Genomic DNA, 143,459 nt, shown 5'->3' on the forward strand with positions numbered 1-143,459 from the left:
GAATAGTCACACATGTGTATCAGTAAATTTGAAGCAACAGACAAAAGTCGCAAACTTGTAGATTTTGTTTTCTCTCCCACAAACACAACACAATAATTAAACCTTCTCGAATCCTTCATTGCAGAGACACAAATCCTATTCTACGAATCACAAATCACGAAACTCCTACTCTCACATGTTTTGCTACTATTGCTGCAGTGAATATGGTGCAAAACACATTCACACACCTGCATCACAAATGTGAAGTCACGGACGAATTTTGTACATCCACAGATCAGTATGTGAATTCTTGCAATTAGATTTGCACACTTTTACAATGTTTTCTTATATATATATTTTTTTCCTCAGATGCTTTTTCGAGCACAAACACAAGTACATAACTGTTACAGGGCTGACGAGACGTGAGACGTGCGGATCCATGTGCAAAGCTTTATTATGAAACATGGTCAAGACAGGCAGGGTCGAATAACCAGCAAACAGGTATGTTGAGGGCAAGACAGAAGAGTGGTCAGTAAACAGGTGTGGTCGACGATCGGCGTACAATATCCAAACAGGGCAAGGCAGAGAGAATAATCCAGGAACACGGGCAGGAATCAAAACACAGGAAAACAATGAGGAAAACTATGAACAGAGAACGCTTTGTAGTGCAGACAGGCTAACAATACTCGGCGGTGAGCAAGAGCAAGTCCCAGGCTTAAGTAGTGAGTGGTGGTGATTGTGAAATGGTGATCAGGTGTGGGTGTGATAATTGAGAACAGCTGTGCGTGATTAGGGAGTGCAATGGATGGTGGGAAATGGAGTCCAATGTGCTTGTGAGTGAAAATAGTCACTGTGGTGAACGGGTGACCTCTAGTGGTGGTTGACCGGGAGAGCATGGATCAGATTCGTGACAATAACGACAGTGGCTTGAATTTGCTGCTACGAGTCATAATGCTGTTTTTCACCTGCAAAGTTTCTCCCTTCTGCACCACATATCTGTGACAAATGGAGCAAAAGTGATTTGTGCTAGGGGGTGGACGTATCGATTCTTGTATCGATACCAACGTTGGTATTGGTATCGGATCGATACTAGCCTGATAAGATCGATACTTAGGTAAATGTTTTTCTCCTATACACTTAATAACATTGCTTAATACATACAACAAAGCGTAGACATGTCTGTTAGTGTATAGTCTTTGGTTTGGTTGTCATGCCATCATGTGACTCTGCGGCTCTGAGCACGAGTGGATACAGTGACGGATGGAGATGGAACGTAACTCCGAGCCACAAAAGAAATGAAAACGTAAGGAAGGAAATCCTTCACATAGTGCATATTATACCTGTATACCGAATTTGTCCTTTTTATACAGTATCACTGTAAAGTGTGTACTGAGTTTAGCTTTTTAAAATGATTTCTTAAATGTATTAAGACACTTTATTTTTCATTATAACGGTTTTCAATGGGAGTAAAATGCTTAACGTTTAGCATGTTTGCATATATATTCTGGACTCAGCTGCTTGCAACATATTATATTTGCTGTATACCGAATTTAGTCTTTATTTATTTGGTCTTTATCACTGTCTTCCTCCATTCATAAATTGCACCATATTAAATGTTTTTATATTGCAATTAGAGAAAATGAAATTCAGCGTGTTGCATTCATGTTCTGGGTTCATCTTCTTACCTGTACATACCGAATTTGGCCTTTTCATATCACAGTTTTTTAGTTTTTTTTTATTGCGATAATAACAAACAAATATTACAGTATGTATAAAACAACCAGAAAATACAGTACGTACATAACATACTAAAATCCTTTCAATAATAAACAAGTTATGGTTTAATAGTTCTTTTTCATATCAATGTCTTCATTCAATAAGCCCTTAAACTTTTTTTTAATAATGGTTTTCTATGGGAGGAAAATGCATAATGTGAAAACTTTGAGCGTTGCTTTCATATTCTGGGCACATCTGCTTACTTGTATATCTAGTTTGAAACATTAATAAGGTGTATACTGAGTTTTGTATACTTAATTTATTAAGCCACGTTAATTATATTTATAACTCTTCTATGGGAGGAAAATGCTTAATATGAAACTGTTCATTGCTTTCATGTTCTGGGCTCCTCTGCCTGCAAAGTCCTTTTAGAAAGGTAAATAATATCCACGTAGCTTTAAGGTGAATATAATATTATTCATATCAACATTAGTATTGTTAGTTTTTTTTTAATTGTTGTTGGTCATTTAAATTTATGTTTTTTTTAAATGACAAGTATCGGAATCGGTAACGAATCGATACCAAAATTTGCAGTATCGCACACCCCTAATTTGTGTATCTGTAGAGGCAACGGCGAGCACTCTTCAGAGAGGAGAGGATTTCGGCCAATCAGAAGAGCTAGTTTGGGCGCCTATCAGCAGTGAGGAAAAAAAAAAACTTCTGGAGCGGAGAGCGGAAAAACTTTTTTTTTTTCTTTCTTTTTCTGAAACCACTCACCGTTATACTGTACAGTATATTTGTTTACAGTTTAAATATCAAATGAGTTTAGCTCCAACCCTGATAAAACTCACCTACCTGTAGCCTTCTAGTAGTCCTAATTACTGTTAGGAACTAACTAGTTACTAGCAACTTAGTTACTGTAATATTACTTTTTGCAGTAACTAGTAGTGTAACTAATTACTAATAAGATTTCAGTGATATTACAGTTACTATCCATAAAACAGCTTAGTTACTTTTGATGCCTCAACCCCGCTGATTTAAAATCTAACAATCAAATAATTCCTAGATTTATTTTCATAATTTTCACGACTCGATGTGATGTCCCCAGTGCAGCAGGCAAGCTTGGAATATGGAAAAAGTTTACATTCAGCCGATGGAAATGTTGCATTATATTGATTTTGTCAGGAAAAAAGATGATCTGAACACTGCTGTGTAAGTTGTGGCTGTACTTTACTCTGGCATTCAATCCCACCCACATCCCTCTGATCAACATGTGCTACATTATATTACTATAATTAAAAATCTTTTTGAAAAATCAAACACTTTCTTACAAACTTATGTGATTTGATAAAATACATAATGAAATGTATATGTAATGGAGAACTTACAATTAGCTTAAAGCTGCACATGACAATTAATGAGATTGATAGTGACATTCAATTAGAAGTGTTGTGTTAATCACTATTGAGTATTTGTAATAACTTCTGACTGCGATCCAATGGGGATTTTGGTCAAATGATGAGGCAGAAATATGTTATTAGTAACATTCTAGAAGAATTACTTTTGAAAGGAGTAACTAATAATGAGTAATATATTCCATTCTTTGAGTAACGAGCCCAACACTGGTCCTAATTAAGTTCACTGGTAGAGGTGTGTTTGATTAGGGTTAAAGCTAAACTGCACAACAGTGCCCTCCAGTACAAAGTTTGCCCACCCCTGCTTCAACTCACAAAGAGACTTCATAAAAGATAAACCTGTTAATTACATAGATAATTATGAGAGTGTCATTTACAAGATGATTAAATATATTTGTTAATATATTTTAAAAAATTATAAACAAATGTACAGTACAACAGTGAGTGATTTCAGGAAAAGAAAGAAAATGTACCTTTATTGGTATTTGCTGCTGTCCGCTCCAGAAGATGCTCGCAGCTTTTATTATTATTTTATTATTACCCCCTGATCGTTCGGGTGCCAACGGATAGGCATCTAAACTACACTCTAAAGAGATTTGCTGTATTTTTACAGTAACTGGATATATTATTACTGTATTCTCATTTCAAATATTATTCCTGTATTGTCAATATTAGTACTGTTCAGTTTTTCATTTTTTACCTGTATACAACAATCTAATTGCAGAACAACACTATATACCGTATTATTTTACAACCCCATAAAGAGCACAATAACTCATTAGCATTTGTCTTTATAATATTCTTTTTAATTGTTGAACATGTTCTTTTTAAAAAAAAAAAAAAAAAAAAAGACAAATCTTCATCTCTAGCATGTGCTAGCTGAAAAAGAGCATCACCACAGTCCCCTGGGGACTGTATCTGCAGCATGGCAAAACAGACTTCACAGAAATAAAATACAGTAAAAATTTGTTTGTGTTGTTAAATTTCAGTAATTTCAGTAATATATATATGCTTAAAGTTTGTTATATATCTGCTTACAGATGCTGATTTTTTGCCTGCATCTTTGCTGTAATGCATTACAAAATGGTAATTTCATTTTACTGTCATAAATAAAAATAAACAAGACAAGATTTGTTTCACTGCAGCTTACCAGAACCAGCTAGAGTGCGCTAAAGCCTTATACTGTAGCTTACATTTTCTGATTCTTTAATGAAGTATCTGTATGTTTTTCCACTTGAAAGCCATCTCTGCATTACATTGTTTAATTTTATATCTGATGTCTAATGTCTGATCTGAACAGAGTGCATTGTAATAATAAGCTATACATAAAATTGAGGGTTTTATGATGGTGTGACTCTCGTACAAGTTACATTTTGAAAACATTTTGCTGTTAAATTGCATTAGCAACTCTCAAATTCTGTTTTATTTTTGTAGGAACGTGCAAGTTCAGAGTGCAATTTATAGAGACTGGAGAAAACGTGTCTTGCTTTAAGACAATGGATGGACATGTCCCAATTTGTAGGTCTCACAATTCAACCCAGTTATGTCAGATTGACACTAGAGATGGCAAGACGTGCATAAAGTGGCCAGTAGAAACCGACCTCAAATGTGTGAAATTTTCTGATGAGCTTCCTAAAGATCTAATAAATGGTAATGTGTCAAAACAAATTCAGCACTGGCAATAAATACTTTCAATTTTTGATGTATATATCAGAATATCTGTTTCTCCTACAGATGAAATCAGCTGTGCCAATGACCAAGAATGTGAGCGAAAAGCTGTCATTTTAAATTTAGTTGTAATTAGTGCTGTCAAACGATTATTCGCGATTAATCACATACAAAATAAGAGTTTTTGTTTGCATAATATGTGTGTTTTCTGTGTATAATTATGTATATATAAATACACACACATACAGTATATATATTTTGAAAATATTTACATGTATTTACAGGTCTATATTTATATTCATATAATTTATATTATAAATAAATATATTTAATATATAAACAACATATTTTTCTGAAATGTATGCATGCATGTGTGTGAATTTATATATAGATAATAAATATACACAGCACACATACATATATTATGTAAACAAAATATATTTTATTTTGGATGCAATTAATCACGATTAATCGTTTGACAGCACTAGTTATAATGTACTTCATCATGAAGTAGCCTAGGTTATTTATTGAATATTTATTAAATCACTTTTTTCATTTCTTTTTTTTAAGCTATCAGTTGCGATGGAGAATACAAATCTGGTAAATTTATTTAATCAAAGTGTTTTGTTTGTTTGTTTGTTTGTGTTTTGTTATATGAAAACAAATTAATGACTGCTCCCTAAAGTCAAATGATTGTTTTTTTTATCCCAGACTCAGAGCCCAGAGATTCTGCATCAACCCTATCATTGAGTAAGAATGCAAAACTAGACAATTAGCTGCTACATGTTTGAATCCATCATAAAATAATTCTACATGTTCATATATCTAAATTATTGATCCTTTTGTTTTTTGCAGGCATTCTTCTAATTGCTGCTATTACCGTTGTTCACTGGGTGTCACTATGGCACTACTAATAGTTTATGATAGTGCTGTATATGGTCAGGGGTGCACATACGTTTTTCAGCCTGGTTCTCATAAGAGCACCTGGAGATTTGGTTTGGTCCCCACACTGCACATAGTGTAACCAATTAAATATAACTATTAAAAAATAATTAATTATAGCGATAATAATATTATTGCCCTTTATTTGTTAAAGCTGCAGTCAGTAACTTTTTTTGGTTGAAAATTATCCGAAATCAATATTTGAGAAATTACATTACCAACCAGTGTTCAAATGTTTTCTAATTTGAGGGGTAGGGGTAGGTTTCCGCGGGAAATTCGAGCATGACACTGCGTCAGTACTCGCGTCTGTAAACATGAAGTTTTCCCGGCTTGTAGGCTATCGCACGTGAGGATCCTGCAGGTGGCGGCTCATTTATAGCCTTATCTCACAACATCTTGAATAATTAAATTTATCATTTTGATGGCGGATTGTAATCCAGAAAGGATTGTGTTTATGAAACACATGTGAATGAAATGAAATTATATTCCAGTTTTAAATGTGCTTCTGATTACAGCCAACGTGGGATTACACAAGTTTTTGTATTTTAAATAGAACCAGTTTGAAGGAAGATTAATTTGCTTTTTGGATTAAAAGAATTTCTTAATATGAAATTTGAATGGTATGACAATTAGATATTAGACTGTACAAAAAATGAAATCTACACGTTAATAGGCTACTATACTCCTAGTCAGCAATGCTGATGTTGTTAACATTAATAATTTGAGAACAAAGTATAACATTGATAATACACAGTTAGATGTGATATGAGCTAACTGATCTTTAGATTTAATCACCATTGGTAGCGTGATTTATTGTAATGCTGTTTTTCTCAGTTGGGCAGAATAAACTTGGCAGACTTGTTACTTGTTCAGATGGCAATGTAGGCTACGGTGAAAATTCTGATTTGGTGTCATATATTCCAAGACAGAGGCTAGAATATGTGATTGCGAAGTACAGTAAATATCCACACCGGTGAAGTGACCGCTACACATTCACCTCAAAACATTAGATTCATCTGCGCTGGAGCCGTGCCGGAACACCGGATCACAACTCTGCTCACGAAAGATAATTCCGCGAGAAACTGCAATTCCAGGTTTTCAAACATAGATGGCGACAAAGAGGAAAAAGTTACGGACTGCAGCTTTAAATAAAATAATAAAGTGTGATAATACTATTAATGTTTTAAAATAAAAAGTGAGTATTATATAAAAAATAAAATTTATTTTATACTAAACATCAAATAAAATGTGAATATTTACTTTTTTAAATATGAATTTTCACCATTTTCAATCTTAACTTAAACGACTTGGCGCTGCGCTGCCGGTCGAAGCGCGTCAGTGAATGAAATGTCACAGTTTTGCATTGTGCTTTGAAAATGACAGCAGATACCCAAAAATAGATTATGATTTCAGTTCGAATAGAATTTCTGTTTTAACTTTTCTGGATTCCGTTTTAATGGTTAAATTAAATTTTATTAATCAAAAAGAATGTCTAATTGATTAAAATTATGAAACTTAAACAATTTAACATCAATTTATTAAATGTTTAACACAAATTACATGTTTAGGGTACTATGAAATGTTTTATTTTTTCCAACCTTATGTTTTATTGTTACCAAAATCTGTTTTAGCATATGTAATTATTTGAAAGCCTAAAAACAGGTTTCATTTATTCTTACAATAGCCTAAGAAATTCTGTGTTGTGTATTTGCATTTTTAAGGCATAAAACAGGTTTTCTACAGATATGAACAAGTGAAATTTAAGACTTAAGACCTTTTTAATACCACCTTGTGAAATTAAATATGAAATTTAAGACGTAAACCTGTAATGGAAATACACATTATATTACATATATGTAATATTTTGTGTTTAATGTAAAAAGAAAAATAAATTAATCACTGTCATAAATGATATTTATTACTATGATATACAGTGAACTTTTCATATCAGCAGACAATATTCCACACAAATATCCCCACAAAACTACCACATCACCGAGATTTTTGGTGGTGTAAACAATTATTTTGAAGCAATATTTTAATCAGTGTTCTTTCAGCTTTTACATAGGGCCTACTTAAATCTGAATATTTTTATTTACCTTCATAAAGGCCTATTTATTAAAACTTTTTTTTTTAATTAAAAAGAATAAATATACACAGAACACACACATATTATGCAAACAAAATTTTTTATTTTGTATACGATAAACGTTTTTGTTTGCATATATAGTGCTGTCAAACGATTAATCGTATACAAAATAAAAGTTTTTGTTTGCATAATATGTGTGTGTGTTCTGTCTATATTTATTATGTGCAGAGTTAACAGTTACTGTAATCTAATTACTGTTCCTGGTAACGCAGTATAGTAATGTTACATACATTTTACATTTATGTAATTTGATTACAGTTACTTATGTCAATAAAATTACGTTACTTAAGTTACAAATGCAGTGTTAAAAAAAAATTTAAAATCATGTTTTGATTGTCAGTATGCCCTTTAATAAATCACCGGAGAGTGCGAGCTAAAATGAGAGTCCTACAACATTTAGATGCCTATCATATTTCAAAATGTTGCACTCGACATATTTTAGTCTGGCATTATAATTTGGGAAAATTTCAACAAGTGAATGTGTACAAGTTTATGTCATAGTACCGCTAATGAAGTAAAAAATAAATGACTCATCAGGATGAGATCAACCGCTGGATTAAACCGCGTTGACATCACAATTCAAGGCTTATTCCTCACAGCGCGTCTTCTTCCAAAAACGAAAAGTAGGCGAGATGAACTTGAACTATAGAGGTGACATATGAGCTTTTACATGTTCGCATGTCTCAACTGAGTTTCTCTTTGTAGTGTATTTTTTAGTTTTGATACCTTGAAAAGTAAAGTAAACTTGAAAGTAACTTGAAAGTAATTAGTAATCTGATTACTTTTTAAATGTAGTAATCATTAATGTAATCAAATTACAATTTTAAAGAAGTAATTAGTAATTTGTATGTATGTGTGTGTGTGTGTATATATATATATATATATATATATATATATATATATATATATATATATATATATATATATATACACACATATATACACACATATATATATATATATATATACACACATATAATAAATATACACAGCATACATGTTTTTGTTTACATAATATATGTATGCATGTATGTATGCTGTGTATATTTATTATTATGTATTAAGCCAAATGGCTAGTCTGGCAAAAGTAATAGGAGTGAGTACTAGTGACAAATACTTGGGCAGTTGAGTAAACATCCTTCTTGTTTGGTCGATGCGATAGGTGTTACATTTCCATCGGTGGTGCTATTGAGAATGAAGATAAATTCAATAACAAAGCAACAACTGCCCCACTCACATGCAGGTTGTAATGAGTGTGACTGACAGCAGCTTCTGGGGTTTATAGTAGAGGTGACTGGGGGAGAGGGCCTCAGGGGGCCAGTTCCACAACCCTCATTTCAAACCTTTGGTCCCCCGTGGTCTTTTTTCCCAGAATGCTCTGTAGAATCTCTAACCTCTCGGGCTCCAAGTGTGTTTGCTTTGAGTTAATGAATGAGCTAGTGTTGGAGTGAAAGTGGGTGAATAAATGCTAATCACATCTCTTTCCCCCAAAATAAAGCCTTTATTTCACCCCTTTCCTGTTTGCTTTTATTCCACTTTAGTTAAATTACCAGTAATCATGATTTTAAAAGCTAGTCAGAGACAAACCACAGGTCAGGAATGAAATGCTCAACTAGCACTGTCAGAAAAACACGAGAGGGGGAGGTTTATTGTGCAAGGAGTGTAAAGTCAAAGTTGAGGTGTCATATGTGATGTCAAACTCTCACTTCTCCAACAATGCCAATTGAGTAAACACACACAAATGGTACGAGGAGAGGGAGTGAGAGAGAGAGAAAGAAGGGGCCGTCCTTACTTGCTCTTCTAAGCGGGAATGAGAGGAGGTCCAGAGGGAGGAGGCAAACAGGGAGAGCAGGATCGAGAAAGAGAGTGAGGGAAAAGAAGTGGGGCTCTGTTTGCAGAGCAGTCTGGGACCATGCTGTCAGGCAGCTCTTTGATCTGGATTGGTGCGCTGCTTCTGGGGCTCGAGGCTTCGTTGACCAAGGCGTCTGACTTCCAGCACCATGGTTATGAGGAGATGGTGAGGGCACTTTTTGCTGTCCAAAGCGAATGCCCCTACATCACTCGCATCTACAGCATCGGTCGGAGCGTAGAGGGACGGCACCTATATGTCCTGGAGTTCAGTGATAATCCTGGCATCCATGAAGCATGTGAGTCTTTTCTTTACTCTTGTACCAAGGCAGTAAATTCCTCACCCATATAGCTCAAGCAAACTCTAGTATGTTCCTATTGAAGCTGTAGGGCTGCCAGAGCTGATTGGTGAAGTAATAATTTGGGTTTGATTGCATAATTTGGGCTGTTTTCTGAGAAGAGTACTTAACAGAATTGTTGATGTTTAGCCAGTTATTCACTGGGTTTTCTGGCCAGCCAATGTTGACCGTCAACTTGATTTATCTTGTTGCTCCTCAAACACTCATACAACATACGATAAATTGCATCCAGGAATGGACAGTAATGGGTTTAAAGGGGGAATACGTGCCTGGAGATGTGGTAAAAGTTATATGTAACTGTTGCAGGCAGGAGCAAACATCAGTCTTATCATTGATCTAAAACGAGAACATTCCCACAGGATAGACTCTTTGACTCTTTAATAGCTCAAATGTTTCTTCTAGAAATGGAGAAGAAATGGACACTTCTGCTTCTCAGATGATTCTATGGAGAACAAGACCTCATTAATCTTGCATATGTCTCTTCTAGAGTTCCAGATGAGAACAATCTCTCAAATTGTTCTCAGATTGACCAAAGATTGGAATCAAAAGTCTTTACATAACATTTAGACATTTCTCTTCAAACACTATTTTTTGAGAGCTTTTTCACAAAATTTTCGTCTGATATTTCAATAAACGTTATCTCAGAACTCCAATATATCTTACGAGATATGAAAAAGCAACTGCTGCAGTAAAATTTTGTTCTTGTCTATAGACCTTGTTCCTTTGTTCACTCAAATTCAAAACACATTCCGCTCTCAGCTACTGGAAGCAGTTAAGATCCATCAACAAAAGGAATTAATAAATCAGCTTACGAAAGCAAATGAATCTTTGCCATCAGATGTAAAGATCTGCTTCTCTTGGCAATATGAGTACAAAGGTAAAACCTCTGAGAGAATTGCAGGATGTATACATGTTCCTCATGGAGTACAAAAACAGGAACCAGTACAGCAGAGTGGACAAAGTCGTTCTGATCTGACCCTTTAGATCCCAAACAATGTTTACGCTTAATGTCGAGGTCACTCATTTAGTGACTCTTTGAGCAGAGGCACTGCACTGTTAATTTAATTATTTGATGATTAATGGGAAGTCCGTGATGAGTCTGCCTGCATACAGTGGTTAATTAGATTTGCGATCTCGCCGTCACTCACTTCCGCATCAAAAAAGAACAAACGGAAATCTGCTGGTACTTGTTAGAAGAGATAATTGTGAATAATGAGCTGACAACTGGCTGTGAGACAGGAATTTCGATGAGAGTGGCCTGCTGTGCTGTTAAACACTCGGAAAGCTTTTGTAGAGGGCAAAATAATGCATTTGAATTAATTCATATTTGATACTAGCATTTATGGTGTCATCTTACTCAAACACATGCACATTGTAGAATGATCTCATTTGTTTTCAAGGGGTAGATCACCTAAAAATGTAAATTCTGTCATAATTTACTCACTCTATAATCATTTTCTGTGAATAAATAAGGTATGTTCCTCATATAAAAGTCATATGTCTTAAAAAGACAAAAGAATGTAATGTTTAAGTTGTATTAACTACTTCTATGGTGCTCTCTGGAGACCATATCTCCATTTGCTTTCATTGTATTAAAAAAAGTACATTTCTCGTGTTGCGTTCCACAAAAGGAAGGCATACAGGTTTGGAACATAACTGAAAAATTATAATAAAATCTCTTTAAATATTTAGTAAGCATCCCTTTAGAGCTTCATATTGCATATTCGCTCTCAATTTATGCGGTTGTTGATTCTGAACTGCTTCATATGCATGCATAGAACTTGTTTGCTTGCATGCTATTCACGGATGTGACCCTATGACCGCATGACTTCCTGACTGGTGGTCACCTGACCTGTGTTTTTCAGTGGAGCCCGAGTTCAAGTATGTAGGGAACATGCATGGGAACGAGGTGCTCGGCAGGGAGCTGCTCATCTACTTAGCCCAGTTCCTGTGCGAGGAATATCGGGCAGGAAACGAGCGAATCACGCACCTCATCCATGACACACGGATCCACATCCTTCCTTCGATGAACCCGGATGGATATGAGGTTGCAGCCAGGCAGGTATACAGCCCTTAGTAGCTAATCTACATTGTAAAACAAGTTTACTAAAACGGCACATTTCTAAATGCATGACCCAACAGCTCATGGTGTGAAAGCGACCATGCATATGTATACACTTATTTATTCAGTATGGCAGCTGTGGCGTGGGAGTGTTGTAAGTCTCTGGAGGCCCCCAGTTTGTTATGAAGGAATCAGCCATATCCCAGAGTGCATTGCTGACTTTCTTCTGAGACTAATTACACCAGAAGATCTCACAAAAATAACATCCAAATATAAAACAATGCACACAAAAATACACACCACGTTTTTTTCTTGAAAAAAGCATCCATACACCTACTGTACAACATTCACACATCTAGAATGCAAAATTACAGTAATACAGACTCCTTCTTGATCTAAGATCTAGAGACTAATTATATGTCCAGCAGTAAATGGTGGTTGAATGTGGCCACACACACCCAGTTATCAAGCGTCTCACTGGACCAGACATGAACTAGCAGAGAAAAACCACCTCCGCATCAGACAGAAGTTTTTTTTAATATTGTCTAGCTCGCTTACGCAATACACTAAAGCACAATAAACCAATTGAGGTATTAGTTTCACACCTGACATAGTGAGAATGTTAAAAGGTGATATAGCTCCCCAAAGGTTACTTAAAGGATAGGAAATGATTTGCTCTTTTCTCTGATTTACAGGGTCCAGAGTTCAACGGCTACTTAGTGGGACGTGGAAACGCAAAGGAGGTGGACCTGAACCGCAACTTCCCAGACCTGAATGCTCTTATGTATTACTACGAGAAGCACAATGGCCAAAACCACCACCTGCCACTGCCTGACAACTGGGAACTACAGGTGGGCATCAATCAGTGTCACATACACTGCTACTGCTGTCTGTTCAGAATGAGATGAGTCAAGCAATTAGTTATGGAGCTTGTGTAGCGATTTGAAAGTGCGGAAAGATGTTTAGATAATTTAAGATACACTTTGCAAGGTTTAAAGGTCATATGCTAACCATTTATGTACACTACTGGCCAAAAGTTTGGGGTCAGTGCGATTTTATTTTTTTTTATTTTATTTTTTTTTTTTTTTAAATACTAAATAATACTTTTTAAAAAAAAATAAATATAGAAATTAATACTTTTATTCAGCAAGGATGTGTCTATTTCAAAGAAATGCTGTTCTTTTGAATGCTGTTCTATTGATCAAAGAATCCTGAAAAAATAGTTTTTTTTTTTTTACAAAAATAGCAGCACAACTGTTTTCAGCGTAATACTAAAACCAAATTATTCTTTTTAGTGAGTAAAGAAACATACAGCACAACCAGTGTAGTCTGATTCCTCAGTCGCATGACTTTTATAAGCCAGTTTTTTTTTTTTGTTTTTTTTTAGGGAATCAAAAATACAAAGCACGAACAGTTTAGTCTGATTCCAGAATCAATAAAGGTTCTTTTGAAACAATTGCATTTTTTATAAATATTAATGCTTTCTGAATTATGTCTATATCTGTACTGTTTATTGAAAATATAGGCAAAAAAAGAAAAAAAAAGAATCATTATTGGAGCTAAAAATCTTTAAGAGGAAGCGGAATTTATATTGTTTAATTATTTCCTTGGGAAATCAAGCATATTATCAGAAAAAATCTGTGGAATGACACTAAGAAAAAATTATAAAACTCTCAAAATAACCAAAACATTTAATAATTAAATAAACATGTAATGAGTAATGTGTAGAACTTTGTGAAAGACTGGGAATGAATCCCAGATTCAGTTATCTGTGGGTCGTTCTGCTCATGACATTGGTGTTGCTAACATCACGTTCTACCAGTGGAGCTACAAGAACTTTCTGTATATGTTTTCATGGGGTGACTTTTTTTATTGCCATAACAATATACAGTACATACACTCAGATAAATCACTGTTCCAATCTGAAGTAAAATACAGCATAAAGCCAGTATCCTGCATTGACAAGAAAAACGTTTTTGTTTTTACAGTTGGACAGCTAAAATGAAGCTCTCCATTAGTCTGTCAGTAACCCACCCAGCTCTCGTTCTGCTATCTATCAACCGCCAACAATCCCACCTTTCACAAAATAGAGAGCCTTGGCCTGTCTAAAAGGCTTTTTGTTTAGCCTGTACTGCTGTTAGTCTTCATGAGCTCTGGATATTTTGGTTAGCCTTTCACATCTTGCTGAGTAATATAAAGTCAATCTCATCTGCGACGATCCATGCTATCCATCACGACTTAAGAATGTTACAAAGAAAATAAAATCTTGTGGTTCAGTGGAAGCAGAAACATTTGACCTTTAGTACAGATTAGTTCACAAATATGCTTATTTGAAATATAGTACAGGATTTGATTTTATGTAATAAAATGAAAGAATTGCCAGACTTTTGGATCCCATCAGAATAATACAAACCATTTAAACAGCTCTTTCCAGGAACAACTCTTTATTTTCCTCAGTCTAAAATGAGAACTCCAGCTTTGGAGAAGTAAGTATGTTCACTGGCAGCCACACATCCCTCAGGACAACAACAGAAGAAGTGCAGTTGGAGGAGTATGACACGTTCCAGTCATTTCTCTACGAGTCAAGAGCTGTCACTCTCATATCAAACCCCGCTCGTGACCCTCTGACCCCAGCGTGGGCTTCGCACTTTACCGAGCTAAGCAGGGAGAAAAACATCTGTGTGAGTTCACAGTACGAAACCCGACTCTTCAATGACAGCTGAGGCCAAAGGGACCCTTGGATGTTTATATATACAGATCCATGCATAATAAATACACCGTCTCCTCAAAACAGAGCAAGAACAGGATCCATACCCAGTAGCCATCTCCAAGGAGCCAGCCAGAGTGATCTTACTTAATACAACACGGCCAGGTGGAGGTTTATTACCCTTCACCTCTTGTGGGATACATTACCACATGTCAGATTTCTCAGATAACAGACCTGAAGAAATATTCTAGAACACTGTCTGAGTGTCATGGCACAAAAACGTAAAAGAAAGCCTGAAATAATGCACACAGCATGCAAGTTTTCTAATCGGAAAGTTTTTTTTCTCTATTCCTGGTTCTTGCAGGTTGAGCCGGAGACTTTAGCTGTGATAAAATGGATGCAGAATTACAATTTTATTCTGTCGGCTAACCTCCACGGTGGTGCTGTAGTCGCTAACTACCCCTTTGATAAGTCTCGCGAACCCCGGATAAGAGGCAAAACATCATACTCGGTAACCCCTGATGATAAAATATTCAGAAAGGTATGTTGGTTTTTTATTTAAATGTCGTGTATAATTTTCTACTTTCTAAAAAGTTTAATGTCCATAAACAATTAGCAAAAGCAGGCTATTCATAAGTTTATTTTCTTGAAAAAGTGTATTCACTGTACTTCTGTGGCACTATCAAACCATTACAGAGGCAACACAGACTCAAGCAATGGTGTGTTTATGGGGGCGGGGCTATCTGTTAGCTTGACCAATGGCAGACAGGGGGAGTGTTTGTTAAATGTTTTATCAGCTGAAAAGTGGCCAAAATCCCAGTAATATCAGCCAAATTAGACCAATTTAGACAAGCAGCCCAGTTTAGACTGATTCAAAATGGGTTTTTTTTGGGGGGGGGTGTGTAGCAGATTAACTGAACAGAAATCATACATTTTAACTAATAAAGACTTGAGTAAGACTGTTGTTTTTCCCAAATTCTCTGCTGAATATTTACAGATTTTTGTGTTTATGCACTATGTGTGTTTAGTTGGCAAAGACGTACTCCTATGCCCACAGCTGGATGCATAAGGGCTGGAACTGCGGCGATTACTTTGATGAAGGAATCACAAATGGAGCCAGCTGGTACTCTCTGTCTAAGGGTGGGTTATATTTTACATACCACAGTTCTCATTCAATTACTTCAACAAGGCATGTGGTTTTGTCTCATCTAGAAGCCTTGTAATTTAGCTTAAATTTGGCAATTACAAGCACTTTTATCTTAAAAGAAACTAAAGTGTTTTCTAGTTTAGAGCTATTTCACTAGTAAGTGTGCCAGTCAGAAAGTAATTTCTTCTTGGGACAAAACATTTTTTGACTCCAACACTAGTTCATTTCTGACCCTGGCCAACACTGAAGTATGTAATATATATTTAATGTATAATTTAAGAAGAATTATCGCTCAATGTCTCTGAAGGGATGCAGGACTTCAACTACCTCCACACAAACTGCTTTGAGATTACTCTGGAACTCAGCTGTGATAAGTTTCCTCCAGCGATGGCTCTCACCAGTGAGTGGCTGGCCAACAGAGAGGCTCTGGTGTCCTACATGGAGCAGGTGAGGAACTTCTCGTCTCACATTTGACTGTTTCACTGCTTTAGTCTCAGCTCTGTAATGAAACAAGTAGAAGTTCAAACTCCATTTCTGCATTCAAAACATGTAGCAAATTGAGAGAGAGCTTTGTATTCAAAAGCAAACAAGAAAAAGGAGGCCAGTATTCTAGCAAATACAGGTAAGAAGGACAAATTGGTTCTCCATGGCACTAACAGGTAATGAACCTGTCCCTAGATACTTATAATGTGAAATTGATATGGTGCTTCAGGGGTCTTGTTGTGAGTTCAAGTAACACTACACTGCTCGGCAGCACATTTAAAGTAAGGCAGCGGCTATTTGCACTAAGTGCAAATAGCATATTTTCTTAGCAATGGATTCTATTTACACCAAGTGAAAATAGCAGTATTTTTTAACGATATGCTATTTACACCAAGTGCAAATAGCTATAGATTCTATTTACAATGTTAAAATAGCAATATTTTCTGCTATTTATACTACTTATTGCAAATAGTGGCAATTATCTGCACCTGAGTATTGTAGTACATTATAAAACAGTGCACAATAATATCATATTGAGTGTAAATTATCATTTTACTTCAAATTATTAAATGGATACCATTTTATTGGGACAATAAAGCCCTCCCTGCACCTACCCTTACCCTGCCCGATATTTTTATTTTCAACTTTTTCCTCCATTTTTATTGTAAATAAATGCCTTTCCGATGCGATATGAGATTTGAAAAGGAAGAAAAAAAGTTCTGCAAAAGGCGGGCTCGAACTCGGTTCAATCGCATCAAAAAGCACGCGTCTTACCATCTCCTCCGCTGAAACTGATTCAAAATGAGTGTCTTTTTTAGTGACGACTAACCCAATCATGCGATGGTGGGTGGAGTTAGTGTAAATAGCATTTGCTAACAAGGTGGGCTATTTGCACTTAGTGTAAATAGACACTCCGTTAAAGTAATGGATGGAATCGGTTTACCACTTTGAGTGCAGTGCCTGACCGCAACCGAAAGCTTAATTGACATATATCTGGACTGTCTCCTGTCCTCCAGGTGCACCATGGGATTAAAGGCATGGTCTATGATGAGAACAACAATCCGGTTAGCAATGCCGTGGTCTCTGTGGCAGGCATAAGCCATGATATCACCAGCGGTGAGAGTTGTTCTACATTTAAAAGCTGATTTTGTAGAAAGCTTTAATACTTAATTTAATGTATCTGATGCTGTTTCAGGAATGAATGGAGACTATTTCCGTCTGCTCTTGCCGGGTACCTACACAGTGACGGCTTCTGCACTAGGTTACCAATCTTATACCAAAACAGTAACAGTGGGACCGGCTGAAGCTGTACAGGTAATAAACAAAATACACTATTCATTACTGACTTTTTTCAAGAATAGACTAACATTTTTTGTTCTTTCCAGTTGGATTTCTATTTGAAAGTTCAACCAAAAGGGACAAACTTGAACATTAAAACTTATCCCAACAAGAAAGGTTCATCAACGGCTAAAATTCCTCCTACCAACCTTGGCCCAAGATAAAGAGCAAGAACTACACAGACAAAACAAGTCGTTGCTTTTTAAACTGAAGAACAACAAAGGGAAACATGGACTCTCACTGTGACGAACCTCACTTTACTAAGTCATGTAGATTCTCTGTTGTTTGTATAAAAGTGTGTTTTCATTGTGAAATCCATATATTGCTCTCATGTTCTTGTGGAGCTTAAATATATATGTATGTCTTATAATGGCTTGGATTATAAAGGAACCGAGAAAAAGTAGGTAATATACTGTAAACAAAAGATATTTCTCTTTCTATGAGAAATTAATCAAAGATTAATGGAGACATTTAGACTGTTACTGGAAATTATGTCTGAATATGGTAAGAGGTCGATCAGTATAAAATTTATTATCTCATGTGGATAATAATAATAAAATAAACATAAGGTTGGTCTTTTATCTACTTTCAACAATTTGTATTTAGGAATATGAACATGTTAATGTAATGAGCATGTGTGGATATTTATAAAAATGTATTTAAATTTTCATTAAGCTACTGAATATGCACTTACTGTGATTTAAAAAAAATCACATGCATATACATTTTCTTCATATGATCTTTAAATGTGAATATGTGATGTTTCATTAAACGAGGCATATTTTAGTTCACCATTTGCATGCAAAGTACAGATTTATTGAAATAATCCATGTACTTCCTAAACTCTAATTTGAAGTGAATACTATTAAGCAGTTCAGGTGAAGTTCTTTTCTTAAATTAGAACAGCAGTATATAAGGTTGTACAGATAGTCATCTGCTAACTTGAGTACATCCCTGTGTAAAAATCACATAAAAGACACTATGCTTTTTCTACAACCACGCAAAGTACTGATTGGCAGACTCATTCATAGGCTAGGCAACTATCCTATGAATAATATGTAAGCATATACTTAGATAGATAGATGCAGACACTTGCATAGTACATAGACAGACACCGTATTCAAAGACCCCATAAAAGAATGAAGGTCCTCATTTTTGCTTCTAGTTGCCCAGATATGTTGGAATTCCTTATTTTATATTATTTTAATATTGCCCCCCTAGTGCAATATTTTGCTATCTGGAAATCATTTTCTCAATGCACTGAAATTTTGGTGTGATTATTCAAAAAACATCAAGCTGCAAGTCTACATTCCTCTCGATTATGCAAGCTCTTTTTTTTTTCGATTATGCAAGCTTGCAAAGTGTTTTTAAATCAGCTATTATTTGTGTTTTCCAATTAATATACTGTATTCAATGCATATTTAAGAAATAATCTCATTCTTAATAAATCCTCAACTGTAAGCATACTCATGTTTACTGAAGCTACAGGAACACTAGGTGTCAGTGCTGTAGCGGTACGGTCAAGCCAATGCTATTACTCCACTTAAAAGTGTTTAATATACCAGAAAACATAGTAACAAAAGATGTGGAGCTAAAATTCCCTTTAATATTTCCTACTCTAATTTCCAGGTTCAACAGGAAAAACATTAAAACAAAGAAACTGCGCTCGCCAAACAATTTCTTTTAAAACCTGCAGCTTAAAAAACTATAATACTGGACCAGTTTCACAGACAGGGCTTAGACTAAACCAGGATTAGACCGTAGTTCAATTAGGCCATTTTAAGTCATTTTTATAAATTTCAGTGAGAAAAAACATCACTGGTGTGCTTTTTGAGACAAAACAAAGGCACTGATATATTTTAAGTCAGTGCAAATTTCTTTCAGTTGAAACAGCTCAGACTTACATTTTAGTCTGGGACTAGGTTTAAGCTTTGTCTGTGAAACCGGGGGTTAGTATTTTAATACCAGAAAATGTACTTTTTAGGATTCAGTATGATCTTCTTGAATAGTGCAAGAACATTCAGTTCAAGAACATCAAGACAGACAGACTGAATATGTACAATACACTTAAAAATAAAGGTGCTTCAAAAGGTTCAAGCGATGCCATGGAAGAACCATTTTTGGCCATCTCTTCCTTACTTTTTTGTAATATGAAGAACCTTCTTTCACCACAAAGAAACTTTGCCCCCTCTGAATAACAGGAAAAAGGAAAATGTACTCCAGGAATGTTGCACACAAGGATTAGAAGTCTCTGCACCTGGAAAATGTGAGCAATACTTAATCTCTCATAACCAAGAATAGTGATGTTTGGAGAGCTGCGGCGTCAATGAGACTGAAAATGAAGGACATTTTGTGTAAAAAGTGTGCCAAGAAAAAAATTATGATTCATACCATCTATTAGTGATCTGCTTCCAATCAGATGATCAAAAATCTGTCATTTACAGTCCATGAACAAACTCTCCAAACAGTTGCAAAATGAAGTGACAGGATTGCATTGTAAATGAGAATGCTTCAGTGACACAAAGTTCATGAATACATCAACAAGAATGAATGGCAACAAAAAGTTCAAGCTCACATGGTCTTTCTCAATGAAAATGTCAGAGGAGGACAACAGAAGCTTTTCATGCTTCCAGGATATGACAGATCTGGCATTTTCTCATAGATGCCGTGGGCATGTTGTGTCAGAGCAGCTTACAACACAAAGCTGAATGCGACAATGAAACCCACACAGCATCTGTTATTATTTGCCCTCACTCTAGTCTAGAGGATACCCACTTGGCTTGAGTTTTGTAACTGAATTTAAAAGGGAATCTAAGTCAAGTGACAGTTATTGGTCATGACTGGATTGTGCACAGAATGATCAGATTAAAATCTGACGTAACCATTCTGCACTACCTTACAATCAAGGGCCTCAAGGCAGCTTCCTTGTTTCTATATATAAGGAAGTCATGGTTAATGCAGACACAGCAAAAATAAGCTTACTTCTGGCCGTGTCTTAAAACATTATGTTCCCTTGTTGCAATAATATTGACAATGATGAGTCTACACAATAAATCTGTCATTTCCACCAAATTTCCTCAAATGCAGAAAATCTCAGAGAGCCTTGAAACCATAATCAGACGGCATTAGCCTCTGTATCTGAACATTAGACAATATAATGGTGTTTCTTCAACTCTGGGTACTTTTACGTTCCAAGGACTGATTTTGTTAAAACTGGTCAAATATTTTTCTTTTTGTTATATCAGGGTCATATGAAACGTTTTATCTCTACTTCTTACATGCCTTTTGTCCCCAGAGATTTAATAGATTAAATCACAAAAATATGAATGTGTGAAATTACATAGAATAGAATATACATATTTATTTTGAGAAAATAATTTTGACAAAAGTCATTTACAATGCAACAAGCAATTTTGGCCTATTAAAGCTTTTCAAGTTTCATGCTTATTTTTTTTTTTATCAAATAACTTCCTTAAAAATGACAAAAATTCTCACGTGGTGCATGCATGCTAACCAATTCACAATTCATAGACAAATAGTTAGTTTTGTTAGTATAAAAAGTGTGTTTTTTTAGTTTTTCTTTTTTCAAAAAGTCTACATGCCATGAGTGCCCAGAGATGAACAAACACTTATAATCTTTTGTTCTTTTGTTTAAACGTTTTTGCAACCTACGTCATTTTTTTAAATCTATAAAAATCATATAGGCCTACGGGAACATAATATAACGGACACGTAATACTTTGTGTTATTAGGAATTTCCTTCAGGCATGATGAAGGCAACCCTGCGCTCGGGGTTGGTGTCACCAGAGGGTGGTGTGTTGATGTCAGAATGGAGGAGTCGAGGATCAGCCTGCTGGGATTTTCATTGGGATGACAGCTGATCCCTCCGTGGCGTAGATGACCAACTGCAACGTGTGAGCCAAGTAATGACAGGCGGGAGAAACGCCTGTTGCCTTCATCTGATGTTTGACTTCTAAGCAACATTGAATGATACAAAGTTAATGGCAGAAGGGAAACGAGCACGAGCGTCCACTGGATAGTAAACGTTCCCTTGCTGTCGTTTTTTTAGTTGAGCCTTTTCAGCAACGCAGTCTAATCGCATTTGTGTTCACACAGGTAAGTGAAATCTTGTATTTAATCCTGTATGAATCTCGTAGTCTTGTAGGGGTTTTAATGGTAGCCTCGATTACATCCTGAACTGGAGATAAACCGCGAGTGGTGTAGTTATAACATCGTGTCTACTGTTTGAAACGCTTATACTGCTGTATTTTGCATATGTAGCGGTGCTGAGGGAATTTCGTGGCATATATTTGTCCAGCATCGACTAACATGTACATCTGTTTACCTTTTTCCTTTATAAAACACGATTATCCGCTAGTGCTGTGGATTTCGATTCTTTTTAGTGATTCGAATCTTCTGAATCGATTCGTTCTGTTGTTCTTTCAACAGGTCACACTGTTACAGTCAATGAGGCTCCTTTGTGAGTCACTGATTGAATCTTCGCTAAATTAATTCGTTAAATGTCATTATTGATTAAAAAGCTGAGGGTGATACGCAAAACTTTGAGTAGTTCAGTGAAGGGGGCGTGTTAATTCAGTGAAATGCTTCAGTGAGGTAAATAATATATGAAGGTAAACTGGTTTTATGAGTCTTAGTTGGTTGACAACAACCCAGTTTCCTGACCAGCTGAAATAGCTTAAATCAGGCAAATTGGATCAGGCTTGGAGGCCAGCAAACCAGCTTAAACAAGGATGTGTTTTTAAGCAAGGTTAGGTGTGCTTACATTTGCAGGACAGCATGAATCATTCATTCAAATATGGTGACTCTGTGGCAACTATGGTAAACCATAAATATCCATATCAATCAAATTGAACAGTCAAAGTATAGGTTTTAAAGGACCACAAGCGAACTGAAACAGCATGTAGGTTTGATGATCTTGTCACCTGTCAAATAGCAACTGGTCAGTCACTTGTCTCTCTTGCTGTGAGAGCAGTAGTGTGTCAGGCTTTGGGACACCATTCACTCACCTAAATCAAACTATGTGTGCTATTCATCAGCCCAGAATACACTTGTATAGGTGTTGGCCAGCGTAACGGTGCTTTATTTACCCAATGATTAACGGAACGCTCTTATTTGTCTGTTTTGAAATCTGATTTACTCAAACATTGTTGTGTTGTTTGTCATTCAGACCTCACTCATACAGTTAGTACCTGTGAAACCAGTTTAGACCTTTTTCTTTAGAGGTTTCAGTAGACAATGATGTTAAAAATATGCACAAACAAGACAAGCAGGATACAAAACTGATGTAATTTATTTTAAATTGTTCTAAATGTTCTGCCTCAAATTTTTTTTTTTTTCAAATTTCTCACCAATGACTCGCTATGGGCCAACATCATCAGATACAAAAATAATGTTTCAATTATTTACTATTGTATTGAAAAATAAGTATTGGTAAACAATGAATAAATTAAGACTACAGGGTGGTTTCAAACTGATATTAAGCTAAATTTATTGAATTATTATCATTACAATACATAAACATAAAATAAAACGTAAAGGCCCGGTTTCACAGACATGGCTTAGACTAAGCCAGGATTAGGCCATTGTTCAATTTGGACATCCAAGTAATTTTTATAAAAGTGCCTTAGAAAAAAAAAACATTACTGGTGTGCATCTAAAGACAAAACAACGGCACTGATATGTTTTAAGATCAGTCAGTGCAAGTTTATTTCAGTTGAAACAGCTCAGACTTACATTTTAGTATAGGACTAGGCTTAAGCCTTGTTTGTGAAACCGGGGGAAAGTCTTATATTGCTGACAAAATAACCATATTTTTTATATCACACAGAAATTAAATGCTGTACCCATTTTTCTGGCATTGTAAGCTATTAATTGGACCTAGAATGAAATGCAAAAAATATATGATTATAATGAATATTATATCTACAAGTTTATATACATAAAATTAAAATGATAAAGAAAAATAAAATAAAATTATAAATGGAGAAAGAGAGATCAGTGTATAAATAAGCTGTTTTGTTGTCGTTTCTGTTAGTGCTCCTTCTGAATATATTTGAATATAGTATATTTAAAATGCTCCGTAAGTGTGTAGGTGTTGTTGTAGAAAACTACATGTAGAGACTATGTTCCTTGTTGCACGTGGAGGGTTTGAATTATTAATATTGACAGCAGTAGTATTCCCTGTCTATGCTTGTTATTTGAGCCTGGTTATGTTGATATTATAAGAAGTAGCTTGTACATGACAGCAGCTAATGCATTGATGCACTACAGCTGTCCTGCAAAACATCACCTGCCTCTCAAAATTGTATTTGTGATTTTACAGAGGCCTCTGATGACCTGCCTCCATTACCAGATGTCATTTTGATTAGATTCGCTGTAGAGTACAGGTTATATTCATAACATGTACAGACTTCACTCCACTCCACTGTAGCCCAGAGAAAAGAAAGTTGGGAACATTCCTGGCATTCCTTTCCAGCCACAACTGACGTTGCAAAAATGACATCGTAAATCATCAAGGAATTGAGATTTGGCATTGAGAGAGCATTATTGTCCCTTTAGACTCATTGACTCAACAGTAAGCTTACATTGCATCTCTCAGCTGGCATACTGTAATTGGTATCAGTTTGTTTTTATGTCATGTGCACCATTCAGATTCAGTGGATACTACTATTCACCCAACAACTGATGTCTGCCATTTGTCTAGAGCACCAGCTGTGTTCTTGGGACCTTGTGTTGCTCGTATTGCACATTAACTCCTGTCTTTGACTCCAAGAAGAATTAAACTTGTCAGATTAGGGTATAGGATAGAGGTCAAGTGGAGCCAAGTCATGTGACTCTGCTAGTTACGGTACATGCTACTTGCAACTCCACACCAGAGGTGATACAAGGCAAGCACAGTTAAAGGAACACTCCACTTTTTTGAAAATAGGCTCATTTTACAACTCCCCTAGAGTTAAACAGTTGAGTTTTACCGTTTTTGAATCCATTCAGCCGATCTCCGGGTCTGGCGGTACTAGCACTTTTAGCTTAGCTTAACATAGATCATTGAATCGGATCTGACCATTAGCATCTCACTCAAAAATGACCAAAGAGTTTCGATAATTTTCCTATTTAAAGCTTGACTCTTCTGTAGTTACATCACGTACTAAGATCGACGGAAAATGAAAAGTTGCGATTTTCTAGGCCAATATGGCTAGGAACTATACTCTCATTCCGGCGTAATAATCAAGGAATTTTGCTGTCGTACCATGGGTGCAGCAGGCGCAATGATATTACGCAGCGCCTGAAAGTAGTCCCTAGCTAGGTAACTACAGAGGAGTCAAATTAGGAAAATTATAAAAACTCTTTGGTCATTTTTGAGAGAGATGCTAATGGTCTGATCCGATTCAATGATCTATGCTAATCTAAGATGAAAGTGCTACCGCCAGACCTGGAGATCGGCTGAATGGATTAAAAAACGGTAAAACTCAACTGTTTCACTCTAGGGGAGTTGTAAAATGAGCCTATTTTCAAAAAAAGTGGAGTGTTCCTTTAAAATGAATCTGAGATGGATGTGGCATTTGGACGGCCTATGTCTATTGTGTTTTAGTCCTTGCTTTTTGGTTTTTGAGAAGTTGTGGCCCTTGGTGGATGATTTTCTTTTGTGTTTGTAAGAGCCAGATAGTAGTTTATATCATTGTTCTATAGCCAGCTTCACATGGATCTAAAGACACCTCTCTCAATGAGTCAGTTCTAACATATATGACTTTATAAGTAATAAGTCAGAATAGTATTATATGTGGTACATTGTAGTTCTGTATTTTGGTCTCTATGGAGTTGTTTCAGTTTGCTAAATTAAATTTCATAAGTTTCCAGTTACAAATTCTGTTGATTCATATGCATCATGCTGGAAACAGTTTTTGGAATTGTAAATCATTTGGTTTAAGCATTAATGGGTTTAAAATGCCATCATGATTAGATAATGTTTCATTCGTTATTTAAAAACATAACATAAATTATTTATTATCATTAAAGTAGTTACAGTATATTCGCAAATGAATGGAAACAGTGCAGCATGTTTGTGTCCTCACAGTTCTCAAAAATACTAGGCTATTATGGTATATGGAATACTTTTTATATGTATAAAGAGTTAAATCAAATAATTCTGAATTTGCTAAATCATTCTTGAATCCAATCGAAAACCTACAGTATGACTCATTAATAAAAAGGAATCAAAATAAATTCCATTGTTGAATCAAATTTATTTTGAATCAAAAACCGGTAAATTTGAATTTGAATTAAATCCAATCTAATTGAGAAATAGAAATAATAATGAATAAATCATCTCAAGATGGCATGGCAGCCATTGTGCTTGGCTCTCCAGTTGTTTTAATGTTTTTGTTAGTTTTTCCTGTTTTTTGTTTGTCAAACACGATCAGTTTCACCAAGGAAGAACTGCTGAAAATTCGGCAGAACACACCACAAAATCTCCAACCGGTTTTCGATTATTCGGATGTTTTGCTGAACATAGTAGTTGGCGGAGCTGCAGCGCTGTTTAGATGCTTCAGGACATGCAGACGGGGGAAGCGAGCCGGTGCGCTCGTGAAGCTCAGACAGCACGGATTTCGATTGCCGTTGCCAAGCATCCATCTGGCTAATCTCTGCCTTTGTAACTGTTAACCTTTCTACTCGCCGCAGGAGTTCTGCTCGTTCATTCTCGTGAGTGTCTACATTCCACTGCAAGCGCACGTGAGCTTTACAGAAACTTGCTGATCAGATCACAGACACAGAACAACAACACCCGGACTCTGTTTTAATCATTCTAGGGGACTTTAATAAAGCAAATCTCTCCTGTGAACAGCAATAAACATGAAACAGGTGGGGGGAGTGAATCCAGCGCTCTCTCCACCCTCAATACCACGACTGAGGTGCCCTTGAGCAAGGCACCGAACCCCCAACTGCTCCCCGGGCGCCGCAGCATAAATGGCTGCCCACTGCTCCGTCAAATTATGGCCCTAGTCACCATGTAAAGTAATACCAACTTGTTTCAGATCCTTATTTCACTAATACAAATTGCTCTGATCTTCATAAACGATAACGGGAACCATCACTATCCAAAAAGGGGCTTCCTTGTGGTATTTTAAGTGTTTCACGTTCTCGTAGATAATTGTTTGATAGTTTTTCTTGAATGTTCTGTGGAAAAACATTGTTCTTTGCAAATCATTTGAGCTTCTTTAAGCCTCAGCGCGGTGGGCTGTAGTCCAGTAGCCTCATTAGATGCTCTGTAGGAGCTTGTTTTCTACATGGCCTGTAAATAAAGAACAGCCTCTCAAGGATGCGTTTGTGGGGGGAGGTGTGTCTGGGAGAATGTGACATTTCAGAAAGTCCTCTCACACAGGCTTGCAAACCTTTTGGTCTCCACAGTAACCGTGGCCATCTGGGTTGTGCTTCTCAAGACAGTGTTTGTACAGGGAAAGTTCCCCATGCATGGTCTCTTGTGAATCTTGGATTTCCCCATAAAACTCCACTTGGACCTGCCAAAGATACACCTCCCATCCTCGTTTTTGAGAAGTCTGCCTAGAAACATTGCACCCAGAGAAAGCAATGGAATGAGGAAGTTTGCAAGCTTTGAGAAGGGAAGTAAGAGCTGTGCGAGAGTGTTTAGAGAAAGAGATAACTTTAGCTCTGTTGTCTTAAATTACTTAGATGCAAAGCAGAAGCATTGAGAAACACAGAAGTTAGAAAATGTGTAAATGACATATGAAAACTGCTTTAAAGGGGCAGTAGTTACAAAAATGAATCTTCTGACATTATTTCTTCACCTTCATGTAATTTTCAACGTGTATGACTTGCGTTCTTCAGTAGAACACAAAAGAAGAAATTCTAAAGACCATGCTAGTTGCTCTTTACCATGCAGTTACATTGAATATAACTGAAGCATTCAGATTTCAAAAATTGACTATAAATGTATCAAAAAAATTGACCATGTTTGTGTGATAAACAGACAGAGATTTAAGTTGTTTTTCAGTTATAATCTTCTCCTTTGTGAGCTATTAACCACTGTGAAAAAATAGATTAGCCAGTGTGTTCAACTCAAGGGGAACCATATCAGATTGAAAACAAAATCATTCTGACTGATTTTGTAAACCATATCACCCGTTTCATTGAAAAAAATCTGACAAAAAATGTTTTGTTCAATAATAGGACAGTGCTACTTCGATTGTCAAGTTTTCATAAAGCGTTTGTATGACGTCAGAAGAATGTACAGTACAGTTGTCTTATGGATACATTTTATGATATTTTCATAGTGCTTTGTGTCCTTTTTGATGCTTGAAAGCTTCATTCTCGTTCATTGTAATTGTATGGAAAAGAGCAGTCCTAATTAATGTCATTTTTGGACTATTACTTTAATTTAGAGAATAGAATCATTGTAGAATTGAGGATTTGAAAATGTCTTTACCTCGAAACAGTTTGTTTTCTTACATTGTGTCTCATAATTATGTGAGGATGAGTTTGTGTCAAGCTGAACAAATTGATTTAATTTTGTGTAGGTTCTACTGAAAAAAACATTGTTTGATTGATTAAATATATGCATGGTTGTCTTTAATGCTCACTTGAATTGGTTCTTGATCATTAGATGTGATGTTATAGTGTTTCAAAAGCGACTTTTAGTAGGCACCGTTATACAAAACCTCTTTCTGTTAAGTAAGTGACTGACAGGAAGTTTCGGACACAGACCAAACATCCTGTAATATATATCCTCTTTCATTGGATTTGTATTAGCCTTATTGCTTCTTGCTGTTATTGCATGACATTATTACTTCCCACAACCCTGATCCTTTCAAAATCTACTGCATTTTCTCCCATGCTGAGACAGTTTGAGCTCATCTAGAATGATCCTCATTTAGGGCTGTTTTGAAATGAATGCATTTAAATGGATGCGACACTCACGTGCCTGACTGCGGGCACACACAATGCCAGTGCCGTAAACACCCAACACTAATATAAAAAGCAGCAGACCTGTGCCACAATATGGAAGCTTCCAGCCCTGAATGTGTGTTGCAATAGCAGAGAGAGGCAGAGAGCAACCCACCTCCCTGCATATCTCCCCCCTATTGTTGGCATGAAATCGGACCTGTTCAATAAATAAAAGCAGGCAGTCAGCAGATCGGGTTCCAGAGAGGGAACACTGCAGGAGAATCAGAAAAAGAGGAAGGGGATGTTTAGAGTTTTTTAGGGATCCATCTTCTTGGATCAGGAGAGGGATGAGGAAGACGGTTGACGTGTAGCCAGGGAAGGATGTTTTTTTTTTAAGACTCCCTCTCTGGGGGAAGTCGTAGCCTAATGGTTAGAGAGTCGGACTCGTAATCCAAAGGTTGCGGGTTCGGGTCTCGGGCCGGCAGGGATTGTAGGTTGGGGGAGTGAGTGTCCAGCGCTCCCTCAATACCACGACTGAGGTGCCCTTCAGCAAGGCACCGAACCCCCAACTGCTCCCCGGGTGCCGCAGCATAAATGGCTGCCCACTGCTCCGGGTGTGTGTTCACGGTGTGTGTGTGTGTGTTCACTGCTGTGTGTGTGCACGTTGGATGGGTTAAATGCAGAACACGAATTCCGAGTATGGGTCACCATACTTGGCAGTATGTCACTTCACTTCAACCGGAGTTGGATCACAGCTCATGAGTCATGACAGTGAATCATACAGAAAGAGAAAGGACAGAGACGTGCATGCTTTATCAGAGTTTGGAAAGGGATGATGGATATGTACACTTAAAATGTTTGTTCCTGTACGCCAGGACAGAGACAGATGCATGGGTGGGCTTTAGCTGGAGTTTTAAACTGTGCCCTGACTTGACGTCACGAAACAGGTTTCCAGCATGTAATTTGTCCACAAAGAAATTGAAAATGCTGTGACAAATCAGTCAGTCAAATCAGTCACCTACAATCCCTGCCGGCCCGAGACCCGAACCCGCAACCTTTGGATTACGAGTCCGACTCTCTAACCATTAGGCTAAGACTTCCCCCACTAAAACCAAGATGGCGCCGCTGTGTTCGGACGCCGTTAGGTTCGCTCCACTGAGAATTTGCTTCTACTTTCTTTTTTACTTGGTTTTACTTTCTCTTTTTACACATCTCACGTCGGCACTGATCACCTACAACATAAAAACACTTTTGGACATTGGAAACCGCTACACCAACCTGTTTCAGGACACTTTATCCACGAATCCTGCGTGGCCTCTGGAGATTCTTCGGAACGCGGAGATAAACAACACCCCCCCGAGGCGACGGATCAAGAAACACCGCGGGAAGCGCGCTGGAATTCGAGTCAGACTCAGGAAAAGGGCTCACAGTCCTCCTGTCCCAAGCATTCTCCTCGCTAATGTCCAATCCTTGGAGAATAAGATGGACGATCTTAGAGCCAGGATTAGTTTCCAACGGGACATTAGGGACTGTAACATCCTTTGTTTGTCAGAAACGTGGCTTTCGTCCTCGGTCCCGGACACTGCTGTAATGCCGAGTGATAACTTCTCTGTCTTTCGGACGGACAGAACAGCAGAAGCCGGTAAATCCAGGGGTGGAGGAGTATGTTTCATGATCAACAAGAAATGGTGTGACCCCAGGAATATCTCCATTCTGTCGCGTTCCTGCTCGCCTCATCTGGAACATCTTTCCATTATCTGCCGCCCATTTTATCTGCCCCGGGAGTTTTCATCGGTCATTGTTACTGCTGTGTACATTCCACCACAGGCGGACACTGGCTTGGCTTTGTCTAAGCTTCACGATGTGCTCAGCGGCTACATTAACAAACATCCTGACGCTGCCTTTATCATCGCGGGGGACTTTAACAAAGCCAACCTCAAGCAGGTCATGCCGAACTTTTATCAACATGTATCCTGTCCAACTAGAGGACCAAACACACTGGATCATTGCTACACTCAGTTCAAGGATGCCTACAAAGCCCGCTCACTACCGGCTTTTGGCAAATCGGACCATGCCGCCATCTTTCTAACACCGAGATACAAACAAAGGCTCGTTCAGGAACCTCCGGTGCAGAGAGTAGTGACGCGCTGGTCCTCCCACTCAGAGACTATGCTGCAGGCGGCGCTTGATGACGTCGACTGGGACATGTTCCGGGCGAGTTCTTCTGACGTCAGCGAGTTCACGGATGTAGCATTAAGCTTCGTAAACACGCTAACCGAGCAAGCTACAGAAACAATAACGATAAGGACATTCTCCAATCAGAAACCGTGGGTGGACAGAACAATCCGTGCCGCGGTTAACACACGCACCGCCGCTTACAATGAGGCTCTTCTGTCTGGGAATACGAGCGAGTACAAAGCATCGTGCTATGCTCTCCGACGCGCAGTAAGAGCCGCCAAACACAGATACAGAGAGAGAATTGAGTCTCATTTCCAGCTCAATGACTCTCGACGGATGTGGCAGGGACTGAGGACCATCTGTGACTTCGGAAACAAATCCTCCGCGGAGGTGAGAGCAGATCCGTTGCTGGCCGACGAGTTAAACATCTTCTACAGCCGCTTCGATGGCAACGGCGGCGGCGCGTTTCTGCCGACCAGCGCGTCTGGAAGCAACAGGCAGAGCAGCGATGATCCTGTAATCACCGTGTCGGAGGATGAGGTTCGGAGGGCGCTAAAGAAAGTGAACGTCAGGAAAGCAGCCGGACCTGATGGGATAACCGGCCGTGTTCTGAGGTCCTGCGCCGATCAGCTCGCTGGTTTGCTCACTTCTATCTTTAATGAGTCCCTTGCTACCTCCGTGGTTCCCACCTCATTCAAAAAATCCATCATTATCCCTGTGCCAAAGAACAATAAACCCTCTTGCCTGAATGACTATCGCCCAGTTGCCCTCACATCTATAGTCATGAAGGTTTTTGAGAGACTTGTAAAGAGCCACATCTGCTCCTCCATACCTGATAGTCTGGACCCTCTTCAGTTTGCCTATCGCCCAAACAGATCCACGGACGATGCCATTTCTCACGTTCTCCACTCTTCCCTCACACACTTGGATAGCAACAATGGAAATTATGTAAGGCTGCTATTCATTGACTATAGCTCAGCTTTCAACACTATAGTCCCCATCAAGCTGGCATCTAAACTCACAGACCTCGGCCTAAACTCCTCACTCTGTGACTGGATTCAAGACTTCCTCACCGGCAGACCTCAAGTGGTGAAAGTTGGCCAGTTCACCTCAAACTCCATCACTCTGAACATAGCAGCCCCACAGGGCTGTGTCCTGAGTCCCCTGCTCTACTCTCTCTTCGCTGATGATACTGTGGTTCTGGGCCTCATCTCCAACAACGATGAGACCGCATACTTGGACGAGGTAGAGAGACTCACATCATGGTGCCAGGACAACTGTCTCTCTCTGAATGTGAGCAAAACTAAAGAGCTGATCATGGACTTTAGGAAGAGACAGCAGCAGCCCTACACTCCTCTTACGATCAGTGGGACCCCTGTGGAGAGGGTGAGCAGCTTCAAGTACCTCGGTGTAAACATCTCCGAGAACCTGACTTGGACTACACACATCCAAACACAGGTAAAGAAAGCCAGGCAAAGACTGTACCATCTGCGACAGCTGAGGAAATTCAGGGTCTCACCAGCAATCCTGAAAACTTTCTATTCAGGGACCATAGAAAGTGTATTGACTCAGTGCATCTCAGTGTGGTATGGAAACAGCTCCAATCAGGACTGCAAAGCACTACAGAGAGTTGTGCGCTTAGCTGAGCGCATCTCAGGGTCTGCTCTCCCCTCTCTGCAGGACATCTACCTCAAACGCTGCAAAAATAGAGCTGTCAAAATAATCAAGGACTCAAATCACCCTGGTAACCAGCTATTCACTTTGCTTCCATCTGGTAAGCGCTTCCGTAGCCTGATGGCAAAAACTGAGAGACTTAGGAGGAGCTTCTTCCCCCAGGCCATCAGGCTCCTAAACTCTAACTCTGTGTCATAACATCACTTGACTCCATGTAAATATCACCATATCAATAAGCTATTCATAATTTTTCTCTACCTCATATTGTTATTATATACCCTGTACAACTTTTTTGCACATTATTTTGCACATTCCTCTTAGTACTATTTAAGTCAACAACATACTGACCTGCACATTTATATTTATATTTTTTATCTATCTTTTTATTTTATTCTTTTATTTTATTTTATTTTTTTTCTACTTTTCTTCTCTTAATATTTGTATACTTTATAATTGCATTGTCCTTGGAGCGGACCTGACCTACATTTCACTGCTGGTTATACTCTGTATAATTGTGTATGTGACAAATAAAACTATCTTGAATCTCAGAATATATTGGAAGTTTAACATGAAAGGAAAATTGACACTGTTTTCATGTGACAATTCATCATTCCATGTTATCATGTGGTAGGGTTTCCCAAACTGGAGTTTGGGATTTTGGAACAGTGAGACTTAACTCTGATGTCTTGTCTTGTTGGGGTCACAGCTGGTTGGGAGAAAAACCTTATCATGGAAAAAGAGGTTTTCTGCCAACAGTTGATACTGAAGTCAGTTTATTCAGAGATGAGCAACAAAGAGAAATGCATTGTATTAGTAGTTGTGATCTAGTGTGAGGGCGGCATGTGACCTGCACAAACACAGATAAACAACAGCAATGTTACGTCACATTAATTCTCAATACTGAATCTTTCGTCTGATGCACAGTTGTGTCTTTGTCTTAATGGCAGCTGTTTGCGTGTGTGTGAAAGAGAGTGTGTGACCCCTTTGAAAGACTGCAGAGTGAGTGTTTACAAAGCTGTCTGTCGTTATACCACCACTGTCACTCCAGTGCCAAGTGTCTCATTCACACACAAATAAAGAGACCCTCTCTTTCTTTCACTAGTTTGCTTTGTTCATTCATCTTTATTTATCAGCCTGACATTTGCTCATCATTTCTGTTTCATGTTTTCGATGACCTTCAAATTCAAATGAACTTTTCCTAGCATTGTGTCATTAAAACAATTTCAGCATTGATTCAACAGGGCATGGTTTCTTAATATTCATGGTTTTAGAATTAGAATGAGCTTTTATTGGCAGATGGACTGAATGGATTGCTGTAGGAAAGTAGAGATTTTGTTTCTTTGTTTATCATATCAGTCAGTATTGTTTATTTAATTTTAAATTTTTACATTTAGATTAACTTTGCAAAAATAAAAATTTAATAACAATGTTAAACATAATCTTGAACAAATCTCAGAATGAGCATCCAATTTTATACAGTTGTGTTCCCTAAATTCACTTGTAGCATTTAAAACAATTTAAATGTTTAATGTTTTAATTAATTTGACAAAATAATATATAATTTATTTGTGATAAATCAGGCCTGATCGATCTAATCTGGCCAAGGCAGAAAAAGGGTGAGTCTCATAAGAGAATATTTGTGTCTTGACTCAAATATTATAGTTGTGTTTTAAAACAGAATGCATTTAAGTGTTCAGCTTGTAGCCAAGATAAGCATGCAATGATTAAGCATTATTGGATTCAGCTGAATTCTGTTGAACAGATTTTCTTTGGAATTGTTGGATAACAAATGAATTTATGAGAAAATATTTAACTTTATTGAACCATTAAAATTTTTGTGAACAGACTTGTTCTCTTGTAAGCCAGTGCAAGCTTTTGTTTTGTTGTTTACACCTGTGTTTGAGGTGTGTGCCAGCAGAAACCTTCCTTCCTTCCTTCTCCTGTCTGGTCAACGAGTGATCTTTACTGGAGTACTAATCTGGTTTAGTGACCTCCTCACCATATGTCTGCTTGTTTCCGTATTACTGAATGCTCTGTGCGACAGTGGCACCTGAAGGAGAGTGTCCTTCAGAGTCTTAACTTCTGATCACGGGAAAATGGAGTCCATGTGTTGTTTAACAAAACCACAGATACATCTGAAATAAAAAGCTTGTTTTCCTGAGATCAAGAAACTGTGAGTAAAAATATTTCATATTTAACCAAACCTGAAATTATAAATGTTAATGCAAGATAGAGATGTTCTCATCTTCATTAAATGATCTGTAAGCATAATGGCAATTTCTTTGTATGCATTATTCGCAATTTGAGCTTCAGATACACTTGATCATGTCCTGTTTCTGCACTAATTCCTAAATATGGGTGGGGTGATTTAAGTATGAAGTTCTGCTTCAACCTGCCTGGATTATCACTAGTTAGCACCACCTCCTAGAATGTAGAAGTTAGTTTAAAAAAATAAATTTGGGAGCATTCTGGATTACCTGTTAGTTGAAAGTGTTGAGCAAGGAATAACTTGTGACATTTGCTAAATGTGGTGAGTAAAAGGCACCCACTGCTTCTATCACCACATCACCCATCTGTCTCGGAGGAACTGATCCAGACTAACTGGGAGAAATCAAGAAGCAACACATTGCTTCTGGATTCAGAAAGCCTTTCCAGCAATTTTTTTTTTCATAATATACTGTAACTAATGCATAAATATAAATACACAAATATTTGTATAAATGCACACTTTTATTATAATTCTAAAATTAATTTAAAATGTAAATTTGAAAATGTAATTGACATATATTTTAGTACTTAATTTTAATACATATTTACTATTAATATTATTAAAAATATACAGTAAAAATAGTTTACTAGTAAATGTTTTGAATAAACTGGAAATTCAAGGCATGATTATTTTTGCATATTGTATATGTGAAACAGCTGTGTCATAAAATCTCACAATAATCTTTGAGGATTGTTAAATGTCTAGCTGCAGGACACGTAGACTGCAAGGACATGCCAGTTCTCTGTCTGATGTTCAGACTCGCATTAACTGATTCATCAGCAGGAAATATCCAGCACTCATTGGAATCTTGCTCTGGGATCTCTTTTTTTCCCCCCTCAAAAAATAAAGGAAAGACATACTGTTACTCATTCACTCTTACACACACATCCACAGTTTCTGTGGCTTTGCCCTCATGTCTAAACATGTTCATGTTGGTTCTTCCTTCATTGACAGCAACTCTGCTTATTGAAGTGGTGTGCAGAGAGTGTGCTGATGACTGGAATCCATTTCTGAGTCGAGAAGTCTCTAATTTTCCATTATTTCAGAGGGTGTTGATCAGAACAGCTGATCAGGACATAGGGAAGAATGCAAAACGCCTGAAATCATTTTATCCAGTTAGTGTTCTGGTTTCACTTATTTCCCCTTGTCAAAGCAAGAAATATTCTGAATCTTTTAGAGAAACAATGTATGCATGTGTGTTTGACCCAACAGTTTTTAGCTGATTATAATGGTTATTTAAACACCCTCAGTAATGTTAAGGGTATATTTAAAGTTCACCCTCTCTCGTGAGGCTTAAAGCTTTGATACTCCCTCATATTCTTAAGTTACGTCAGTGCATTCTTTCTGTAACTGACACACATTGGCTGTTTTCAAAATCAAAAGCAGCTGCCTGTCTTCCTAGTCTGTCAGTCACTTTATAGGCAGTACCACGATCAATACCACGACTGAGGTGCCCTTGAGCAAGGCACCAAACCCCCAACTGCTCCCCGGGCGCCGCAGCATAAATGGCCACTGCTCACTGCTCCGGGTGTGTGTTCACGGTGTGTGTGTGTTCACTGCTGTGTGTTTTTTTTATTTTATGTAATGTTGTTTTATTTATATTTAAATGTGTCCTGTATTTTAAACCTTTAACAACATCTAACGCCCAAGTTAATAAGCCAAGTAATAATTTAATGATTAAATTCAATGTAGTTTTTAGCAAGTCTTAAAATGATTATCCATTTTTCATACTGTGCATTAGAATTTCATAATTCATATTCAGTTACAGCAATTGAATTAACACTGCTGTTTAAAAGTTTGGAGTCAAAAAGATTTTTGTTTTGAAAGAAATTAGCAAGCTTGATTTAAATTTATCAGTTTAAGTGACCGGAAGATATTTATAATGTTACACTAAATATCTATTATAAATAAAAAAAAAAATTTTTATAATTTTTTTCATGCATTAAATAATAATTTCTGAAGGATCATGTGACACTGAAGACTAGAGGAATCACAGAAATGAATTACATTTTAAAATATATTAAATGGGAAAACATTCATTTAAAATTGTAATATTATTTCAAAATATTACTGTTTTACGCCTTGGTGAGGATAATGTTTCACAAACATTTAAAAGACTTACCGACCCCAAACCTTTGAACAACAGTGTACATTTACAGAGATCAAATTCATTTTTAATTTTTTTACTTAATACAGGTGCATCTAAAAAAAAAAATATTGTGAAAAACTTAATTTTTTTAAACTTATTTCAAAAAGTGAAACTTTCAGATATTTTACATTCATAACATGTAAAGTAAGACATTTCAAAAGATTTTTTTGTTTTAATTTTGATGATTTTTTTGTTTTAATTTAGATGATTAGATTAGAACATGAATTTATATTTGAGTTTCATTAAACGACTCTTTAATGTATCTCTACAGGATAAATTCAGGGTATCTCTTGTTCTTTGAAACCACAATAATGGAGAAGATTGCTGACTTGGCAATGGTCCAGAAGACAATCATTGACACCCTCCACAAAGAGAGTAAGTCACAGAGGGTCATTACTGAAAGGAGTGGCTGTTCACAGAGTGCTGTATCAAAGCATATTAAATGCAAAGTTGACTGGAAGGAAGAAATTGGGTAGGAAAAGGTGCACAAGCAACAGGGATGACAGCAAGCTTGAGAATACTGTCAAGCAAAGCTGATTCAAACACTTGGGAGAGTTTCACAAGGAGTAGATTGAAGCTGGAGTCAGTGCATCAAGAGTCACCACGCTCAGACATCTTCAGGAAAAGGGCTACCAAGCCACTTCTGAAACAGAAACAACGTCGGAAGCATCTTACCTGGGCTATGGAGAAAAAGAACTGGACTGTTGCTCAGTGGTCCAAAAGTCCTCTTTTCAAATAAATTGAAATTTAGCATTTCATTTGGAAATCAAGGTCTGGAGTCTGGAGGAAGAGTGGAGAGGCACAGAACCCAAGCTGCTTGAAGTCCAGTTTGAAGTTTCCACAGTCAGTGATGATTTGGAGTGCCGTGTCAATGCAGTCAATGCAGCCGTCTACCAGGAGATTTTGGAGCACTTTATGCTTCCATCTGCTGACAAGCTTTATGAAGATGCTGATTTGCTTTTCCAGCAGGACTTTAGCACCTGCCCACAGTAAGTGCCAAAACCACTTCTAAGTGGTTTGCTGACCAAGATATTACTGTGCTTAATAGTGCCTCAGCAGAGCCACAGCTTCCATGCCATTCCTCACTGATGCTGGAGTTTGTGCTAAAGGAGCCCTGACAAAGTATTGAGTGCATAAATGAACATACTTTAAAGAACTTGAACTTTTCTGCTTTGCAAATCCTTTTTTTGATTGATCTTAGGAAATATTCTAATATTTTGAGATACTGGATTTTGACTTTAATGAGCTGTAAGCTCTAATCATCAAAATGAAAACAAACTTTAGAAATGTCTTACTTGTAATGAATCTAAAATATATATGAAAGTTTTACTTTTTGAAATGTTACAAAAAAATGCAGTTGTCACAATATTCAAGGTTTTTGAGATGCACCTGTAATAAAAACTATAGAAAGCTATAGCTATTGACACATTACTGTGGACCTGACAGAGTGCAGGAGAAAAAGGTGCCTGTGTTGCTGCCTGACTAAAAAGTTTTGGATTTTTTTCACCCCCAAATTCTTTGCAGATGTACATGAGTGGATTTCACTTCTTTGACTCAAAACATCATGAATACTCTGTGCCACAGGGGAAGAGCAGTGGTGTGGGTTAACACTAGGCTTTTGTATCCAGTTTTTCCTGCATCATAACAGAAAGATGCTTTACATTTCTGGTCTCTGGTGTTTCTAGTCAAATTAATGCACCGCTTAACAGTTTGCACTTTTTATATTTAGTTATATTTAATTAACTGAGTCAGTGTTTTTTTTATTGAATCAAAGTTAGAATCTATCATGGCGGTGCTTAACGGTTTCTCAGGAAAAAAATGGATTGGATTTTGAGTTTCTTTTAAGGCTGCAGTATTTTGTATTTTACCTTCTACTTTTATCATGCACTGACTCAAACTCAGTCATCTGTGTGCAACATAAAGACAAAATGTCACTTTTAGACACAGTCGTTCACCTGGCAACAACACAAGTCCTGCTGTAACCCCTGTCACCTTTCAGTCGGGTCACCTGTTACCCCGACACTTGAGAGGTCCCGAGAGAGAGTCTCTCTCTCTCTCTCTTTCTTTCTGTCTCTCTGTGTCTCTCTCTCTCTCTCTCTCTCTCTCTCTCTCTCTCTCTCTCTCTCTCTCTCTTCTCTCTCTCCTCTCTCTCTCTCTCTCTCTCTCTCTCTCTCTCTCTCTCTCTCTCTCTCTCTCTCTCTCTCTCTCTCTCACAGCAGACAGAGAGTTCTTTGAGCTTCTGAAACGTGCATTTCAGCTCTCATTTCCTCTCTTTATATTTCTTTGACTCTCGTATTCACTCTCACAGTGGTACTTAATTCTCCATTCAGTTGGGATTGGCTTCATTAGTGTGCTAGATCAATCTCCATTTGTTTATCATGGAGGAGGACTGAGACAAATTCTGGCAGAAACATGCTTGCTTATAAATATTTTCATATGAATTCACATTGTTTCAGGCTCACAAACTTGTATACTTCATGCACGCAGAACTTTATGACTCATCATTGTCTATTAACTTTGGACCGCACAGTCTCCCGCTCAAGGCCTCCACCCCAGTATTGCTCTCATGTGAATGACTTAATGTGTTTTAGAGGGAGTATATAAACACATTTGAGCTTGTTGAAGAAATGTTGTCCAAAAGAGAGGTGAAATCGGTCGCCCTGTTTCTAAGTTATACACATTTATTTAGCCAGTCTCATTAACAATGAGAATCACTATGTACCAGAGCCATGTAACCGAACTATAATTTGTGTTGTATTTATGCTGTCAGTTCTGTTCGCATACACATGGAGATGCTTTTGAATGATTTGTCTCTTATGCTCATCAAAGCTTAATGTTTTGTAGGATCAAAATAAAAAAACAGTAATATTGTGAAATATGCAATTAATCCAGTCTTCAGTGTCAGATGATCCTTCAGATCTTCCAAACAGCTGCATAATACTGTGATTTTAATTTTATTTTTTTCAGGATTCTTTGATGTTATAAATGTTTATACAAATTCAGTTTTTATGTAACATTATAAATATTTTTACTGTTACTTTTGAACACATTGTTGCTAAATAATATATAATATTTATATATATAAATATATATATATATATATATATATATATTTAAATTGACCACAAACTTTTGAACAGTAATCTATGAATGTTCCTTTAAAAACAAAAAACAATAAATGTGTATAATTGAATGTTGACATACAAACAACTAACTTGTTGTTCAGTACTCAAGTAAAAAGTTAATTCAGTTTAGGATTTCATGCCGTTATTTTTCTGTACCGTGTCTGTTTCTCATTCAATTCAAACTTTAAATGCACATTGAGAATGCGATTTCTTTCACCTTGTTGCTGAAGATTCAGCAGCAGTTGTGATGAAAACATGGGGACAACCCTTTAAAGCCAACATGAAATGCCTGCCAACATGATATCTGTTAAGAGAAAAATGCATTTGTAACTCATATGTATCTTAAAACTAATCTTAACGTTTAATAAAAATATATATACTTTGCTTCTGATCCTTTTTCTAAAAAATATATATTGCTAAAATAGTAAATAAATTACTCTTCACAGCCATTTGACTGGGTCAGCAAAAAAACTAAAAAAAAAAAAAAATAGATTGCATGGTATTCCCTGGATACTAATAAATGCGATTTCTTGTTTTCCAAACAGCTGTTCTGACGTCATCAGCTTTCGAGCTCATCACTTCAGAATGTGTAATGAGAAAACATGAAATACAGATCTTTAACAGGAAAGGGCATCCCACAGACAAATACTCTGGGGAACTATAATGACAATATGTTTGTTGTATAGGCCTAGGTGTCATGTTTAATCCATCTCTTTTTTTGCTTGTAATGGTCAGGTGATGAGTGAACATGGAGGCTGGATCGGTGGTGCGTGCCGTGTTTGAGTTCCTTCCCAGTGTCTCTGAAGAACTCCCACTGTTCACTGGAGATGTCATTGAAGTGCTCAGTGTAGTTGATGAATTTTGGCTGCTCGGAATTAAAGATGGAGTCACAGGTAAAGTCCTGCAAGCATTCACATTACATTGTCTGTCTGTGATATTAGTGTTGATATCTTTTCTTTCTTTCTGCCTACAGGCCAGTTTCCCAGCACTTTTGTGGAACCTGTTACAATCCCAAGCACCAAGACAGGAGAGAATCTGTATGTGTGCGTCAATGACTTTAACTCTGTGGATGCTGGAAACTTACCACTAAAGAGAGGTACATAAATTATGCTCTTAGTTATTAAACATGCATGACTTTTATCCAGGTTCATTAAGGCTAATAATACTGCAACAAAGGGAAAAAAATTTAAATTATGAATTATGCTGATGCATAATACACTTTTCATATTATTCCAAACCTGTATGACTTTCTTTATTCATGTAACAATTCAAAGACATAATGGAATAATGATAATGAGACTTTGGGCATTCAGCATTTTTGGAGATTGTGAAGTAAAAAGCAGTATAAAAACAAAGCAGAAAAGTCTTTGCATCTCAAAAAGCTATGGTTTCCAGAAGACATTTGTGTTTCACATAAGATCATGCAGGTTTGGAATATGAGGGTGATTTTTGTTTCATAAATTATGACAGAATTTTTATTTTTGAACCAGATGTTGCTTTAACATGAAGATGTTTCATCTATACATAATGTTAAAATTTTAGATAGGTGATGAGTTAAATCTCTTTGTACTGTCATTTTCTCTTTCCATCAGCATAAATTCTGCTTGCTCAGAGTGACGTAATGTCATATATGAGAGGTATATTTCATTTTATATAGTAGATAGTAGAGCCCTAGATCGTAGATCACCTTTACTGTAGCCACAGAAACAGAGAAAACACTTTAAAAGAGGATTCAGAGGTAGTTTTTGTAGATCAAAATGTTAATCAAAAATGAAAGCTCTGGGTCATCAATCATATTTATTCCTGATGTATCCAGTTTATTGTCTATTTTTGGTCCACATTAGTCTATATCCGGGTTCCTCAAATCTTTCCCTGGAGGTCCAATCTGCTGCAGAGTTTAGCTCCAACCCTGATCAAACTCACCTACCTGCTATTTTCTAATGATCCTGAAGACTCTGATTAAACTGCAGGAATGGTCCAGATTTGAGGATCCCTGGTCTAAATCATCAGAGCTTTCAGAAGCGCTGATCCCAAGTCACCACTAGAGGTCACTAGTTGTGTTTATATTGTGTAGAATAAATGATAGTCATAATCCCAAAAGGTAATACAAAAAATTATATTTTTGTATTACTTATCTGTTATTTCCTATCTGTTCTGTAATGTTTTTTCTTCTTTTCGTTGCTTACTTGGAACATGTTTCTTTGTGTTGATGTTTTGTATGTTACATGTCTGTTTATGTTTTATATTGCTTTAGATGTTTGTAGTAGCCAGTACTGATCTAATGCGGAAACTGTTATTTGTCCAGCACACACTTCCTTTATTTTTATGTGAAAAACACAACTGGATGAATTTAGTTTCCCCTATCATGTCAGTGGGGATCATATACGCTGTTCAAGTTTATGAGTTGAACACAATGGGAGGCGGAGCACGTCTGTGTGGAATGTGGCCCTTGTGACCCTAATGGACATTCTGGCTCCTGTTGATGTGTATATGTGTGTGTGTGTGTGTGTTTGCTAAGTGAAACTGACCACACCAGTGACTTTACTGCAATGCAAACTGACTTGAGGTCAGAGCAGAGGTGAACGTCACACGGGTCTAACGCTATTTACAAGGACAGCATAAAGAAATACATTTTGTCTTTTGCCCTGGCTGTGAATGTTACTCTCCTGCTAGTTAAAAAATTCATTTACAATTAATGCATTTAGCAAATGCTTTAGCTTGGATGCAATTTGGAACAAATATGCTAGTTATGCAAATAAAGTATTATCTCATACAAATAAAACTAATACAGTTAATACAAAACATAATCCACCTAAATCCTTTTTATAAAGTCAACAGATTTTCTCAATGATCATTTTAAGCTTGACAGAAGTCCTTATGTCCTCATATGGAGAGGAAGTTGTTTACACTGTTTGGGTGTGAGGAAAGTAAAATGCGTAATTCAGCTGGAGACACTATTAGTTGAGGGTGACGAAGGCCACTGTGGTTGTCAGTCAAAGGAGACAGCTCAACTGTTGGTCTGTGAACACATGCAGATGGTCTTCTTTTGCAACTTGCTCTTTTTTTAGAGTCTAGTGTCAATAACATTTAAATATATGAATAGAGTATTCAGACTTATTTTCCGAGAATGTGGCTTTTAAAGAAATAGTTCACCCAAAAATTATTGTGTCATTCCAAACCTGTATGAGTTTCTTTTTTTCCTTATGTTGAACACAAAAGATATTTTGAAGAATACTGGTAATCAAACAGTTGATGGTCTCCATTGACTTCCATAGTATTTTTATACCTACTATGGATGTCAATGGGGACCAGCAACTGTTTGGTTCTTCAAAATTCTTCAAAATATCTTCTTTTGTGTTCAACATAAGAAAGAAACATGCAGCATTTTGAATGACATGAGGGTGAGTAAATGATGACAAAATGTAAATTTTTGGGTGAAATACTCCTTTAATTACTGTACTGGAGGTGCTATAAGAAAAAATACACTTATTTTAATACTTATTATATTGATACTAATTACCTTGATTATCTAGTCATTATCTCTTTTTAAATGCTTATTAATTTACTTATTTTGATTTAGTCAACTGAACTGACATGAAATGGCCTAGATGCTGCCTTTGCATAAAACAACAATAAAACATAAATTAATTTAAGAAACACTCTATATAGACTAAGTAAATGTATCTTGTTTTTAGGATTTTTATATATTTTTTTATAATAGAAAAAAACTATCAAACTCAGTAAGAAGGCAGCAAGAAGTTTTGCAGTGTTTCTCTAGATATTAGCAGGGATAAGCTGCAGAGGTTTCATTAACATATGCTGGAAGTCAGCCAGAACAGTTTTGCAGTAGTTTCAGCAATTTATTTTTATTACCAGTATTTTTGTTGAAGATATTTCAGTCTTTGTTATCCTGATGCTTATTTTCTACTCTTCTCTCCTGCTGTAGGTGATGTAGTTGCTGCTGAAAGCAGTGTGGATGCTGTGGGGATGAGAGGGCATAATGCATGGGGCTCACGTGGGGTCTTCCCCATCTCTTGCGTTAAAGTGCTGGAGCTTTCCGGGCGATCCAGGCAGCTGTCAGAGCGCAGCGCGGCTGCCCAGGCCTCCGAGCTTCCCCCACATGCACTGGGCCAGGCCCGTGCCCTCATGAGCCTTCATGCCCAGCTGGACGAGGAGCTGGACTTTCGCGAGGGGGATGTCATCACCATCATAGGCCTGCCAGAACCTGGATGGTTCCAGGGAGAGCTGGACGGCAGGACGGGAGTTTTTCCTGAGGGCTTTGTGGAGCTGCTTTGTCCTCTGCGCTCACCTCTGGAGGAACCTGAACCTCAGACCCTACAACAGTATCTGGTTTACAGTATGGAGGAAGAAGAGAGGAGGGAGAAGGAAGAGAGGGATGAGGAAAATCCAGAAATGGAGATTCAACCACAGCAAGAGGAAGAAGAGGAGGAGGAGGAGGAAGAGGGAGCTATATATGGTATTGCGCTTTATGAATTCCGGGCACTTGAACCTGGTGAGCTGGACTTTGATGTTGGTGATAGGATCCGTATCCTCACCACGTTGGAGGACGGATGGTTGGAGGGGCAAATACATGACAGAAGAGGAGTTTTCCCTCATCGATTTGTCAAGATGGAAGGGCAGCTACAGGTTGTCCCACAAAGCGAGACTTTAATTTGTGAACCTGAGAGAGAAGAAGAGCGTTACACTCCTGATTATACCTCAACTCAGCAAGATTGCACAGTGCCAGAATATGGGCAGGAGTGGGCTACTCAGGAAGACCACACAGTTTGGGACCTAGATTACTTTGAGCGTCGGGAGGAGGAAAGAAAAGATGAGCATGTGCACTACATGCAATCCGATCAAAGTTCTCAAGGGAGAGGAACGACTCAAAATCAATCACAGGTTCATCTGCAAGAAGTAAGGCGAGAAAGACCCCCACCCCCTCACACGCAACCCCACAGGGCGGGTAGCTCAGTCCAAAGTACCAGAACGGGCAGCCCCAATCTGGGTAGACCCGAGCTGCCCCCTAGGCCGAGTCTACATGCCCTCAGCAACCGAAAATACAGCACCAGTTCTCACACCAGTTTACGAGAACCTCCCCCAGCACCCATCTCAAGAAAACAAAGTCTAAATCCACCCACCAGAACCTCACCTAATTCCACCTGGACAAGAAACAGTGGTAACTATGCATCTCATGACAGCAGAAACCCCTTCAACAGTAAAATTTCTGCTGAGACGAGCAGGCAGAGAAAGTTAACTCGACACGCAAGCGTCAATGATGCGGACCTAATGTCCGGTGGCCTCAGCAACCACTGGCCATGGCCTCAGGAACAGGGTTCAAATGGGTTACCGACGTCTCGGACACTGGAGACTTTGGCTGTGTCAGCTGGGGATCTTGAAGCCAAGCTTTCTCAGCAGCTGATAGAGTTTGAATGCAGCTTGCCAGGTCGTGGCAATGGAGCCACAGAACAGAGCCGATGGGAGGAGGTTAGTGGTGGAAGGGGCAGTAAAGTTTCTCGTTACTTCTCCATTTTGGACCACAACAATGAGAACGACATAATCCGTGGCTTCTCCCATTCCCCGATGGAACGTTTGTTGCCCACCTCTTCCTCTCCCTCTGGCTCCGCCTCCTCCTCTCTGGAAAGGCGGAAAACGCTACGCCCACCTCCTCCTAGACCGCGGGTCCTTAGGCCACCAGCACCTACAAACTCACATTGTCCTCAAACCAATGGACGCATTGCTCCTCAGCCTTACAAACCCGCACGTCCAGCGCCGCGCCCCCCTCCTCCATGCCCACGTACCAACGCTGTGATGCCAGGCCCCCCTCCACCCACCTCCAACCCATTCTATAACTCACCGGAAGAGAAAGAGATTGTTGAAGAGGTGGAAGATGCAGAGGATGCTCTAGAGATGGAGAAAGAAATGGAGAGAGAAAGAGAGAGGGAACAGGAGCAATACAGGTTACTCTTGAGGTTGGAGGAGGTGGAAAGAGACATTGATATGTATTCTCACACAGCCCAGGAGCTGCAGGCCATGCTGGAAGAAGAGCAGGATGAGACTTCGAGACAACAGGCTCTTGAGAATCTGGAATTCTGCACCTACACCATGGAGACGCTGACCCTGGAACAGCAGCAGCTACAAGGTAGTCACAAATTTCTCCTTTTATTCTCTGTATATGTGTTGTGTTTTTACCACTGTTACAGATACAGATTACATTCAGTATCTGATATCTAATATTTATTATTTATTTGTTCGTTTGTTCATTCTAAATTAGGAAACATGCAGCGTTTAACATTATTATTATTATTATTATTATTATTATTATTATTATAAGTGATGCATGTTTCCCACTTGTTTCTCTCTAGGTAATAATTGGTTTATGTCTGTTTCTTGACAATAATAATAAGGCAGCGGCTATTTGCACTGTGTAAATAGCGATAGATGCTATTTACACTAAGTGAAAATAGCAGTATTTTTTTAACGATATGCTATTTACACTAAGTGGAAATAACTATAGATTCTATTTACACTATGTTAAAATAACAAGCTTTTCTGCTATTTATACTACTTATTGCAAATATATTGCAATCATCTACACCTCAGTATTGTAGTACATTATAAAACAGTATGCAATAATAATGTATTGAGTATAAATTATAGGTTTAATTCAAATTATTAAATGGATGCCACCTTATTGGGACAATAAAGCCCTCCCTGCACCTACCCTAACTCAACCCGATACTTTTATTTTAAACTTTTTGATTATTTCCTTAATTTCTATTGAAAATAAATGCCTTTCTGATGCAATATGAGATTTGAAAAGGGAGAAAAAAAAAGTTTGGCAGAAGGCGGACTCAAACTTGGGTCGATTGCGTCACAAAGTATGCGCCTAACCATCTACGCCACTGAAACTGATGCTGAATTAGCATCTTTTTTTTTTGTGTTGTTTAACCCAATCACGCGTTAGTGGGCGGAGTTAGCGTAAATAGCTTTTGCCAACAAGGCGGGCTATTTGCACTTAGTGTAAATAGACACTCCGTAATTATAATGCCAAGAAGAAGAAATTATTAGATAGTGACGACACAAGTGACAAAAATGCGTAATAATAATATAAATAATAGTTATAATAATAAAAAATATGACAAATATTTTATTATTAATAAACATAATAATAATTATTATTATTAATAATAATAATAATAACAGTAACAATGATAATAAAATATTGTTGTTGTTGTAGTTAATAATAATAAGGAAATGGGCAGCAAGTAGAGTCAGTGGATTCTTTAACCTTCCTGAGAATTAGTATTTCCACATAAGCCACTTCTATTTGTTTTATGCTGGTCACACTCTCTGACAAAACAGAACAGGAGCTCATATCAATTCTAGAAAACAACTTGTCAGCTGCTGGTTGTGTTTTGATTTGAACAACTGGATATGTAGATTTGCATATCAGCATTCTTGCTTGTGCAATATCCACAAAAATCAGCCACTATCCACTTTTGAGGTCAAATTATATCTTGAACGTTAGAGGTGTTCCCGATGAGTGCTTTCGATATGCCACTGAAACGTCACCCGAGACAAAGTTCACTGTACTGGGCGTGTCGATACTTTTATATATGTTGAAATTCTCCATACTGTGTCTGTCAACATAACTTATTTACTAGGAAGTCTGTCATCTATATCAATATGAATTGGCTGTTTTGCTCACATCTTCTCAAAGATGTTGTCAATTATATTACGGTACAATCGAAATTAGGAATTATAACCCTCCATTCTTCTAATGCTTTCTTAGCAATGTTATGTAATATTCAGCAGTTTCTCATAAATGGTCTCTGCTTGACCTTCACACCCTAACCAGGGAATAGAACACACCCAGGCATAGGCCTGAACACATGATAGGCGGACCTTTTTCATAAAGGGTAGAAACCACTTTGATTCTCAAAGTGGAAAGAATCAGTAGACAGTGGCACTGGGAGTATCATGTCTTTGCACAACATTTGTCTGACGTGAGTTATTGTGGCCATGATTCACTGTACAGTAGAACATCATGTATTCCCTCTGTGCCAGATCTCAGCACTAAAATTTCCACCCTAAGATTGAGAGGCTGTGTTTGCACAAACTTTATCCACAAGTAACAGTTTCGCCCCTAATAGATTGTCTGATTTATATGTAGTTATAATTTAAAAGGTATTACTTTATAAATGTTTTAGCATGGGTATATTACCTATGTGTGGAATGCTGGTCTTGTTGGCAACACTTTTCCCATGTACATATGAAATACATGGCCTCTTTGCACCCGTGTTCTTGCTCTCTTTCTCTTGCTATCTATCCCTACATTCTCTCTGCATGTCCCTTACTCACAGAATCACTGTCTCGGTTCTCCTCCTGTTTTTTGGTATAATAGTGGACATTACCATAGTAATCAAGCCTTTTTTGGAATTCATGGACCGCAGTAGTTTTAGAGCCAGACTCTGGAGCTCTCTGGTTCAGCCTGTGGTGCGTCTCACAGCCCTTTTTGGCCATGTTCTTAGAACCAGAACCACACATGCACCAGGTAAGACTTAAGCTGAGATGGAGATGGGTTGTGTGTGTATTTCTTAGTATGTGGTATTACAGAGTTTTAAAATAACTTTTTTTCCCTTTTCATATCAGATTGCTTTTGTAGTTAGACACTATTTCATAGCCAATACAGTGAATTATGTTTTTTATTAAATTTTTGGCTTTGTGTTTTTGTGGTCCCAGCACGTGACACTATTATGTATCACATACACTGTTTGCACACAGCTGTGTACACATCTTGCTTGATAAGTGTAACCTGCTTGCTAGTCACAGCCATCTGTTTTCAAGTATAAGGGACAAGGAATTTGGTTTGAAACTTGGATCGGTTTTAGATTTGATAACAAGTCAATTTTAAAGCAAGGAGCTGCATCAGTGGCTCGCCAGGAGTGATTATCAGGCATAGTGATGCATGCCTTTGGTTTGGAGCACTGCCCAAGTCCAACTGAGCATAAGTTTTCTGACGCCTGTATGTCTTGGACTAACTGAAGTGGATTGGCGCAACACTGTTTGTGTATGTAGTTGAATCAACTTTAATTCAAAATTCTTTATTCCTATTAATGATTCTTGCTTCTTTGTTTTTGCTTTTTACACTTACTCTACACAACTACATTTTCAAATCAAAATAATTTTTATGGATTTTAATCATTTATTTACACTGCGCAGTAAATTTTTTTAGGTTTTCAATTAGGGCTGGACGATATGATCTGAATACAAAATTTCAATTAATTGAACATTTTACCTCAATTAATGAATGTTTATTTATTTATTTTTGTCCTCATAGTTCACTAAAGGTGGGAGATATTTTTTTCTAATCAAAAGTGCATTTCTTTGTGATAAAAATAATTTTTAAAATAATTGAAGGAAACAAACTATTTATGGTTATTAATTGAATATTTCAAACAATTGGAATCAAAGCACACATTTCTTGAAATGAAAAAAGTCACATTTCAGGTTTAATGTAAAAACGATAATTTCACATTAAAAATATGTAAAAAGCATATTTTTATACTGCTTCTGTTGCTCAGATGACTGTGTTTGAGCTCTCCTCTATGCTGCTTACATGCCACTAGCTGGACAGAAATCACGTCATGTGACCACATGCAGTAGCATGTTTTTAAGGGGAAAGTCAAGGTTGCGAATTCAGGTTGCTGCTGTGGGTTGTTGTTTTTTTTGTCGGTTTTTTAAACAAAGTGATCAAATTGAAATAAATTTAATTTAATTTCTGTTACTTACTTAATTGTCCAGTCTTATTTTCAGTGCTTGTTAGAATAGCAATGTGTGTCATATTGAGTCATTGGGTGTCATTAGCATCATTTCCTTGAGTGTTTCTCTTTATTCATTTACCAGAGTGTGTGTGTGTGTGTTGTTTCCACATTTATCATAACAGGGTGTGTTTCTCAACAGGGAGGGTAGAAACAATGGTTATTTATTGTTACAGTGCAGGGAGTCAGTCAAGAGCCTATCAGCTATGGAGTTGTACTCGCTGAACAGCGGTTTTCTGTTGGAGGGAGGAGACGAGCTCCTTATTTCATCATCTCTTCTAGAATGGAACAAAAAACAAAACTGAATTTTGGAGTAAGATAGGATTAGAAGTTATTTGAAACTGTATTGGATAAGAAAGAGAGAAAGAAAGGGAGAGAGAAAAAAGAGAGAAAGAGAGAGAGAGAAAAAAGAAAGCAGTTTTGGGGCTTATCAGACCCACAGGCTCTTATATTTTTCATGTATCATTTTCTTTCTGGGAGCTGTTCTTTCCATACTCCTGTTGTTGGAGGAAAGACACAGTTGTGATTTTAGTTTTGACAGGCTCATTTATGAGTGTATTTATGATTGAGTGTCCCGTTCTAGCCTTCTGTTGCCCCTTCCACAGCCCTTGTTCTAATTGGGATCTGTTTGGGTGCTCGTAAAAAGCATCAAGAGCTCATTTGTGTCCTGGATCTAATCTCCTGCTCCCTGCTTTTCTGTGCCTGTCTCATGCACGAAAGCCTATTCAGGTTAACAGAAGGCTCTTTTAAAGAGCTGTATGATCCCATCGCCTGCTGGAAAGGCTGTGAGTGATTGGATGGAATGCTATTCTAAAAACAAAGATGAGAAGAGTGGCATGCGAGACCTGTGTCCTCACCTCTGTCACGAGCATGCATCTGAATGCTTTGTTGCGGTAATTACTTTTTGAGTCCTGTTGTATTCTCTGATAGATTCCAAGTAATCAAAATGTATGAAACAGACACTCATTGAGGGACAGTGGCTGTCTTGAATGCTTTTGATCCACAGGTTTGTCTGTGTCCAAAATGAGATTCATAAGTTTGTCTCCCCAATGCCAGGACATTAAGAGCCATTAACTACAGACCAATGTTTAAAACTCCTTAAGGACCTTCTTCATAAGGATCTTCTACATACCTCTCTGTGAACCTAAAAGCAGATTTTAGAAATAAATGTATGAAACGTGTTTTTGACGCAAGGCACCAGGTGCATCTTTGAATGTGAGTTCAGTGCCATTTCAAAGGGTTGTACTTCTGTAAACAAAGTAAAACTCCATTACACAAGAGGAATGTTGCTCCTGATGTCTGTGAAGTGAAAAACAACATGCACAGAGTTTCGGTCTGCCCCATGTGAAGAAATGTGAGATCTTAAACACTGATTATCAAAATAGCAAAGTTTATAAAGAATAGACAACAAGCCATCAGACCCACAAAATCTCTTATTCTCACTTTCTTTTCAGCCTTAACTGGAGCAATATTTTGTATTTTAATATCTTAAGAAGCTGTAGCAAAAAAACTTTCTTGTTCTCTTTTACTACATTTTCAATTTACTAGTATTTGTTTTCATTGACACATTCTCATAGTATCAGAATCATAGTACTGTGTACTGTTTTGTCTTTTTGTAGAGGGGAGTGATCTACTATACTGAAGCACATGAATAGCATTTTTTTTCTTTGCATGAAAAGATGCCCTGGCCTGTGAAACCAGGGGCGGCCCTTAACAATGGTTCATTGTGCAGTTTGCAGGCACTCGACAGTGCACGGCCCTCTTTGGAATAATCGGCCTGTGTCCAACTTTCCCAGGTCAGCTTGTTGAAACATGAAAGTAGAAGATTGTGGCATTCATGGGAACATTGCTACTCTGAAACGTATGATAGCAAGTTAGAACAGATACAGCATTGATTCTGCTTTTGACAGAACATTCAGTGTGTAAGCATATACACCTGCTAAAAACACAAGCAGAAACTGTGAAATAGTACAGCTTCAAGATCCCTGTTCTAGTTACACAACAGCCTAAAAAGAGCCTTCAAGGAGCATATACAGCTTTGCTCATGAGTAAGTTTAAAAACACCACAGAGAAGTCTGTGGAATGAAAGAGGATAATGCCCCTCCTCTTTTGTGATATCCAGCCTGTGTTTTCATGCAAACAGAGACTTCAGCCAATCACAGCCTCCCTGTAATCCATTCATGTGACTACGTTCAATGATTAACCCTAAATGCCCCCCCTTTGCCTCCTCTCCGTTGTTGCTTCTTCCCTCCCCCACCTCCTTCCCTCTTTTCCTCCTATTGGCTGGGTAGGCGGAGAGAGAGAGAGAGAGAGATTGAGTTTCTCAGGTCTGAACCAGACAGTCCTGTTCAGTCAGCCGTCGTTGAAAGAGAGTTATAGTGAGACCGAGAGTTTGAGCATGCCTGACAGGAGGAGTCATCTACATCTAGACCTGGAATGTGAAATCTGGGAAGCTAACACAGCTTGCCCTGTTTGTGGACTCTCACGGCCATTATGAAGGGACAGGTGGTCTTAGGACACCCTATGCCATTTGCCCCAGTGCTCTGGGACTTCAACAGGCCTCCTCCCAAGAGAGGTAAGAGTGTCGAGGAATTGGTGAGTGAGGGCTGGGAGAAGGAGAGATGCATACAAATGCTGCATTTTCAACAACAGCAAGGACTTCAGCAGCAGTCAGTCATGTGCCCTCAGGACTTCAGACCCGCGCCGGGACACTGGGAGCACCAGGCCTACCTCGGAGAAGCCAATGGGTACCGTCAACAATGCTGGGAATATGAGGACTGGGACAAGGTTCCATACCGAGAGGTCCCTCCACAACAGTTCTTCTATCAATCCCCAGAAGCAGTGTACCAGGAGCCGAGGAAGCCACAGGAGTGGACAGGCAATCACGGTTTCTATCAGCATCCGGAAGAACTGGATTACTCTGACCACAGAGATTTTGCACAGAGCCCAAGGGGTAAGGAACGTCCTGACTATGTGACCCAGTACAATTCTTGGGAATCCGATGAGTACTGTGAGAGACGAGAACCTTACAGTCGCAGAGATCGGTATGCGTATAGTTTTGACCGCGATAACCAGGACTACAGTGATAAAGAGCTTGATAATTACAGAGATGGGGACCGCAGGGGCCGGGATTACTATGACCATAAAGAGCTGGATAAGTATGACCGTTATGGCCGCAGAGACAAGCGCTATGACAGTAAACATCAAGAACATTACGACTCCAGGAAAAAGGACCGGTACAGATATAGAGAAACAGACCACTATGACTCCAGAGAAAATTACCAGTATGAGCGCTTTGATCGTAGAGAGAAAGACCAGAGTGATGACAGAACTAGGGACCGCTATGACCGTAGTTACTGTGAGGAGGGCCGCAGGAGGGGTGACCGCTACCAGTATAGAGACAGGGATTCAATCAACCGAAGAGACTACGACCGGTATGCAGAAAGGAAGGGAGATTACTATGACTACAAAGAAAAGGTGAAGATCCACAGTGACTTTAGGAAAGATGACTACTTTGACTGTAGAGAAAGAACAGGAGAAAGGGACTTCTCTAAACTAGATGAACAGGAATGGTACGAACGTAAGAAAGGTAACCACTATGACCTCAAACCAAGAGACCGGTATGATTACAGAGAAAATGGCCAGTCTGAACAGAGGGACCGTTTTGAACCTAAAGAAAAAGACCCTTATCAGTACAGAGAGGGTGATCAACGTGATTACAGAGAAAAAGATGATCGAAACTCCTGGAAAGATGAACGTTATGATAGCGGTGTTAAAGACTGCTATGAAGACAAGGGTTGTGAGAGTGATGACCAGAAAAGCAGGGAGCGTTGCAGAGATGTAAGGTCAAATTCCTTAGAACAGAGACAAGAGTCTGACCACAACAGTGGAAGACACTACAAGGAATGGGAAAAGGATGTTTATCAAAAGCAGACACTGAAGGAGAGACGGTTGTGTGAGCATCCTGTTAAACTCAGTTATGACCACAAGGACCAATTCAGTGATCGGCCAGGTTCAGGAAAAATGGATTTGGAAGGTCAAGGCCGGATAAGGAAGCCTGTTTACGTGGGTTCACTTGACAGGAACAGCTTCTATAGGAAGACAGCACCTAGCTCTCTCAGGAAGTCAGAGTTTGCCACCAACAGGAAAAAGAAACAAGGTAAAGCACATTAGTACCAGCAGAACATCCAGTACTATGGCAATAAATCTGAGGGTCAAAACACACCTTGAGGTGGCTGTGGGTGTGTTTTAACATAACAGAACAAGTCAGCTAACAATAGATAGTAATAATGTCCATATGGATATCACTTGAGGTTAAAGCTCTCTTTTGACCTTGTCCTAGAGCTCTGCTTTAGGACATCTCCCAATCAATTCAGGAAATACCAAAGGTGCTGATTGTGCTGTCACCATCTTAATGCATAGGTATGCATGTCTGTGAGACTGCCTATTGAAGCTGTCAGTGTGGAGCAGTGTGGTGTTTCACTTTTTTTTTTTTTTATTCTTAGAGGTGAACTTGGAAACTTAAAGGGAGGGGGGAACTGGTCCAACAGGTTTTGTTGTCAGGTTTTGTTGTCCCCCTCGTTTTCTGTCTTCCCTCCCTCCACTTTTCAAACATTTTTCTTTTGTTTGACAACCACTGAATATTCTATGATGCCACAACTTCAGACAAAGAACAAAAACAACAATACAAAAAATAATGCACCAAAACGTTCAAAGCCTAGAAGTACTATTTTGCATCAGGATTTCAAAATCCCTTTTGCCATGAGCTTTAAATTGGCCTCATTTAGACATTTAAGCTACATTTGTTTGAAAGTGCAATACATAACAATTTTTAATATAATATTTATTTTATATTTTTCATGTTTTCAAGGAAAACATTTGCAAAAATATTTTTTGTATTTAGATGTTTTCGTCATATTATATTTTCATATAGTTTAGCATGTCAATAGTTAAATGAACTGTTTACTCTGCCTCCATACCTGTATCTAACATAATGTTGATACTAACACTTCTACTAAATTAATAAATGTTTAAAGAAAAGTTAGTTGACAACAAAGTTAATAGTTGAAAAAAGTTACCACTTGGTTTGTGTTTTTGTTTTTTAATGCAATGACACTACATACATCTTAAGTATGCCAATTACTGTCCAGATTTTTTGGGGTCACTCTATAGACTTCATGCCTCAGAGAAACAAGTGCGTGGTCATTTTTAGAATTTTGTCTTAGAACTTCTGTATATTCCTATAGCATTGCTATTAGCTGGTGAAGTGGATTTACTTATTGTTTAGTTAACGAAAGTTATAATGTGCATTGTAATCGTCGAAGCGGACGTCAGTAGACTGATGATTTTAAAATGAGTGGTTCATTTTATAAATTGTTACGGCCTTACATACTGGTTCTAGGTCTATATTTGTACCATCTACTCTACTACTTCAGGTTTCACTGACAGTCAAGAATGAATGGCCTTCAGTTATAGCAGCTTCACCAGTGCTTTTACGCATGAGGTGGCACTGTTATTGTTGTCAGTGATTGGTGATGGGTTCTTGCCATAGGTGTCTCAGTGGGACATACGTCTGGCTTGTGTCATGTCTGACACAGAGCAGGTGGTCAGTTCAGCCCAGGGTAATCCTCTATAGCCTAGTGCTCCAGTCAGCACCTCGGTGTGGAGGAGGAGGAAGAGAGACTCCAGGGGAAATCTCTGGGACTAGGATGTGCCTGGTACCAGAACCCCCCCCCCAATCCATATAGCCTTCATAGACCTCTTTCTATTGAGATTAGGGCCCCATGAAGAGGAGGCCCAGCCTCACTCATAGTCTGAGGTTATCTGTTTCAAACTTCACAGAACTGTACCTCTGTTTTGGCTCGCATTCACTTTTTTTCTTATTTTGTAAATGTTGCTGTCCAATAGCAATTTCTGGAGCGCTACATTCTTATTAATAGAGTTTAAGAAGATATATATTGTTCGTTTTAATATGAATAATTATAATTAGTAATGAAAAAACCATATACATGGAGCTTTGACTCTAGTGGGTCTCTAATCAGCAATCAAGTTTACTAGGAATTTTAGAGGTGATTTGATACGAAAATCACAAGCCTAATGATCTTACACTGTTGATTAATATACAAATAAGTGTGTGTATGTGTTGGTGTGCCTTTTATTTATTTAGTCGCCTGTTGCTGGTTTTTGTAATCCCTGTGCAGCTGCCCATGCCAGTCGGCTGGAAGGGGATTAGGTGGAAACCTTCAACCAACCCTCACACAACATTTGTATAACATTAAGTCAATGGCCAGCTTGGCAGACAAAAGCCTCAAGTCACAGGCTGTGGAGGGAATTATCTAGTTAATATAGGTCGGGAGCTCTTACACATACCCTGAAAAACAAATGCTACATTAATCAGTTAATCAGTGCCACACACCATTGGTTTTGCCCTTCCTTGACTTATTGCATTTTGAACTTGAGACTGAATTTTTACCCACATGTTGAGAGTAATTTTTCTTCCAAGTACTCAAAGTGCTAGTTTATCAGCACTCAGACACAGACCCTTCATGACTGGAACATCTCAGTGGGCATGAGTAGCTATGGTAGTAGTAAAGCTGCTCTTTGTGTAAATGTAGAGGGAGGACTCTCGGTGGAGCCATATATTACGTCTTCCTATTTGTGCTTTTTGTTTTGTCCCAGTGGGGCCCCCTGATGAAAGACAATGAGTGTTGGGATGCTTTAAATTACGACATATCTCTGTTATGCTAATCTCAGCCTGTTAAGGGGATTATATACGACTAAATGACTTGGACTACACCCGTATGCACATTGAGTCATGAGCGTGATTTTATCAGATTCTGTGAATCAAGAGTTCTGTGGGAAAGAAGTGGTTTTGTGAACCTGATATTCAAGCATAACACCAAGATTAGCCAGAATAATGGTGAGATTTTGATGATGTTATATGTGACGAGTCTAGACTGGTTGTACAAAGTACATGCAGGTGTTCTTGATTGTGTTGTGAAAGAGAAAACAACTGAAATGTCACAGTAGCTGAATAAACTGTATTTTGTTCTTTTGAGAGTAAAAGTTCTATTTTTTAAGGATCTACACACCCAGAGTTAGAAGAAGAGTGCAGTGATTTCACTTTTTTGTTCACAGTACTGGTAAAACATGTACTATAATATAGTTAATTATATTATTTTATTTTCACAGAATATGTTGCTACTTTAAATGTTTTCAATGGAAAAGGGTTGTTTTATCAGATTTGAGTATAAATTTCATTTTAGTAATGAATTGCCTGAGAAAAAGTCAAAATCTCTTCAATAGAGTTCCACTTGAAATGATGTGGTCTCACAAGGCTACAAAATTTAATTTGTTCTCAGTCTTAGTTGCAAACAATGTCCTTTATTAAAATTTTCAAGTAAGGTTAGGATGTTTTGAAACAAGCATGCGTCTGAGAGGATGTGTAGTGGTTAATGGAATGGTTGCATTTATTACGGGTGTGTCACATCCCACACAAATCCAACATTTGACTACAACAGAGCACTGGAATGTGAACCTGCAGCCTTTTGAACAACAAAACAAAAAACGCAGATTTCCATGACGCAGGTTTCTGCACCAGAATGAGACTGAAATGTCTGAAATGTGTGGTGTAACTTATAATTTGTAAAGACGTTTTAGCCCTGTTTCTGTTCTTGTATTTGAAATTACTTTTTCATTAATTCTATGTATATGCGGGACTTCAGCAGTACTTGTATGCCTTGTAAGATTTGAATGCGACAAACTGTCATTTTCCAAGTCGTGTTTACTTCGTTCTTAATTCTGACTAGTGTTGTAAATCCTTCTGAAGGACTGGATTTTTGTGGCTTGCAATAACTTGCAGCTTTCACTCGCTCCCACACTTACTGTCATGACAGTTGTGAAGGGTATCCATGGTAAATGGGCGGTCTTATGTGAACTCGGTCTTGAACACACATGCCTGATAATTCATGTGACCTTAGACTAGAAAGGGACAAAAACAGCTCAGCACAGTCAGACCATAAAACAGTTTCACATGAATAATGTTATCGTTTCATTTTCAGTCAGAAAATGGTTGGCTTTCTCTGTAGCACATTTGTTCTTTCAAAATGACTTAATTGTTTGACCTTTTGTAGTTTATTGAAAGGCTAACATATTGGGCAGGTCATTTTATATCCCTGTTTGGTTATTTGGCTTGATCACTAAACATCTATGTTTATTGTTTTTGCTCTCCCTTTTGGAAGTTTCTAAATCTGCAGCAGAAATTGTGAATATAATGTAATATGAATATAAAATGCATAAATCTTCTACATATAGATGTATGGCAAATGCTTCTATAGTATAATTATCTATATAATATTGTTCATTATAGAAAATAATAATGCATAATATTCTAAAATATTATTTATATTAAAATTATAAATATATTTGTAATGCTATGAAATAATAATAGTAAATATAATAACAATATATATTTATTAAACAATTAGTTATTAATTATATAAATAATTCTATCAAATTATTTTGTGTGTGTGTGTGTAGAAATTGTATGTCATTTTAGTTTAAAATATTCATAGTTATTTGCTTGTGATTTCATTTTAATAATTCAGTTTATAAAAATTAGTATTATTTATTAGCATCATGTATGTATTACATTGTATATGGACCATCTTAGATAAGTCAATAAATAAATTAAGTATCACTAATGATGTTGGAAATTCACTGGAGCTTGATGCACATCAAATAAAATGGGCGCCCACCTGCTCCCCTGGTACACCTGAACAAAGACTCCCACTTTAAACAGAAACAGATTAAGACTGCTGAAAGGCAAAGAAGCCTTGGCATTGAGAGATCCTCAAGATCTTGATGGAATTCAGGCTCAATGAGGTGGGGCTAAGCCCCAAGTCACTCCAAAAACATGGAGTAGTGCTCCCAAAATGAGAGTGTCAGTGCAGTGTGTAACAGCATCAAAACTCCAGCTCCAGGCTTTAGTGCATGAGTAACTGTCTCTGTGCTTGCTCAGTTGTCTGTAATGGTGCAGGTTCCCATGCATTCAGGTGGTAATGCAGGGACAGAATGGAGTTTGTGTCTTCTAGAGAGAGCCTTCCCTGTTGATACAGTGGGACAGAGCGATTCTACTCTGCCTAAGAGGAATGCACTGCCTGTGACCTTTGGTGTGTGTGGTAGTGAAGATGAGGAGTTTGGGGGGTAACAGGTGAGTGACGTCTTAGAGGCCCTGTTCTTCTTTTAGCGCTGCTGAGTCGCCGACACAAACAAGCCTGAAGAGTCTTTTCTGCATAGATGAATTGAAATGTTCTGTATGAAATGCAAATCAGTGTCAGGTTCATGGATTAGGGTGTTTTTGAGAGGAAGTGTTGTTTGGCTGTGTACACTTGTGTGTGAGCATCATCTTGTTTAATTGTCCATGGTTGTACTAAGGTCTTTTCAGATTCAAGAGTAGTAGTTTATGGAGCAAGAACATTGGTAGATTTATGATTATTTTTTATTTGTTCCTGAGCCTTATTTTAACCATAAAATAATTTATTGAAGCTTCATATACAGTAATATATACAGTGGTGACCAAATTTATTAGAACACTAGTATTTTCACCAGCTAAAAAAATGGTTTAAATGCAAAGGATGGACACACCAAATGCTGATTTAATTTAGTTAATAGAAGTTAATTGAAAAAGAAAAACTAGTTATGGCATTATTTTTGACAGCATCCTCATTTTACAGCAAGTGCCTAAAACTTTTAACAGTACTGCAGTTTTGCAGGTATGTTTCTTGAAGCATCTTGGAGATGTTGCCTGAGTTTTTCTGGATTTAGTCTGTCTCAGTTTGTTCTGTTTCTTCATGTCATTCCAGACAGACTGGATGATGATCAGATCTCTGGCTGTTTTCAGACTCTTTGTGCAAACAAAAATCTTACTGGATTATTACAATTAATGGTTAAATGAATGTTTGGACATGTAAACAGATATTTCCTACTGACACACTACAGCAAAAGATAGAAATAACTGACTTAAAACCATTTTTTAGCTGCTGAAAATACTAGTGTTCTAATAATTTTGGCAACCACTGTATTATTTGCTGTATCATATAAAATTAGGTAATATTGTGAATGTCAAAATAATTTTAACAGTTTAAAGCTATGACAGCTGATAGTTGCTGCTTTCAAATGGAAAATGGAAAAAATATTGACACAAACATCAAATGTCATAAAACATTTGGAAAAGTATTTTTTAACTATATTGCTATTGAATTAAAAGTCTTGTACAAGCACTATACAATAATCTTTATTGATCAATTTAATGCATTCTTGCTGAATATAATGATTAATTTCTTTAAAAAATTAGTGACTCAACTTTTTAACAAGATTTTTATATATTTAAAATTCAAGCTTTAAATTAAAATTAAAAGTTTTGATTTGCTTCTATTGTCCTCATTTGTAAGTCGCTTTGGATAAAAGCGTCTGCTAAATGACTAAATGTAAATGTATTGTCACCATTTTGTGCACTATTTTTTATGTGTTTAAAAAGTAATTTAATTTGGAATTTATGTTGGGAAGCTAGTTCAAAATTGTTTAGGGTACAGTGTTTTCATGACTTAAAAAAAAAAAAAAATTTTGGCCATCCTTGGGTTTGCTATTGTGGGAACTATGTGAGCAACACACAGAACACATTGGCTGGAGCACGACCCTGGACGCAGACATAATGTCACAATCAATTCAATTATGTCCACAGAGACAGAAAGAGAAGCCATTGTGTATGCGTGTGTGCCTAGTCGAGATTACCCTCTCTGCCATTCATCAGACCATGGCACATGTACAGATGAGCGCAGGAACACAGAGTTTAAACAGTTGAAATTAAACAGTTCTAGCGCAGCACAGCTTCAGATCTGTGCAACACTCAATCTTTTTTCAGCTCTCTGTTTCGGTTTCTCTCCAACTCCCTGTTTCACACATTGACACATATTTTCACCTCCGCACTTTTAATCTTTCCTTGTAAATCACCAAACACCCACAGACCTGATTCATCTTGAGTTTTGGTTTCATTTATATGAAACCATGAACTACAAACATTAAAGGTGTCTGAGTAAATTAAAGAGTTTAAATCCATAGAGGTCATTTTTCAGTATGACAAAGAATCAAATCAGAAACTTCCCCGGATCAAATTTTGGAATAAAGAATATTTATGACACTCAAACAGGTATATCCTTTACAATTGTTTTGATAGAGGGAAACAAGGTATTTTCTATTTTAAGCATTATTTCTGCTTCAGATATTGTTCCTTAAATGAAATAAGTATTGGCTGTGGGGTCATTACCACCATTTTTCTATGCCTGATTCTTAGATTCAGTTTTGAAAATAAAGTCTTTTATTGAAACGCTTTCGTTTTAGACTGAGCTCACTGTTAAGTTTCATGGATGAGCTGAAACTCTTGAGACCATGTGAATGAATGAATGTATTGTGAGAGAACTGCTCTTTGAAGATTATTTTGTTCAGGACAATGAATACGCTGGGCCTGTTATTAGATGTGGGTCACAACAGATTGTGTTATAATGGTAATGTGTGTCTATGTACCATGTACTGTATGTGAAGTAGAACAATTAGTACATGGATGAATGATGCTGCAGAGATCAAACTTTTTCCTCTCTCATCAGTATGGACCACACATGTTAGTTTGAGGGTAGCTATAAATGACCTCCGGTTTTGCTTATTTACTTGTTGCCAACAGGTTTGACCATACAGAAGCCTAGAGCTATAGAGTGGATGCCAAAAGTAACATTATTAGTAGTTATTAATTATTTTTAGGTAGTTAATTAATAATAATGGTTTAAAGTTTGTATTGTGCATTATCCATTGCATGATTGCTTTCAGTATTATCATTGTTGCTTATTAAGTATTAATACACAGTTGCCCTGTCTCAGAACAGAGGCTCTGAAGATCTCATTTATGAACAGCTTCTGTTTTGCTGTAACATTTCAGAGGTCAAATGTGCAATGGAATTACAAGGCTTTATGAATTATCAGTCTTTACCGAATCAGCAACATTAAAGATTTATTATAGTGTGATGTCAGTGTGTGAGTCACCACATCAGATGGCTAAGACGTCTTAAGCCAGAAACAAGCTAAATTAATCTCTTGGTCCCATTTTGACTATAAACCAAAACTGAAACTCTGAAACCCCCCACACACAGAGACATGCATCACGATTATAAACCCTTACATATGCACCAATATCTTTGCGTCTTTCCCTTATTTTGAAACTTGTTGGCGTTTTCTATTATAGCCATCACGGATTTAGCCAAATCCCAGCCCCACCTCAGATGCTCCCCCCTGCCTCCTGAGAGGGTCCATGTCTCACTGCATGCTTTGACAGTCTTTTGTACGTTCATGAAGCACCATTTCAGGCAGCATTGTGGAGAGGCATCCATGCGTGAGAGCAGATCTCCCTCCCTCCCACACTCTCCTCCTCGAGTGCCAGTTCTGACCGAAGAGATCAAAGAGTAGTCAAACTAAACTCCAAACCATGACATCCTCTGGACAGCCAATGGCAACACGCAGGGAAAACTCCCTTCTCTTTCCCATCCTACTGGCAGCTTAATTCATGTTTCCCATGTTGTTCCTCATGTTTTATAAATGAGCGTAATCCGTTTAGACTGGTGTGAAATCTTTTATTATGTCTGTACTGGCAGGATCAAAGTCAAATGGTGGGATGGATCTATCTATCTATCGTTCTATCTATCATTCCATCTATCTATCGTTCGTTCTATCATTTTTCACTTCTTCACTGAATGTCACTTCACATTTGTTCTATCTATCCATCTATCGTTCTATTGTTCTGTTGTTCTTTCTTTTGTTCTATCGATCGCTCGTTCTATCATTCTATCTGTCTGTATTTGTATTTTGTTCGTTCGTTGGTTCTATTGTTCATTAGTTTGTTCATTTTATCTGTCATTTGTTCATTCATTCTGTCTTTCGTTTATTTGGTTGTTTTGTCATATGTTCTGTCAGTTTGTCTGTTTATGTATCGATCTATCTATTTGCCTGTCTGTCTTATGTTTGTTTGTTTGTTCTTTCCATCCATCCATCCATCGTTTTTTAGTTCTTTCATTCATTCTTTTAGTCTGTCATTTTCTCTTGCTCTGTATATTGTTCTTTCTGTCTATATATTTAATTCTTTGTCTATCTCTGTATCATTCTATCTGTCTGTATATATCTTGCACTTGCATATCTATCATTCTGTCCATCATTCTACCTAACTATGTATATTCTATATATCTATCATTATATCTAATTTTGTTGTTTTATCTAGAGGTAAAGGAATGATCTGAAAAGTGTGATGGACACATTTTAAAACTGCCAGGCTTATGAATAACTATTTGCCAGTTTTTGCCCAGTAATAACTGATTTGCTGAATTTTGAAGACTGCAGCAGCCACAAAGTTGTTTTATATAGCAATAAACAACTTTTTGTATATGCTAATGTTTTTTCTCACCGTGTTTTAGCAAAAACAATAGTGATAGTGTCGGAGAAAGTTGTAAGTTGTTTTGTGGTTGACAAGCACACTTTTTCATTCTTTCTCATTAGAGATGACCCTGCTTGCGTCCCAGCCTAAGTCTCTAGAATCATCCCCGGCGTCAGCGACCACCACTGAAGACCCTGAACAAAGGATGCTGGAGAAAAGGTCAAAGGTCATCGAGGAGCTTCTGCAGACAGAACATGACTACATCAAGGATCTTCAGATGTGTGTGCAGGAGGTCATTCAACCTCTGCAGATGAAACAGGCAAGAAACCTTCAACAAGCCTGAATTATGTATTTATGTTATGAGATCCATTCAAACCCTCATCTTAAATATCCACATGTTCTGTAGGTCCAGAGTATTGATTTTGATGGTCTCTTTGGAAACATCAGCTCTGTAATTGACCTTTCCCGTCGACTCTACAAGACCCTTCAGGATACTGACTCAATAGGTTGGAGCAAAAATATCCCTGAACTCACATTATAGATTCAGATAAGTATCCATATTGCTGTTTTACCATTTTCATTTTGATTCGTCCAGGGCAAGTGTTCCTGGACTACAAAGGTGAATTGGAGGAGGTTTACAAGATCTATTGCCAAAATCATGACGACGCCATCTCTTTACTGGAGACCTATGAAAAGGATGAGAACATCCAGAAGCACGTATTGGAATGTCTTGAGAAGCTCAGGTAATTTTCACTGCTGTTTTTCATGAATCAGACACCTTCAGCTCATTGCATGGTGTGGTTACCACTACCAACGCATGTCCAGATCCAGTTAAGCATGCCAGTCATGATATGTAACCATGTGTAACTGTATGAGAAGAAGTTGAGTAAGACACTAATTGTGTGTTATTTAACGTTACACATGATCTTCTACTTTGACTCATCTGATTGGACATACTGTAGAATGACTAAAGACATGTGTGGCATTCCAAAACAGGAAACATCTTTGCCCTTCTCATTGTCTGGTTCTGAAGGTTTACTTATGATATTATACTATAGCCTGATTAATATGCCAGATGCCACAAAGAGCACTTGGTGTAAGAGAAATGGGATGTTCCCTGTTTTATATAAAAGTACACTATTGTTCAAAATTTAGGGTCTGTGATCTTTTTTTTTTTTTTTTTGCTTTTACAAAAAAAGAAAGAACTGTTTCAAAGAAATGCTATTCTTTTGAACGTTCTGCTGATTAAAGGATCCTGAAAAAAAATGATTATGGTGTCCACAAATATACTAACCAGCTTTTTTCAACATTAATAGTATTAATAAATATTATTGAGCACTAAATCAGCATATGAGAATTATTTCTGAAGGTTCATGTGACACTGAAGACTGGAATAATAGCTACTGAAAATTCAGCTTTGCCATCACAGGAATCAGTTTTTAAAATATAATTAAAACAATTGTTTTCAATTGTAATATTTCACAATATTACTGTTTTTACGGTATTTATAATCAAATAAATACAGCCTTGCTGAGCATAACAGACTTCTTTTAAAAACATTGAAAAATTTGACCGACCCCAAACTTTTCAATGGTAGTCTATTTACATAACAATGAAGCTTTGTCTTTCAGTTTTCAGATCATTGTTATTGTGGATTAGTAATACATGGCGGGATATGAATGCGCCTCACCTAGTTTCACCACTTTGTTGGTTTCACTGTTTCATCAATCATTTCCGTGTTATATCTTAGGCTTTATTTGAACTTAAACACAGTTTGCCTGTGGCAACCACATTTCTTGACTAGTTTCTTATTGCAAACATTTATACTGCCATCTATGTCTTTTAAGCTAAGTCACTTCCTGTTAGTACAGACTTTAGTTTGTTCTTGATATTTGCTTTAGTACTTTACCAGATCAAGCAAAGAATACAAGGAAATATTTAGCAAATTTTCCCAGAAGTTCCAGAAATGTTTTTAGTAGGGAGTGGGAACATGGAGCTGTTTGTCCCGAGTATCGAGACATTTGCGAAATGAAAGTGCACTTTGCCAAGTCTACGGCTTAGCTTTATACCAAATGACTCTGACTGGCATTTCATTTTGGGTCTCAGTGGGAGATCAGAGAGGGGCCAGTGGAGGCCTCACAGAGGCTTACTACTCGCCTAAAGCGGGTCACCCATGGCATGAGTTGCCCCAGCAATGGTCAGCTTAATAAACAAGTGCACAAATAGTTTTGCGTTTGTCATCTTGCCCTTTTACCTGCTGCATTCATGTTCATTGCAGCATAATGGCAAGACATGACTTTTATTTTTAAAAATAAGCTATGTGAAACAAGGACATTATATGTGATAAGCTCATTAGCTTCTTTCTAATAAGAGACAGAGGTGGTTTAACCTGACACTGTGTATTTTGTTCCCTTTCTTTCCTCTCTCTTCTTCTTCCTCTCCCCTGACAGAGGGATATACCGTGAGTGGTAAGTTTAACGCAACTCTACAGCAACTGCATGTGAAGTGCCTGACAGCATGCTGAACGTTTTATTAACCTGCGCAAGCCTTTTCTCCTTCTGTTCATGTGTGACCAGGGGGCCTTGTTTGCTCTGTGTGTGTGCTGTGTGTTTTGTGATCATTTTTTGTCAATTCTGAGTCATATTCTGACTTAAATTTGCACAAATCAGTAGGGATAGGTATTGAACGAGATTTCCTATGATTTATTTGCGTATTAAAGGGCGGTCGTGGCCTAATGGATAGAGAGTTGGACTTGTAACCCGAAGGTTGTGGGTTCGAGTCTCTGGTCTGGCAGGGATTGTAGGTGGGGGAGTGAATAACCAACACTCTCTCCACCCTCAATACCACGACTGAGGTGAGACCCTTGAGCAAGGCACCGAACCCCAAACTGCTCGCCGGGCGCCGCTGCATTGGCTGCCCACTGCTCCGGGTGTATGTTCACTACTGATTGTTGTTTTGAATTATTTATTAAAAGAACCAGTTCACAAGTAATTTGATGTCTGAAACTTTGTATTTTAAGAATTCGTTTATTTGCCTCTTTATGATGAATCCTTTGTTTTATTATTGCTTTTTAAGTCACTTTGGATAAAAGCATCTGCTAAATTAATAAATGTAAATTAAAAAAAAATAAAAAATCTGTAAATTTGACCACATTGGTAGTAGTGTATGTTTTTGATTCACTTAAAAGAACCAGTTCATGAGAGTCATTTGTTTGTGAATCAGACTATGCTAGTCGGTTGTATGTATAAATAAAACAAATCGTTCAAATGAAGGTCGCGATTAAGATATTTTATAATTTAAATTTTTTTACCCAGCCCTACAGATTGCAAGTTGTGCAAAACAATTTTTAATCAGAATATGATCCCAGTGGGAAAATTGGCTCATATTTTAAACTGTTGTGTTTTTTTTGTTTTTCTGGCAGCTGATTTAATGCTTTGTGGTGGCATGTGAAACCGTTATTAACACAATCTCTGAGCTCATGATGTGGTACTTAAAGCAACATAACAGCAGTGTTATTTGTCCAAGGGCAAAAAAAAAAAGAAAAAAGTCATTTAAGCATACTCTAATTGCTACATGATGTTTAATCCAGATTCATTAGTTTTGAAATATCCTATTCTGCAACATCCAAATCATGCTTTTGCTCTGGATTTGAATGTCATCTGTTTTCATCCCATCAGTCAGAAAGTGTGCACTCTCTGTTAGAATGTCTTAGTAGCCTACTGTGTCTAATGTAAACCTTTTTAAAGTGGTTGACAGAGACCAGTGGATAACTGATGGATGAAAGCAATGTGTGTTCAGTGACCCCAGTCTGCTGTCAGAGGAGGGTGAAGAATGTTACCTTGATGAGCGTCTAAATCTCTTTTTCACTTTCTCCCTCTCACCCTTTTGTTCTGTCACAGGGGAAAGACAAACTACATTAATCTGGGTTCCTTCTTGATAAAGCCGGTGCAGAGAGTGATGCGTTACCCCTTGCTCCTGATGGAGCTGCTTAACACTACTCCTGAGTCACACCACGACAGGAAGAAGCTTGCCGAGGCAGTGAAAGCCATTAAAGAGATCAACGTCAATATCAACGAATATAAACGGAGAAAGGATCTTGGTATGTGACAGTGTTTATCATCTATCTGTCTATTTTTCTATCTGTCTGTGGGATGCTGTCTGGCTGTGAGTGTGATCCATAACTCAACAGCACCATCTTTTGTCTACAGTGGTGAAGTACCGCAAAGGCGATGAAGACAGACTCATCGACAAGATCTCAAAGCTGAGTATGCACTCCATCATCAAGAAGTCTAACAGAGTGAGCAGCCAGTTAAAGCACCTGACTGGGATCTCACTTCAGGTACATTGGCACTGCTGTTAATGACACCATAATTTCTTGACTGAGAAATTCAGTTGAATTGGTGTTAACCAAACTGCTCTTCATTCCTCCTTAGATCAAAGATGGAGCTTTTGATGAAGCAGAGAAAAGATTCAGACTCCAAGAGCGACTAATCAAATCCTTCATCAGGGACATCTCCCTTTATCTGCAGCATATAAGGGTACTGAAATGATTTCAGCCTAAGTTCTTTACAAATCTTTCCATATGCTTCCATTCATGTTGTTAGTTTTTTTTACAATGGCCCAGTAGTGCACAACACAAAAAAATCTCCACAATACAATGGAAACAAGCTGCAACACAACAAAATCTTCTCAACACAACAGAAACAAGCCACAGCACAACGGAAACAAGCCGCAACACAACAAAATTAGCACAACACAAAAGAAATAAGTCACAAAACAACTAAATTAGCACAATATATATAACGGAAACAAGCCGCAGCAACAAAATTAGTCCTATGTGTTGTGTTGTGGAGATTTAATTGTATTGTGTACTACTGATGATCAAATTAACTTTTTGATTCAGTACATGAAGTAATTTTGCCTGACCTATTTTGTATCCGATAGGAGTCAGCCTCAGTAAAGGTGCTGGCCGCCATCAGTTTCTGTGACATATACACAGAACGGCAACAGCATATGGACCCTGAACGTTTTCAAAGAGCGCATCGATGCATCAGTGACAAACAGTTCACAGAGTTTGTGAGTACCAAAATTACCTCACATTACCGTTCAGAGTGAAAAACTTATTAAAAGGACCCAAAAATGGAAATTGTGTCATTAATTACTCACCCTCAAGCCGTTCCAAACCTGTAAGATCTTCGTTCATCTTCAGAACGCAAATTAAGATATTTTCAATGAAATCTGAGAGTTTTCTGACACTGCATAGACAGCAATGGACCTACCACTTTCAAGGCCCAGAAACGTAGTAAAAACATCATTAAAATAGTCCATGTGACATCTGTGGTTCAACCATACATACATTTTGATTGGTTTTTCTAGTAGTTATTTCACTTATTGTATTTTTTAACCATTCAGTATTAATTTGAATTAAGCACATGATATTGACATGAACTATGACTCAAATTTTTCTAAATGCATGTCTTCATGTCTTTCTTCGAGCAGAAGGAGAGGACAGAAGCCCTAGTCATCACTCCTCTCACCCAGATGCTCAATATGTTTGCCGGTCCCCACAAACTGATCCAGAAACGTAGAGACAAGCTGCTGGACTATGACAACTGTAAGGAGCGTGCAGAGAGGCTGAAGGACAAACGCGTGCAGGAGGAGCTGCAGACGGCGAGAAATAACTACGAAGCTCTGAACGCCCAGCTGCTGGATGAGCTGCCCAAGTTCCACCAGGTAGCCGAAGATCTGTTCACCAGCTGCGTGAGGGGCTTCACCCAGGCCCAGAGAGATTTCATTGCACTCACGCTTGTAGAGCTCACTCCACTGCTGCAGGTGAAGACATAGCTTTATCGTGCTCTGTAATATTCCTGTGAGGTCTTCGGCCTTCTTAATTCTTTTAATCTTAATGTTATGTACATCTCTATAATCTTATTTACATCTCTCTAGCTGTCTGGTTTGGGTGGTACAGAAGGAAATCTGGTGTCCTTGTTCCAAGAGGAGCACACTCGTGTGTTGGATTTACTTCAGAGCTTCAGTTTCTTTCCTGATAATCTTCCTACAACAACTGTACGCAAGCCTTTTGACAAGAAGACTCTGGAGAAACAGAACTCAAAGAAACAACAAGGCCCTGTGAGTTTTCCTAATGCAGCCTGATCCAAAACAAACAGATCTTCTTAACAGTCTTATCTAAAACTGTAAAAAATCGTTTTCATTAATTGAAGTAAAGCTAAAAAAATAAAATTGAAGTATTAGATGAAAACTAGAACGAAGATTAGAAATATTGCCTTGGCAACTAACTGGAATAAAATAAGTTTAAGCTGAAGTACTAAAATGACTAAAACTGAAATAAAAAATAAATTATAAAAACAAAGCTAAATAAAATATTTAAAAAATGACAACTAATTTAAATAATGCTAAAATAAAATATAAATATTAGATGAAAAACCTAAGCTTATAAAAACTTAAACATAAAATAGAAATATCGCCTTGGCAACTAATTGAAATAAAATAAGTTTACGCTTAAGTACTAAAATGACAATACATGTTAGATGAAAAACACAAGCTTAAAAAATGTAAATGAAAATTAGAAATATTTCCTTGGCAGCTAATTGAAATAATATAAGTTTAGCTTAAAGTACTAAATTACTAAAATGGAAATAAAAATAAATTAATATAATATATAAATATAAAACAAAACACACTAAAAACTATAAAAGCACATAAAATTGTTAAAACGAAAACAAGTTAAAATGAAAACTGAAAATATAAAAATAAAAGGTAATTCAAAATATTTCTTTGCAATAACGTTAATTAGTTTTAAATCTCCTTAATCTTAAACAGTCAAGATTAAAAACCGCTTAAACCAAGGTGGATAGCTGATCAGGCCAGTTTTTAAGCTGTTTTGGACTCTTTGCAACTAGTCAGTCAGAAACCCAGACTATCAAGTCACTGTAGGCTGATTTAAACTGATGTTTTTCAGCAGCACAGTCAACTATGGTGATTAAAGACAGATTTCTGTCCATTATTCATTTCCCTCTTTTTCTGTTTCTCCTTTCTGTCTGATTTTGCAGCTAAACTGTGTGCTACAGACGGATGAGCACCGAGCGGGGCTTCTGGCAAAATACGGCCCAGAGAAACTCTTCCAAGCTGAAAGAAATTTTAACGCAGCACAGGACTTGGACGTGTCCGTACTGGAGGGAGACATAGTGGGTGTCATCAAGCAGCAAGACCCCATGGGCAGCCAGAACCGCTGGCTAATAGACAATGGAGGTTTGTATCGCATTATCTGTGTGTGATACATGTGTCAGCATTTCCTAAAATACATTTGGCTTAAACACCCTCTTTTTTTGTATTTTCTTTAGTTACAAAGGGCTTTGTGTATAGCTCCTTCTTAAAGCCCTACAATCCACGCAGGAGTCAATCGGATGTTTCCATTGAGAGCCAATCATCAAATGAGTCCGGCTACGGTGGCTCCTCTCCCATGTTCTCACGGCAGAATAGTAACAGCACTCTGACTTTCAACCAGGAGACATCGACTGTCAGCTTCTCAACGGCGATGCCTCCACACACTCGCACAAGTCAAGAGACCGCTCCGAGAAAAAACAGAGAGGCTTCTTCAGCCAACTACTCTTCCACCAGTCAGAGGGATTCCCTCGACCCCACCTGCAGAAACTCTCCCAATAATAAAGAACTGCCTGAGACAGCCAGTCGAAATGACAGGGAACACTCAGAACCCTCCTACCCTAATTCCACCAATCACAGAGACTCTTTAGACCCCGATATAATCACTCCTACCAATCACAGAGACCCTTCAGACTTCTCTGAGACAGATTCTTGTCCCTCCAGTAAGAACTCCAGTTATGACTTGAAGTACCACGACTCACGTTACAGCTCACAGCAGAGACCAAATGGAGACCATTCGGTACAGCAGAGAAGACCACAGTACAGTCCTGAGGAGTATATAGATCCAGAACCTGAACCTGAACCTGAGATAGATGGACACCAGGTATGTGGTGAATTAAATCAGAATTCAGTGATTGCATACTTTAAACACTAAATGGTATTCACAACCCATTTTACTTCTAAAATGTGACAAATTTTTTTGTGAAACAAATGAGAGTATGACATGTTAATTAACAATTTTGTATACACGTGTAAAAAAAATTATTTAAATAATTAAAATGCAATTACAAAATGAAATATAATTTGTATTAAATAATGTATAATAAAACAATTAAACTGTATCACTCAACATCTTTGATTTACTCATATTAATAGGTTCGGTTTTGTCTTGTCATGTTGAAAATCTTCTCCTTATTAGTTATTATTTGTTAGAAGTTATTACACCATTTGATCTTAAAAAAATGACAAATTAATTCAACTGTATAGTAATTTGGAAATTAAATGATTTTAAATCATTTAATATAATTGTAAAAATAAATATGATTTGTAATGAGTATAATTTGTGTATAACAAAATAATTAAACCACATTATTTGATATATTTGTAGCAAATTAGCCAACAATACATTGTTTGGGTGAAAATGATTGATTTTTCTTTTATGCCAAAAATCATTAGGATATTATGTAAAGATCATGTTCCATGATATTTTGAAAATTTCCTACAGTAAACATATAAAAACTTAATTTTTGATTAGTAATATGCCTTTCTAAGAACTTAATTTGGACAACTTTAAAGGCGATTTTCTCAATATTTTGATTTGTTTGCAAATATTGTCCGCTCCTAACAAAAACCGTACATCAATGAAAGGCTTATTTATTCAGCTTTCAGGTGATCTAAATTTCAAAAATTGACCCTTATGGCTGGTTTAGTGGACCAGGGTCACATATATTATTAGGTTCAGTTTTGATTTCATGTTGACTTTGAAATATCAGGGAGCTGCCCTGATATTGATACACCCACCATGTTCATCAACAATAGTGTATATAATTTAATAATATTAATTATCATCATCGTAATATTAATATATAATAACTGAAGACGTTTTACTTGTCAATATTCATATTAATTTTTCTTCTTTATATGTTCTTTCAGATATATTACGCTCTTTACTCCTTCAGTGCACGGTGTGCAAATGAGCTCAGCATTTCAGCCAATCAGCAAGTCCGAATCCTTGAGTTCCAGGACTTGAATGGCAACCAGGAGTGGTGGCTGGGAGAGGCAGGAGGAAGAAGGGGTTACGTCCCATCCAACTACATCCGCAAATCTGAGTACACATGAGCTGCACATTTAAACAAGAACAATCCCCAACTACCCCAGACCACTACAGGCAAACTCATTACGGAGAGAACACTACAAAAGGACATTATTGTGCCTTAACTATAGAGGAGATGCACTGATGTGGTTAATCGGTCATTGCTACTGATGGAAAAAATAATACCCTCCATATTGACTACAGTCAATGAATGTAACTCCTGACTCCTAGTGGTCATAGAGGATGGTGCAGGTGGAATTTGAAAAAAAACAACTAGTTTGGACTGAGAGGCGCTTTGGTGTTGGATTCAATGATCTGACATGTTCTGCTGCTCTTGGATACTCCATTTATAGTGTTAGCGTTTAATTGCTCCGTAGAGAGCCTAGATTTCTTTTGATGTGTAAGAGTGAAGTGGAGGACTTGTATTGGGCATGTGCGATTCACACTGACGGGGTTGATATTCCAGGACTGTTCCATAAATTAGAGTGCAAGAGAGTGAATGAGTGTTTGTTTGTGTGGAGTGTTTTGAGATGTTGCCTCCTCCCTTCATCTGACAATCATAGTGTACCTAGAGAGAGAAAATAAAAGATTCCGCTGGGTTTCAGTGAATGCGAACAAAATATATATGAAGTGTTTGGATTTATTCCCCATTATGGTTCTCAGATGATAACATAGTTACCACTGGTGACCATATCATATTCCTAAAAATATGAATGAAATGCAAGACACTTTTTTTTTTTTTTTAAGGTACAGTGTTTTTTACCTTTTTACTTTTTGATAGCATTGTTTGCCACTTGCACTTGAATGCATTTACAAGTTAATACTGATGCTTTGAGCAGTTGTGAGTGAGTTCAAGGCACCTGTGAGATCATTTGATGTGATGCACCAACAGATGAACTCTGAATATTTATCTCTCATGCTGTATATACCGAGAATGAACTTCTGCACTCCAGTGTCAACTGATCCATTTCTCCTCTTTTAAATAAAAAAAAAAAAAAAGAAATCTGTTTGAGTGTTACGTCTAATAAGGTATGGCTGCACCAATTTGCAATTGTTTGGCAATACTGATTTTAACACAATGTCGACTTGTTCACTTATTTCAAATTTTGTTGTTTTGCTCTTGAATTATGCTTTTGAGAATACAGATCAGTTACACCCTTATAAGTACAAAATATATTTTTATCGTTGTAATAATATTTCAACATTTCCATTCAACATTATTGGATTTAAACTTTTTGAAAAAAAATTTAATGTATGACAGATGAAAGAAACATAAATACATAACTAAAACCTTAATATTACACATTACATAAGTTGAAGTATCCAATGTACTCTACAATTTTTCAGAATTAATTTGGGTATTTTTTTAAGTTTACGCACAAAAATAAAAGCTAATTATAGACCCCATGTATTTTGATAATACAATAAATGTAAAAAAAAAAAATTTCACTGTAGACAGTTGTTGTCCAAAACAGTAGAAAAGACATTTTTACATCAGTCTTATCAAGAGTAAACTCTGCTGGGTAATGATATATATATATATATATACACACACACACATTGGTCCACATTAACATTAAACCAGACTGTTAAACCTGTTTGTTTTAATGCACATCTGTAGTGTGGCTTACTGGCCAAAACACATAAAATCAATGCTGTTAGGTAATGATTGCAAGATAAGCTGGGAAAAGGGTCCAGGGGTTGTCCACACACAGGTAAACATATCTACTGCCAACACTATAGAGCCACCACTTTTGTGGTGTTGGATTGTGCATTTTTTTATTCCTGAAATCATGTCTCCAGTGATTCTGCTTCTGATGGGCCTCTCTGGCCTCACTGTGCCAGTCCAAGCAGCACCGGTATGTAACCATGTAAAATTTGTCGTTAATAATTCAACTTGTCTGTTTAATTGGCAGATATTACACTATCAGATTGAAACTGTGTTAACTGTTCCAGGGTTTATTGGATGACATTTTCAGTGTAGTTGATGGTGAGAATCTTATATTATCTAGTTTCCATTTACTGTATGTGTATGCAAGATTGTTGCATGCTCATATTATTATTTCTCTCTTGCACCCTTGACAGAAATGTATGACTATGTTGTTAGCGACACCACAGAGGAAATATCTTCAGCTGAAATGAATGAAACACTTGATTGGATTTTTTCCTTCTTTGATGAACCAGGCAAGAACATGCTTAAGTAGACAGTGCATGTATTATAGGCATTCAGTTTGGTGCTCATAAACATATGTATGCTGATCATGTTTAATACTTCTGTAGAAGTGTGTGATCCAAATCCATGCCTGAACAACGGAGTATGCAAAGTTATTGAGAGTGGGGGCTTCAAATGCATCTGTAAAGAGCCTTACATTGGCAAAAAGTGTCAGGATGGTGAGATCTTATTAAGCTGTATTATTATTATTATTATCTGTAAGAATGAGTGTTATTCTTGAGTTTTCATGTTGGGATCTTCCAGAGAGGAACGTGTGCAAGAAAGTGAAGTGTGGTCATGGTGATTGTGTCAGAACTGAAGAGGCCCCGTTTTATGAATGCCAATGCCACCCCCCCTATAGGGCCCCTAAGTGCAAGAAAGGTAAGCGTCTGTCTCCAATTTCTGAAATAAAATAAAAAAAAACGTTTCAAAATTAAAATGTTTCTTTCAGTACTAAACAGTTTAGGGATTTTTATGACTGAGTTCATTAAAAGTTTTTATGGTGTCAGATTGTAGAGAATTGCTATTTATTTTCTGTCTTGAAATGTAATTCAGTTTGTCTTTTTACATGCTCTTATACTTGTGTTTGCAATATTAGCCTTTGCTTGTGACCCGAGTCCATGCCTGAATGGAGGAAAGTGTGTTAAAGGTCGAACCAGAGCCACATTCACATGCGAATGTTCTGGAAATTACAGTGGGAGGTTCTGCCAAGTTGGTAATACACCGTTTGTATTTTATTTTTATTTTATTGAATGTATATCATTTTGTTTTTTTCATTTATTTTATACCAAACCAAATCCAGATAGCAATTTTTTGTGGGCTTATCTGGTTGAATTCAGGCTGTTGTTGTGGCCCACATACCACCACGGCCCTCGGCCCTCAAATGGCCCTTAAGGTGCTTGCATAAAGAATACCAGAACCATGCCTGAAGCAGACCAAAACTCATCCACAACTCCAGTGTCCCCAGAAAGCCGCCATAAATGGCCCACAGCAGTGCCGGAAGCTCCAGATGTCAACCGGACAAAAGTCAAACTTTTGCAGTCTGCTCCTGATCCGCGGCCATTTACCACAAACACAACATTTATCCATTATTTTGATTTCAAATCCAAACGTTGTTAGCCTATACTGAAAGTGCTTTTTCAGCATTGCGATCCTCGTTTATTACAGTACAGTTATACCATCTTGCATATTCGTGTTTAAACTCAATTAATATAAACAACGTAGCCTATTGAATGCATTGCTTCTAGATTTGTATATTAAGTTGCCCAAGCAAGTGGAAACACATTTAAACACATACAGCATAAAGTCTAGCCTACTTTTCTTGCATTAGGCTATCACAAATATTTTAAATTAAAACTTACCACTGACAGAAACAGTCGGCTCGTGCTTTTTACATTTAAATCTTTATTACAAGCAGTCCTGTGAGTCTTAAAGAACTTTGTTTTTCTACCTCCACAAGACACAAGTGCATATGTTGCCTTGTTTATCTAAAAGTGCAGTTTTCTTTGTTTTAAACCTATAGCCAAAAAGCACTGAGCAGCACTGGGGAGTTAACGTCACATAAACGTTTCTTTAATTAATTATAATATCCAAAAGTCTGTTTTACTCTAAATCACATTCATGCCAGAGATCTTTTATTTACTCTTTGGCTAACCAAAATTAACCCACCCAGATCTCAGCCGAATAGGATATTTTATTTTTTCTGGCGGACCAAAATCCAGCCACGGCTCAGCCAAATAGACACAATTTGCTTAGTTTCTTTTGGTGGGCCAGACTCCAGCCAAATGCTGTTTCACACCAGACCGTGGGGGAAAAACACTGCCAGAATTAAGCCAGATTTGGCCCACACTCTGCTGCTGTCTGGGAATGGTAGGCTACTTTAAAGCTACACTTTGTAACTTTTTCCAAATTAACTAAATTTAAATAAGCCAGTAAGTCACAAAACTATCTTCCAAACCATGTTTTTGCCTTATACCCTCAAATTAAATCATTAAGGTAAACTCATATATAAAGGTCCTTCTCAAAAAATTAGCATATTGTTAGCATATCATGAAAAGGTTCTCTAAACGAGCTATTAACCTAATCATCTGAATCAACTAATTAACTCTAAACACCTGCAAAAGATTCCTGAGGCTTTTAAAAACTCCCAGACTGGTTCATTACTCAAAACCGCAATCATGGGTAAGACTGCCGACCTGACTGCTGTCCAGAAGGCCATCATTGACACCCTCAAGCAAGAGGGTAAGACACAGAAAGAAATTTCTGAACGAATAGGCCAATCCCAGAGTGCTGTATCAAGGCACCTCAGTGGGAAGTCTGTGGGAAGGAAAAAGTGTGGCAGAAAACGCAGCACAACGAGAAGAGGTGACCGGACCCTGAGGAAGATTGTGGAGAAGGACCGATTCCAGACCTTGGGGGACCTGCGGAAGCAGTGGACTGAGTCTGGAGTAGAAACATCCAGAGCCACCGTGTACAGGCGTGTGCAGGAAATGGGCTACAGGTGCCGCATTCCCCAGGTCAAGCCACTTTTGAACCAGAAGCGCCTGACCTGGGCTACAGAGAAGCAGCACTGGACTGTTGCTCAGTGGTCCAAAGTACTTTTTTCAGATGAAAGCAAATTTTGCATGTCATTCGGAAATCAAGGTGCCAGAGTCTGGAGGAAGACTGGGGAGAGGGAAATGCCAAAATGCCTGAAGTCCAGTGTCAAGTACCCACAGTCAGTGATGCTGGTGTTGGTCCACTGTGTTTTATCAAGGGCAGGGTCAATGCAGCTAGCTATCAGGAGATTTTGGAGCACTTCATGCTTCCATCTGCTGAAAAGCTTTATGGAGATGATTTCATTTTTCAGCACGACCTGGCTCCTGCTCACAGTGCCAAAACCACTGGTAAATGGTTTACTGACCATGGTATTACTGTGCTCAATTGGCCTGTCAACTCTCCTGACCTGAACCCCATAGAGAATCTGTGGGATATTGTGAAGAGAAAGTTGAGAGACGCAAGACCCAACACTCTGGATGAGCTTAAGGCCGCTATCGAAGCATCCTGGGCCTCCATAACACCTCAGCAGTGCCACAGGCTGATTGCCTCCATGCCACGCCGCATTGAAGCAGTCATTTCTGCAAAAGGATTCCCGACCAAGTATTGAGTGCATAACTGAACATAATTATTTGAAGGTTGACTTTTTTTGTATTAAAAACACTTTTCTTTTATTGGTCGGATGAAATATGCTAATTTTTTGAGATAGGAATTTTGGGTTTTCATGAGCTGTATGCCAAAATCATCAATATTAAAACAATAAAAGGCTTGAACTACTTCAGTTGTGTTGTAATGAATCTAAAATATATGAAAGTCTAATGTTTATCAGTACATTACAGAAAATAATGAACTTTATCACAATATGCTAATTGTTTGAAAAGGACCTGTATAATATATATATAGCTATATATATATTACCGTAATGATTTAATTTAATAGCTATATAGATAGGTGTGTGTGTGTGTGTTTTTAAAGATATTTTAAAGTTGATATTTTAAAGCGGCTGGGAAACTGCACACTTTCACTCAGCCATGTGTGTTGGCGTCATATCCGTTAGGAAAGAAGGTCATGCTCCTACTATTTGCAGTGAAAGTAGCTTGAAGCCAGACGAGAACTGAACATTGAACCGAAAATAGTTTTCAAGCAAAAGGGGAATTCGTCAGTATGAAGTAGACGAAGAAAACAGAATCAAATAGTTTGCATAGTATCACATTTGCTTTACATTGCGGTTCACAAAACAATGTTGGTAACAGTGCCAGTCTTTAAACTACTACTTTGGTCTATTTGCCTATAAATAGACCTTTCCACTTTTATTTGATGGGGAAATCAATTTTATGTCCAATATCAGCGTTACTTTATTAAAAAAAGAAAAGAAAACTGATTTAAACAAGTCACAAAGTACCTGCTCATAGGGCATAGCCTATTTTTCAGATACCAGTCTTTCGTTATTTGGAGAGTTTTGATGTTGATCAAAACAACGTTCCTCCGCAAGTTCTGTAGTTCTATTAATCAAGCACTAGAATTACATTGCGTCGCAATATGTAAACTAAATGTAAAAATAATGTTGTATGAACGTTATGTCATTTTGTATTCAGATCCAAATGACTGCTATGAGGGGAATGGGGAATCATACATAGGTTTTGTCAGTGAGACAGTGGAAGAAATTGAATGTTTACCGTGGAACTACTATCGTATTCCTTTCAAAGAGTTTGAAGGGAATGAGAGCATTGGAGCCCACAATTACTGCAGGTAGGAATTCAGTTTTAGTCAATCTCACAATGAATTGTAGTATAACATGCAGCCTTAAGAATGATCTCTGTCCCTCTAGAAATCCGGATGGAGACCGGGAACCCTGGTGCTTTGTGAAAGACAAGGGCAATCTCCGGTGGGACTACTGTAACGTCAAGCCATGCTCTGAACCAGGCACAGATTTTCCTCTTTCTGATCTAAATGCAAAAACATATACACATAAGTTCTTTTGCCTACTCCAGCAGTCTGTGTTAACTGTACCATATACATATTTACCAAATTCTCACAGAACCAGTAAAACCCCCAACGACCCCTGCAAAACTGCAGTTTTCTGACTGTGGAAAGACTCAGGCTAGTATGATATCCCCAAGGATATTTGGTGGGAGGAAGTCTCTGCCTGAAGCCCATCCCTGGCAGATCTCATTTCAGGTCCGTCCCATGGGGTCTAATGCATCCTTCAGCCACAGCTGTGGAGGAACCCTTATTGACTCCTGCTGGGTCCTTACTGCCGCCCACTGCATGTAAGTTGGGCTTCTCAGGGTGGTGGTGTTGCATTAGATCTATGTAATGTTTAATCACAAAACTCTCTTTGATTTTATGGTGTCTTTAAGTTACTAATTCTATTAAATTATGTTCCTTGAATATTATACTGATGATTTTGTACTTGAGAATTGCTTTTTACGCTAGTTTTGCCGGTGAAAATTCAGATGCAACAAATATTAGTTTGATGAACTATGTTTGCATGATTATGGCAGTGATGAGAATGAGGAGGTAAGATTGGAGATGGGTGGTGTGAACCTGGAGAAAGATTATCCAGCAAAACAGTTTCTTGAGGTGGAGAAAATCATTGTTCATGAGAACTATACAGAGACATCTGAAGCCCTGTATAATGATATAGGTCAGTGGTTCATTTTCATTTCATGCAGACTTCAAATTTGTGTTTATCCTGGGTAAAAAAAAAAGATGACAACCTGGGGTGAAGTGCATTGTGAACAGTCTACAGTAGTATGGACATTTTTGAAAACCAGTTATGTCAACCTCACAGTGCTTTTGTTCCTCATCTATGCCAGCCCTGTTGAAACTAAAGGCAATAAATGGACGGTGTGCCAATGAGACCAGGTTCGTTAGGGCAGCATGTCTCCCCACTGATTCATTCCCTGATGAAACGCTGTGCACCATATCAGGCTATGGAGCCACTGAGAAAGGTGTGGCCTCTGGATTCAATTGTCACTGGAGAAATTCACCATACCTCTGAGAATATGTAATCTATGACTCTTTCTTTCAGAGTATGCTGTCTCTCCTCAGCTGCTGGATGCTAAAGTTCTCTTAATCTCTCAGAAGCGTTGTATGTCTCGTAATGTTTATGGGAACAGACTGGACGATTCCATGATGTGTGCTGGATATATGCAGGGAAAGACTGACACTTGTCAGGTGTGTTTCAGTCTCAAATTAGTTTGCAGGCTTTCTTTAGTCTTTCAGTGAAATTTCTATTAATATTCATCAAACATCTTATTTAAAATGATTGTGCAAACTCAATGAACACAATGTGTAGCTACTCATTTCCCCCACTCTTTATAGGGTGACTCTGGTGGACCCCTGGTTTGTCAGAAGGATGAGACTCATTACATCTATGGTGTGGTGAGTTGGGGTGACAGCTGTGGAAAAAAGAACAGGCCAGGAATCTATGCCCGTGTCACCAAGTTCACTGACTGGATCAATGAAAAGATGCATGCAGTTTAGAATGGCTACTTCCAAGGTTTGAGTTCAATGATCTAATAGCTGAAAGAGGTTTTACCAGAAAATAATTCACAATTAATGTAAAAATAAATGTATAAATGGTCTACAGCGAGTTGTGTGGAAAAAGCACAATTAGTAACCAAAGGCATAACATCAGTGGGTTCAATGTTAGTTTCTAATCTGACCTTTATACATTGAAGGCCAATTAAAAAGCCAATTAAAAATCTTGAATGAACCATTTGATAAAATGTACATATTGAGATATCGAAGTCATCATGGAAGTTGTGACCGATCTTCATTGTGACATGTGTAATGGATTATTAAAAAAGGGGGAAAAAGTATGATGGGGACTGGATTGAATTTCAAAATGTGAAACTGGAGGAAAATTAACTTGAAGGGGTGGGTTTGAGTAGACTAAAATGATCGGAGAAGTCTTGCATGTAACACCAGGAAAGCCTCTCAGTTCGGACATTTTGAAAAGTTAAATTAAACCGCATGGATGAAATGTTTACAACATCTATATGCATTTAGAAAAAATATTTTAATTCCAAACTGACTTCACTTGTCTTTTATAACATTTAAGTCAATAAGTTGTTGATGTTTGTACACATCCAAGTAAAAATGTTTGGCTGTCTTGACAAATTTACTTTAGAATAAAACTTCAGATTTCACCAAAAGCCATTGAGGGTGAATCTATTAATGAGATCTCATGTAACCAATGCTTTACATCAACACACAATTTATTTCCAGTGAAGGAAGGTTTAATTTGCTTCAACACACCAAACATAAGAGAGACTGACAAACTAGTAAAAAATTAGGTATACATCAAATCAGCCATGCTCAGAGAAAAAAAACCTTTATTATCATTCACATGGAAATTACGACCAAGTGAGCATGTCACAAATTATAGAACTTCTGGAGATGTGAAATAAGCTCAGATATCTGCCTTATAGGTTTTCACATAAAAGCAGTTGCACAGGATCTTTCTGCAAAAAGAAATGCTGTAGCCAAAATTAAGAAAATCAAATCAAGGCGTTACACAGGAGCAATCAGGAGAATACTGGAAACAGCCAAGCACTCTGCACCGCAACACGCCACCTTAACAGCTAACCAGCAAAACTCAACTGCTACGCAACTGCGCCTAGTGCATAGAAAATACACAAGAGAGAATATTAGAATCATGTTGTGAAATTTTCCACTTAAACCATAACACCTGCTCGGTTAGCAATCTTTATGATGTCATGGTTTTACATGGTATGATTTTTTTTTTTTAAGTGGCCAAATTACAGTCTCTACCCAGTCCTTTAAGGTCAAAGAAATATTCACAACATCCAAAATTGTCCATTAATAAATGTTTATTAAGAACAAAAAAACTGATTCGATTAAAGTGAACTTACTTTAGTCTGGGAGAAAGAAAAATAAAAATGCAAACTACCAAAAATGAAGCGAAGTGATTTCACCTAGTAGCCCAATTTAGGCATAAAGATCATTTAATAAATCACATGGAATTCAACTATGATACAAAAACAATTGTGGGCAACAAAAAGAGAGAGAGAGAAATTATCATTTAAAAGATTTAGACCAAATTACAATAACCTTTCGGTCTGATATATGGATAATTTGGGTATCCTCAGACGAACATCTGTTCGATGCAATCTTCGAAGATTCAACCAGCTGACATCATCTAGAAGAAAAGAGGAATTAAGTTAGTTTCAAAGAGCAAAACAGAGGAGGTTCTACAGTAATCGTCATAAAGCGAGGCATTGCATTTTACGCAACGCTCGATAGCTGGTCCTCAGTTATACAGAACAAACAGGCACTTTCCACACATAACGAGAAACTAACCATATTTAAAATTTATCTATGGACCTCATTTTTTTTCTGCAAGAAACCTCATGTACCTGATGTTTGTTCTGCAAGAAACCTCATGGGTAGGGAGCCAACAAACCTGAGGGTGAAATTAATTTCTCATAGCCACTTTAAGTGTCGGCAAGCTGAGGTATCATTTATTGGCAGTTAGAACAAGCTAACTAAATAAATTACTTAAAATTACAGGCCTGATTAAAATCAGACACCCAGCAGCCTGACAGCTTAAACTAGCTCTGGGAACACACCCCATATCCATGCCGCTTTTGCCTATGCCACGATAGACATGAGTTTGTGACAAGGATGATGAAAAGGTCTCAGTCCATTGTCCTGCAGACGTACCTCAACACCACCTCAACACTCAATGAGACCGACCTGCTCCATAGCAACCGCCAATCAGCAGCAGGCAGCCAATGGTCGGATCACACACTAACTGCTCTCAAACTGCCCCAAACTCCTTTTGCAAACAGGAATCAGCAGCTTGGAGGAAAGAATTCCACATTTAGATGAAATCAATGGATTTTGGCTGGTACACGTTTCAAAACAATATACTTACGGTATCATACCCACGACAGCTCCAAATCAATTATCCATTGAGAGGTTTAGGATGTGAATTAAAAATAAACCCTTAAAAGTCATGCAGAAACGGCGATACCAGACAAATGCTGTGAATAACAGCTCCATCAAACTAATTTTGGGTAAAACCTGAAACCTCCTTTAAGATGATGCATCTACCGATCTACTACATCTGCAGATGTCTTGAAGGGCTTTGAGAAAAAGTAGAGGGGCGAAACAAAATATAAAAAGAAGCCATTTTAAGTGATCAGTGAGCTATACATGCCTTCGCTTTACCCCACTTTGAGCATGAGTAATATTGGGGTCATTAGCTAATCTGCTTAAAATCAAAAGTTCAGGACTACTGAGGAGTTTTAACTATTTGAAAAAAAGTAAAAGATGCCCTTGTTACAATTCCTGGATGACAAAAATTCCTCCAGTTACAAGAAAATTACCAAAAAAAAAAAAAAAAAAACTTTAATACAAAGCTTTAGGCTCACCTACATTTCAGGATTCAGCAGTGGCTCCAGTATCCCCAGGAGATTTGGGTCTGCTCCTCGATCTGGATCGTGATTTGGATCCTTTGATGGATCTGGGAGTACGGCTCCTGGAGCGAGACTTGGACTTGGACTTAGACCTTGAACGGGACCTGGAAGCCGTTTTGGACTTGCTTCTGCGTGGTGTGCGGGTTTTGGAGCGGGAACGGGACCTAGATCGGGAACGGGAGTAGGACCTGGATCTGGATCGGCTGTAGCGGGATCTGCTACGGGAACGGGACCGGCTCCTGCTCTTGGACCTAGACCTGCTGTGCCTCCTGCGCCGAGGACTACGGCTAAAAACACCAATCAACACGTTAGCATGAGAATTGTTTGCACAGTGAAAAAAACAGCAGCTGGTGTTACAGTATTACAAAACACCATTAAAGCAATTTTTTTATAATCAAATATAATGACCATACATTGGAGCATCCAAACCACAAATAATCGTAGCACACACTGACGAAATGTTTGATTCAATTCCAAGAATCGTTTTTTTTTTTTTTTTTTTAGATTCAAGGAGCTTAAACTACTTTAAAAGTCAAGTTATCACGAGGCCTCAGATTATTAAAAATCTCAATTTTATTAAAGAGCAAATGTGCTGTACTAAAACCGCTTGGGAATGAGTTTGGTTTTCAAACGGCTACAACCGATTCAAGTGAACCGATTCAAATGAACCGACTCAAAAGAACCAACTGAACACGAATCACAAAATTGAGCAATTGTTTGGTACTGCGCCACAAAAACGACGGAATGTTACAAATACTCTAAAAACGGAAACAATAAAAAAAACTCAATTCAGTTGCATATGTTGATAATATAAATTACACTTATAAGCAAAATAAGAATTAACATAACACATGGTGTTTTAGTACCTTGAGGCCTAAGGCCTCATTTAAGGGCCGCAGATGCATCTTCGAACGTAGACGGTAACTTACAGCAGTTTAAAACGAAAATATTAAAACAAAAGATTGCGTATGTGGGCCTTACCTTCGGCTTCTCCGTCCATGTCCCCCCCCGTACCTCCTCGGCGGGGCTCCGCGGCGGCTGTAATGCGAATCCGGCGGGCGCCCGTATCGCGCCATCTGCACGCGCAGCTCGCGCCCGTCCAGCAGCGCGCCGTCCATGGCGTCCATCGCATCCTCCGCGTCCCGCTTATCATGAAAACGGACGAAGGCGAACCCGCGGCTCTCTTTTGTGTACCGGTCTCTCGGGATGTAGACGTCCCCGACCCTGCCGTACTTTTCGAAAACCCGCCGCAGCGTTTCAGGGGACGTGCGGTACGTCAGATTGTCGACTTTTAAAGATGTCATGCCCTCGACGTCAGGCGGAGGTCTGCCGTAACTCATCTCGAATCACTAACCCTGCTGCAGCACGTTACGCGAAAAATAAAAGAGATATTAGCGAAATTTTCAGGAAAAATAGCGAACCATTCAGGAGAGTCCAAAGAACCACGCCGCGAGCAGATAACTCTCTAAAATGGCGGTAACCGGAAGTCCGCGGTTGGTGGAGGCTGGCTTTTATTTTCTTTCCAAGATGAGCTAATACTGCCACTTCTGGTCTTAAAGCGACACTACAGGTTACCTCTTGTCTGGGAACAAAGACCTGAGAATTTACCACGAGTTTGAACAAAATATAATAAACAAATAATTTATTTGAAAAGAACAAATATCACAGGAAATCCCACAATCATAAGATTAAGAGCACAGAACATAAGTTATAAACAAATAAATATATATAAACTATCAAATGATAAATTATTATGACAAAACGAAGAAACTAAAGAAAATCAAATAGCACAGTTATACACCTGAACTAGCTGCTGCTGTTACTTGTCTGTAATAATATGAATAATAATAGATTTCAATTTCAATCCAAACTGACACAAGGGCCACTAAATAAGGTTCCCTTACTGCACTGCAGTGAATCACTTCCAAAACATTCGGGAAGGTCAGGTTTGTGTTTGTACTGCGCAAAACCTCAAGCCTGACATCAGGGGTGGCCAATAGCGCTTCTGAGGACAATAATAATCCAGCTCTGATCATCGAGCAGCAAATCTCGCTGTTTTCTGTACATGATGCTGTCTTCCAGCAGGGGGCGCCTGGAGGCTCAGAGACTCCATTGAGCCACATTCAGATCTCACAATGTTTTACTGAAATCTTTTGTGGTGGCTGTGCTTTAAAATTGAATTATTATAATCTTAATGACAGTAGGCTAATCAGTTTTGAGCACTACTGTAAGTTTACATGTTTAAAAATGTTTAACAGTTGAAAACATCAGTATGCATTCAAATGTAATTAGTTATTATGCTACATTATTTTATTAAAGTAACTGAAATAATTATTTCATTTTAGATAGGGTAAATTGTAATCTTTAACCCATTTCATTTCCAAAGTAACATTTCCAACACTGGCTATAGGTTCCTGTGAAAGAGCACTTCTCCTGATGTTTTTTTAAATGCATATAATTATATATCAATAAGAGGCAACATCCGGGTCTCTAAGCCCCGCCCATTTATAGACTATGGTTAATATCCACTGCAGCTCTACCCGTTATTCTGTTTCTACATCACCGACACGCATCTGCATCCCATCTCTCAAGCGCTCGGAGAACAGAGGATGATAAACTGTGCCATATAAAGAGCACCTCACTCTGCTTTGCAGCTGAGCCAAGGATGCCGACCACAGAGGCAGAGACAGCCTTATAATAGGACTACAGTCTGCAGGAGTCAGGACGCAAAAAGCAGCTTGTGTCTGCAGACAAAACAACGAGGGACTCTGTGCGGAGCTTACAGGGCATTAAGAGCACCAACTAATCCTGTGCATGGCCAAAAATATAAAAGCGAAGAGCAAAAAACGGCCTTTTGCGTGAAGAAGGAGATGTTCGGACTAAAGAAGACGCAGCAGTAGTTGTAGCATTGCAATCATTCAGCGATATTTCAATTGTTAGCTATTGGAAATGGGAGCTTTGACAAGCCGTCAGAATGCAGGAGTGGAGGAGGTCGATTTACCATCCAGTTCTGTTTACAGATACCCACCCAAATCCGGTAAGAACATTGTATATTTTAAATATTATATATTATATTAATGTATTGTATTTTTATTATAATAAAATTGTGTTCTTGTTCCTTTTATATTATATTAACAAATATAGATAAATATGTATAATCTTTTATAATTTTTTAAAAACAATTGTACATTTACAGTACAATTGGCTTGTTCAATTTAGTTAAATATTTTTCTTGCTTCTTCTTGAAATTGAGAGGGTCCTTCTGTTCATTTGAACTCCAGAGGGCCTGAGCCACCACCCACTGTTTCTTGGTCAGCAAGTCTGTCTCTGAAAGGCAGAGGAGGCCCATAGATGCTTGTCTATATATTGATATGGGGCTCATCATTTCAGTGGTGCTGTGTCTACAGTCTAACGAAATACAGCATAATCAGAGCAAACATCTTAGATGATTATGTACTCCGCATTAAACTGATCTAAAATAAGAGTGTCCACTGTATGTTAATGGAATTTATTGTCTATATGGATTTTGCTAGCTTATTATATTAATTTACTATGTTAATTTTTAGATAACAGTATCTTACTGTGTTTGTTTTACAAATCTTTGGAAATTTGAGAAGACATGCAGATGAAAAGATGAATGTCAGTGTGTTAACCACAAGTCACCAGATACTCTCTATATGTGCAGCTTGGGACTTGTGCCTGATTCTTGCTACCTCCTGCTCCAGTTTCAAGCTTGTTCATCTATCTACCCTTGTATCTTCCCATGGTGGTTGCTATCCTCTGTCTGCCCTTGAGCTTGTCTTTCTTTAATCTATTTGTTCTCCAGTCTGCTATATCTGTCTTCATCTTCATTTTGAAACCTTTTACTTGTCTTGTGCCCAAACATCACTGAAATAATTTTTTTTTTAACTTAAAACCAGTTCATTTTGAATTTTTCAATATCTATAACATTTAATCTGTTCAATGTTGTGCAGGGAGTTATTTTGCTAGCCATTTCATTATGGGAGGAGAGAAGTTTGATTCAACTCATCCCGAAGGCTACCTCTTTGGTGAAAACACTGACCTCAACTTCCTCGGCAACAGACCAGTAGTGGTAAGACTGGATTTCATTTCCTTGTAACATAGATGCAGCCATTTTGGCTGATGTTTATAGAAGGTCGTGAAACACTGATTTTGCTCTGTTCATTGATTTTATCTTGTGTGATCTCATTTCCAGAAATGATCAACAATATGAGTCATGACTCATTTTATTTAAATACATATTAATCAAAAAAAAAAAAATTGGGATTCTCATAAGGATTTGCATATGTGTAATTTGTGTTATTTTATAATATTAACATATTTAAAGAAATTTTAAAATAAATATCTTCTTAAGAAGTGGGAGAAGAATTAATACAGTTTCATGCATTTACAATATACATATAAATATTTACATTTGAATATGATTTATTAATCTATGTTTAAAAAGTCTTCTATATAGATATTTTACTCATAATTCTGACTCATATTTGTACTTCTGTATGTGGTGGGTCTTTTATTTACACTGTATGGATTAGCTGCTAGCCCCGTCTCTCAACAGACAGCCTAGTGATGCTGTGGATTTAAGCGATGGCTTACCGCAAGCAATACAGAGAGCCACATTCAGTCTGAACTCCATGGAGGGGGGAAGGGGAGGCGACACACTCACCCAGTGTTGACCCACACGCGAACACACTCTTGAAGCCTCTCTGGCACGTGGGAATGCCTGTGCATTGCATTTTCCCAGGGCAAACAGACACACACACACACATGCATGAATCAGCACAACAGCTTGTTAGGAGATCAGTGTACATCAACTTCCTTTTAATGTGGCTTTGTTTCCTGATTATTTTCAGTTTTGTAAAAGATCATATGTGGGTATCAGATATGTGAGCTACCCTCACTCTTGACTCTTGTTATTTGTAGTTCCCGTATAATGCTCCCCCTCCACATGAGCCGGTCAAGACCCTCCGCAGTCTCATCAACATCCGTAAAGACACTCTGCGACTTGTCCGGTGAGATTTTCATGGCTAATATCTTTACTATACCTGACAGAGCTCTTAATGAAATCATGTGATGAGTTCCTGTTTTGACATATTTGATAAAACAGAACATTTTGTGGAACATGTTGAAGAGGTTGTCTCTTTTTTAAATAGCTTGAAGGCTTTAGTTACATTTAGTTGTTACTTGTATTTTGTATCTTATTTTATAGAGCATCTGATTAGATGAAAATCTTTGTAGTTTTTCCATATGAGAAAAATGTCAATTTTAAATGCATATTTCAACTAAAGGTAAATTTCTCTCTCTCTTTGATGAAGCATTTATTAAATAGATAATTTTTCTCTCTGTGCATTAATATTTTTTTTGCTGAAATCTTAGTAAAGTTTGTAATTTTGTCTGCAGATGTAGTGAAGACATGAAGCTTCCTGGACAGGAAGTTGGGAAAAGCCACAGCTGCTATAATATTGAGTTTACCTTTGATGCCGACACACAAGTTGCCATCACTATATACTACCAAGCCATTGAAGAGTTTCACAATGGTGTGCCAATGTAAGTTGAGCATTAGACACACTTTGAGTATTCCTTTTTCTTTATTTATTAATAACACACTTCAAACTCAGCCTTTACCGGTTGATCAGAGAGCAGCAAGTTGGGAAATGACATCAAAGCTTGGGTTATATTGCTCTGTTCATTGTGTGTTGTTGACAGATACTTGCCGCAGGACAGCTCTCTGCAGTCAGAGACAGTGCATTTCAAACGCGGTGTCTGCCAACACTTCTGTTTGCCCTCTCATTACGTCAACTTATCAGAGTGGGCAGATGAGGAGGTAACACATCTGCTAGCTGTGACCTTTTGTGTTTTTGCCGTTTTTAGAGAGAGGTTAAAATAGGTCAGACTGAATTAATCTGTCTCGTTAATTAAATTATTGAGCAATTCATAATGCATGTCCTTAGAGCACTTTGGGTAAACCTGGTAATGTGGTTTATTGTTACACAGCTTTTGTTTGACATGGATAAAGACATCTACCCCATGGTTGTACAGGCAGTAGTAGATGAGGGAGATGGTGAGTTTTATGTAATTGGAAATTTTATAATATATATGTAGAAATATATATCTGGAAATAAATATAAATTTTCCATGTTTTTGCTGTTCAGAACACTTGGGACACTCTCATGTTCTTCTTGCAACCTTTGAGAAGGTATGCTTTTTTGTGTAAAAAAATTCAATGTTTTGTATTTTAATGTTAAAAAGTTTGGGGTTGGTTAGATTTTTGATATTGTTATGGAAAGAAATCTCTAAAATCTCAAAAATACAGTAAAATTGTGACTGATTTTGTGAAACTTTATAACAATTTAAAATAAGGGAAGTGACGTGTGGCCAAGTATAGCCAGAAGTAAATGCTCTGCATTTAACCCATCCAAGTGTACACACAGTAGTGAACATACAGCCCAGGGAGACTCAAACCCACGACTTTCAGGTTACAAATCCAACTCTCTATCCATTAGGCCACGACTGCCCATAACCGTTTTCTGTTTCCTGTGTTGCCAAAGCTGATGTTTCAGCAGCCATTTTGTGGAAACCATGATCATTTTTTTTTCCCTGGAGTAACTTTGAGTAATTTTTTGTAACAATGTGAAAGTATTTAACATGTTTAATATGTCCATGCTGAAGAAAAGTATTACATTCTTTAAAAAAATTATACTGACCCCAAACTTTTAAACAGTATTGCATATTTATAAAAGAAGGTCTTTGTAAATCTTTCCATTCATACAGTGACATTTGCAAATTAGTATACAAATAAGGACTAGACTAAGTGTAAAAATGTGAGGTTGTACTATTTCTACCTGATCTAGCACTAACATTATATTTGTTGGTGTAAAATAATATTATAGGCATAATTAAAACCAGTTTAGTTTATCTAACAAAAATAAATTCATTGTGATGATTAGTGATTATGTTGCTGTTTTCTCCTAGCATATGGATGGAAGTTACTTTGTAAAACCTCTGAAACAGAAACAAGTGGTAAGGGCCCTCTTACTATTTATGTAATCTTATATCTTATAAGAAGGTCAACTGATATTAAATGATTTTTGTAATATAAAAATCTTAGATTTTTCTAAGTGTCAAATTTTCAGTAAACCTCTTAATCTTATCGTGATTTTCTCTTAGGTGGATGGTGTCAGTTACCTGCTGCAGGAGATCTACGGTATAGAGAATAAATACAACAGTCAAGAATCAAAGGTAAATCATAATCAGACTGAATCAAATTCAAAGACTGTAGAATGATTTAAATTACCAAAATGATTAATATAGTAAAATTGTTTAATAGACTTTAGTCTTTACTGTGATATAGTTGTCACTACTCTCTCCATATCAATTTAGAAGGACAACATCTGTTACTTCTAAGCTTTCATTCATTAATTATTGTCAATATATGAAAGATGACACACTCGTGTTTACAGGTGGCAGAAGATGAGATTAGTGACAACAGCGCTGAATGTGTGGTGTGTTTGTCAGACGTGCGGGACACGCTTATCCTGCCCTGCAGACACCTGTGCCTGTGCAATGCCTGCGCAGACACTCTGCGTTACCAGGCCAACTGTTGCCCCATCTGTCGACTGCGTAAGCACCAACCCCTGTACTGAACTCATTAAACAGGACTCTATTATTGGCATTATTATATTTATGAAAATTTAATTTTGCTTAGATTATATTTGTATCTATATAGTGTCTCATACATAAATGTTGTGGCGGGTATTTTAAACATTGAACATACTAGTTGAGGCTATTTTTTTTTATATTGTTTCAGATAAAATATTTGACTCATTTCAAATTTCTCCTTAATTCCTATAGCATTTCGTGCCCTCCTTCAAATTCGAGCGATGAGGAAAAAACTGAGCCCACTCACACCTACTGGATTCAACCCTGTCATCACCTCACAGACTTCAGATTCAGAGGAGCACTCGGTAACACACTATGTTTGTTTTAAAATGTTCATACAGAGCCTTGTACAGAACAAATATATTTAAAGCTAAATAATATAAATACTTTCCTGAGTTTGGTTGGCTGTGATACACAAATCTTTGTTAGGAGCAAAATCAGATTTGATTAAATAGAACAGTTTTGTTGAACCTTCAGACAAAATCTAAAAAATATCATATTTGAGAAGAAAAGATCATCTATGAAGAGACACAAACTTGCAAAAGCATGCAATTTGGTACAGTTGCTGATATTTATATGGCCAAAAAGATGAAATTCTGACTGTAATGTAAATCAGTGAGATCATTATAACAGCATAGAAGGTTACTTACATAAAATGCAAACAAATATCATTAGTCCCTCTAGATCTCTCAGTAATGTCTTAGTAAGATGGTATTCAAATGCTTAGTTTTTATGATCAAAGCTCTGTAGTTTTTATTGTGGGGGGAAATCATAATGCGATGCAAGACAGTGATGATATACAAAAAATGTTTCTCAAAAGCCTGGTCTATCATATTTGATTTTCATATTTTAACTGAATTTTTTTTAAACTTAAGTTGCTTCAGTTCAATAAGTGTACAACAGTTGTTTCAGCAAAGTTTTGATCATGTTGATAAATCAGAGGCCTTTGCATATTAAACATGATGCATTAGGGTTAATGGTTTAAGCAGTTGGACACTCTCTGATACAAGTTAGGTGCACAGTTTAATGCAAAAACATACAAACCATCTGTATGCACCCATTCATACAAAAAGTTATACTGTACTGTTGTTCACATGTATGTTTACTACAGGCATCAGAGCACATCCCACCAGGCTATGAAGCTGTGTCCCTGTTGGAGGCCTTGAATGGGCCCCTGAACCCGTCGCCTTCTGCTCCTCCACTTCAGGGCCTCACCAGGGGCCATGTTTCTGGATCTGTGCCCACATATGGCAGTGATAGCCACCACACGCCCACGCGCTCCCTCTCTCCACTAGAACACTCTGTCAGCCAGAATGTGAAACACAAGAAGAGTGGCTCTAAGTGAGTGAACCCTAACTGAAGGATTAAATGGTGTAGTATTTCGGTATTACTGTAAAAAACCTGTTGTTTAATGCCTACAGAACATTTTCTGGGTGTTACTAAAACACTTTCCTGTCACTTTACAGCTTTTCTTGAAGGTTAAATTATGGGCTTATGAAACAGGCAGATAAATGAGTCGTTGCTAATCATGTATTCTGGGAACTCTCTAGATCCCTCTCCCAGAATTCTTCAGTGCTGCCTGAGGAGGAGGATGAGAAGTCATGCAGTGAGTCTGAAGTGCAAACGTGCAGGAGAAAACTGCATGTAGAACAGCAAGAGGTGCAAGCATTATAGTATTTATATATTTTTATGCATAATATTTTATGCATTTTTCATGTATTTGCATTTGTTGTCATTTTTCCAGTCTAAATTCTGGGGTCAGTAAGAGTTTTTGAATGTTTTTAAAAAATCTGCATTTATATAAATAAAACACTAAAACTATGAAATATTATTAAATAAGAAATCTATTTTAATATATTTTAAAATGTAATTTACTCCTGTGATGGCAAAGATGAATTTTTACCAGCCATTACTCCGGTCTTCAGTGTCACATGATCTTCCAGAAATCATTCTAATATGCTGATTTGGTGCTCAAGAAAATTTCTTATTATGAATGTTGAAAACAATTGTGCTGCTTAATATTTTTGTGGAAATCATGATGCATTTTTTAAGATTCTTTGAGCAGAGAGTTCAAAAGAACAGCATTTATTCACTGTCACATTTGATCAATTTAATTCTTCAAAGAAAATTTTTGAAATAGAAATAAATAAATAAAAATAATCGTCTTTACTGTCACTTTTGATCAATTTAATTTGTCTTTGTTAAATGAAAGTATTAATTTCTTCTAAAAAAGCAAATCTTACTAACCCCAAACGTTTGAATGGCAGTGTATATATTTCAGCTAAATATATGAACCAGTATGGTATGAAAGACTATAGAATACTCACAGAATTTTAGAAATAACATTTACTTTTAAGTATTTACTATACAATGTCCACTAGTGATGATGATAGATAATAAACATCAGTCTGATCATCATTGTTGTATTGTGTATTTTACTGCAGTCTGGAGTGACTCCTGAAAGTGACAACATCACTCTGTCATCCTCAGGGGCCATAGATCAGTCCTCCTGCAACGGGACCCCTCTGTCCTCCACAATCACCTCCCCAGAGGGTACAGCATTACAGCTAAATCTCACTGAAACACACACCAGAGCTAATTTACATTTGTTTGTCTTCCTGTTCACTTCCTGTCCTGATCAGATCCAGTAAGCAGCAGCCTGGCCCAGTCTGTGATGTCGATGGCGTCCTCTCATAGCCAGCACTCTCAGATTAGCACCGACACACTCTCTTCAATGTCCGGATCCTACATGGCTGGTGCAGAGGGAGAGGAGGCAGCTGAGACCCCAGCAGAGAGCCGAGCACCTTCCCAACATGAGGGTGAGGTAAGACAGTTAAAAGGCCTAGAAGCAGGACAATTTGTGGACAGATGCTTTAGTTTATGCTGATATTATAGTTTTTACCACCTAATAATCAAACAATGTTGGTAGTGGTTAATATTTGTGTTGGGTTTTTTTTTTTTCAATGAAAACTTTTAAAGAAATAAATTTAAATGTATGTTTTTAGAGAGAGTGTTGCACTCACAATTGGAAAAAAAAAAAATCCACAATAAAGACATAACAGTTATGCCGAACTTGCTGAAACTATTTCTGATGCATTTTCTCTAGTAAAAAAAGTAATATATTTAAAATTCAGTTATTTCATACTAAGTATAGTTCAAATCTATTAACATATTTACTGACATATCACTTGAGACTAACTGAGAAAAAAGTTTAAATTATTAAAGAAATTATAAATACTTTTATTTGGAATACTAATGCACATTTCTTAATATTAAGCCTGCAATGTGTTTTAATGTCACTATTAATGAGGATTGTATGATCTTTGAATTATATCAATCTTTAAAAGCTAGATATTTAAAATGTATCTAAAGTATACTTGCAATAGTTCCAATTTAGGACAATCAAATATACTTCAGTATATCATTAGTTGGACTTCATTACATCCGCACAATTAAAGTGAATTAATTTGTTCCAATTTAGCAGACTTTAAGTTAGTATACTAAAAGTACAATTGCAGGGAATTTGTATTAAGTACATAAATATGTAAATTAGTGCTGGGCAACGATTAATCACATCCAAAATAAAGGTTTTTGTGTACATAATATATGTGTGTGTACTGTTTATATTTATATTTATTATGTATATTTAAAGACACACATATACAGTATATAATTAGAAAATATTTACATATTTACATTTATAATTTATATTATATATAAATACATTTATATACATTTAATACTGTCTTTCGGATGAGACGTTAAACCGAGGTCCTGACTCTCTGTGGTCATTAAAAATCCCATGGCACTTCTCGTAAAGAGTAGGGGTGTAACCCCGGTGTCCTGGCCAAATTCCCTCTTCTGGCCCTTGTCAATCATGGCCTCCTAATAATCCCCATCCACTTGATTGGCTCTATGACTTTCTCTCCTCTCCACCTGTAGCTGGTGTGTGGTGAACGCACTGGCGCCGTTGTGCTGTGGCTGTCGTCGCATCATCCAAGTGGATGCTGCACACTGGTGGTGGTTGAGGAGAGACCCCCACACATGATTGTAAAGTGCTTTGGGTGTACAGCAATACACAATAAGGCGCTATATAAATGCATCAATCATTCATTCATTCATTAATTTACTATATAAGCATAACATATTGTTCTTATATATATACATGCATGTGTATGTATTTATATATACATAATAAATAAACACAGTACACACACATATATTATGTACACAAAAGCTTTTATTTTGAATGCGATTAATCGCTGCCCAACACTAATGTAAATGTATTGTATATGTAGTATACTTGGAACAAATGTATTTCAAATACATTTTAGTATATATATTTTTCACTTGGGTTTTATGATTATTTCTTTAAAAAAATCATTTTTATATAAAATATTTTGTACAAAATTTGCTATATAAATACATTTGCCTTGCCTGTTTCATTGGCTAAGAAAATACTCTTTATAAATGCAATCTCTATTAAATGGTTTAAAAAAAATAGGAAAAGTCATCGGAAAGTTTCATTGATCACTGTAACCAAAACTTGCTATACGCTATAACTATCACCATTGCATGAACACTGATAAGTTTATGCCAAGAACTATTCCTGCAAATCATATATTGTGTCTTACAGAGAACATATTCACATGTGTCCGCAGGAAATCCCCAACGAGGCAAAAGGGCATAACTATGTGGCTGCCATTCTTGAAGAACAGGATTCAGAGGTTAAATCATTCAAACAGCCAAGCATCTTAAACCAGCTATTTTATTCTTTTACTTACTATTTACTCAGATTTGTGTTTTCTTTCTTAGGGAAATGATGTGACTGAGGAAGATTGTGCATCTCCCACCAAAGAACATGGTAATTGTAACCTCAGCTATTGGCTGTGCTTATCACGACACTGTACACTAGATTAAGGAGAAAAACACTGCAATGTAGGTGGTACTTCATCTATAAGAGCTTCTAAATCTGCCTACACACCTGCTTGATGAATAACTTGTGTTTGCAGGTGGGCCAAAGGTCGCTCACTACAAATATAAATATCACCTGACTCACATGAGTTCGATTTTCATGTTTTAATCAGCCCACATACAAGCACATTTGGCATCTAAATTGTAATGAGTATCCAGCTTTCTACCTATTATTTTATTATTTATTATAACAAGTGTGCATTGGTATTAATGCTATATATTCTTTTGGGCAAAAACAAAATTGAGGGCAATTAATTAAGGGTTTGCTTTTATTTTCTTTGTATTGTAACTAACTGCCATTTTGCATAGACATTTTTCATCTGTTTCTTATTTAATGTTTCGTATGCTTATTAATGTGAGGAAATAATTGTCCAAGTGTTTGTCAGTTGTGTTCTCGTGCACGCGCCGATCGCATCTGCTCGCTTTCACATGAGTATGTGTGCATCCATCAACCGCAGTCATCACTAAATGGCTGCCGAGTAGCATCCTGCGCCCCATCGCTCTGACCCCTCACTGCTGTATTCCACTCGGCTGCTCTGCCCTGCCTCGGCTGCTCTTGTTTGACCTCTGACCTCGCTTGCAGGTGGGCGCAGGAGGAGCGAGGTGCCTTGTCCAGAGTTTGACAATAACAATCAGGGGCAGTCTGACACCCACTGTATGACAGGCCTGGACAATGAGCAGCCTCCTGACGGCCGATTCGCTGGTGAGTGGCAACCTCTCGAACATGGACTTTCTGATTGGAAGGGTTTCTGTGAGGCGGTTTCAAGGTGTCCCATTTAAAACAGCAACTGGCTCTAAAACACTATTGGCTTTGACTGCTCATGCACGTCCTTACTTTGACACTGCTGTAATTTTGTGTAGTGTTAATTGGTACAATGGCCATGCCCTTTAACCCCCCTCTTTTGTGTGTGTTCATGTGTATGTGTGAGTTTATATCATGTATGACTTGTTTCTATCTCTCTGGGTCATGCTAAGTTCATGTTCAGTGTCTGCCAGCTCAAAGTAGCTTTGCGTCTCCCTTCATTTCTATGTTCATCCCTTCATTTTTCAGCTCATCTTCCCTTTTTTGCCAGCATATTCTATTAATCTCCAACTCTTGGTTACTGTCATCCAGAGAAAGCATTCTCTCTGGAAGGACACAAATGAAGCTTTTCACATGACAGACAGTAAAATATGATTCATCATCATCATAGTCATATTTTTATTTCTCGTGATTACAACACAGTCCAAAATATCCAATTGGCTCAAAAAGAATTTGGGCACATAAGCTACTCTTAAAAGTGTCAAAATTTCATATCATTAGATCAGGAGTGATAGCACAGACCATAGATATAATGATCCCCCTTTAAAGTTTTGTGCATAAGGACCTATTATTGTGCATAAAATTATTAATGTGGGTGAAATGTTATCTGGGAAATATTTACTCTTTTATTTATTTTTTTTTCAATAGAATAAAATAATTGTGATTTAATCTTATGTCTTGCAAATGAAAGGTCAAATTCAGTAAATTTAGGGCCAGATTTACTAAACAGGGCAAATGAGCGTTACAGCCCAGTTCCATGAAAGTGTCAATGGGAGGGGAAAATCCTGCTGGTGATTTACTGACTAGTTGCACATTAAAGAACACAGACGCAACACCTCATTTCCATAATGACTAGCGCTATCTACCAAGAGTAGCTCAAATTACCGCCTGCCTTAAGGCATGTTTTTTGGGGCGTTAAATAATGCCGCAAATACCAGTGAATTGACGAGCGCAAATCTTAGTAAATTGCATTGCGTGATTCATTTAAATAGCCTACTCTCCTCCCATAAATGTACAGATTGTAAAGGAAACTCCTTACAAATGTATATTCAATATGCAAAAATTTGTGTCCATGCCTTTTCAGTGCTAATTTCCCACTGCGTGATTTAAAAAAAAAAATTCTGACAGTAGTTTTTAACACCAAATGAGGGCGCTGACGCAAGCTGATAGTAAATCTGCCTCTTAAACTTATTTATAATAATATAATATATAAATTTACTTATCTTGAATGTAAGTTTAGAAACCGTGAAGTTTTGTGAAATGTTTTGCTTGAAAAGTATGCCATGTGGTTTGTTATTTGTGATAACCCTAACCCTAACCCTGGACCACAAAACCAGTCATAAGGGTAAATTTTTCGAAATTGACATTTATCAATCTTCTGAAAGCTGAATATATAAGCTTTCCATTGATGTATGGTTTGTTAGGATATTACAATATTTGGCTGAGATACAACTATTTGAAAATCTGGAATCTGAGGGTGCAAATACATCAAAATACTGAGAAAATCGCCTTTAAAGTTGATCAAATGAAGTTCGTAGAAATGCATATTACTAATCAAAAATTAAGTTTTAATATATTTACATTAGTAAATTTACAAAATATCTTCATGGAACATGATCTTTACTTAATGTCCTAATGATTTTTGGCATAATAGAAATATCAATAATTTTGACCCATACAATGTATTTTTACAAATATACCCCAGCGACTGGTTTTATGGTCCAGGGTCACATATTATGCAATGCAATGATATTCATACATTTTAAGTGCTACTAAAGTGTCCATATACTGTTTGTGGTCACTATAAGTACACTGTAAAAAAAAAAAAAAAAAGAGTTGAGCCAACTTAAAATTTTAAGGCAGCCAGCTTCAGCAGATTTTTACGGAAGTTCTAAGCGGCCATGCATTATTATAATTTTTCTGTCTTGTTTTCTCGTGATCACGACTTAATTTTCTCTGTGTATTCGGCATGAGAAAATGCTATAGAAGCAGCATCATCGCAGCATCATGGATGATCGTATTCACTTTTGCTTTGATCAGGGACTCAATCAAACTGAAATAATAAAAATAAAAATATGGTATAAGTACCATCCCAAATATTGAAGGTGTTGTGTGTGTGACCGACTACATTGATCCATGATAGAATACTTTTCATGCATATTCATACTCGGACATTTGAGCTCTGTGTCTGTCAGTGATTGACGACTTACACATAAGTATTCAACACTTGAGAAGGAGTCTGTCGGGTCTGCAACTTTATCGTCGAAGACAATATAGCGACCCTGATTTTCTCACGATAGCTACAATTACGTTGTGAGAAAACGGTTTTTACGTTGAGATCAACAACTTTCGTTATGTCCAGATAACCACAAAACAACTTTCGTTATGTCGAGATCACGAGAAAATTAAGTCGTGATAACGTCAAAACAACTTTCGTTATGTCGAGATCACGAGAAAATTAAGTCGTGATAACGTCAAAACAACTTTCGTTATGTCGAGATCACAAGAAAATTAAGTCGTGATCACAAGAAAACAACTTTCGTTATGTCGAGATCACGAGAAAATTAAGTCGTGATCACGAGAAAACAAGACAGAAAAATTATAATAATGCATGGACGCTTAGAACATCTGTAAAAATCTGCTGAAGCTGGCTGCCTTAAAATTTTAAGTTGGCTCAACTCTTTTTTTTTTTTTTTACAGTGTAATGTGCCCATTTGCTTTTAGAGAAAAATGAAAATCACAAATTGCAATTGACACTTCAAAATTGAACATCCTGCTCATTAAAGATAATAGTTTCCAGTGAAAGTGCTGTTTTTTCTTCAAAATGAGCCTATCATCTTCTCTCATTATTTCTAAGCACCAAGCTTCTCCTTCTTCTCTCAATCTGACTTTCATTTTCTGTGGATGGCTGGTTGATTCTCTTGATGTGCTGTAAATGTGCTGTGTTCTCTCTCTTTTCTGTCTCTGTTTTTCCTTCCATCATTTCCCATCTCTCTTTTTCTCTATCTTCCTGGATGTCTGTGGAATGGACAGATGAGGACTCGTGTCCTGTTCAAATTGAGAAATAGGTACGGAGCAAGTTAAAAAGCAATGCACAGAGGTCATGGATTCACAAAGAAGTTTCAGCTTTTTGCCATTCACTGTTGTCATCAGTGGGATACTTTATGGATTTGCCTTTTGACCTCTGAGGGTTAAAAGAGCCTTTTTATCATTTACTTAGTATGCATGGTGAATATTCAATGCGGGACATTTCAGTTCATAGAAAATCTTGGAGAACAATGGATAAAAGTGTCTTGGTTTGCATGACAGATATTTCAGCCAAAGTTTGAAGCAGAAACATTCTGTTCCTGAAGAATGTTATTTAAACATTGATCTCCAAGAGATGCTCCAATTTGGGGAAAAGTTTCTTCTTAATTTCTTTTCCAAATCACGTTTCCAGAATCCCATCATTATTTTACCCTACATTCATACCTTCTCATTTCTCTTCTTTATTTCATTTATGTCTTCTCACATGGATTCTTCTGTCCTGTTAGGTCTGTTATACCTTGACGTCTATCGTCATGGACAGGATCCTTTGACTCACCATGCGTCCACCAGCAACATTAACCTGGAGGAGCAAGGGGTCACCAATGAGGCGGCAAATCCCAAGAACAAATCTCATCGTGGACCCCTAGCTGTGTGATATCCTCAATCCACCCAGTCACAGACCTACTTCAGTCCTGAGAGGAATATCTGCTTCTTTCTTCATGCCACCTCCACCCAAACTCGTGCCCACACCAATTACTCATGGATCAAATCCTAAACGCAAACCAGGGCGAATTGACTGTGTGGTTTCTCTTCTCTATTGTGATAGATGTCATGTTTTTAGCGCTCTTTTGGTGTTGACACTTGTGTAAAGCACCACGTTTACACCAACGCTCCACCCCCTCATGCATACAAATGAAGGGATGACTCAAGCAAGTGCTCCTGATGAAAAGCTGGAAATCGAGGAAATGATGTTTCAAAAGAATACAATGGAAAAGACTAAGAAGATTTTTCATAATAATCAGTCCTTCACAATATTAATTTCAGAGCAATAATTTGCTCATGTTTCTGCCCTTGTCAGTTTGCTGCAGCTCACTTTGAGCTCTACGTACAGCCCTGCATGTTACAAAGACACAAAGCTACTGAGCTGCCTAAATTGCGTTACACATCTGGCCACGGAGACACTACTGAACTGCTTACTACCAAGCATTTTCGAACATTTTGTATAGGAAATGGAAATGTTGGGGAAAACTTGCCCGTGACGTCCACATCTGTGGTCGTAACTCAGATTGCTACTGTTGATGGAATGTTAAATGTCATAAAGCTACTGTCAAGCTTTTTGTGTGTTGTTTGAAAAAAATATGTTCATTTCACATCTGAGGTACAATCTAGCATATGCTACAGTTAGTCAATTTGTACCCAAGTCTTGAAAGCTGAAGTAGCTCTTCAGAAGTGAGTTGTTGGGCCAATATGGATTGCTATGCCAGGTACTTTGGTATCCTTTTAAAAGTAATTTTTGTTATGTATTCCTTTTGAAAAGTGTTGCACTTTCCTATAGGGATCCTTAACTGAAAGTGTTTACTTAGCTCCAGCAGTCATTATACAGTGAAAATGAAGGAAAGACTTTAAAAAGTGTGCCACTAACTTGAAAAACAATCAACAACTTTCAGTTTCTCCACAGTTCTGCCAAACCGAATTTATAGTGTTTAAATTAGCACTTTGTTTTTACCAGTGGTACGTTAGTGGTTATTTTACTTAATGAAAATCTTCTACTGATCTGTGGGTTCTCTTTCCAGTCCCTAAAAGGGATAGTTCACCCAAAAATGAAAATTCCCAAAATGACATTGGACCCTGTTGACTTTGATTGTGTTTTGTGTTCCACAAAAGAAAAAAACGAATGAAAGCAATTGAATGGTTTTGAGTGAACTATCTATTCTTTTACGATTACTCCCACAATTCCTTCATCTGAGCCAGTTTTTTTTTCGTTTGTTTGTTTTTTTGACTCATTAGCACTTGTCTGTACTATCTGAATGAAAAAAGGATTCACAGTACAATCAAATAGTCTCTTATAACTCTCTTAAAATGTCTATTGTACTTTGAGAACCAACAAAGCTTTTCCTTTGTGTAAAATGTTTATTTTTATTTTTTTTTAATGTTAGCTTAGCTCTTGTTATCATTGTAATAGTTTGTTCAATGTGCTCTTTACTGTAGTATATGAATGGTGTGAAATTTCTCCAAATGGGATTGTATAATTTACACATGCACTAGTAGATTTTCCCTTGACAGCAGATAATGCGGTGCATGTGGTAAGCGCATGGTAGTTGCAGTCAGAAAATAGAAGTCCTCCACCTTTACATTTGCACTATATATCTAGCCCTTCCGCACTGAGCTTGCACACTGTGTAAGCAACAAGTATTGAGTCACAAGCAATACAGCAGCATAATAGCACGTTGTTGTCTGCAGGCAATACAGATAAACTTAGCCATGCATTGAATGTTTTACAGCAGAATGTCACATTTACATGCAGAGAGAAACATCTGTGGAGTAACATGCATAGAGCATGGATAAATTTAAGGGGTTTTCTCCAGTTTTGTTATCTGTATTGCTTTTGTTCTGTCCTCTTTCTGCACCAGGAGGAGTGACTCTAAACTAAACCTACATGAGGAATGGGTTGCATTACTTCACTTTTGTAGAATGAAGATTACAAAATGTCAAAAACACAATAAACTTTTTCTTAAAAACAAGATTTGTTTGGAGTATTTTACTCTCTGTTTTTAACTCAATTTTTATTCTTTCTTTTTCAAATTTATAGTTCAAGAGCATGACCAAAAATGTGACAGACCACTGTAAAGAACATGTGCATTAATTAAAAATAAATAAATAAACCAAATTAATTGAACATTTGATGAACTATTACAAGGGACTAACGCTATATGGCATCCTCTGTATGTTTATATATATTTTTTATAATAATAATAATAATGAAAATGTATCCCTCTCTCTCTCTACACTGTAAAAATTATTTTTCGAAGATGTAAATTAAAAAAAAAATACTGTGGTATGTTTAACAAGAAAATGCTATTTTAATCTACTTCAAAATGTTGCATTTCATTGCTGTTTCTTTTTAATTAACCCAAATTTTCATCCATTCAGTGCAAAAAAAGATTGTCTCTATCAACACAAATCAATAACAGCAGAATATCACATTTGTGAGGAACAATGGCCTTCAGTATCCTACAAAAATGTTTTATGGTGCTCAGGGGAATGATGTTCTCCCATATTATTGCTAATTTCCCATCCATTTTCATCTTGTACTGTTACATAAGCACAGGCAGTGAGTGGGACCAGTTGCTAGTCATCTGCTAACCAGAGGTGGTCTCACACTGAGAGTGGGATATGAGTTATTTTCCTGTCTGTGCTATCTATCTACTTTTATTAGTAGGTGAGTAAAGCTTTAGTTCTTTTTTTTTTAATGCACAGACAATTGTCAGTTGTTCCAAAGATAACTTCCCTCTTTGCATGGCTAAAATTTCATAGTTCTGGATGTCTAAAACAGTACACGTTTCCTTGCTTGCAGATTTAGTGTTTCCTAAACAAGTGTGCAGTAAGCAAGATGTACTGGTATATTTAAATCTTACCAGAGAAAATGAAAAATTCACACCCCACCGTAGTGTATTTTGATATTTACCTCTACGGCATCCTTTCTATGGTATGACTGCAAACAGCTGACAAATGTTCAAGTGGAACATTATTCTGAGTCTGTTTTAATTAATTGTATTTATTTATTTTATATTTTTGCAGATTGAAAAGTCTCACATCTTTGTACCTCTTTTTTGGATGTCCATGGTACAACACAACACATTAAACAACACAAAATTCTTCTTTAGAATTTAAGTTATTTCTGAATTATGCTGCATAATTGGAAAAAAGAAATCATTAAAAATAATTATATTCAATAAATTAAATATTTTATGAATGAAGATACTTTACCACTTAAGGGATTTATTTATTTATTTATTTATTAATGCATTTTTGCTCACTTAGAGTTGGAACAATGAACAAATCTCTTGGGATCCTAAAGATTTTTGTGGCATTAAAAGTTTTATTGAATAGTTTCTTTGCTATTCAGTAAACATTTTTTTTTTTATTTTGTTGGAAAAGTACATGATATTCTATGGTCTGCTATAGGCTATCCATGGAAACATGATCGCTCTTTATTCATTGTACACTACTATGCTACTACTAAGTCTTAGGCCTTTATTATTTTCACCAAAAAAGGTTTTAATCCAGTTATTTCAGATATTGCCTACTGACACACTACAGCAGATAGAAATGACTTAAAACCATTATTATGATTATTCTTATTCTTTTTTTTAATTTATTTGTGAAAATACTAATGGCTTTAGACTTTTGAACAGTAGTATATCATATATCAGCAACATTGCAATAAAGCTGCAAATTACCATCATTTTAAAACGGTCAAGAATTGGGCATGCTCCTGCAGGCCTACCTCAGCACAAAATACTTAATATTTTGCGAAATAAAGCATGCTTCAATAATGAATGTTGTGACAAAAACTGACAAATCTAATGCAATCTCTCTGACAGAGCTGGCAGGGAACCATGTTTAACATACTATAATGGAGTGCATTCATATCAACTGCACAGGGTGATGTGGTTACATAGGCTAGTTATTATGATATCACTCAATGCCAAGGGTGTTGCCTCTAAATATTTACTTTTACTATTTGATTAGATTTTACTTGAGGAAACTGTGCAGAGCTTTACAAATGTTTATTACAATTAATATTCATAAGTAGCAATGACTCAGACCTCCAGACGCTAGGCGGCGCTCACAGCAGACACGAGACTGGCACACGCGAGCAATTCCCCTTATTCACCGCGCCTCCATGTTGAAAACCAAAACGAGGCTAGGGGGTACACTCTAAACCGGAAGTTCAGTGACAGAGCGCAGCTGTCATAACGTTACCTACAATGCCGCCGCATTGTTGTGTTCCCAAATGTACTTCTTCCAAAAGAAAGAAATCCTATACAGGTCAAACCTTCCATCGTTTCCCCAAAGATCCTGTACTTTGCCGTGAATGGATTCACAAAATAAGAAGAGATCCCGGTCGCCATTTCAAGGTAAGATATTAACATTAGCTTACGATGCGAACTATGCTAACGTTAGCCATATTTACGTAGCTAGCTAACTTATGCCTTCTGGAATATGTCGTGTGTGTGTGTGTGTGTGTGTGTGTGTGAGAGAGAGAGTGTGTGTGTGTGTGTGAGAGAGAGAGAGAGAGAGAGAGAGCATTTTGAATATGACTCCGTCATTTTATTCATACAGGGCATCATTCAAACTGCAAAGTGTTTACTTATATTTGTGTACACTCGCAACAAAACACAACATTGTGCTTTTGTCAAACTGTAAACTCTTGTCAAACTGTAAGTTAACCTACAACTGGCGCCCACACACACACACACACACACACACACACACATCTTTTGGACATTAATCATATTGCATTGGTTTTCATTTCTTGTCCTCAAACAGAGCACTAATCTGTTTATTTTTAAGTTACACATTCTACATTAATTAAAAGAAAATCAAATGTGTTTTTAATGGTAGTATTATTTTGTACAGAAATTATTTATAATTAAGATGAGAATAAAGTTAGTATTAATTAAAATTAAGGAAAACAAATATATTGATCTGAAATATAGCAAAATAATTTTAAATTCATTCAGGTAGGAAAAAATTCATTCTGAACCGAGGTATGACCCAAACCGTGACTTCTGTGTACCGTTCCACCCCTAACGTGACCTGTGCCTGTTTATGATAACCATTGCTAATCTAGATCAAGAGAAGCACACAACTATAAACAATAACATCCATTTAATATCTAATGTTACAGATACACGTGGACACAAAAGTGTGTTCAGACCACTTTACAGAAGAGTCTTTTTTGAAGACCCTGGTTGGCATGCGAAAGTTGAAGAAGGGTGCTGTTCCAACATTGTTTGCCTGGACTGATAGCACCGTGAGGCCTGCTAGGAGGTCTATCGTCAGAGGAACTACAAGGTATTTTTCTGTGCAGTTACATTCTTAGTCCATAATGTTTTTAAGGCCTGTTTACATGTGACTAAGTTTCAGTAATACTGCTTTCCAGTCATGAAACCACTGCAGTTGAAGAGGATGTCCGGCAGGTTGATGTAAATTCCAATGAGTTAAGGTAAGTTACGTGTATCTCTGAGTCTGAACATATTTTTCTAATATTATTCTATATATTGTTGGTGGTGACAGCAGATTTCCTAAAGATGCTCTCCTAAAATTATGTCCCTCAATATTTTCTTGCCCTTGCAGTGCAGAGACAGCCCCTCCACACCCCGATCATGATTATGCTGAACTGCCCCCGCCACTGGAGGAGCAACTTAAGGAAGCCCACAAGATCATCAACGATCAAGCAGAATTAATTGCACGTCTTCAAACAAAGCAGTTTCTCCTTTCAAGATTCCAAGGCGATGATAAGAACATCATGTTTTTCACAGGCTTTCCTGATTACAACACACTGAAAGCAGTGTTTATGGCCCTACAGCCTACTGCAGAAAACATGGTAGGGTGGAGTCAGGCACAGCGAATAAGGCAAGCTGACGGGGAAATTGTAAGGCAGGGTTTTAGCATTCCTAAACTGGCCGTCATTGACCAGTTTTTTCTATTTCTTTGTCGTCTTAGGCAAGGTTTTCCTGAACAGGACCTTGCAGTGCGCTTTGATGTGTCACAGTCAACTGTAAGCAGGGTCTGTGTTACCTGGGCAAACTATCTATATTTCATGTTAGGATCACTTCCAATTTGGCCTTCGAGAGAAACTGTAAACGAGCTCATGCCTCCTTGTTTCCAAAGCACTTTCCCACTTACAAGAGTTATATTAGATTGTACAGAAATACACGTGCAGAGACCTAGTTCAAAAGTTCTGAACTCTGAAATCTACTCTCACTACAAAGGTAACACCACCTTTAAGGGCCTAGTTGGCATCTCTCCCTCAGGTTTAGTCACTTTTGTCAGTGACCTGTATACAGGTTCGATATCTGACAAGGAGATCACAAGAGAATCAGGGATCCTGCGTCTGCTTGAGGAAGGCGATGAGGTCATGGCGGATAAAGGATTTCTCATCAAGGACCTTCTCACTGAAATCAATGTCTCCCTTGTGATCCCACCCTTTTTAGGCCCAAGTGGACATTTCAGCCAAGAAGAAGTGAGACAGACACAAGCCATAGCCAGACTTCGCATTCATGTTGAGCGTGCCATTAGGAGGATCAAAGAGTATCACATATTCGATAGGGTCTTACCAATGACACTAGTGGGCTCTGTCAATCAACTGTGGACTGTTTGTGCCCTCTTGAGTAACTTCCAAGGGCCTCTGTTCTAAAGAGTGCCAGTGCACCCTTGAAATTATACCTGTCTTTATGGACTGGTTTGAAATTATACTGTCCACCACATGAAGCACACTGAATTACGCTGACAGGTTGATTTACAGTCAAGTTTCTTTTATTTTTAACACAGTGTTTATTTTTTATGTAATTTTTAATTTGTCACAAAAACTATATACAAAATATAAAGGTAAAAGTCACAATAACTTTTAAATATAAAGCACTTGTCACAAAACCTCTGAAAAATAAAACACTTTAAAACATATTTAAACATGGGCTCCTGTGTTTCATTTAATTTCATTGATGCTCTTTTCATGTACCTTTGTTGCACAAGGCAGGCAGGAAGTATGTGAAAAAGAAACTGTCAAGTTTGGATTTCATGTTTTCCCATTCTTCAGGGTTGAAGTGGACCCTCTCCAGGTGATGGTCCTGTTTGCACCAGACAAAGAAATCGCACCATGTCATACCGGTGATACCCATCTGTCCCACCATCTGGTAGTAGTACTCATGGATTGTCTTCAGAGCATAGGTGCCATCCGTCTTGCAGTACAAGTATGCACAGTCTTTAAAACTCTCCTTGTCTGGACACTTGATTTCCAGAAGTCCGTAGGTTGGTGCTGCACTAAGGTCACGCACTTTCCTATCAGGTGAGGCCCCCAGATGTGGGGCATGGGGGTTAATTACAAACCCGCAGGGGTAGACTTCATTGCCAGTGATTTCCTTGTATTCAGCAGCAGCGACTGGCTCCATTTCAAGGCCTCTCTTCATTGTTTTAGTTTGTGTCAACCGTTTCTCCTTCATGTTGGCTGCCAAACTGTCAAAGTCTCTCACCCTGGAGCAGATTCTTTTGAATGATGATGATGTCAGGCGTTTGGCTCGTACTTGATGCCAGGTCTTGCTACTGCTTTGTCCTCTGGTTTCCATCTCTAGATGATTTGCATCAGACAGTGTGACAGCCAGGCCACCATAGAATAATGTTTCATTATCATCTAGAGCAGTGCTAAATGAGCATGGCTGTGGAGGTAGAGGAAGTTCAGGGTCATTTTCACTGAAAATGGACAGTGGACGACGTTGAGTTTGGTAAGTTAATACAGAACCCCGGGGAAGGTCCCCAAATTCTGTGGAGACCAGAACAGCAGGCTGCTTACAGTTTGCTTCCAATAACTTTAACATCTGGCTCTTACTGCCAATTGTAGCCAGGTTGCTACGAAGAGTCTCTGCAAATTCAGCAGTTGGTAATGGAAGTGGCACAGGACAATACAAATTAGAGACAATCCCCTCAGTAGAGCGCTGTTTTTCCTTTGCTGATGCATTAGCCAATGGTGGTTTAACTTTGGATACTGTCACAGTGCTAACTGCTCTTGGGCTGAGACCTAATGTCCTTGATGGAACATGCCAGGCTTGAGGTAGAGACGTTTTGCTTGGAGTTTGGGGGACAGATGCATACCCCTTTTTAATATAGTGGGCCAGTGTGTAGAGCAGTCCTATTATGTGATTACACTGTCCCAAGCCAGCTTTACAGTTGCAGGTTGTATTGCCAATGAATGGCTCCTCGAAGGACAGCTCCACCTTTAAGAATAATCAAACAAGTTTAAGAACACATTCACATTTAGATAGGTATACCAACATATTGTTCTAAACGTCTGGTCCAGATGCAAACAGTCACGGTAACTCTAAGGATTTAAAAGAACATGTAACTGGCCTAGCAAAATAGGTGTTGATATACATACATAACATGAAATTACAGAGCATGGTGATGTACACTGAGTGTGCAGTTAATTAGGTACAACTGGCGTTTTCATGTTCCAGCAATGAAAGCATAACAGTCAATGTTTAAGTTGCTAGGTTTGTCCTAGACATCAGACATGATACTGATTAATACAGCTTGCAGGGTACCTAATATATTGGACACTCATTGTACTAAAACCCAGGGTTGGGGAATAACAGTAATTTGACAAGCTGGTTGACACCAGCGGTTTATTAAAATAAGATTTTTTTGAGGCAGAGATGCATAAAAGTTTCAAAGTAATCAAATGATGTTACTGGGTTTGTGCATCCCAGTGGACGACATTACTGATGAGTTTTTAGCATCTGTGTTACCTGTGAGACCTGAAGAGTACCTTCCCCAACCCTACTTAACATTGCTATGTAAACTGAGCAACCCATGCCTGTAAACAAACTTACTTATACTTAATATGTATTAATTTTAATAACCAACAGTAGCACCCTGCCTTGCTTTGTAGTGACACATTGGAAACAAGATATTTTTACTGATGGTTCCAATACACTATTAGCTAAAGATCACATCAACTGCACATAACATGTTATTTTTAGTCTAGCAGGGAAAGATGAACTGTTGATATGAACGATCAAAATGAACATTTGAACGTTTAGCAAGCGTATTTGTTCTAGCAGTGGCACCATTCCGCGAACTGAGCAGTTTATCCACAGTCATGATACCTGAATGTTGTAAGGTGCCTCGTTTTTTCGCATTGAGCGAAAAGACTTAGCTCGCACACTGACTGTCTCGCTCCTCTTGACTGTCGGTAAAATAATTTATTGTTAACACTCAAAATAACAGTCAGTCTGGTGTGGCTAATATATCTTAACTATGCTTAACATCAGCTTCTAATGTTGTCGCGTCCTGTTGTATTAGCTAGCTAAGAAACTAACTTTAAAAGTAACGTTCGCTAATGTTGATTTCAGAAAAAAAGCCGTCATCGTCCGTTCATTACCTTCCACGTCGTGCACATATCCCTCGATCCAGTTGCTGTAACCCTTCAGAAAAACAGCCCGGGGAATCTTGCAGTCGTTATTTGCCCATTTTTCAACATTGTCCACTGTTAATTCTGGAAGAGATGAAAGGTTTGTTGTCCACACAGGTACCGCCATGATTAGAGACGCCCGCTGCGCTCTGTCACTGAACTTCCGGTTTAGAGTGTACCCCCTAGCCTCGTTTTGGTTCTAGATGGTGACGTAGGTGAATAAGGCGTATGACGTGGATTTTCTTCATCCACTGCGGTGCGAAATCAGAGAAGTCACTGCATACAACTACTCCTCTGCTCTGGGTCTGGACTATTTTACCATCTGTAACAAGGTAATAATTTTCATTCATTACAATTAGACATAATATCAGAGACCGCTGCTGTTTGAAGTTAACTTTAACAATGAAAACTCCCTTACTTTGTCTAAACTGTCTAGGTTAGCTGTCAAAACTTGCTTTCATTTTAAAGCGTTGATTGCAGATCATTTCTATTCAGTGTCCTGTGAGGAGCAGCACATCAACATGATTAAAGGCAAAGTTGAAAACATTAAAGACAAAATTGATGGCAATGAGCTTGATTTGAGTCTCAGTAATCTTACAGAAGTGCCAGTCAAGGAGCTGGTAAGTGTGGCAGCAGATTATTCTCCTTACAATGATCATGAGTGTACTTGGTTTTGTTTACTTTGTAAATTTAGAAATGTATTAATTCAGCCTATCCTTAGGCAAAGTGTGAGAAACGTTGAAAATTAAAAACGGTTATTTCTGTGTAGGCTGCATTTCCAAAGGCAACGGTTTTGGATCTGTCCTGTAATAATCTAACAACTCTGCCTGTAAGTAACAACTGTAAATAAAAAACAGTCCGATTTGCTTTAAGTTGTAGTTTGTTTAATGTTTATGTTACTTCACCAGCCTGAATTCTGCAGCTTGACTCACCTTATAAAAATTGACCTGAGCAAGAACCAGCTCGTCTGCTTACCAGAAGAAATTGGGCAACTCGGTAACCTCCAGCACCTGGATTTATACAACAACAAACTCAAAGTGCTTCCCATCGGCTTCTCACAACTCAAGGTGGGTTTAGGATGTCATAAACCGCAAACATTCTCTTTAATATTAGAAGATGCTATTTTCATTTTGGGGCAGGCGTGGCCTAATGGTTAGAGTCAGACTTGTAACTCAAAGTTCATGGGTTTGAGTCTCAGTACCAGCAGGGATTGTAGGTGGGGGGGAGTGAATGACCAGCGCTCTCTTCCACCCTCAATACCACCACTGAGGTGAGACCCTTGAGCAAGGCACCGAACCCCCACCTGCTCCCCGGGCACCGCAGAAAAAATGGCTGCCCACTGCTCCAGGTGGGTTGTGGCTAGAAGGGATACAGTGAAACGAACAATGAAATTAATTTTCTACCTATTAGATTGTGTTTTATTTACATCTACACCTACCCCAAACCTAAACCTACCCATTACAATGAAAAAATAGTAATTATTGTTGTACAGTGTGACAAAAATTACGCTGTATTGATGTGTGCATGCCCAGTAACGCCATACGTATCCCTTCTAGCCTTAACCCTCTGGGTGTGTGTTCACAGTGTGTGTGTTTGTTCACTACCCACTGCTGTGTGTTTGCAGATGGGTGAAATGCAGAGCACAAGTTCCGAGTATAGGACACCATGCTTGGCCACACTGCCTTTCCTTTCCTTTCCTTTCCTTTACTTTACTTTACTTTACTTTACTTTACTTTCATACTTATCAGTACTAGTTGCGGTTGGTAATTGAGGGCAATTGTTTGTTGCAGAGTCTTAAATGGCTGGATCTGAAGGATAACCCCTTGGAGCCAACACTGGCCACGGCTGCAGGCGATTGCTTGGATGAGAAGCAGTGCAAACAGTGCGCATCCAGGGTGAGTTGAGTGGTTTGAAGCAGAAGTGTCAGAGATCAGTTTTGAACTGTATAAATAAGCTTATTTACCACATAGTGAAAGTTTTGAAACAACCACAAATGAACAAATGAATTTATTATTAATTAATTATTTAAAATTAATTAAAAACATTTTTTATTTGTCTATGTCCAGGTTCTGCAGCACATGAAGGTACTGCAGGAAGAAGCAGAAAAGGAACGAGAACGTCGATTGTTGAAAGAGAGAGGTAGGGAGAGCAAAACATCTACAACTTTACCAAATGTTTCATATTAATATTCCTTTTCTGTTACAAATTACATTATGAATGTTACAAGTTGAGCATAACATTTTTAGAATTTTTAATTCTGATTTTTTTTTTTTTTTTGGTAATTAATGTGGATCTCTTTTTGTCTTACTTTTTTATGAGTGACCTAGACATAGTATTGTATTGAAATATTTATTCCACATTCTACATCATAAAAGTTCTTTGATTTGAATGGCTTTTCAAAAATGTTTCATTTGATGTATTGATGTATTAATTATGTATTGAGTTTTAGAATGTTTTAATCCTTTACAGAACAAGAAAAGAAAAAAGAAGCTAAGCAGAGGGAAAAGGAGGCCAGGGAGAGGGAAGCACAAAAAAAGAAAAAAGCAGAAGAGAAAGAAAGGAAAAGAAAGGAGTATCAAGCTCAGATGGCTGCTCTTGCTGCACAAGAACAACAGAAAAAGAAGAAAGAAGAGAAGAAAAAGCGAGCTGCTCAAAATCAGGGTACAATTTTATTTTACGTGAACTGAGACTCAATTATTTTATTGCACTGCATACTCTGTACTTTGCTTTATGTTGTTTAAAAATGTTGGAGTATTTTGATCTACACTACCGTTCAAACGTTTGGATTTTAAGATTTTTTAAAAATGTTTTTGATGTCTTTTATGCTTACCAAGGATGTTAAAAAATTCAGTAATATTGTGAAATATTATAAAAATTTTAAATAACGGTTTTCTATTTTAATATATTTTAAAACTTAATTTATTCCTGTGATGGCAAAGATGAATTTAGCCATTATTCCAGTCTTCAGTGTCACGTGAACCTGCAGAGATAATTTTAATATGATGATTTGATGCTGAAGTGTCTAAAACAGTTTTTTTTTAAGGATTCTATGATGAATAGAATTTCAAAAAAAGAACCACTTATTTGAAATATTAGAATTTTTATGTAACATTACATTATACGTGTCTTTACTGTCACTTTTGATCAATTTAATGCATCCTTTCTGAACAAAAGTACTAATTTCTTTAAGAAATCATGCTGACCCCAAACTTTTGAACTGTAGTGTATGTCAGGTTGATATGTTATTTACATTGTGTTACTGTATATGTTATGTACAGCGTTTTGGATGTTTTGAGTGTAAGTTCTACTTCTTCACTATAGGTAAAAAGACCGCATCAGAGTCTGTGCCCAAAGCCAAGCGGTCCATCTGCTCCCTGTTCTTCTCTCTGCTCCTAAAACTCCTGCTGCCGATAATTGTGGGAGTAGCGAGCGCAATAGCAGTTTGTCAGTTGACTGAACTGAGGAAGGAGGCGTTCTGTGTTCCACTCAACGTGCATTTTGAGGAGACGGTGAGGTGGGCTCAGGGTCTGGAGGTTGTACAGCAGGTCATTCAGAAAATGTCTGATCTCAGAACATAAGACTGTGTCTGATAATGATCCATCCTGTCGCGGATCTGAGCCTCTCAGGTGACGCATTGGGACCAAGTCACAGACCTGTCTGTAGAAATTCCTATGGAATTGTTTTTCCCTTTGCTGCATCTTATTTTTAAATAATGATAATTCATGTGATAACTATGGGCCAGTCTGTGAAAGAAAATCTTGCTTGTATATCTTTAAACTGCCAAATCGGGAATGGAAAATGCACTTCAAGAAGCAGTTGATGAATAATAACATTTGTGACCTTTGGAGTCTTACATAATACTGTTTCACAACATCTTATAATAAAAGATTTGGTCGATTTTGATTAGCTTATGTTTGCTGTCTGTGGTACAACTGGTAGCAAAACTGAATCTTAAAGAAACCTGTTTATAAGTTTCTACAATAACTGCTCTCTATATCTGTTTTGGTAAGTTTAAAAAAGCTGCTTATATTCGTTTATCTTACCAGGACATTAAACTATTCCTTTTTACAGAAACATATCATTTTGATCATAAGACAATTATAATTTTTTATTGTTAGCATCAATGGACAACAAACTTCTTTTCAAGATTGTATTTTTTATTGTTATTGTTGCAAGGACGATAAATGCCATAAATTTACTACAACACAAATAACTGACATGAAAGACAAACTGATTAGTATCTTGTGTATAGTCAAAGATTTACAATATTACAAGCAACAAAAACACAACAAATATAATGTTTTCTTAACATAAATAATTGCAACATGCAGTATGCAGATTAAAAGGTCAAAATTGCAGTTTTTTTTTTTAATAGTACAGTTTCTTGATTTCCATGCCTTAAGAAGTTAAAATCACAATACAATAAAATAATATTTCTAACAATACAGTATTGAATGTATGGTTGAGTCATCACATTTAATTCTGAATTAGAAAAATTCAGAAATATTTTGTCACATAAGAACGTGATAAACGCTACTAGAGTTACCTCAGCTTTCTGTGACACAATGAGTGATTAATATTTCATATTGAGACGCACTGTTGGGCTTTACTCTCTTCATATAATCTTCTTCAAAGCATTATCACAGAGATAATGGTGTGAACGGTGCCTGCCTGCTGTCCCGTGCCTTCCCGTACTCTCCCTGCAGCATGAAGTCCATGTTTCCAAAAACATGCTTCTGTAAAGCCTCATTCACGGTGACCCCAAGAGTGACCTCTTGAAAGACCTCACTGATGGAGAGCTGCAGAGACAGCAAACAAAAAAAGTAGACGCATTATATATTCCAAATAAAACAATCTTCTTTTTGCAATCACAAAAATGTTAGAAAATTATCTAAGGGACAAACCTAAGGTTAAGCAGTTAAAATAACTATAATATACTATTCAAATTTGTGGATGTTTTTGAAAGAATTCTCTTATGCCCATCAAAATTCAGTAAAAACAGTCTGCTATTTGAATGTATTTTAAAATGTAATTTATTCCTGTGATGGCAAAGATCAGTTTTCTGCAGCTGTTCCTTCAGTCTTCAGTGTCACATTTTTTTGAAATATATCACGGTTTACATTGATAACGCTGATGATGATAATGAAATGTTTCTTAAGCAAATCAGCTTATTAGGATGTATAGGATTTCTGAAGGACCATGTTTCTGGAGTTAAGGCTGCTTTACTATCATAGGAATAAATGACATTTTTAAAAATATAAAAAATAAAAACCTTATTTTAAAATGTAGTAATATTAATATTATGTATATGTCAATTTATGACTTTGGAATTAAAATGAGTGAAATAATATTCCTCCTTTCATTCTCACCTCTCGGAAGTGGAATTTCTTGAACATGGCAATGCTGATTTTGTTATCCAAACCAATCTTGACTTCAAACTTTTGAATTCCAAGTTTGTGGACACCTGTTGAGGTAAATCACACACAAAAAAACACTGTACATATAAGTAGTCACTACTAGTGATAGATCTTCTTTAATCATCAGCTTTGTCCTACCGTAGTACATCATCATGCGTGTTACTTCTTTCCCAAGTCCCTTTCCTCTGTAGAAGGGCACTAAAAAATGATTTGATGTTACTGACAGGCTCAAGTCAATCTGAATGAAATAAAATGCACTGCAACCTCTATAACCTGCAATCATGATCTCCAATTCAGCCAGGGAAGGATCGCTGGGGTCAGTGAGGAAAATGTTAACATCTCCCACCATGCACTCTTGCTCCGGTATACTCGGATCTGCCCATTTCTGTTTATCCAAGATGATGAAGGTGCACTCTGAGGGAACAAAAAAAACCACATGATGAATAAATACAGAAACAGATCAGGGATAATACTGACTATGTGCTTGACTGTCAACAGGGCAAATGTTCATGTGAAAGGTGGAAACTCACTGTCATCATCTTCTCTCCAGCATCTTTGCATGTCATATTCCTGCTCCAGTGTCAGGGGCTCTGATGCAGTCAGCTTCTGCAGTTCAGGAGCGCACATCCACTGATGATACCTGAAAATAGAGGTTAGACGAGGTTCAAATGAACTGAGACTACAACCACCAGACCCAAGATGATATGCTGGATCGACTTATTAATACCTGGGAACATGATCTGCATTGTAAGGTACTAATACAACCTTCTCCCCCTCCAGTAATGTATCTTCATTTATCCTCATTTTAAGCAGCCTGTAAAATAAAGTGTTTAAGGCACATCTCTTAATGTTCTAACTAGCAATGTAGCATTTTTGTCACCATCGTACCTCAGATTCAAACTTGAATACAGAATGGTCGCTTAAATTATGTCCATCTGTTTTATTTACGTATCTAATCAACGTGTTATAATAGACTAAACAGATAATATCACAATAGTACGAGTTTCAATGAATTCAACTCACATAAACAGCGGCGCATATGAACTGCGTCATCAGCACGCGTAGAAGCTGGCGCGCGATTGTATTGTGAAACGCGAGAGGGCGCAAGATTACAGCTTTTCGTTAAAGTTTCATTCACAATTCCATCGTGTAATTTGATCATAAATCATTTTTAGTTTTAAAAATAATTTTAGGATAAAAAAAAAACAAAAATGTATAAATGAAGGTCAATGGACAAATTATCTCAGAATGATAATATCAAAATTTTAAAAGAAATCAGACAAACCAATCAAGCAACACTGCATACACTGTAAAAAAAAAGAAGAAAAAAGTTGAGCCAACTTAAAATTTTAAGGCAACCAGCTTCAGCAGATTTTTTAGTTTTCTCAACTTATTTTTGTAGGAGATTCTAAAAACTTTTTGTTGTATAAACTTAAAACAACCAATTTTAAGTTGGCTCAACTTTTTTTTTTTACAGTGTATAAATTGTATAAAATACATCTATATCTATGTATTTTACAAACATAAACTAAAGTGAACAAATTTGATTAGTGCATTTAATATTTATTATTGCAGTTCAAATAAAATATGTATGTCTGTAGGCTCTAAAGTTCCAGCTCACCATACGTTATCAGTACACTTTCCTTCTTATATTGCAGTGAAATTAATTACTTTTCTACCAAAGGTGCAGCCCCACATAAAAAAGCCATTCCCTCTCCCTCACGATGCTCTTCCATTTTGCTTTCTTCCGTGAAACACAAAAGGAGTAATTATTTTGCAACCATTTTCTCAAAAGTGAATGAGAACTAAATGAGAAAAATGATTTGAAAAAAACTGGCTATTTTTCAGCTTCCCTGACATTATGATTGTTTTCAGATCTCTCATATTTAATCATTCTTGATGTAACAGATGAGAAGCAATTAAGATTGTACACAATTTCTTCTCCTGTAGTGCAAACCACTTCTGGTTTATGTAAGCTGAGTAGATTAGTGCTTGCTATATTATAGATGTCAACATCACTGGTTCTTGTGTATCATAGATGCAGCATATTTGAATGTATTTGTCCATTACATGGCTTCAGACGATTAGGAATGTATTGCATTGTATGCAGTACTTTATGGCAGGTAAGTGTAACCTTTACCAAAATATGTTTTTAGACATTTTAGTTTATATTTTGTTAGTTTATGTGGGGAAAAAACAGGTCGATCCATTTTAAATTTTGTATGTCAATTTCTGCTATTTTAACTATTAGTGATCAAACTCCATCGCACACCTGCAAGTAATAGGTGCGTAGGACAAAGGACCAACCAGGTGGATCGCCTCAACAGACAAGCAATTCCCGCACACTATCGTAACTTGCAAAAAAGTAATATTTATTAACACAACGTTTCGGTCACACGACCTTCATCAGGAGTATACAAATGTTCAAATTCATCTCTTTTAAGATGAACACATGACCACTTAACGAAGCTCCATCTGTAAACAATTAAGCTCATTAGGAGAATAAATTAACATCACATCGTAAACAGTTACAAATTATGATAGTTACTGATTGGTGTAATAATTTGATGCTGTTTGAAGACAATGTGTTGTTTATGTATTTTAGATGATCTTGTGAATTTGTAGTGGGATCTTTGTTGGTTGTTGTAACTCATAATTTGTAACTGTTTATGATGTGATGTTAATTTATTCTCCTAATGAGCTTAATTGTTTACAGATGGAGCTTCGTTAAGTGGTCATGTGTTCATCTTAAAAGAGATGAATTTGAACATTTGTATACTCCTGATGAAGGTCGTGTGACCGAAACGTTGTGTTAATAAATATTACTTTTTTGCAAGTTACGATAGTGTGCGGGAATTGCTTGTCTGCTATTTTAACTATAAAATAAAGCATACAGTTATAATAGAAATAATAAAATTAGAAAAATTAAGTAATAAGATTTATATAAAAACATGGGATAAATTGTATCTAAATTTTAATTATAGCATTAATTAATATATATAAAATAAAATAATAATTAATACAATTAATAAACATGGAAAAATACAAATTATATATTGCAACGTATGGGTCTCTTACAGCTAAAAATAAAAATAAAAATTGTAGTGTGTCACTCTCCTGGTCCTCACATCCAGGTAATCAGACTTGACATATTTAACTTTTTTCACTGGACCATCTTTTTGTGGTTCTCAGATGAAACCTAGGACGTTGAAGATCCTGATGAAGATATTTTTTGTAGCATCACAGTGACGGAGTCGGAATGAAGCCAGAACATCCTAAACTCATCATATTTTTACATATTTACAGTTTACCACCCTTAATGGAAATGAATTTGCTCCGGTCATAACAGCTGTGGTTTGTATGTTAATGAGGTTCTGTCACCTAATTGTCTGAGATGGTTCTCGGTGTTCTCACCATTTGATTCGGATGTGATCATCCAAATGATCTTACAAACAACATATAATGGTTACGCTCCACGAAGGACTGCAGGAACCAGCGGGTAAGTAGAAAACAGAATCTTTAATAACACAAGAGTTTCAGGATACAATAAATCATTATAAACCACGTAAGCATAACTTTAAGACTTGACAAAGACATAAGGAGAACTGAGGACTTATAAAGACCGGGGAACAAAGGAGCAAACTAGATATTAACACAAAACAGGTGACAGGACTAAACGATGATTACTAATTAACTAAACTAGAACAGGAAGAACCAAATAAGGGCAAAAGGGGACTAAACAGAAACAGACACGTAACAACATAACTGTTGACTTTCGTAATCTCTATAATAATTAAGCCATTTTGGGAAATGATCTTACATCTATTGTGGAGTGGAATCTACACTGTAAAAAAAAAAAAGTTGAGCCAACTTAAAATTTGGCAGCCAGCTTCAGCAGATTTTTGAGTTTTCCTTAAAATCTTTAAGTTGACTCAACTTTTTTATTTTTACAGTGTGGGTCGGGGCAGACTATAGTTTCTTACACAGATAAGGCACCAGGGCGAGCAGTGTTGGAGGCTAACTTCATTTTGAAAAGGGCAGTTTGTCATGTATCTGAGTGAGCAGGGCAGGTCTGTTCTTAAAGTGACCAGTTCATCATATATATGTCCCTTCACCCCTGTCTAAAGTGACACTCATTATGGACAACTGGCGTGTTTGCCACCATGTTTCTGTCATCGCCCTCATGCCAGTCATCTACGGCGTGACGGTGATGAGCCATCAGTCAGTGCTAATGAAAGGGATTCATTCAGCTCACTCGCTGAGAAAGCGTCTATCTTTCCTCTTCTCTAAAATTAGTCTAATGGAGTCCCCTCGGTCTGGCTTCCTCTGCGGTAATGAACTAAGTGACAGTGAAGAGGCCATAAGTATGTGGGGTCCTACGGGATGCGCCTGTAAGATAGATGCTCAAGCGGACAAGACGATCCGTTTCTCTATCATCGCTCTCTATCTTGTTAATGTGTCTGTAGTTACAAATAAAAACAGAAACAGTCGACAGGTAGACAGCCGAGTTTAGAAGGAGCTAAGGAAAAGATTTATTTTTTCCTCAAAAAAATAGGCATGAGGTGATTATTTTTATAATTAATATTTCCCATCTTAATGACCCTTCCTAACATGCCCTGTTACACTGCAGGGAAATACACAGGAGAAATCAACTGAATATTTGAATGGAGAGTCATGATTGATGACTGTCCTCTCTTGAAATTTCAGAAATATGCTGACGGTTTGTCATTTATTGTGATGGCTTTATAAGCAATAATACATTATGTCTTTGTTATTCAATTTAACCATGTCAGTTTTCCCACAGACTCTATCATTACCTGCTAAGTGGGGTTTAGCAACGGCAGGATAGCAACACATCAGTTATACCTGCTTTATTTATGTGCATGAATATACCTTTTATATTAATCTATAAATTGGGTGAAGCATGCATACAAGAGATTTTATTGTATTATTGTCAATAGAAACTGGTTAGACAGTTGTCAAGAAGGAATAGGCCATATTTTATTAAATAAAATAAAAAAAATGAATCGCATTGTAATTCAAGAGGTTAAATTAGTTTTTGTGAATGCTAAAACTGCAATAATATATTTTTGCTCTAGTTACTCAGTTACACAGGATTGATCTTGTATACTGTATACATTTACAATACACTACTGTTCAAAAGTTATCTTATTCTCATTTGCATTCAATCACAAATACAGTAAAAATACAAATATTGTGAAATATTATTACAGTATAAAATAACTGCTTGAGGCTTTCTATTTCAATATATTTTAAGATTTGATGTATTCCTATGATGGCATAACTGAATTTAACTTCAGTCTTTAGTGGCACATGATACTTTAGAAATCCTTGCTGATTTGGTGCTCAAGAAACATTTCTTATTATTATCAATGTTATAAATAGTTGTGCTGCTTAATATCTTTTACAGTATTTAATATTTATAAACAGCATTTATTTGAAATACAAATCTTTTGTAACATCATAAATGTTCACTCTCACTTTTGATTAATTTATTGCATCTTTCCTGATTAAGATTTATTTTTTTTAAATATTAAGTTGTCATGCATTTCACTTGCTACAATGCTTTAATATGTGACACACTGCTTTTTACAATTCCTCTTTAATATTTAATCTGATATACCTTTTATAGAAAAAGCATGTTGTCACAAATGTTTTTTTAATGGAAAGGCTCTATTATTTTTTATAATGTCAAGACTTAAGGACCATCCTTGTCCAGAAATTGAATTTCAAAAATAAACCTACCCTGAGAAATATAAATAAAAAGTATAACAATTAGCCCCGGAGTACTTTGAAACACTTTTTATTCCCATGTAAGAAAATAAGAGTTATTAGAATAATAAGATGATTACTGTTTATCGCATCTAACCTTCATAAGCCTCTTTGCTGGGACATTGTTGTACTTGAAATCATGCCCTGAAATATCCCCTCAATTTATTCCATCAGGAGATGAATGCAAATGTTAACATACTCTGATGTGAATTGTAATTTTCTCATTTCTTGTTGTTCCTATTTTGCATCATGCAAAAAACTGCACTACTCATTTTTGCCCTGAAACCGTATAAAGGAATAAATGCAAGGTAAATTGGTGTGAAATGCGGTCCTCAAACTTTTGGAAGTTATTATGTTTATGAAAAGCTGCTGTTGTAATTTCAGGATTTGTTTCTGCAAGTCTGATGCATAAATTCAACACATCCTGCTATAGCTTGGTTGATTTTCAGACGTGCGCCACTGTTCCATTGACTACTTTGAACTTTCTATGCCTAAATCCTGTCCAAAGGTAGAAGCAAAACTATTGCAAGGACTAGAGACAGCTCAGTGCTTTTGTGATATCTATCACTTATACAAAGCCAGCCTATTTTTCATTCTATGTGGGAAATACAAGATTCACAATGTGTGCTGGAGCATTATGCACTAGCAAAACTACAGCAAGAAATCAGGCATGATTTAAAAGTGAAACATAATGGTTCTACTATTAATTGATTTTCCTCCTGATATGTCCCCTTATTATGTTTAATTTAATCTGGAAAATTTGATGTTGTACCACAACATTCATTTAAAAGCCAAATGAAACTTTGTGAAATATTTAATTATTTTTGCCACTGTTGACAAAAATGCAAATGAATCCATTAAAGTTTAATAGCCTAAAACTATTGCAAACCATAACATAATTACACTTGTGTTTTATTATTGCATATCTGATGCTTGTCGCAATAATTTCCATAACTCCGATGGCATGAGATGTTTTTTCCCCCACATAAATTTAAACTCAGTGCAGTAGCGTACAAAATTGATCATACATGTTATAAGGTTTCTAGGCTTTGCATGTTCCACAAAATATATCTGCATTTATTTTAATATGCTCCACATTCAATATTTGGCAACATAATTATACTAACAAACAAGATGTGCAATCATTTCAGAATATCAAAGTTTTATGTTTTTTGGGGTGTAATTAAAAAAGCTATTAAGACACAAATGTGTGTCAGATTTTATTAACAGTGTTAATCCCTTAATATACAGTATGCTATTATAAATTTAATTACATTTCTGGTGACGGCAGGTTCATCGGAAATGGGTAATACATTTGTAGATAAATGAAGAACTCTAACAATCTTAATATATTAAACATGTCTATTGAACCTGCTGTTGGAGCTAACATCAGGTGGCAGAGACTAGATGACTTTTAATTTATTTAATCAACTTTAAGAAGTACAGTACAACACTTTGGCCCTATGAAACTACAACACATCTGACTATGAATATTAGCAGCAGAATATGTTGTCACGCTCTTGGCCTCTGTTTGTAATTCAGTTCAAAATGTTGAAACAGTAGATATGGCTTGACTTAGGTTGTTCGTTCATTCGTTCACAGACAGCATTCGCTCTCACTCTGCATTTGTCCTTGAGATATGATGATACTTGTTTAAATATTAATTACTGAACATAAAGTCTGATTGCATGGTCACTTTAATTGAAGAATCTATGTGTTTGTAAGAGTATGTGTCATTCTTTAAACGCTGCTGTTCCATCTGAACGATATGCTCTGATATTTTTCGTCATTTCTGTAATCTCTCATGGGATACCTGTATAGCATGGCTGAGTGTGCCATGTTTAGGAGAGTTTTTTGAGGAATTGAGGCATTGTGATGGCGTAGTGGGAATGCAGCAGGATGACGTGGCAGATGGTTTATTAGAGCTGATCTTAGCTGGAAGGCCTGAATTACAGTGACACTCTCACAGCCTGTTGCAAGACACACACACACACACACATTGTGGACACATCTTGGCCACTCACTGATCCCACAGAGCGTTTCCAGATCACACAGTGATCTCAATGACCACATATGCTGGACACATATTCATCACGCACTAAACATGATAACCACTGTCCATTCACGAAAACTTATGAAACATTTTGATTGTTTTAAGATTAAAAATCTTACTGACCCCACATTTTTGTTAGTCTAAATATATAAGAACCATTTGTAGGTTGGTTCATCTGAAAGGCATCAATATCATGGTTCTGTTTGTTTGAGAACATTGTCTTAACCAATGGTGTGACTTTAGGGCGGGACTGTCTGTGTGACCAATGACATTAGAGGATTATTAAGAAAACCTGTATGAAATCAATTATTATTTTTCCAGTTTCTTCAGTTAAATTATTGGCACAGAAACTAGACACTTCAGCTTTAAGTCAAAAATCATAGGGATTAGTCACTGATTGCGTTATACACTGGTCTCCGATGCCAACCACTTACAGTGACTGTGATTCGGTGACCTCTGAGAAAAGGACAGATGGTGGTGAGGGAGAGGGGTCTTAGTGATCACACTGTTCACCCAGGATCACAGTATCAATGGTGGGCCATAGCTTCTTTCAGGATGATTTGCCAGGCGTAGTTTGTCTTTGGGTTGTCTGACTTGTCTTTTGGAGGACACTCACCACAAACAAAGCTAATTAGAGGTAATGAAGACTCGCGCATCAGGGAGAAAAACACACTTGTGAAAATGGCCTCACGCTGGGTACAATATTGCAGTGCATGTGAAAAAGCTGGCTCTGTCACACGAGGGCACGGCAGAGAGGTAAAGTGGACAATCTGACCACAACCGTTCATTCATATATCCTTGCTGTAGCTGTAGTTTAATGCAGTTGTAATGAGTTATATCCAGCTTACAAACTCTGAGCATTCCAGTCAATCATACATAATTCCTGTGCGGTATAAAGACTTAAAGTTAGTTTTTTAACTGACATAAATCCATCTGGGGCATGTTAGTCACAGCCAGGCTGGCAGTCATTTCAAATAATTATTCTCATTGGAGTCAGAGTTGATTGATTCAATTTTCCTCATTGTTAACTAACTCACTAAACTGAAACCTTACATTTTTTCATCAAAGGGATATCTTGCAGTAATTAGATTGCTCCACTTTGAATTTAATTGAAGAAAATTAAACCGAAACTCTAAAAACTTAAGTAGAAATGACAGAAATTGTGACCGTACAGTGGCAGGACAAAGTAGGTGAACCTATTGAAATTGGTTGTTGTTTTTTGCATTAATTGATCATAAAATAATATCTGATCTTCGTCGAAGTCACAAGTAGAGACAAACACAATGTGCAGTGTGCATTCTTTTATTTTCCAGCTTATTCTGCATATTTGTGATAGTATGATTTTTTAGATCATCTTTTCACACTGAGGCCAGGGAGTGTAAACTTTTTGAACCTAATGATGATGTTTATTATCATAATTTTTAATAGTTTAAATATACACTTTTTCTTTTATTACTGCCCTTCAGAAGCTACATACATGACAAAATAAATACAGTTTACCCTGATCACCATTTTCAAAACATTTCCATCCCCGGCTCTTAATGAATTGTTTCCTTTTGGGTATCATTGAATGTTTTCACCCTTTAATAGTTGGGAATCCATTATCTGCCCTCAGTGTGAAAAGAAGAATATCAAAATCATACAGTAACTGTTGTAAATGGTTCAAATATGCAGAATAGGGTGGAAAACCAAAGAATGTGCAGGATCTGGAGTAAGTTGTGGATCATTTAAGACCATCTAAGACTATTACTTTTTCCACAGCACTGTGAATGTTTATTGGGATGTGTTCAATAAAAACATGAAAGATTATAATTGTTTGTGATTTATCTATAGTTTGTCTATACCTTTCACGACACACTCTGGAGAAGGGAAACGCGGAGGCTAGGAACTTCTTGAATTACATCAGATCTTTATTTGCTAATCTTAGGGATCACTGGCAACACAGAGGAACATGGAATGACGATAAGACCGGACACAGAAGCAGGGAAACACAGGGCTTATGAAGGGGAGACTTAACTAGATAATTAATAACACAGGGCTGTGGACTAATAAACTAATAAACCAAAACGGGGACAGGAACAGAACCAAATAAAGGCATAAGGAAACACAGGGAGCATGTGGAAACACAAGACACAGGGAAACAATGTCTGACAATACCTGCGACTTTGATGACAAATGAATGCAGAAAACCATCCAACCAATTCCAATGTGTTCACATCTTTTTTCTTGCCTCTGTGATAGAAACATGATTTTATGCCACAATGATTAAAATGTTTTTACACTGTGATTTTTAGGTTTCTTTCTTGTTATGACATGCTATTCCATGTACAAATCCAAAAGTGTACGATATTGTTACACTGAAGAAAAAACTATTCATGCATTATTCATTGCATGGTTCATCATAAGGGATTGTCAATAGAGGGCTAATCTCTAACTGAGGCTTAGTTCTGGGGAAATGAGGTCCATTTAATGAGATATGTAAAAGATAATTATGATTATGACCCCGAGATGCAGAATTCTCTGCATAATTGAAGATAAAATTGCAAGAGGAGATATTGTAGCCCAGAGGCAAGACAACAAAAGACCAATGAGGAGCAACGCTTGTTAGATGGGTGGTTACAGAACAGACTCTGCATTTTTCAGGGATTAAACTCCCTAAAGTTCAGTTTTTGTCACACTTAATGCTGTTCAATTATTTATGCACAACAATTATACTCATTGGGTAATAGGGAAATACTTGATCTGAACACATGTTGTGCACAGTTATGTAGACGAATACAATAAAATGATAAAGTACCTGTCTAAAGATGACTTAAATATAAATTACCTTGGAAATGTAGGCTAATTTAATATTCAGATATGTTACTTTATAATTATTTTTTTGGTTTGCGAGAATGTGCTCATGAAGCATCAGTGGTCTTTACATGCAGATTGACTTGGATTCTGTAATTCATAACATAGATATGCAAAACTGGTTTTATTTACTGTTTAGAATCAAGATAAATTAAGTTTATTGTCTGGGTAGGAAGAAGTATGACATGGATTTATTCCACATGAACATATTTTAAAGAAGCATTAGTAAACGAATCATTCTTTAAAAATAAATAAGTTTATGATTTCAAATGGGCTGCAACCAAATAATTGAGTCACTAAATTGAACCAAATCAGTGTTTCATTGTTTAATAAATAAATCTTTCAGTAAACTGGATTAACCAAATCATGGTAATTAACTGAAAAAGAAGCTAATTCCTCATTTGATGGACTGACTGAATAATTAATTTATGCAGTATATAGAGGTGTGACTATGTTTCTCTGTTCCAAAAGTTATAGTGTGCTGTCTGTCAAGGAGACATATTAAAGGAATAGTTCAGCCAAAAATAAAAATTTGCAGAACATTTCTCACCCTCAGACCATCCAAGATGTAGATGAGATGGATGGAGGACTCAGTGGTTTAAAACAATTTTAATGATGAATTTATTGCAAACACATAACTTTTTGCATCACACAATGATAGTTGATAGACTGGAGTTATCAGCTGCTTAAACTCTCATTCTGGTGGCACCCATTCACTACAGAGGATTCATTGATGAGCAATGCTAAATTTATATTCCGATATATTCTGAAACAAACTTGTAAGGATGAATACATTTTCAGTAAATTTCCATTTTGGGGTGAATAATTCCTTTAATGCAAAGTCTGTTCCAAAATTTAGGCAATTTAAATATGCTAATTTATTCTAAATTTAAAAAGGCATATTAAACAAGAAAAGAAATATATAAATAAACTTGTATTTTATATGAATACATATCTTTTAAAATCTTTTATATCTATCTTTTTCTATCTTTTATATTTAATATATAAATGTACTGTATTTAATATATAAAATATTATTGAACATCACAATGTTTCCATAAATATTGCAAATAATATATTTTAAAACAAATATTTTCCTTACATAGCTTATTAACACTTCACTACTATAGCTTAGCAATAGTATAAGATCAAGCTTTACTGGAATCATTCGTCAAGTCTTCTGTGCTCTTTACGTGAGGCATGCTTTTTATACCAAGTTTTGCAAACTGGTCAATTTTTTTCAGATGCTGTCTGAGAAGGCAGCTGCCTATTTAAGTAGCTCACTAGGTTTTGGAACACAGCTTTTTGTGTCAGCCCTAAAAGAGATGGACTCATGATTCAGTGTAAAAGGTTTACCTGACTCATGATTTAATGATTCATGCAGTACTGCTCAGTATATCCTCACTTGACTGGATGGGATTATAGTCCCAGCCATATCTGCCACTCTACCAAGTGTTCAAGCACCATGACGGCCTCATAAACATGCTCATTAAAACCAGGTCAGAGGCAAATATAGTCATGAAGTTTAACGACTCTCATTTCTTCATTAATGGCGGCACGAGTTTGAAAAGGGGGGCCCTGGAAGCGGAAAAGCAATATTTTGCACTTGTGCATCCATTTCTGCTCTAATTAATTTAGCTTCTTAATTATGCTGGTTTGATTGTAATGTATTCAGTTGATTAATGATGCTAAAGGAAAGTTTCACTCTCATCTGGAGAGCAATTATCAAGGCACCTGTCAAGCTCTGAACTCAACTCTCTTATAGTCTTCTGTCAGATTGCTTTCAGAAAGGGCCCAATGGTTTTGGCTCAAATGCACAAATAGTATTTTTAGGACTTATTAATGATGATCTATTATTTTGTGGCAAGATAGAGATGGGGTACAACTTGACTTTATTTCAGCCAAGTCTTTATTGATTGAATGAAACCTAATTAAAGAGAGGTGTAGGCTACATGTTTAAGTATAACACTGTGCTTGATCCATTCAGCAACCAGCAGTGGATGTTATCCTCTCTGAGTCTTTATTTGCGAGGTGCTTTTACAGTCAATTTGACACCAAGTAGGAAAAATCAAAGTAACCTGTAAGTAGCATAGTAATTTGTTATTAACAAATATCTCAATCTCTATTTACGGATGGTCATGCATATGTGTCTAAGTGCTGAATTGAGGGTGCTTGTTTGTCTGGGCCGGTTTACAGAAATAGATGCTAAATGTGGATGGGATGAAAGAGGAAAGAGGATGAAAGAGACTCGTCACCACTTTCTTTTTGCCTTTTTTCAATATTTTTCTATTGTGTGATGACACACTCGCTCTTCAAATAGCAAACCTTTGAAAGCTAACACCCTTCAATCCACTGAAATACAACAAGTGACAGCAACTAAAGACAGACAAACTCTGTTGGAAAATGTTATTATGTGACAGTATACTTTGATGTTATTCCAAACCTGTATAAAAACAATCTTTACATATTTTTGTCCCCCAAACAACTGCAATTCATAGTGTCCCCAAAAGGTCAAGCGCCTAAAAGGACAAAAAACCCCCCTATATAACATTTTTAACAATACAAATAATACTTTTATTCAGTAAAGATACATTAAATTAATCAAAGTGACAAAAACTTGCATTGTTACGAAAATTATATCTCAAATAAATTCTGTTCTTTTGTGGTTTCTATACATCAAAGAATCCTGAAGAAATATCACAAAAATATTAAGCAGCACAACTGTTTTCATGATGTTTCATGAGCATCAGTTTAGCTTATTAGAATAAGTTCTAAAGGATTTCTGAAATGCTTCACAATATTAGTGTTTTGACTGTACTTTTTGTTCAAATAAATACAACCTTATTGAGCATAAGATACTTCTTTCAAAAAGCCTACTGACCCCAAACTTTTGAGCAGTAGTTCATGCGACTTAATTTGTATTTACTATAAATATATAATGCTATATGAAGAGTTCATTTGCAAAAACAGATTACTCAGTTTTTAACAATTCTCTGAAATCATGTTTATTTATTGTGCATTTCAATTAATCTCAATCAAACTACAGGTGGGTTATTTTTACTAGGTAAAAAAAAAAAAAAAAACCCAGCTAAATAACACAATAAAAACATGATAACATAATAAAAAAACATGATTTTTGAAAAAAACACAAAAAAAACGGAGTTATCTGTTTTTGCAAATAAACTCTTTATATATAAATACAGTCTTGTCGTAGGATAGCTTTGTGTCATTTATTTGGCAATGATATTTTCTATTGCTGTGAATCTCAAATAAACTATGGCACAGTCTGTGTCTTTGACATCATGATGTTTGGTTATGAGACACTTGAAAACCGAACAATTTGATGTTATTGATGTCTAACCTGAACCATATGTGCTATATTTAATATTTTCAGTGAGCAACAACATACATTTCAGTTGGTTCGATGTGAAAACAATGATTTTTGTTTGTGTTTAGAGCAAAAGAAAACAGGTTTGGAATGACTTGAGGATGAATAAATAATGACAGAATTTTTGATTGCATGACTCTTGCTCTAAAAATGACATTATATCAGTGTCGCAACAGTGTGGTTTAAGAAACTGTGTTGCGTGCATCATGTGCATGTATGCGTGATGGGCAGTGTATAACTCTGCAGGCTCTCTCTTTCCGTGTGGTGTGCAGATGTAATCAGGGCGTCTCTCCGCAGGGGCGTGATGAGCTCATTAAGATGGATCAATCTGAGGAAGCAGCGCCTGCTGAACTGATAACGCCACATCCATGTCTGATACCTGTTCCTGCCATCCTGGCTCCCCATCGACCAGACATCAGGGCACACTGACATCCAGAGCTTTTCAGCATTACTGCTCCCCTGGAGGGATCACAGGAGTCTTTCATCTGAACACTGACGACGATGGAGCAGCTCTTTGATCAGTGTTATTATTTAGACGATTCGTCATTTTGATGTGTGGTTTAGTATGTGCCTCTCACAGAAGTTGGCAGGTTTCACTGTGAGTTTCCTCGGGGTAAAAAGTCCGATCAGAATATTCAATGGTAACAGTTCGATCCATATTTTTAAGTGTCAACTCCATGGTCTGGTTTCAAATTGTAAGTGACACGAACAATAGCATATGTCAGAGACGCAGAGACGCAACTAGCAAAGTGAAAATATGGAGTCGGTTTCAGAAGGAGGGAGAAAAAAAGAAATAGCATGTTAGCAGATGTATTAATTCCTCCACAGCTGTGGCTATTTTTGGGCCACGGTTAAACGTTTCATCCTACATATTGTGACAGATCGATGGGAAAATAAATAAATAAATGGGATAGACATAGCCAACGAAACCTATCTGTGGGTATTGGTGTCTGTTGTGAGTTAATAGGATGTCAGTGAAGATTGATGGCCATGCCGTAGGGGGAAAAAGAGGCTTGGAGCTGTGCGCATTTATGAAAATGAGCCGAAAGGATGAGAGGTGTGCATTATCGTCAGAGTGCTGGATTCTGATATGTTTAGATAGTATCTGCTCTGGTAGAATTGGAGTTTCATTTATTCATGCTAACTAAAGTCTGTTTGTATTTGTAATTTTAAAAGAATGACACTGGAATTGAGGGTGTAGATGTATTTTCAGAAGTTTATTAAAAATATGTTGGTATAACGCAAAATAGGTCAAAGGTCAACATCCAAACAGTCAATAACCATCAAGAAACAAATTCAAATCGATAAGCAAAAGGGCACAAATGGGAAAGAAATCAATAACATAAGAGCCAAAACTAGAGCAAGGCACAAATGAAATGCCCTCGTGTCCTTTAAACCTGTATGCTGTTTTGTTTTTTCTGTGACACAATATAAGATTATTTTTTAAGGAAATTTACTCAGATTTGTACCATAAAACAACAGCTTACAGTGACCACATTTGTCAGGCTCCAAAAAGTACCAAATATATATTTTAAGACCAAAATATTCTTACCACCAGCTCTCAAACCCGTTAAAATATAGAATGTTGTCATAGCCCTGGTTTCCTCAAAACCAGGGCTATGACAGTAGGGCTATAACCAGTAGGGTTTTTCCATTGGCTTTCCAGTGGATTAAAATAAACTACAGAATGTAACCAACAAATGTTTTGTTCATCACAATAATCGTTACAAAGGAAAACTAAATATAATCCCTGGAAGTAAAAATCGAAACGAAGGTTATAAATTACCTTTAAGCGTCCAACAATTTTCAGTCTTTGTTTTAAATACATTCGGTGAAACATTTCTGCAAAATGATATTACGTTGCTTCTGTTTTACTGTCGCTAGTGTTCATCTCAAGTGGAAACTACTTAATTAAATGCATAGGTATACTTTTTTGGAGTTTTGCAAAAATATAGGTAGAAGCACATTTTTCCAATGAGCCAATGTTGTGACATTCAGTAAATAATGACTTGAATTTCATGCTGTTGCTCACACAAAGCTTCCTCATATGGCTTCAGAAGATTTTCAATATAGTACAAGAGTCTACTTTTATGGTGTTTTATTGTGTGCTTTTGTCCTTTTAGGATGTTGACAGATCACCATGAACTGGCACTGCATGCAGAAAAATTCTTCAGTCACAGAAAATATAACAGCATACGGGTGGAAAGACCTGTGGGTGAGTAAGTAATGACAGAATATTCATTTTTTGATGAATTATTCCTTTAAGAAGTGAGTTAACGGTTCCACATCACATCTGAAAGAAGTTTAAGATCATAACAGACCACGCCAGTGATTCATAGTGCAGACTCAAATTTAACAGCATAAGATAAATTTAACATTGACTTTGTGTCAGAAACAGGGGTGTTTGATTACTTGTAGTGATTCGAACAATCTCTATAGTGCTCTAAAGCACTACTTACCTGTGACTGACTGGGCTGCAGAGTGTTGAATGTGACCCTTAGGTGAGGTGTAGCAGGAGTTTTTCTGCGTAAACCTGACATGTTATCTCCAGGGCTTCCACACCATCTCAGTTTTCTTAGATTAGCTTCTCTCCCAGGATCTGTCAACTATTGAGACTGGACCTAAATCTGCTCACACTGGGAGTGCAGTCTCTATCGCTCTTTTTCTATGTATTATTCTTTCTCCTTGTCCTCTACTGCTTTTGCTTAAGAAAAACCCACGGAGACTCTCTGTCGTTCTGAATCTCACATCCATCAGTCAGCCACTCGAGCGGAATGTTGTGAGCGTGGGTATGGACGAGATGAGTACTGTGTGTGTGTGTTGTTGATACCTCAGACTGTGGTCCCTGGGCAGTCTCTCACACACATCAGAAAAGGAGCCATCTGCTCTCTTCTGAGGATTTGCTTCAGGTCAAGCTCAAACCGAATGTAGGAGATGCTTCTTGAAAGCACAATGAACCTGGTTTCTTTTCACGATAAAACAAACAGCTCTTGTCGGCGTGTGTTTCTCTAGTTGCCTGCTATATCAAATCTCTAGAGAGGAGCGTTTTTACAGATGGGAGGTTGTTAGGCACCTCTCAAGACACAGACGCTTGTGTTTCATATATCTAAACTGGCTTTCACTCATTTAGTCAGTCAGTCCATCAGTCACATGTCTGACGTGAACTCCCATCCCAATCTCCCCTCAGCCTGACAGCCATGACAGCCAATCCCATTCTTGATTGGGCTGACACTCAAAAGGAAACAGACGAATGGAGACCATCACCCTTTCTGGCGCCGAGGCACGCTATCTGTAAATCACGATACCCATTCCACCTTCAAACCTGCTGGACAGACAGAGAGACACACACCTGTACTTTAATAATTAAACAAAAAAATATATATAGACGTGTGTGTTTGTGTGTGTGTGTGTGTGTGTGTGTGTGTGTGTTTAAAAAAAGAAATAAAAAATGACAAAAACACATTTTTGTAAAAACAAAACAAAACATGAAAATATAAAAATAAAAACTGATTCAGAATACATAGTAGTATCTCAGTAATACAAAACAACACTGATATAATTAATTAACAAATTTTATTGAACTGAGTAAATATAATTTAAGTTTATTTGAATTAATTCAGTTAATTCAATTTAATAATTGATTCAGTTAATTTATTTGTAACATTTGTATTTGTTTATAATTAAATGAATGTATACAGTACATTTATTAATCAATGTATATATCTGAACTATAATATCATATTTATTATAATTTTATAATGTTTAATTATGAATATATATAAAACATTAATAAATATATAAATGATTTACATAAATTGTATATATTTAAATAGAATTAGAATATAATTGAACTAAAGTAATGACATTTTTAAATGTACATTTATTAATACATTTACTAATAAAAGTATATAACATATGTCAGATACCATGATAAGGACCACAATATGAAGAAATTACTATATATATATATATATATATATATATATATATATATATATATATATATATATATATATATATATATATATATATATAAAAAAGTTAAACTAACTGTTTTATAACCCCAATACTGACCTGGAAAGCAGACTCTTGTAGCTTGGATATCAAAAGTTTGGAAACTCTTCGATGTTCTGCATTTGGGATTTTGATGTATGTGATTCTGGGCTGAAAATAGAAAATTGTTCAGTATTGTGCCCAGAAGCCCCCCAAACTGGTCAGCGTCCAGCGCGGTCAACATGGCTGCGTGCAAAGATACCAGATGTCACCTTGCTGCCTCTACTGTTAGCTGGAGAGTCCGAAGATCGCACAACGCAAAGTCAACTCTTTCTGTGTATTTGTTTGATGGCGTGACAATGGTTTTGGCTGCTCGAATCAAAAGGTAAATAAAACAGATGAAGGTTAAACGATCTGTATTAAAACAAAGAGACCTTTGATCTGGATTATGCTACTAGCTTCTGTCTCTCAGCCTGTTATGCATCTCTGTGGCATTTTAAAGGGGTCATCATCGGATGCAAAATTCACTTTACAAGTTGTTTGAACAAAAATGTGTGTTGGAAGTGCGTGTACACATCCATCCTATAATGATAAAAATCAACCCAGTGGTTTTTTAAAAATCCCCTAATCTCAAATCAGGCTGTTCTGAGAGCCCTTTCAGAATGACATAGTTCTGTACAGACCCCCTCCCACAATAGTTGATTGACAAGACCGTTTTACCTTAGACCCGCCCTGAGTGAGCTGAGAGGTGTCTGCCTCCAGTGCAGGGGAAGACAAGATATCTCAGATTAAGCGATTGAAGTGTTTAGTTGTTGGATGTAATAACAAATATAGCAGTTGTCAGTTACTCCCGACATCTGAGCCGCTGAAGACCAGAAGATTAACGTTACTTTCGCTTTGAAGTGAATGCGCCGATCCCCGATCTACATAAATGCATCTATGTTTGCCCGAATCATTCGTGATCCAGCTTTATCTGCAGAAGAAGTGAGTATAAGGGTTTTTTATGAATCTTTGCAAATCGCCTCAGAGATTATCTTAATATAGGGAGATAAGAGGGTCTGTATTACCTACTATTGGAGAAAGCGTAACGGCTAACTTGGATCACGTGTGCCGTAATAACCAATCACACTACAGCCTTGACGTCACTGAGTTGTGTGACACTCAATCGCCGTTTACGGATCCCATAGGAATGAATGAGAAATGCCGTAAACTGAATCCCACCTGTCGGTGACTTCACTTATAAAACGTCTTTTTTTTCATGGTAAACTAAAAAAATAGTTCAATCCAACATTATTATAAACATGTTGAAGATTAGCAGATAGGCTGTTGATTCATTAAATTTTAAGCCGTTTCCTCTAAATAGCTGTTTATTCTGCGTAGTGAAGCCTCTCCTCCATTGACATCCATTCAAAAAATGGCCTCTGGTCTCCTTTCCCACGTACTGCCAAACCGGAAGCGTTAGCTTTAGCCGTTACTCTTTCAGAATAATGTGCTAGTTAGCCAGTTTCGCGGCTGAAGTTTAATATGCTCCATAGATATATATACCTAGATGCCTCATTATCTACTGTTTCTATGGGCCGTGATACGTAAGCCAAGCCATCCGCCATTTTTGGAACGGTCTGCGAATCTTTGAGCGCATTGACTGTGTGCATCTACAACAGCAAGTTATATGCTTATATACAGGTACATCTAAAAAAAATTGAATATCGTGAAAAAGTTCATGTAACTTATTTCAAAAAGTGAAACTTTCATATATTTTAGATTCATTACATGTAAAGTAAAACATTTCAAAAGTTTTTTGTTTTAATTTTGATGATTAGAGCTTACAGCTCATGAAAGTCAAAAATCAGTATCTCAAAATATTAGAATATTTACATTTGAGTTTAAATTAATGACCATCCCTACAGTATAAATTCAGGGTATCTCTTGTTCTTTGAAACCACAATAATGGGGAAGACTGCTGACTTGGCAATGATCCAGAAGACGAACATTGACGCCCTCCACAATGAGGGTAAGTCACAGGGGGTCATTACTGAAAGTTGTGGCTGTTTACAGAGTGCTGTATCAAAGTATATTAAATGCAAAGTTGACTGGAAGGAAGAATTTGGGTAGGAAACGGTGCACAAGCAACAGGGATGACTGCAAGCTTGAGAATACTGTCAAGCAAAGCTGATTCAAACACTTGTGAGAGCTTCACAAGGAGTGGACTGAAGCTGGAGTCAGTGCATCAAGAGTCACCACGCTCAGATGTCTTCAGGAAAAGGGCTACCAAGCCACTTCTGAACCAGAGACAACGTCAGAAACGTCTTACCTGGGCTGTGGAGAAAAAGAACTGGACTGTTGCTCAGTGGTCCAAAGTCCTCTTTTCAGATGAAAGTAAATTTTGCATTTCATTTGGAAATCAAGGTCTGGAGTCTGGAGGAAGAGTGGAGAGGCACAGAATCCATGTTGCTTGAAGTCCAGTGTGAAGTTTCCACAGTCAGTGATGATTTGGGCTGCCATGTCATCTGCTGGTGTTGGTCCACTGTGTTTTCTGAAGTCCACAGTTAACGCAGCCATCTACCAGGAAATAGAAATAGGAAATTTAGAGGACTTCATGCTTCCTTCTGCTGACAAGCTTTATGGTGATTTCATTTTCCAGCAGGACTTGGCACCTGCCAATACTGCCAAAGGTACCAAAAGCTGGTTCAATGACCACGGTGTTACTGTGTTTGATTGGCCAGCAAACTCGCCTGACCTGGACCCCATAGAAAATCTATGGGGTATTGTCAAGAGGAAGACACCTGACCCAGCGATGCACCTGATGACCTGAAGGCCGCTATCAAAGCAACCTGGGCTTCCATTACACCTGAATAGTGCCACAGGCTGATTGCCTCCATGCCACACCGCATTGATGCAGTAATTCATGCAAAAGGAGGCCCAACCAAGTATTGAGTGCATAGAAATGAACATACTTTTCAGAAGCCTGACATTTCTGTTTAAAATATCCTTTTTTTATTGATCTTATGTAATATTCACATTTTCTGAGACACTGAATTTTGGGTTTTCATTATCTGTAAGCCATAATCATCAAAATTTTAAGAAATAAAGGCTTGAAATATTTCACTCTATGTGTAATGAATCTATATAATATATGGGTTTCACTTTCTGAAATGAGTGACAAACAATATTGACCTTTTTCATGATATTCAATTTTTTTTAGATGTACCTGTATCTTTGAATATTCATTGATTATTATGGTGAATGCGAGATGGTTGACGCGTCAACGTATCTGAAGCGGTCGAATAATGAATTTACACATATCTATGGTCTGCTCATCACTCCACGGAAGAGAGGGGTGGAGTCAGCAGAGCTCACTAGCATTTAAAGAAACATGGACTAGATTAGCGTGGTGAAGACAGAGCTGATTTTGACAGGGTAAAGAAGGTGTTTTTTACACTACCATTGAGAAATTTTAACCATAATATGTTACAGACCTTTCATTAAGACCCTAAAGAATCATATCAACTTGTGTAAAATGGGCATCCGATGACCCCTTTAAATTTCATTTAAATTGCATTTGCTTATAATCATTTGTTGTTCTTTTGATGTTAATGAACAACAGTCCATTTTAGCCTGTGATACGAAATTGATTGCCAGATTAAAGTGCAAATCACTTTTTAAATCAGCCTCAGAATCAGGCCAGAGTGGTGTCATAACACAGATTGTTAATGATGCACATCATCTGGAGCCCAGTAGTGAGTCAACAGCCGTAATTATGATCCCACTGTGAGCTTTGCTGTTGACTCTGAAAAGTGTTGAGATTTACTGTGATATTCCCTAGATGATGAGAGAAACTCTAATTAAACACAGCAACTGAGGGGATTAAAGGACCTCGACGGGTTTACTACCTGTGGCACGGTGACTGAATATCAACAGAACTAACGACAGGCTCAGCGTGAACACTGTGTTGGCTTTAGTACTTCATTTATGACCTGTACAAAAGGGAGTATGCTCCACATCAGTTATATAAAAGATGACATCATCCCTAAAAAAAAAGCATCAAAGTATGACTGATGGCATATTCACATGCAAGCGTGATAATTGCGTTTCAGTCTGAACCTAGCCAGTGTTTGGATCTTTCGAGAATTCAGTTTACAAGCAGCATGTGACCTTTAACCTCACATGTGTGAGCATCACAGACCTGGTACAAATGTGAAGATAGATTATCTCTGGATTAATCCCTGATTAAATCATCAGGTCCATCTGATACCTGTCGCTTGCCAGGTCAGTGAACTTCTAGGATGGGCTGGGACGATATTTCTCCATGGCAACAATGCTGCAGCTTTCACCCTCCAGAACAGATTTTGAGAGGACATTACTCATTTTTAAAAGCTACAGATATAGATACAGTGTGCTCCAAATGTCTGAGACCACTAGTAAAAATAGGTCTATTATTTTTGACCATATGTGACCATGGACCACAAAACCAGTCATAAGGGTCATTTTTTCCAAATTGACATTGACAATTGCATAAATATAGCATCATCTGAAAGTTGAATAAATAAGTTTTCCATTGATGTATGGTTTGTTAGGACAGGACAATATTTGGCCGAGATACAACTATTTGAAAATCTGGAATCTGAGGGTGCAAAAAAAATCTAAATATTAAGAAAATCACCTTTAATTAAGTTTTGATATATTTACAAAATATCTTCATGGAACATGATCTTTACTTAATGTCCTAATGATTTTTGGCATAAAAGAAAAATCAATAATTTTGACCCATACAATGTATTTTTGGCTATTGCTACAAATATACCCCAGCGACTTAAGACTGGTTTCGTGGTCCAGGGTCACATATGTCATTGCAAATTAAGGCTAAACACTAAAGTGAGTACATTTTTAAATCATTTTAAATGGGTCATCGTATGCCCATTTTACACAAGTTGATATGATTATTTAGGGTTTTAATGAAAAGTCTATAACATACTTTGGTTAAAATTTCTCAATGGTAGTGTAAAAAACACCTTCTTTATCCTGTCAAAATCAGCTCTGTCTTCAGCACGCTGATCTAGTCCATGTTTCTTTAAATGCTAGTGAGCTCTGTTGACTCTCTTCCTTGGAGTGACAGCAGACCCATGTAGGGCTCGCTGCAGCCCACAAGATCCAGGGGGCGTGGTTGGATCCACATCTAGGGGGTGGAGATGGGTAGGTTTAGGTATATGTAAGGTGGGAGGAGTTGGATTTGGATCCAACCACGCCCCCTAGGTCTTGTGGGCTGCAGCGAGACGCTCCTCAGCAGACCATAGATATGTGTAGATTTCCTATTCGACCGCTCCAGATAATTTGATGCGTCAGCCATCTCGCATTCACCATAATAATCAATGAATATTCAAAGATATATAAGCGTATAACTTGCTGTTGTAGACGCACACAGTTAATGCGCTCAAAGATTTACATGGCTTACGTAAGCGGCCCATAGAAATAGTCTATAATGAGGCATCTAGGTATATATACCTATGGAGCATACTAAACTGCAGCCTAACTGCATTTTTGTAGATCGGGGATCGGCGCATTTACTTCAAAGCGAAAGTAACGTTAATCCTCTGCCTCTGGGCTCAGATGTCAGGAGTAAATGACGACTGCTATATTCATTATTACATCCAACAACTAAACACTTAAATCGCTTAATCGAAGACATCTTGTCTTCTCCTGCACCGGAGGCGGACAGCTCTCAGCTCACTCAGGGCAGGTCTAAGGTAAGATGGTCTTGTCAATCAACTATTGTGGGAGGGGCCTGTACAGAACTACGTCATTCTGACAGGAACCTCAGGACAGCCTGATTTGAGATTAGGGGATTTTAAAACAGGGATTTAAAAAAAAACACAGGGTGGATTTTTATCATTATAGGATGGATGTGTGCACACATTTCCAACACACATTTATGTTCAAACAACTTGAAAAGAGAATTTAGCATCTGATGACCCCTTTAAACATTTTAAAATTTCTGGTTTTATTGTTGTGATCATTTTTTTATGATTATTTTACTTCCTTTTATGTAAATCACTTTGAATAATTTATAGTATATTTATAGTATATAGTATATTTATTTAATTTCTGTATTTTCTTAAATGGGTGTGTATAGAGTATTTACAGAGTGTTAACTTTTAGTTTTAGTTACTTTTTCTTATTTGTAAGTCGCTTTGGAATAAAAGCGTCTGCTAAATGACTAAAAGTAAAAGTAAAAGTAAAGTAAAGAATAACCATTGTGTATGAAATTTGCTATATAAATAAACTTGCCTTGCCTTGCCTAAAGGCAAAGGCATTGTTTTTTTGTTTTTTCATGCACTGGTCAGTTTTGAAATTTTGGGTTATTTTGCTTGCATTACATGTCTTCTTTCATACTAGTGGAAAGAAAACACCCAAAATACACATCTACTTTATTACAGTTTATATATTTTATATCATATATTTTCTCAAAATGAATATGTTTTCTTCAGAAATCACCACTTCAAAAGCACCAAACTATATTCTAAAACCTTTTTTTTAAATATATATAGAGGGGTTTGTATCATTTGCCTGAACATTTTATTCCTAAAAATACAGTGCATTTTGTTTTTCTTGACCATTGACAGTTTAAAAATTTTTTTATTTATGGAGTAATATAAAAACGATATACAAAAATGTAAAAAAAAAACTTTTACTCTAATATGTCAAAAAATGAAACAAGTCTCTTTAATGGCAGCACTCAAACTGCATGGACTTCACTGTAAAACCTGATGTGATCCGGTATGATTTGAGAATGATCCAACAAGCAATCTTGTCAGCATCATGGATTTGCTTGGTTTCATTATTGAGCTAATACACTGAAAGAAAAAAAAAAAAAATCTGTGTCTTAGATATTTGGACCCTACTGTGTATATAGAAGTACTATAAATCATTAGTTTTACTTTCGGTTCTGAACATCCAACATAACATCTATATATAACATCTGCTTTGACTGAAATAATGAGTCAGCTTTGTCAAAGCACAGAATTTGCATTGTGTTATATTTGTCCATGTGTGACACAGTGAGAGTTGCAGTGATGAGAGGTGATGGGTACCTGAGTGCGGGCCTGTCATCCTGAGCTATGTGTGATTCAAACAAAAGTATGTCCTTAGTGTCTCCTAATCATCAGGGACAAAAGGAAACTTCTTTTGACAAATATGCACTGTCACATCTTTCCCCCTAACAGAAGTGCAGCCTCCATTCAGGAGTTTGACTTAGAGGCTGGTAATACTGCGGAGTGCCCTCTGGATAAAAACATATTAGTGATGCTTGCAAGGTACTTCACTTACAATGCTTTAGGGATATTTTTCTGATGTATGTCCATGAACTCATTTAAAAAGGAATTTGTGAATTCATTTAAAATGATAATAAGGCTAATTTAGAAACCTGTGAATTCACAGCTGCCAAAAGGAAGCCTGTAGGAAGGTTTCAATGAAATAAAATGCCCTGGAGGTTGCAATGACAAGTTAAGAAATGACAAGTGGCATATGGCAAATCTTCAGGGATCCCTGTGAACCCTGAGGTCAGGCTCCACCCACAAATAGTGATGTTATACATAAGCATTTGAATTAGGTGTTTGTAATTTAGCCCTCTCTTGAATACTTTAACATCATCTATCTATCGATCTATCGATCTATCGATGGATAGATAGAAACCTATAACGATAAACACGCTTAATATCAGTGCCGATAATCGGCCAGGCTGATAATCGGTCGACCCCTAATTTAATGCATCCTTGTTGAAAAAATGTACATTTCTTTACCCCAAACAAGTTGAGAGGGTTGGTTCAGAGGCCATGCATTACTGGTTTTCTTGTATTTTGTCTTTTTTATAGAGATCATGACTCTGTTGTTTTGGTCTGGACGGTACCAAAAGCGATTTCCAAGAGCAAAGCATGTACTGCTGCATCATGGATGAGTGAATTCGTTTTTATTTTGATCAGGGACTCTCTCAAGCTGAAATGGCTCCATGTCCGTCAGTGACAGGCCACTTCCAAATGTCCAAACTGGAGAAGCTGGCTACAAATTAATCATTATAGACTCTATATAGTGACTCTTGATCAAGTGGTCAATTTTGAGATAGTTTTTTCTAGTGTGAAACTAGTCAAGATTACATGAAAACACACTTTTGCTATCATGAGATCAATGGAAAACAAGACAAAAAATAATGCATGGCCTTTCCACGGCTTCTCTGGAATGGAGCTCCATTCAAATGTGGCTTTGTGCAGAATAGAATCGCTCTAGACATGCAAATTTAATCATAATATAATATAACATGGCTCATAACACTGTCGGGGGTTGCAGGGGTGTCTCATATGCCAGCAGTAACGACCTGTGTTAACTAAACTCACTTTCAACAAGATCATCACCCATCTATGAACAATTGAAACCTCCATATGAACCTGTAATACTAACGCGTGTAAGAATCCATGAGCATTCAGTGCCATTTGTCTCCATATCATGCGGTCTGAAAGGATCATATGAGCGATCATGAGGCCGCGGAGGGGAGAGGTGATGCCTTTGCTTATAGGAGCGGATGAGTGATGTGTGAAATGGATTTTTGTGCTCTGCTGTGCTCCTTTCACACTCTAGGCTATCGTAAGCTCTGCTAATTCAGCTGCATTGCCTCAACCCACGTTAATTATAGACTCATTGACAACAGCTCTTACTTCGGTGCAATCTACCCACTGTGCCAGCTTATTGAGGGTCGACTGAAATGAGATGGAGTTTTATGAAAGCCCCCAGAAACTGCAGCAATGGCCTAAAGCAATGCTGATGAAAATTAGATCCTGTGGCAGAGCTGGAAAATGAAGTTAACACTTTCCTTGAACCATGTAGTCATGAGACATGCCAAGGAATGTCGACTTTCTCTTGTCACAACATCATAATATAAATGTCTGCTGCATGACAGAGCAGCTTGAGTCACCATGTGGAATATTATGGCAAGTGACAGGCCTTATAAATGCTGTTTTATGTCACGAGTGGCATGAACATGTAAACTAAGGTGAACCAAGGAGTCTTACTTATGGTTGAAAGGAATACATTATTTCTGGCATCCATTTTCAGTTTTTAGAGTTAATATTTGGAATTTTTGAATTTTTCTTGAAAGGTGTGTTTTATACAAACAACATCAGAAACATGTTATGATGGATTGAACTTACTTTAGTTACTTTAAAGCTGGGCTCTGTCATTTTTTGTCCTCCATAAAACGTTTTCAAAATAAAGAAATAAATTGTACACTTGAAAAGTATTAGAATCATGTTCACTCCCATGAGATCACATAACCTGCTAAATATTGTTCATTTTGTCTCTGTAGGGCCCCTGTTATTAGATACTTTCGCTTGTGGATGAGAAAAATTAATAATGGCTGACTGTGAAAAATAACTTTAATACACACACACATATATATATATATATATATATATATA

General features: G+C 37.2%; 9 protein-coding genes across 32 annotated transcripts; 6 read left to right on the forward strand and 3 right to left on the reverse strand.

The window, feature by feature from the left end:
• The first annotated feature begins 9,694 nt into the window (after positions 1-9,694).
• cpn1 (carboxypeptidase N, polypeptide 1) lies at positions 9,695-19,272 on the forward strand. The gene is made up of 9 exons (XM_079398230.1): positions 9,695-10,016; positions 11,942-12,138; positions 12,834-12,989; positions 15,210-15,386; positions 15,874-15,985; positions 16,300-16,439; positions 17,492-17,591; positions 17,671-17,789; positions 17,861-19,272. Exons 1-9 carry the CDS (start codon positions 9,782-9,784, stop codon positions 17,975-17,977), a joined length of 1,353 nt encoding a protein of 450 aa, XP_079254356.1. The 5' UTR covers positions 9,695-9,781; the 3' UTR covers positions 17,978-19,272.
• Positions 19,273-21,618: 2,346 nt separating this feature from the next.
• On the forward strand, positions 21,619-73,610 carry LOC306857790 (dynamin-binding protein-like). 3 transcript variants are annotated; one of them, XM_079397943.1, is made up of 17 exons: positions 21,619-21,929; positions 40,861-41,018; positions 41,099-41,221; positions 44,072-46,267; positions 63,539-63,735; positions 63,823-63,922; positions 64,012-64,159; positions 65,867-65,884; positions 67,316-67,515; positions 67,625-67,755; positions 67,850-67,954; positions 68,361-68,492; positions 68,916-69,248; positions 69,363-69,545; positions 70,487-70,685; positions 70,778-71,421; positions 72,471-73,610. In XM_079397943.1, exons 2-17 carry the CDS (start codon positions 40,874-40,876, stop codon positions 72,654-72,656), a joined length of 5,040 nt encoding a protein of 1,679 aa, XP_079254069.1. In that variant the 5' UTR covers positions 21,619-21,929; positions 40,861-40,873; the 3' UTR covers positions 72,657-73,610. The 3 variants fall into 3 exon arrangements, with proteins under 3 accessions (XP_079254069.1, XP_079254070.1, XP_079254071.1); XM_079397944.1 differs by lacking the exon at positions 65,867-65,884; XM_079397945.1 differs by lacking the exons at positions 21,619-21,929; positions 40,861-41,018; positions 41,099-41,221; positions 44,072-46,267 and adding an exon at positions 52,275-54,108.
• Positions 73,611-74,343: 733 nt separating this feature from the next.
• habp2 (hyaluronan binding protein 2) lies at positions 74,344-81,540 on the forward strand. Its single transcript, XM_079397220.1, has 13 exons — positions 74,344-74,489; positions 74,587-74,620; positions 74,716-74,814; positions 74,911-75,021; positions 75,107-75,223; positions 75,441-75,557; positions 78,973-79,126; positions 79,206-79,300; positions 79,416-79,647; positions 79,882-80,024; positions 80,197-80,331; positions 80,412-80,557; positions 80,705-81,540. The coding sequence occupies exons 1-13, from the start codon at positions 74,424-74,426 to the stop codon at positions 80,864-80,866; spliced, it is 1,611 nt and encodes a 536-aa protein (XP_079253346.1). The 5' UTR covers positions 74,344-74,423; the 3' UTR covers positions 80,867-81,540.
• A 163-nt stretch (positions 81,541-81,703) lies between these two features.
• On the reverse strand, positions 81,704-85,802 carry srsf2a (serine and arginine rich splicing factor 2a). Of its 15 annotated transcripts, none has more exons than XR_013783089.1 (5): positions 84,811-85,802; positions 83,785-84,116; positions 83,072-83,209; positions 82,460-82,547; positions 81,704-82,004 (listed from the first exon to the last, which is right to left on the reverse strand). XR_013783089.1 is itself a non-coding variant. In XM_079397223.1 (3 exons), the coding sequence occupies exons 1-2, from the start codon at positions 85,167-85,169 to the stop codon at positions 83,792-83,794; spliced, it is 684 nt and encodes a 227-aa protein (XP_079253349.1). In that variant the 5' UTR covers positions 85,170-85,792; the 3' UTR covers positions 81,704-82,547; positions 83,785-83,791. The 15 variants fall into 15 exon arrangements, 4 of the variants coding, with proteins under 4 accessions (XP_079253349.1, XP_079253350.1, XP_079253348.1 ...); XR_013783096.1 differs by having other exon boundaries at positions 83,789-84,116; positions 84,811-85,307; XR_013783099.1 differs by having other exon boundaries at positions 83,105-83,209; positions 83,789-84,116; positions 84,811-85,300.
• A 519-nt stretch (positions 85,803-86,321) lies between these two features.
• On the forward strand, positions 86,322-103,045 carry rnf157 (ring finger protein 157). Of its 3 annotated transcripts, XM_079398356.1 has the most exons (20): positions 86,322-86,866; positions 87,804-87,922; positions 88,774-88,862; positions 89,251-89,397; positions 89,557-89,674; positions 89,845-89,911; positions 90,003-90,046; positions 90,823-90,870; positions 91,018-91,089; positions 91,311-91,470; positions 91,702-91,814; positions 92,621-92,850; positions 93,060-93,168; positions 93,954-94,062; positions 94,152-94,333; positions 96,171-96,236; positions 96,325-96,373; positions 97,067-97,186; positions 100,319-100,353; positions 100,819-103,045. In XM_079398356.1, the coding sequence occupies exons 1-19, from the start codon at positions 86,779-86,781 to the stop codon at positions 100,351-100,353; spliced, it is 1,965 nt and encodes a 654-aa protein (XP_079254482.1). In that variant the 5' UTR covers positions 86,322-86,778; the 3' UTR covers positions 100,819-103,045. The 3 variants fall into 3 exon arrangements, 2 of the variants coding, with proteins under 2 accessions (XP_079254482.1, XP_079254481.1); XR_013783188.1 differs by lacking the exon at positions 100,319-100,353 and having other exon boundaries at positions 94,152-94,328; XM_079398355.1 differs by lacking the exon at positions 100,319-100,353.
• Positions 103,046-105,194: 2,149 nt separating this feature from the next.
• On the forward strand, positions 105,195-108,010 carry LOC306857914 (uncharacterized protein). The gene is made up of 4 exons (XM_079398186.1): positions 105,195-105,453; positions 106,227-106,393; positions 106,482-106,544; positions 106,676-108,010. The coding sequence occupies exons 1-4, from the start codon at positions 105,304-105,306 to the stop codon at positions 107,736-107,738; spliced, it is 1,443 nt and encodes a 480-aa protein (XP_079254312.1). The 5' UTR covers positions 105,195-105,303; the 3' UTR covers positions 107,739-108,010.
• On the reverse strand, positions 107,844-110,672 carry LOC306857916 (uncharacterized protein). Its single transcript, XM_079398190.1, has 2 exons — positions 110,475-110,672; positions 107,844-109,308 (listed from the first exon to the last, which is right to left on the reverse strand). Exons 1-2 carry the CDS (start codon positions 110,490-110,492, stop codon positions 108,052-108,054), a joined length of 1,275 nt encoding a protein of 424 aa, XP_079254316.1. The 5' UTR covers positions 110,493-110,672; the 3' UTR covers positions 107,844-108,051.
• Positions 110,673-110,728: 56 nt separating this feature from the next.
• lrrc59 (leucine rich repeat containing 59) lies at positions 110,729-114,942 on the forward strand. Of its 3 annotated transcripts, none has more exons than XM_079398191.1 (8): positions 110,729-110,836; positions 111,000-111,124; positions 111,274-111,333; positions 111,413-111,571; positions 112,295-112,399; positions 112,571-112,643; positions 112,974-113,165; positions 113,826-114,942. In XM_079398191.1, the coding sequence occupies exons 2-8, from the start codon at positions 111,026-111,028 to the stop codon at positions 114,080-114,082; spliced, it is 945 nt and encodes a 314-aa protein (XP_079254317.1). In that variant the 5' UTR covers positions 110,729-110,836; positions 111,000-111,025; the 3' UTR covers positions 114,083-114,942. The 3 variants fall into 3 exon arrangements, with proteins under 3 accessions (XP_079254317.1, XP_079254318.1, XP_079254319.1); XM_079398192.1 differs by having other exon boundaries at positions 110,733-110,836; positions 110,985-111,124; XM_079398193.1 differs by having other exon boundaries at positions 110,755-110,836; positions 110,973-111,124; positions 113,826-114,670.
• nat9 (N-acetyltransferase 9) lies at positions 114,648-116,994 on the reverse strand. 4 transcript variants are annotated; one of them, XM_079398197.1, is made up of 7 exons: positions 116,945-116,994; positions 116,649-116,735; positions 116,452-116,561; positions 116,195-116,335; positions 116,060-116,119; positions 115,874-115,968; positions 114,648-115,303 (listed from the first exon to the last, which is right to left on the reverse strand). In XM_079398197.1, coding segments are annotated over exons 1-7 (654 nt in total). In that variant the 5' UTR covers positions 116,947-116,994; the 3' UTR covers positions 114,648-115,144. The 4 variants fall into 4 exon arrangements, with proteins under 4 accessions (XP_079254323.1, XP_079254322.1, XP_079254320.1 ...); XM_079398196.1 differs by having other exon boundaries at positions 116,810-116,962; XM_079398194.1 differs by having other exon boundaries at positions 114,939-115,303; positions 116,060-116,335; positions 116,945-116,963.
• Positions 116,995-143,459: the final 26,465 nt, after the last annotated feature.

This window comes from Barbus barbus (genome assembly GCF_936440315.1).
Source record: "Barbus barbus genome assembly, chromosome: 38".
NCBI lineage: Eukaryota > Metazoa > Chordata > Actinopteri > Cypriniformes > Cyprinidae > Barbus > Barbus barbus.

What these genes read in the sequence shown, in the direction of transcription:
- cpn1 (XM_079398230.1), top strand. Translation starts at nt 9,782, where the DNA reads ATGCTGTCAGGCAGCTCTTTGATCTGGATTGGTGCGCTGCTTCTGGGG. An exon ending in CTGACAACTGGGAACTACAG is followed by an intron (nt 12,990 to 15,209) that starts GTGGGCATCAAT and finishes TGGTTCTTGCAG; the next exon opens with GTTGAGCCGGAGACTTTAGC. An exon ending in ATGATAAAATATTCAGAAAG is followed by an intron (nt 15,387 to 15,873) that starts GTATGTTGGTTT and finishes ATGTGTGTTTAG; the next exon opens with TTGGCAAAGACGTACTCCTA.
- LOC306857790 (XM_079397943.1), top strand. Translation starts at nt 40,874, where the DNA reads ATGGAGGCTGGATCGGTGGTGCGTGCCGTGTTTGAGTTCCTTCCCAGT. An exon ending in TAAACGGAGAAAGGATCTTG is followed by an intron (nt 67,516 to 67,624) that starts GTATGTGACAGT and finishes TTTTGTCTACAG; the next exon opens with TGGTGAAGTACCGCAAAGGC. An exon ending in TTTATCTGCAGCATATAAGG is followed by an intron (nt 67,955 to 68,360) that starts GTACTGAAATGA and finishes TGTATCCGATAG; the next exon opens with GAGTCAGCCTCAGTAAAGGT.
- habp2 (XM_079397220.1), top strand. Translation starts at nt 74,424, where the DNA reads ATGTCTCCAGTGATTCTGCTTCTGATGGGCCTCTCTGGCCTCACTGTG. An exon ending in CATTTTCAGTGTAGTTGATG is followed by an intron (nt 74,621 to 74,715) that starts GTGAGAATCTTA and finishes CACCCTTGACAG; the next exon opens with AAATGTATGACTATGTTGTT. An exon ending in CTATGGAGCCACTGAGAAAG is followed by an intron (nt 80,332 to 80,411) that starts GTGTGGCCTCTG and finishes TCTTTCTTTCAG; the next exon opens with AGTATGCTGTCTCTCCTCAG.
- srsf2a (XM_079397223.1), bottom strand. Translation starts at nt 85,169, where the DNA reads ATGAGTTACGGCAGACCTCCGCCTGACGTCGAGGGCATGACATCTTTA. An exon ending in CATGGACGGAGAAGCCGAAG is followed by an intron (nt 84,117 to 84,810) that starts GTAAGGCCCACA and finishes TGGTGTTTTTAG; the next exon opens with CCGTAGTCCTCGGCGCAGGA.
- rnf157 (XM_079398355.1), top strand. Translation starts at nt 86,779, where the DNA reads ATGGGAGCTTTGACAAGCCGTCAGAATGCAGGAGTGGAGGAGGTCGAT. An exon ending in TTCTTGCAACCTTTGAGAAG is followed by an intron (nt 90,047 to 90,822) that starts GTATGCTTTTTT and finishes GTTTTCTCCTAG; the next exon opens with CATATGGATGGAAGTTACTT. An exon ending in CAGATTCAGAGGAGCACTCG is followed by an intron (nt 91,815 to 92,620) that starts GTAACACACTAT and finishes TGTTTACTACAG; the next exon opens with GCATCAGAGCACATCCCACC.
- LOC306857914 (XM_079398186.1), top strand. Translation starts at nt 105,304, where the DNA reads ATGCCGCCGCATTGTTGTGTTCCCAAATGTACTTCTTCCAAAAGAAAG. An exon ending in ATCGTCAGAGGAACTACAAG is followed by an intron (nt 106,394 to 106,481) that starts GTATTTTTCTGT and finishes ACTGCTTTCCAG; the next exon opens with TCATGAAACCACTGCAGTTG. An exon ending in GTAAATTCCAATGAGTTAAG is followed by an intron (nt 106,545 to 106,675) that starts GTAAGTTACGTG and finishes TTGCCCTTGCAG; the next exon opens with TGCAGAGACAGCCCCTCCAC.
- lrrc59 (XM_079398191.1), top strand. Translation starts at nt 111,026, where the DNA reads ATGATTAAAGGCAAAGTTGAAAACATTAAAGACAAAATTGATGGCAAT. An exon ending in AAGTGCCAGTCAAGGAGCTG is followed by an intron (nt 111,125 to 111,273) that starts GTAAGTGTGGCA and finishes ATTTCTGTGTAG; the next exon opens with GCTGCATTTCCAAAGGCAAC. An exon ending in ATAATCTAACAACTCTGCCT is followed by an intron (nt 111,334 to 111,412) that starts GTAAGTAACAAC and finishes TTACTTCACCAG; the next exon opens with CCTGAATTCTGCAGCTTGAC.
- nat9 (XM_079398194.1), bottom strand. An exon ending in AATGCAGATCATGTTCCCAG is followed by an intron (nt 116,562 to 116,648) that starts GTATTAATAAGT and finishes CTCTATTTTCAG; the next exon opens with GTATCATCAGTGGATGTGCG. An exon ending in ACGCATGATGATGTACTACG is followed by an intron (nt 115,969 to 116,059) that starts GTAGGACAAAGC and finishes TTACCTCAACAG; the next exon opens with GTGTCCACAAACTTGGAATT.